General features: G+C 60.1%; 4 protein-coding genes across 6 annotated transcripts; 3 read left to right on the top strand and 1 right to left on the bottom strand.

Moving 5' to 3' along the window:
- The first annotated feature begins 11,767 nt into the window (after window positions 1-11,767).
- Window positions 11,768-58,109, top strand: ADAMTS10 (ADAM metallopeptidase with thrombospondin type 1 motif 10). The gene is made up of 25 exons (XM_054174978.1): window positions 11,768-11,826; window positions 23,107-23,519; window positions 27,201-27,568; window positions 31,687-31,846; window positions 32,742-32,959; window positions 35,677-35,760; window positions 36,538-36,683; window positions 38,734-38,777; window positions 39,172-39,277; window positions 39,424-39,570; window positions 40,199-40,340; window positions 43,056-43,163; window positions 44,115-44,260; window positions 45,151-45,214; window positions 46,173-46,275; window positions 49,072-49,205; window positions 49,762-49,885; window positions 50,200-50,280; window positions 52,201-52,364; window positions 53,139-53,265; window positions 54,356-54,485; window positions 55,006-55,210; window positions 56,093-56,269; window positions 56,983-57,139; window positions 57,889-58,109. Exons 2-25 carry the CDS (start codon window positions 23,432-23,434, stop codon window positions 57,996-57,998), a joined length of 3,333 nt encoding a protein of 1,110 aa, XP_054030953.1. The 5' UTR covers window positions 11,768-11,826; window positions 23,107-23,431; the 3' UTR covers window positions 57,999-58,109.
- Window positions 58,110-61,502: 3,393 nt separating this feature from the next.
- On the top strand, window positions 61,503-81,217 carry MYO1F (myosin IF). Its single transcript, XM_054174979.1, has 28 exons — window positions 61,503-61,563; window positions 65,426-65,563; window positions 68,682-68,771; window positions 69,640-69,734; window positions 71,285-71,372; window positions 71,568-71,657; window positions 72,234-72,365; window positions 72,443-72,577; window positions 72,661-72,793; window positions 73,687-73,883; window positions 73,990-74,070; window positions 74,666-74,752; window positions 74,908-74,994; window positions 75,132-75,299; window positions 75,613-75,698; window positions 75,991-76,072; window positions 76,319-76,425; window positions 76,713-76,811; window positions 76,894-77,038; window positions 77,391-77,505; window positions 78,012-78,181; window positions 78,335-78,480; window positions 78,996-79,142; window positions 79,224-79,372; window positions 79,598-79,681; window positions 79,819-80,020; window positions 80,562-80,728; window positions 80,818-81,217. Exons 1-28 carry the CDS (start codon window positions 61,561-61,563, stop codon window positions 80,892-80,894), a joined length of 3,300 nt encoding a protein of 1,099 aa, XP_054030954.1. The 5' UTR covers window positions 61,503-61,560; the 3' UTR covers window positions 80,895-81,217.
- Window positions 81,218-83,472: 2,255 nt separating this feature from the next.
- Window positions 83,473-91,438, top strand: ZNF414 (zinc finger protein 414). 2 transcript variants are annotated; one of them, XM_054175365.1, is made up of 9 exons: window positions 83,473-83,565; window positions 86,819-86,952; window positions 87,349-87,444; window positions 87,524-87,631; window positions 87,845-87,950; window positions 88,462-88,994; window positions 89,345-89,395; window positions 90,083-90,241; window positions 90,999-91,438. In XM_054175365.1, exons 1-9 carry the CDS (start codon window positions 83,522-83,524, stop codon window positions 91,073-91,075), a joined length of 1,308 nt encoding a protein of 435 aa, XP_054031340.1. In that variant the 5' UTR covers window positions 83,473-83,521; the 3' UTR covers window positions 91,076-91,438. The 2 variants fall into 2 exon arrangements, with proteins under 2 accessions (XP_054031340.1, XP_054031341.1); XM_054175366.1 differs by lacking the exon at window positions 89,345-89,395.
- Window positions 91,439-96,548: 5,110 nt separating this feature from the next.
- LOC104309482 (acidic leucine-rich nuclear phosphoprotein 32 family member B) lies at window positions 96,549-103,574 on the bottom strand. Of its 2 annotated transcripts, none has more exons than XM_054174983.1 (7): window positions 103,508-103,574; window positions 100,562-100,711; window positions 99,981-100,103; window positions 98,519-98,717; window positions 98,121-98,239; window positions 97,667-97,721; window positions 96,549-96,934 (listed from the first exon to the last, which is right to left on the bottom strand). In XM_054174983.1, exons 1-7 carry the CDS (start codon window positions 103,559-103,561, stop codon window positions 96,846-96,848), a joined length of 789 nt encoding a protein of 262 aa, XP_054030958.1. In that variant the 5' UTR covers window positions 103,562-103,574; the 3' UTR covers window positions 96,549-96,845. The 2 variants fall into 2 exon arrangements, with proteins under 2 accessions (XP_054030958.1, XP_054030957.1); XM_054174982.1 differs by having other exon boundaries at window positions 96,550-96,934; window positions 98,121-98,242.
- Between the last annotated feature and the right edge of the window lie 10,409 nt (window positions 103,575-113,983).

Genomic DNA, 113,983 nt, shown 5'->3' with positions numbered 1-113,983 from the left:
AAGAAGTGGAGCTTTGTTCTGTTGGCTGAGTCAGCACAGAGCCCCTCCTGCCAGCGAGCTGCAGGTCTCGCATCAAATCACCTCCCAGGCTGCCCACAGAGAGGAGCCAATTTCCGCTGATCAGAGGGGAGATTGGCAGAGGGCAAGGCACTCATTTGCTCCCTGGGACCTGCTCTTTGCTTGAGCAGGAGCTGACCCCAGCAAGATCTGACTCTCTGTCTCCAGCCTGCGCTTGCTCTCTCCCCCTGCGTCGCTCACCCTCAGCGCAAAGGCAGCAGGAGCTCTCCGGGCAGGGTGCTGGAGCTGGTCCCTCCCAGTCTAACTCATTTCTGAACACAGAAACAGAGAGTCACAGAGCAGTTGTGGCTGGAAGAGACCTCCAAGGCTGTGAAGGCCAACCCAGCACTGCCAGGACACCACTAGACCGTGGCCCTCAGCACCACATCTCCATAGCTTTCATTCCCTCCAGGAATGGAGACTCCAGCACTGCTCTGGGCAGCCTGGGCCAGGGCTTGACAACCCTTCTGGGGAAGAAATTGTTCCTCATGTCCATTCCAAACCTCCCCTGGCACAACTGGAGAAGAGAAGGCTCTCCAGGGAGATCTTCTGGTGGCTTTTCAGGACTTAAAGGGGTGAGCAGAAAGCTGGGGACAGGCATTTGAGCAGGGCCTGTTGGGACAGGACAAGGGGGCTGGGTTGAAACTCATAGTGGGAGATGTAGATCAGACACAAGGAAGCAATTTGTGATGCTAAGGCTGGTGAGACCCTGGCCCAGGTTTCCCAGAGATGCCCAATCCCTGGCACCACTCCAGGTCAGGTTTGTGGCTCTGAGCAGCCTGCTCTGACTGGGGATGTCCCTGCTGACCACAGGGGGGTTGGACTGGCTGATGTCTGAGAGCCTCTTCCATCCCAAACCATTCTATGGTTCTGTTTATTTGTTGCCTTCATGAAGCCCCAAGATGGCCCTGATGAGAGCAGGAAGGGAGAGCAGGCTCTGCTGAGGGGGGGTTTAGTTGAGGCAGGAAACCACAGCAGGAAGCTGTCAGTGGAGTCTGCAGCTTGGGCAGGGGACTGGTGTAACCCAGGCCAGGCACAGCACAGATCAGCCTGAGCTGTGAAGCCACTTTCATCAAATTCATCAAAAGAAGCCAAGTGGGGGCTTGGCAGAGCTGCCAGCCTGGGATACAGGAGGCAAATGAAACCACTCTGTAGCTCAGGCCCTAACTGGAGGCAGTGCTTGGAACCAAAGCAGCTTGGAACCAAAGCAGCTGAGCTAATCCCTTGATGCCACCAGCAGCAAAACAGCTCAGACACTGGACAGGTGGATCCCCCAGGCTCAGCTCCTGAGCTGAGATGACTTCCAGGTCTCCCTCACCCAGGGGAAGAGCAAGCCCCAAGAAGGTGAGTTGAAGGATGTGAGGGGATGAGGCTGGGCAGCTCCTGGCTGTGACTGCAGAATCAGCCTCATGAGTCACGTTTGTGAGTGAAGGAAGAGGAAGCACTGAGTGGGCAGTGGAAGGTCTGTGGCCTTCTTGATGTGCTCCTGGTTTCCACAAGCTGCCTGAGATAAACAGTGACTAGGACCCTGCACCCAAACCTGCTGGCTCCCTGCTGTGGAAAGTCCAGGAGCAGAAGGTGACAGCAGATGGAACACATCTGACAGTCGCTGAGCCAGGTAAAAATGAGAGGGCAGAAGCCATTGATCACCACCAAGCTCCCACGAAGTTTCCAGCTGCCCACACAGGCAGTTCTGTGACAAACAGCCTGGGTGTCCTCTCTGAGCACAGGGCTGGGAGGCAAGAAAGCCTCAGGGAGGTGTGAGAGCAAAGCCAGGGATCAGAGGCTGGTTCAGGCAATGCCTCCCATTTCAGCCAAGCTTTGCTACCACAGGTGAGCCCTGTCAGGAGATTATTCTTTGTAGAAAAGGCTGCAAAGTCCCCAGCCAGGAGGGGAAAGTCACCTCCTGGGGTCTGAGAGCAGACATGAAGAGGCCAATTTACAGCCCCTAGAAAGCTCTTGCTCTACAAAAGTTTCCCCTACCAGCCTGGCTCCCTTCTGGGTGTAGCTCAGCTGCTCTTCCCCACTGCAGCTCTGTTCCTTAGCACAAGCTCTGAGCAGCCTGGACACAGCCTCAAGAGAGCTGCCCAAACCTCAGCCAGCTTTGGTTTCCCACTCTGTAAGGTGCAGATGAAAACAAGGACCAGTTTCATGAGTTTCTTTCCTGAGCATCAACTGGTGCCTGGAAGAAGCTGTGCCAGGGACCCTCCACCACCATTGATTTCAAGTTACAGGACCTGATGGTTGGGTTTGATGACCTTGGAGGTCTTTTCTGACCCAAACAATTCTGTGAGTCGATATTTTTCCAGCATTGGCTTCACCTCTGCCCCTTGGCTTGTACCAACCCAGGCTCTGGGTGTTCTGGCTGGAAATAGCCCCCAGGGAGAAAGGAGCACGAATGCAGGTCTGCAAGTTGGTGTCATGAGGCAAAGATGCACCGAAAACAGCAAGACCCAGGTGAGAAGGAGTCAGATCTGTGCCCCATGCAGCACAGGAAAGGCAGGCAGGGAGCTATGGAGATGTCAGTCAGTCAGCTCTAAAGGTAGCTGCCCACTTGCTTGTGCTGAGGTCAGAGGACAACCACCAGGCCCTGGCATCCCCATCCCTTGCCCTGGGCTCCCTTCTGTTCCTGATGTGATCTGAGATGGAGCTGTGCAGCCCAGAGCTTGCTGCAGGGTGTGAAGGGCTGGAGAGTGGCTGCAGTGCCCAAGGTCCCTTCCCAACAGGTTCCCATTTGCCCTTGGGCAAGAGGCTGAGCTGGAGAGCTGAGCCCTGGGGCTCAGGCATCAGGTCTTTGAAAAGCTTTAAACAACAAAAGCTTTGACCTAAGTTTGATTCAACTCGAAATGTTTCTTAGGTCAGAGAAAAGAACTGGGGGGGGGAGGGGGAAAGCCTCAACCCTGACCTTCTAATTGCCCCTTGATTAACATTTAATTGTTATTTTTGCACTCCATGGCAGCTCTTCCCCAGGCCTCCCCACGGGCACTTAGATCCCTGCTTTCCTCACCTCGCTGCTGCCTGCTCGTTAGAGCCTCAGCTCCCCAATCAACTCCCCACAAGTGGGAGTTCATGAAAGTGTGAGCCCAGTGCTGTTTGCCCTCATTACCAGCAGTGCCTTCTGCCTGCCTGGGAAGATAATCATCTCCTCTGCCTCTCGGGGGGGTGCCTGACTCAGTCCTGCCTGTGCTGGTGGTGTTTACAGGAACTCCACAGACCAAGCTGCCTCATTTCCACCAAGGACCTGCTCTGCCCTTGCTGACCTTGCAGCAAGCAGGTGAGTCCAAACTGCTCCTCCTCTGCCTGTGGCTTCCAGGCCAGGTGTGGAAATGCTTCATGTACCTCCTCCCACTCCGAGGTGGGACACAGGAGCCACGTGGGGACAATCCACCCTCCCTTTTGGAAGGCAAAAGGCTGCTAAATGCCACAGCAACACCTGCAGTGCCCAGGGAGGGACCTGCTGCTCTGTGATCCACAGGGTGTGGAGGCTCCTGGCAGTGACAGGACTGTACCAGACACAGGCTCTGAGAGCAGCTGGTTCTGTGGAGCTCAGTCCCCATCCCTCCCCCTTCTGAACCCTGGGCCAGAGACCCAGTGCCAGCCCACCACAGTGCTGGAGAGAGAGGATGGTGCTGCTCAGATGCTGCTGGCCTTGGGCCTGTGGTGTGTGCATGCTGGAAGCAGGCAGTGCTGACCCAGGGGCAGGGGATGGGTGGCTGGTTCCCTGTCCCTCTGTCCCCCCAGCATCCAAGCTGGGCAGGCTGCCTTGGGTCCCCTCAGCTCTGCTCCAACGATTTATTCCCAGGAGCCAGTGGCCTCCTGCAGTTAAGTGAGGGTCAGTGCCTGAGCTGCCTCCAACCCTTCCTGCAGAGCCAGCCTGGCACTCACATCCATGCCCAGAGGCTCCAGAGCTGCCATGTGTCACCTTGCAGCTCTCAGAGGCTTCCTTCTTGCCTCTCCGTTTTGCCTTGGCCCCTCTGAACCTGCCCTGGTGAGGCTGAGGGTGCTCCTCCCGAGCCAGAAGGGAGCAAGGGGGCAACAGAGCATGGAAAATCGGTGACATGCTTGCTTGGTGCAGTCAGATGGCAATAAAGGCCTGAGCTCATTCAGCCCCTGCTGAGGACTTGTTTGCCTTCGGTGCTTATTTGTCAGATGCTAATGAGCGGAAGCAATTTGCTCCTTCAGCTTCCAGAGCAGGAGATGGGGAGGGGGCAGGGCAGGGAGAAGGCCACCTGCCTGAGGTCCTGGTGGGTATAAGCCTCTGCTTTTTCGTTGTTGTTGTCGTTCAAGCCGTTGCTGTAACGGCTGGGATCACCTTGTTCCCAGAGAGCGGCTTTCTGCTGCTCCCCTGCTTCCTCTGATGGTGGTGAGCCTGCAGTGCAGCTGCATCAGGAGCAGCCTGGGGCAGGGCTTGCTGCCTTCCCCCAAGAGGCTGGGGCAGGTTTCCCTGCAGTGCAGCTGCATCAGGAGCAGCCTGAGGCAGGGCTTGCTGCCTTCCCCAAGAGGCTGGGGCAGGTTTCCCTGCAGTGCAGCTGCATCAGGAGCAGCCTGGGGCAGGGCTTGCTGCCTTCCCCCAAGAGACTGGGGCAGGTTTCCCTGCAGTGCAGCTGCATCAGGAGCAGCCTGGGGCAGGGCTTGCTGCCTTCCCCAAGAGGCTGGGGCAGGTTTCCCTGCAGTGCAGCTGCATCAGGAGCAGCCTGGGGCAGGGCTTGCTGCCTTCCCCAAGAGGCTGGGGCAGGTTTCCCTGCAGTGCAGCTGCATCAGGAGCAGCCTGGGGCAGGGCTTGCTGCCTTCCCCCAAGAGGCTGGGGCAGGTTTCCCTGCAGTGCAGCTGCATCAGGAGCAGCCTGGGGCAGGGCTTGCTGCCTTCCCCCAAGAGGCAGGGGCAGGTTTCCCTGCAGTGCAGCTGCATCAGGAGCAGCCTGGGGCAGGGCTTGCTGCCTTCCCCCAAGAGGCTGGGGCAGGTTTCCCTGCAGTGCCACAGCAAAGAAGTCAAACAGGCTGAGAGGAGTCCCCTGAGCCAAAGCATGGTGAGAAAGTTTGAGCTCCCTGCCCGGAGCCAGCTTGCCCTGGGCAGGAGGGGCAGGGAGGGGGTTCTGCTCCTGTGGTGCTGGGGCAGCTCTGGAGTCCTCAGCACAGCCAGGGACCTGTTGGAGCAGGGCTAGAGGAGACCACAGCGATGCTGGCAGGGCTGGAAGCCCTCTGCTGTGAGGCCAGGCTGAGAGGGCTGGGGTTGTTCAGCCTGGGGAAGGGAGGAGGTCCCTTCCCACCCAACCCATTCCATGATTCTGATGGTGCTGAGCAGGTGCCATGTCTGGAAGGACTGAAGCTTGCTGAAGAAGGTGCCCTGCTCTCCCCACCCCCTCTCCCTGCTTCAGGTGGTGGGGTGGCTGACAGCTCTATTTCCAACCACAAACTGGGGGTGTTTGTGCTGCAGAAACAGCTGCAGTTGTGCTTTTGCTTTTGCCACTTCAGAATAAAGTCAATAGCTGAGCTTCAGGGTTCAGCAGAGTTGCTTTTTGAGAAGCCCAGGGACTCCCTGGAAGACCTCAGCCACCCAGGAGTGTGCAGTCCTGGTCCTGAAAAGCCCAGGAAGAAGAAAGGACTAAAGGAGAAAGGACTAGAGGTCAATTGAGGAAGGGAGAACTTGGGTTCAGTTTTGGGGTTTTCACTCCCAGAAGGACATTGAGAGGTTGGAAGAGGTCCAGAGAAGGACAACCAAGCTGGGGAAGGGTCTGGAGAACAGGGCTGGGGAGGAGCAGCTGAGGGAGCTGGGGGTATTCAGCCTGGGGAAGAGGAGGCTGAGGGGAGACCTGGCTCTCTACAGCTCCCTGAAAGGAGGCTGCAGTGAGGTGGAGTTGGGCTCTTCCCACATGCAACAAGTGACAGGACAAGAGGAAATGGCTTCAGGCTGTGCCAGGGGAGGTTTAAGTTGGATATTAGGAAACATTTCCTCCCAGAAAGGGTTCTCAGGCACTGGAAGAGGCTGCCCAGGGAGGTGGTGGAGTCCCCAGCCCTGGAGGCGTTCAGGAACCCTGTGGCCACAGCACTTGGGGCCATGGTTTGGTGGCCATGGTGGGGCTGGGTTGCTGCTTGGACTGGCTGAGCTTGGAGGCCTTTTCCAAGCCAAACAATTCTCTGATTCTGTGACTCATCAGGGGGTGGAAGAGGGGAACTCAGAAACTGTAGTGCAGGGAACAGTCCTCTGCAGGCAGGCAGAAGTGGATGAGCTAATTGGACTTTCCCATGGCTGAGTTCTGCAATCCCAGGTTCCATTAGGGAAAGTAAAGCTCTCAGTTTCTTTCTCTGGCCAAAGCAGTTTCCAGGTCAGTCAATGTTCCACAGAGAGCTGAAGGACACTGAGTGCAGAAGCATTTCTGGTGGTCTTGTGGCTGCAAGGAGGGTGAAGCCCTCTCCTTGCAGGCTGGGGTTAGCTGCACAGCAGTAAAGATTCTCTGGCACATTTTGATACCTCCTGACCCAACAGGCTGCCATGGGGGGTTGTGGAGTCTCCCTCTCTGGGGATACTCCAGCCCCACCTGGATTCATTCCAGTGTGACCTGACCTAGGTGACCCTGCTCTGGCAGGGGGGGGTTGGACTGGATGATCTCTGGAGCCAGCCCCTTCTAGCCCCTAACCTTCTGTGATTCTGTACAGCCCCAGCTCCACACAGGTGATGATGCCAACCTCAGAGACAGCCCCACAGCCCCTAACCCACACCAGATTTCTCCTGAAGCTGGCAGAAAAGCCAAACTGGTGCTGTGATGAAGCAACCCAGACCTGTCCACACCAGCACCCCCAGGGTCTCCTCTCCCACCACCAAACCCTCAGTGCCACCAGGGTCTGTGCAGAGAGGTACAAGACAAGGAACAAAGCAGCCATGACACCCAGCAGCCACCTCCAGCACCCACAGCCAACAAACTTCCTCTTACCTGCTCTGAGCTCCTCTTGGGGCTTCGTTTGCAGCAGTTTGGGAGAAAGGAAGGAGAAATGAAGGAAAATGCTCTCCAGGGAGTGAGAAACGAGTTGATCTGGGGGAGAGCAGATGAGGCCACAGCACCCAGTGAGCTGTCTGGCATTTGCCCACCCCTGCTTCTTTGAAATGTGACCTATTTCCTTTGTGCACAGGAAAGGAAAGAAGAGAAAACAAAAGCTGTGTAGAGTTGGAAGAGCTCTGAGACCTTCTCAGTGCCAGGGGCTTCCCTGGAAGAAAACAAATCAGAGGTGGTAGAGACCTCTTGTTCCATGAACAGCTGAGCTTGAGTGAAGAGATCTCTCCTCTTGCCCGTTGAAGAGAGGTGGAGGGGGAAGTGAGCAGTGGTGTGTGGACATCTTTGTCCCTTGGAAGCCACAGGGTGGGTAAGAAGAGCTTTGTTCCTTTGGGTCTTCCACACCCAGGCTTTGGAGTTGTGATGGTCAAGACCTCAGCTGAGTAACCCAAAAGGCCCCAAGAGCTGGGCTGGGAACCATCCTGCACCAGTGCCACCAAATGGTGCTTGTTTCTGGCAGGACTTCCAGGTGCTCCTCAGGGCCACATCTGCCCTAGCAGCAGGGAGAAATCTCCCTGGGTCATCCCTAGCCATGGTCAGCAGGGCACAGCTGGTGGTGGCTTGGGAGAAAGGCTTTGGCACCAGGACTTCTGCTGAATGCCAAGAGCTTCCCAATGGGAATCCCAAAGTGTCTCCCTGCCCTGGGCAGAGGGCTCTGGACTGCAGAAGAAGTTGGGGCTGGGGCTTTCGTGGTGGCTTGGGGCTGGGGCTTTCATGGTGGCTTGGGGCTGGGGCTTTCGTGGTGGCTTGGGGCTGGGGCTTTCATGGTGGCAGGCTGAGCTTGCTGGGCATTTTTTTTCCTCTTTAATTAAAAGAGGGAAATTCAGGTGAGAGAGAAGGAAGACAGTTTTGGTGCTGAGGTTGGTGAGAGCCTGGCCCAGGCTGCCCAGAGCGATGGGAGAGGTCCCATCCCTAGAACCATTGCAGGTCAGGTGCTGAGCCTGGCCCGGGCAGGATGTGAGCACACAGCCTCTGCCTGTAGCCACAGGAGGGTGCAGTGTCACCAGGCTCTGAGCTCCCAGGACCAGGTCCTGGTGCTGAGCTGAGCACAGGGCCCCCTCCATCCCAGGAGGGAGTGAGGATGCAGGGCAGCTGGAGGGAGAGGATATCAAGTGCCTCCTGGAAGTGAATCCTCATCTCCCCACCTCGGAAAGAGGAAGCAAATGGTTAGCACTGATTGATGAAGAGAGGCTGAGGGAGCTGGGGTTGTTCAGCCTGGAGAAGAGAAGGCTCCAGGGAGACCTTCTGGTGGCCTTGCAGTGCTTAAAGGGGCAGAGAAGGAAGCTGGGGACAGACGCATGAGCAGGGCCTGTTTGCACAGGAGAAGGAGGGATGGTTTGAAACTGGAAGAGAGATTCAGGATAGAGAGAAGGAAAAAAACTGTCCCAGGCTGCCCAGAGAGGTGAGAGCTGCCCCATCCCTGGAACCATTCCAGCTGAGGTTGTTTGGGACTCTGAGCAACCTGCTCAGCATATTTCCCATCCACGAGGGGCTGGAGACCCTGCAAGGCAGGGACAAGCAAACGGCCCTGGGAAAGGAGAGGGACAGGCAAGGGAGAGGGACAGGCAGGGCCAAGCTGCTCTCTGCTGAGCAGGGCAGATGTCTGCAGGGTGTGCTTGGAGCCAAGCTGCAGCAGGCAGAAAGCCTCTGGCATGGCTCTGGGCCACGCTTCCAGCAGCTCTTTTTTCCCTGCCCCCAAGTGGCAGCGTTCAGTTAAACCCCAAACTGCTCAGCTGCTCCTTTGTGTCTGTGCCGGGGGGAGCTCGGGTGGTGGCCAGCACGGCCTGGGGAGGAAGGAAACCTCTCTTTCCACCCAGGCAGGGAAGCAGCCAACAGTCCAGCCCAGCAGCTGCTGAGCTCCCTTTGAATTGGGTGTTCAAGTGGAGAGAGCCTTCCCTGTCTGAGGGTCTGGAGGGAAGAGTGGCTCCTGTGCTTGTGCTGGGATTCCCAGGGGTGGGGGCTGTGCTCCCACCACCTCCTGGGAGCAGTGGATGCTTTTCCCTCTTTGCTCAGGGCTGTTAGGACAAGCACACCTACCAGACAACACCAAATGCCTCAGGAGGTCCTTCCTGGGCACCTCCTGCTCAGGACACACTGCTCCTTCTCCAAGGAGTGGAGTTCAGAGGGCTTCAGCGAGGGTTCAAACTCATGGAACAAAACTCATTGTGGCTGTGAAATGCAAAGATGCAGCTCCTGGCTTGGGAGCAGCCCTGCACTTGGTGTGCTGCTGGTGGAGGATGTAGCAGGATGCACCACAAGAAGCACCACAGCTTCTTACTCTTCTTTTAATCCCTTTTCTTAGGCTCACCACGAGCAGCATCCGACCAGGATGCTGAGCTGGCCAGGCCTTTGTGGCTTTTCCTTTCTCCCTTCTCATCTAATGGTCAGATGGTTACAGACTAAGTGCTAGGTCAGCCTGGGTGGCACCCAGGAGCACTGCCAAGAGCCCTGGCTGCTCAGGCCTGCCAGGCTGGATCCTGTGGCTTTGGCAGTGACCGTAGCTAGAAGGGCCACGGCAGGACACGCAGTCTGGAGGAGCTGGCTGCCCTCCAGACCTGGCATCCATGCCATGCTTCACAGGGCTGCAGAGCCTTCAGCTGCCTCCCAGAGCCTCCTCTTGCAATCTGCTCCTGGCTAGAGCCATCTCACACTCAGGGAGCTTAGTCAAAGACTTAGCTGACACCTTCCCCCAGTGCCCCACTTAGTCTGCATTCAGATCCTCCTAAAGCAAAGCCACCGACTGCAGAGGAGCTGCATCAGGTGAGCTTTAAATGTCCCTCCCAGCTCAAAGCTTTCTATGGTTCTAAGAGGCTCCTTCAGGATGGTTTTGGAGTCTCTCTGTCCCCGGGGGTGGGCTCAGGCTGGAGGTCCTGGTGCTGTTGTCCTTTCTCCCCTCTCTGTCTGCAGGGGAGAGCCAGGCAGCGCAGGGCAGTTGAGGAGGGCTCCTTCTGGTACCAGCTTTCGAATCTCAAGAAGGTGACTTCAGAAGGAAGAAGGAAATGAGCTCCTGCCCTTTCTTGGTGCTGATTGTTTTTTATGTATCCTGAGAGGGCTTTGTTTCTCAGCAAGCAGCATTTGATCCCTTGCAGTGTTTATTCTCTGCCTGAGCAGTGCATTGTCCTCGGTGGGACGCTCCATGGTGGCAGCAGAACAGCTCCATGGTGGAGCAGTTGTGGCATCCCAAGAGCCAGCAGAGCAAAAGTGATAGAACTGGGGAGGGAAGGCACTTAGAGAACCATGGAGTTGGAACAGGCCTCCAAGATCATCGAGTCCAACCATCAACCTAACACCACCATGGCCACTAAACCGTGTCCCCAACTGCCATGGCCTCAGGGTTCTTTGACACCTCCAGGGGTGGTGACTCCACCGCCTCCCTGGGCAGCCTCTTCCAATGCCTCTTCCTAACATCAGTGAACTCTTGAGAGCCTTTTCAGCTGGAAAGCCGACACCTGGCAGTGGAGCTCAGCTGCCTTTCATCAAAGCATTCTGAAGGCTGGGCTTAAAATGAAGGCTGGGAGGGGCAGGAGTGGTTCTTGGGGGAAACTTCCCACATCCTAGTTTGCCTTTGACTGGCACCAGCAGTGTGACCTCTCTGCTTTCTCTCTTCCCTTGGGGTGTTTGATCAGCCAGGGGCATCTCCTCTGGGCTCTGCCTGCTCCTCTCTGCTTTCTCTCTTCCCTTGGGGTGTTTGATCAGCCAGGGGCATCTCCCCTGGGCTCTGCCTGCTCCTCTCTGCTTTCTCTCTTCCCTTGGGGTGTTTGATCAGCCAGGGGCATCTCCTCTGGGCTCTGCCTGCTCCTCTCTGCTTTCTCTCTTCCCTTGGGGTGTTTGATCAGCCAGGGGCATCTCCCCTGGGCTCTGCCTGCTCCTCTCTGCTTTCTCTCTTCCCTTGGGGTGTTTGATCAGCCAGGGGCATCTCCTCTGGGCTCTGCCTGCTCCTTTTTTTTCCACCCATGAGCTTTATGCTGGTGCAGGCAAGACCTGCCTTCTGCCCTGATGTCAGCAGCTGGGGCGGGGACTCTGCAGCCCTCTGGCTTTGGGGAGTTTTATTATTTTTTCTTTTCTTTTATTATTTTTCTTTTTAATATTTTTTTTTTCTCTGGCCAATCCTGGCCAAAAAGAAAAAAAAAAAATTCCTGAGCAAAGAAGGTTTTGTTTTGTTTGCTTGTTTGGGGGTTGGGTTTTTTTTTTTTGTCTTTTGGTCTGGGTTTTGGTTTTTCTTTTCTCTCTCTCTCTCTCTTTTTTTTTTCCCCCCTCCTCTCTCTATTTTTTTTTCTTTTCTTTTCTCTCTCTCTCTCTCTTTTTTTTTTTTGAGCTGCCCCTATACATGCTGCCTCCGAGCTGCTCTCTTATTACTGCTCACTTCCTGAAAGGAGACTTTTTTAAAGCAAAGCCCTTGAGCTCCAGCGCTGCCTGGGTCTGACAGAAGAAGGTTATTGAGGAAGGCGACAGCAAACCCTCAGCCTTGGAAACTTTCTGACACGCAGAGGACTGAGAGAGAGGAGAGAGAGGGAAGAGAGAGAGAGAGAGAGTTTATTATTTTTAGTGGGGTTTTTTGGCTGCTGCTGGGAAAAGAAGAAGAAGAAGGGGAGGAAAAAAAGGAAACAACAACAGCAACAAAAAGAAGCTGAAGGAATTAAAAGGGGAGGGGGAAGGAAAAAAAAAAAACCAAACTCAAAAATAAATTGAAGAAGAAGAAGAAAGAAGGCAAAACACTAGAAAAGGTAAAACACTCTTTAAAACAACTTTTTTTTTTCCCCCTTTCCATAGAAGGCTCTTGGAAGTGGGGTGGTCTGAGGTGGAGGGAAAGGGGAATGTTCTTTGAAATCAGAACCTTCTCCCCTGGAGGAGGAATGAGCCCGGAGAGCACTGCACGCTGGAAAAACATTTCTGAGAATGAAAACCATGTTCACCCTGCTCCAACATTCAGAGTTTCCATTAAAAACCCCCGGGGTTGTGTTTCAAGAGCGGCGGCAGGCAGCGGCCGGCCGGCAGGCAGGCAGCGGCGCTCGCCCGCCCGCCTCGCCTGCCCCCCAGCCCCGCTCCGCTTCGCCTCTCGCACTCGGGCACCGCAGCCCCATGTTTGCTGCTCTGAAAACCTCCTTCTCCCCTGCGCGACCGCTGCAGGCAAAGCTCTCGATTACGAAAGGCAGCAGCTTTAATCTCTCCTTGCAGATTCAGACGTTCCTGGCTGTCCTCACTCCCGAGGATAAACACAGCTTCTGCTCCCTCTCCTCCTTTTCCCTGCCTCTCCCCTTCTCCGGGAGCTGCCAGTGCCTCTTCTTCTCCCTCTCCCTCCCTCCCTCCCTCCCGTCTTGATGTGCTCAGAGGATCGTAAGCTGCCTGCTCTGCAGAAGTTGCGATGTCATTAACTCTGTGTGCATCAGCAGGCATCCAGCCCCGTGGCTCCCAGCCTTGGTTTCTTTGCTTTGGTTCTGGTTTACAGGCTGGGGTTTGGGGTTGCTTGGGGTGGGTTTTGTTGTGTTGTTTTGGTTTTAAGGGATCAATCCCTTTGAACATGTTGCTTTAAACATCAAAGTAAATATTAACGATGGGGGGGGGACGCCAGCAGATTATCTCATTAGAGCTGAAGGAGCTGTGCTATAAATAGAGAGGAGTTTATAAAACAACCTTGGCAAACGACTGCCAGGGGGGGAGAGAAATCAACCAAGAAGGGAGTGGGGGGAGAGCCGAGGCGGTCAGGGCTGCTCTCAGAGAATTGTCAGGGTTGGAGGGAACCTCAAAGATCACCCAGTCCCCCCTCCCCCCCGCCCCCCGCCACGGCCAGGGACACCCCGCACCAGATCAGCTCTCTCCAGGGCATGGACCCTGTTTTGGGGCCAGCCACAGCTTTCAGGCAACATTTCACATGACGACTGGTTTTTTTCATCTCTCTTTTTTTTTGGGGGGGTGGGGGGAGGGGACACGCACGACACTTTTCTGGTCAAACCATCCCCAGGGCTGCTTTGTTTTCCTGTTTCGCTCCATGCCAGTGCCCGCGGTGGCTGGAGGGAGCTCAGCCGCCCCAGAGCTCTGCTTCCCTGCTCTCTTCATTAATGCTCTCGTTAGCAGGGCTCACGTGGTGACAGCGTGCAGCCTGGCGATGGTCTACTGCCTGATGGCTGAGAGAGCAAGAAGAATTTTGCAGTCTTTTGTTCATTTCTGGTCTTCCTCCCCCCGCCCCAGAAGACGTTTCCCAAGGGGAAATGCTTTGTCGGGCGCCCAGGTAATTCCCCAGCCGGAGCAGGGCTGTTCCCCCGGCTCCGCTCGCCACAGCCTTGCCCAGACTAGTCTGAAATGCCTCTTGTCAGTGAGGCTTCCTCCGGTTCCCTGGGAGGTTGTTCCAGTGTCACCAAGTTTCTCCATATATGGAACGTGCCGAGCGCTCGGCTTGCTCCATCCTCGGCTTCCCCTCGCTCTTGCTTTGCCCCCCGGCAGCAGCCTCTCCTTCCCTTCTCCTCCTCCTCAGCTCCCCAAAGCATCCAGCGCTCGGCGGTGTGTCTCCACTTGCATTCCTCAGGCAGCTGCTTGTTGGGTGGAATGGGAAAGGTCCTGTCATCCCCTGTAAATCAGCCTTGTCCCAGATAAGACCCTGAGGGCTGAACTGTTTCACTTGGCAGAGGACGACCCCCGATAAGCCGCAACCCAGCGAGCGGTGGATGGGGCTGAAGTGGAGCCCTCGGGGGAGTGTCTGCCAGTCACGGCAGAAGCCTTTTAAGCACCGACACCCAAACCTGTAACGTGAGAGGCTCTGTTATCTCGCAGTGAGAGGTCTTTGTTATCTCTGATGGCCACCCAGAGAGGAGTGAGTGTGTTCATCATCATCATCACATCAAGCCCTGCTCCAGGGGCAGCGTGGGCTCAGCTGCCCACAGGACCCAGCTCCATGGAGAGCTTTTCAACACAGGTTGCATCAGGCCCACCCAGGGGGGTGGTTCTATCCAAGCACTTCTCTAAAGCTTATCTTGAAACCCCCCACTCCAAAAACCTACTTTTCTTGCCAAGTTTCCAGCAATTAGTTCATTCTAAGCCAGAAGCACCACAGGATGTGTTTGTCACGTCCTGTCCTGCCTAGATCTCAAGTTAACACGAATGAACTTTCAAACAAACAGAATTTGGACCAAATTTGTCCAGTTTGCAGCAAGAGTTCCCTAGGGAGTCAGCTGATGTCACCTCAGATGGGCTGGGGGGAAAGAAATGCAAGGCAGAAAGGTCTCTTGCCCCCAGCACCGTGGGAAAGGTTTGCAGGGGGAGCAGTTCCAACATTTCCTGGGAAACTCCATGCAGGTGGAGTCTCCTTGGGGAGTGGGAAGCATGGAAAACCTCCTGGATCCAGGCTCCTTCTCCAGCACTGAAGGAGGTTTTGAAGGGACACCTTTAAAGCAGAGCAAATATTCCCTTTTGGGTTGCTGGGAGAGCCTTCACTGAAGGTCTGCCCCCAGCTCAAGAGTTGGGAGGATTCTCCACTTGGAACTTCTGCCAGGGAGAGTTTAACTCCATCTGGGTTGGCCTGGCAGTGGGGTGGGTTTGGCAGTTGGACTTAATGCTCTTCAAGGTCTCTTCCAGCCCAAATGGTTCTGTGATTCTCTGACTTCAGTGGAACAAGGTCTGTGGTAAGGGCAGGGCCTCCATCCAGCTGCTCCCTTGCTGCTGCTCTCATGTTCTGCATTCACCCAGGCTGGGAAAAGACTGCTTGGGATGTGTCCTGTCTGACTCTTCAGTGTCTGCCCCTTCTGGTCATCACCTCCAACCACTGCTACTGCTGGTGTGTTTCCTGCTCTTCCATTGTAGCTTAGTTTTTCAAGGGCAAGTTGAGTTAGGATCAATTTATTCCTGGGCAGTTCTGCAAATCCTTCTGAACTCCAAAGTTCCTGAGGGTGGGCTCCAGCTAAGCTGAGCTCAGCAGCTGAAAGCAGGACATTGAGGTGCTGGAGCACAGCCAAAGAGCAGCAACCAAGCTGGTGAAGGGCCTTGAACACAAGGCTGATGAGGAGTGGCTGAGGAGCCTGGGGCTGCTTAATCTTCAGAAGAAAAGGCTGAGGGGAGACCTCATCACCCACTACAACTGCCCCAAAGGAGGCTGGAGCCGGGGGGGGTGATCTCTTCTCACATGCAACAAGTGACTGGACAAGAGGGAACAGTCTCAAGCTGTGCCAGGGGAGGTTCAGGTTGGATATTAGGAAGGATTTCTTCCCAGCAAGGGTTCTCAGGCACTGGCCCAGGCTGCCCAGGGAGGCGATGGAGTCCTCATCCCTGGAGGTGATTAAAAGCTGCATGGATGTGGTGCTGAGGGATGTACTTTAGTGGCAGTAGCTTAGCAGCAGTGGAGGGCTGTGAGCTCTGGGTGAGTGCTTGGATGATCTCCAAGGTCTCTTCCAACCTCACCAGTGCTCTGATTCCATGGCATGGAAGCTCCCTGCTGTGTGACTGTGCCACTGACCTCAGCAGAGCCAAGACTTCAGCCCAGCTTCAGTCAAACCCAAAGATGAGTTCAGTCTTGCCAGGGTCAGCAGCTCTGCATTCTCTGGCCATGAGCTGAGGCAGCTCCTCCACAGCCAGGCACAGGGAAATGGACTTGGTGGCTTCTGGGCTGCAGCCTCCTTGTTAGGGGAGGCCACATGTGCTTGGGAGTCAGCAGTGTTCTGCCATGCCCCACCAAATCCAAAGCAGCTGGGCCATCTGTTTCCTTGAACAGAGAACCTGCAGGGAGGGGAAGGAGGGCTCATAAACCTTCTGCACAGATCTCACTGAGCTTGCTTGAGGGAGCTGCAGCCTGGAAACCATCTGCAGATCTTCCAGGTCCTTAAGGGCTGGAGGGAGTCCACAGCTCCATGTGGTCTGCAAGACTTCATCTCCCTGCAGAGCTTCCCTGGTATGTTCCTCCAGATGTCTTGGGGTCTGTAGGTGACTTTGGGGTCTTCTAACATGTTTGGGGGTCTGTGAGTGCTCGCTGTTGTGTGGTCGTGCTGCCTTGCAAGAAGGGGTCCTCAGGGTGACTGCATGGTGGGGTCCCCATGCTCTTGCTTGGCTGCCACCAAATCCTTTCTTCACTCAGCTGGGTTTGCCCTGCTCTGAAACAAAGCCAGGAGCTTGCAGGGAAGCTGCAAAGAGCCAGGAGGCTCCAGGGGTGCCAGAAGCTGGGCTGGAGGGTTGTGTTCTCATGCTCTGGGTGCTGCCCCAGTCTGCAGAGGGCTTGTCTCAACCCCAAGGTGCTGGAAGCATGCAACCAAGAGGCAGGTAGGGCAAACCAGGACAAGCCACCTCTCTGGCCAGCCAGGGCTGCTCTCTCTTGCTCTGTGTCACCATGGTGCAGCCACTTCCCTGAAAGGAGACATTTCTGGTTTCCTGGAAGGACAACATGGTCCCAACAGACTCTGCTGCTTTGGGGTCCTGCTCCACAGCTCACTGCCTGAGACAGCCTGGGGTCTGTGATCCAAAGCTGATCCAGTGTCAGAGTAAATCCTGTTCTGAGTGAGGTGGACCCAGAGATCCCCTAACCTCAGTTATTCTTTGATTCCATCTGGCAGGACCAAATCAGCAATGGGTGCTGGAGGTGCAGTGGATCCCATAGAATCCCAGACTGGTTTGGAAGGGACCTTTAAAGCTCATCCAGTCCAACCCCCTGCAGTCAGCAGGGACATCTGCAAGCAGAGCAGGCTGCCCCAGGCAATCTGACCTGGAATGGTTCCAGGGATGGGACATCTCCCACAGCTCTGGGCAACCTGGGCCAGAGTCTCACCAGCCTCAGTGGAGAAAATGTCATCCTTCTCTTCAGCCTGAAATAAAAGGGGCAGTGGTTTGAAACTGGAGCAGAGTAGCTTTAGGTTGGACATCAGGAGGAAGTTCTGCACAGTGAGGGTGAGGCACTGGAACAGGTTGCCCAGGGCTGTGGTTGAGGCCCCATCCCTGGAGACATTCAAGGCCAAGCTTGATGTGATCCTGAGCACCCTGCTCCAGCTGGAGATGTCCCTGCTGACTGCAGGGGGGTTGGGCTAGATGAGCTTCCAGGATCCCTTCCAACCTGATGCAGTCTCTGATTCTATGAAGGCAGCCACACAGATGTGGAGCTGCCAACATAAAGCCAGCACCCCTGCCTGGCATAACCAAAGGTGTTGGTGGTGCATGATAGCATGGAGGGCAAGGTGTGGGTCCCCAACACAGAGGTGCCTGCAGGGCTATGCACAGCCACACACAGAGAGCTGCAGTCCTGGTCTGCACACGTGTGGCTGATGTGTGTCCTCAGGCACACGGTGCCTGCCTGCAGCTGACAGGGGCACTTCCTCACTTGGAGGCTGGCAGAGCTGCCCAGAGAGGTGGTGGAGCCTTCTGTCTCTGGAGAGATTCCAGTCTTGCCTGGATGTGTTCCTGTGTGGCCTGCCCGAGGTGACCCTGCTCTAGCAGCAGGGGGGGAGGCTGGAGGAGCTGATCTTCAGAGGTCCCTTCCAAGCCCTGCCATTCTGTGTGTGCCTGCATGGCAGGCCAGAGGAACTTGCTTTTAATGACTGCTTGGTCCTCCTTTTAATTCCAGTGTTTTGTGCTATGGCTGAAGCCAGCAAGGAGAGCAGTGGCAGGGGGCCAGCAAGTCTGGGTCACATGGAGCAGCTCCAAGCTATTGCATAAGTCCTGTCTGAAAGCAGACCTGCTTGGTGGAGTCATCTCCTTAAAGCAAAAGAAGTCCAAGGCCTGGGAGCATTGGGTGGCTCAGTGGCCACCTTGCATCTGGCTGAGGTTGTGCTGGTCCAGCAGCTTGGGTTTGGGCACTGCCCCTTGCTGAGCAGCCTTCCCTTGCTCGTGCTGGCAGCTGGCTCTTCTCTCCTGCTCTCCTGCTGAGGACCTCTCCGAGCAGTTTACCACACTTGGAGCAGTGACCCCAGATAGGGCCAGATCCTTATGTAACACAGAGATAGGATTTCCAGAAAGCAAAGCAGCTGGTGTCAGAGAGAGGTCGGAGCTCCCAGCTCTCCCCTCTCCCTCGCTGCCTCGTGGGCTCCTTTTGGATCCCACTGGCTCATTGGAGCGGAGCTGGGGGGATGAATTCAGTCCTGTCCTCACCACCATGGCACTGAACAGGCTCAGCTGTAAAGCAACTCTTGTGTTTTAGATTTAAAAAAGAAAGAAAGAAAGGGGGGAAAAAAGGCAAAACCCAAACGCAGTCCACTCCCACGCAGTCCTGGAGGGAGCCCAAAGCCCTCTGAAGTTGCTTGCACAAAGGGCTGGAGGGTGTGCCCGGCTCCGGCGCTGCGTGGAGCGCAGCAGCCAGCTGGGGAGCGGGCAGTGAGGGTGAGCCCTGCTCACCCAGCCTGCTGCCAGGGGCACGATGGAGACCTGGGCTCAGCCTCCTTGCCTCTCAGGTTCAGCCTGGCAGCAGCGGTCTGCATCTCCCGCGTTGCCCTGGGACTGGGGATGGGTTTGGTGCCGACAGGGCGAGAGCAGCAGCATCCCCTCCCCGCGGGCAAGCTCTGAACCGGACCCCGCAGGCGCTGGGCTGGGTGGCCGCAAGAGAACCGCTCAGAGGGTGAGCTGGGAACAGCCCTTCCGAGCAGGGTGGGCTGCTGTCACAAGTCCCCCCTCAGCCTGGGGAGAGGAAACAGCTCCTTGTCCTTCCTCCAGAAGCAGCCGGAGGGATGGCAAAGGGATCCGAAAGGGTTGCTGCGGAGCAGCGCGGGCAGGAAGCATCCCGCGGCTGGAGGCTGCTGTGTTCTGGTGAGCAGTGATAACTACGTGTTTCTAATTCCTTGCTTGCCGTGCCCCCAGAGAGGCCAGGCTCGGAGCAGCAAAGCAGATTGAAGGTTCAAGTTCTTGTTTTCAGTTCTGCAGAGCAGGGACTTTAACCCTTTTATTCCCCCCCCACACACTCTGCAGCTGATGCTGCTTTTCCTTCTTTTTCCTGCTGCTCCAAGAGCTGAGAGCTGACTTCCCAGTGGGAATCCTGTCCTGCTGGCAGGATGGCTGCGAACCCCAAGCCCCCCACACCCCCAAACTTCTACCATCTGCAGCTCAGTGGGGTTCCAACTTGGCAACCCAGCCAAATATTTGCTCAGGAATATCAGGACAGCCTCTTGCTGAAAGCTGAGGAGGTCTCAGGAAGCTTTGCATCCCCCAGCACGCTCCTCACCCGCTGCAGCAGGCTGAGGGGGAGCAGGCACTGCGTGCTCTTGGCCTCAGGAACGTGCAGGAACCTGCTGGGAGCTGAGGGGTGGTGACTCTGCACACCTGGAACAGCCCCCAGCAGCCCCCAGCTGCCTCCCTTGGCAGCCCAGAGGGAAGGAACCTGGGTTGAGGTGGTGAGGAGGAGGGAGGTAGCAATGACGAGGAGTGATCTGGGAGGATTTCCAAGAGAGGAGGCAGGAGTGGCAGTTGGTGGCTCTCTACTTTCCATGTGCCCCTCTCCCCCAGCTCAGCCCGAGAAGGACATGGACCTGCTGGAGCAGGGCTAGAGGAGGCTACAACAACGATTGAGGGCTGGACCCCTCTGCTGTGAGGCCAGGCTGGGAGAGTTGGGGTTGTTCAGCCTGGAGAAGAGAAGGCTCCAGGGAGACCTTCTGGTGGCCTTTCAGTGCTTAAAGTGGCAGAGAAGAAAGCTGGGGACAGACTTCTGAGCAGGGCCTGTTGGGACAGGACAAGTTGGGGATAGTCTGAACTGAGAGTGGAGAGAAGGAAGAATTTCTATGCTGAGGGTGGTGACACAGAGGTGGGAGCTGCCCCATCCCTGCAACCATTCTAGGTCAAGTTGTTTGGCAGCCTGCCCTTGCTAATGGCACCTCCCAGGAGCGCTGCTGCGATGCAGCGCTGCAGCCACGGGACGCTGCTCACAGGCTCTGCACGGAGGGGGAGATGTCAGTGGAAGGGCCGGGGGCTGGTGGGGAAGGCAGTGGGGGGTGGTGCCCTGCAGGCATTTCCTCCCACCAGGGAAAGCTGGGAGCCGCAGGCTCTGTTTGTATTCATTTCTCTCCAAACCAAACCCAACCCAAAACCAACCCAGACCCCTCCAGAACCCAGGGAAAGGGACACCTGAGCTCCTAATTTGCAAAAGTTGGACGAGAAACCTGGAAGCTGCCGGGGCCCTGCATCTTTAAAAGCAGTTAAATTCCTTTTCTTTGCACTAGGAGGCACCTTGAACCTTCCTCTTGGCCCCGAGTCGAGCCCATCTGCTTCCTATTACCTTCCCATAAAGCTTTCTCTCCGGCCAAGCCTGGCTTTCAGGGAATTCTGTCTGCAGCCCCGATGTTGAAATTAGTAACAGTTGTCATCTGCTTTGCTTTTTTGCTTCTCTCCTCCTTTTGCTTTATTCCAGCTCGAATTTTAACCTCCCAGCCCTCCTCTTTCTCCTGCGGGTTTGGATTTTTGGGGTGGGTTCTTTGCTGCTGTTGTTGCTGGGTGGGTTTTTTTTTTGTCGGGCTGGTTTGGGGGGTGGGGTTTTGGTTTGGGTTTTAGCGCAGGAAGGTGTGACCTCGCAGCCGCACCGCTGGGGCATCCTCATCCCCTTTGCTCCCCTCAGCCTCGTCCCCTGCTGCCCGCGGGGTTCGCGGCGGCGAGAGCCACCCCTGGCGCGGGGAGCCGGCAGCGGCGGCCGCCCGCCGGCTCCTGCCAAGGACAACGAATTCCTTGGGAAGGAGCAAGCTGGAAGGAGCCCAGGCGAGGGAGGCACGAGACCAGAGAGGTCACCTCATGCCCCCAGGCCTCTCCCGGGGTCCTGTCCATCCCCACCGCCCTCGGCGCGGGCTCGGGCTCCCCGGGGGCACGTCCGTGCCTGCCCGGTCGCTGCCGCAGGGGGAAAGGGGGAAAAGCCTTCAAGGGAGAGGTGGTGGAAACGTTTGTGAGGAGCTGTGGAGGCTGAGCTGCTGCAGCCTCTCTGCTCCTCCTCGTGGGGTCCTGCTCCTGCGGGAGATGGGGCCGGTGGGGGTCCCGGGAGGGGAGCCCTGCTGGGAAGGGGCCGTGTTTGCCTTGCTGCAGGGAGGGATCGCAGCCCGGCCCTTCCCCCAGCCCTGCTGACAGGAATTTCGCAGCTGTAATTCCTGACTTTGTGCTGTTCCAGGCGTCCCTCCTTCCCTCCAGGCTTGGGGCTGTGAGGGGTCCTGGTGCCCGCAGCCCCCTCCCAGCCCTTCTTCCAGGGGGATGCTGAGGAGCTGGGACCGAAGGGGATGGTCAGAGGACGGGAGACAAGGGCACCAACCATGCCTGCCACAGCTCAGGGTCGTGGAGAGGCTGAGGAAGGATGGGAAATGAAGAGAGCCCTGAGAAAGCTGAGTTCAACAGCTGGAAAACAAGGAAAATTAGTAGTGTGAAGCCCAGGAGAAAATACACTTCAGCTGAGCAGCTTTCTGTCCACAGACCTTGGAGCCCTGACAGGATTTAAAAGCTGGAATCTCAAACTTTAATAGATGCTGAAAAATGCTGACTGAGGAGAGGGCTGCTGCAGGCCTGGCTGGCAGGTCACCTTCTCCCTCTTCCAGTTGACTTCCCGCAGCCCTGCAGGGAGCAGGCATGGAGCAGCTGGGCTGTGCATTGCTGTGGGCCTGCCTCCGTGCCCCACTCAGGGGTGAGGCTGCAGAAGATGCTGCCCCCAGGCAGACCTAGCCTGAGAGAGCCACGGTGCTGGCCTCAGCATCCTCATGTTGTGAGAGAGCTGGGGCTGCTCAGCCTGGAGAAGAGAAGGCTCCAGGGAGAGCTTAGAGCTGCATTGCAACATCTGAAGGGGACCTGCAGGAGGGACTGTTCAGAAGGGCCTGTGGGGATAGCACCAGGGACAGGGGTTTGAAACTGCAGCAGGGCAGTTCTAGGTTGGACATCAGGAGGAAGTTCTACAGAGTGAGGGTTGGGGAGACACTGGAACAGGTTGCCCAGGGCTGTGGTGGAGGCTCCATCCCTGGAGACATTCAAGATCAGACTTGATGTGGCCCTGAGCCTGTTCCTGGGCACCACTGAGAAGAGTCTGGCTCCAGCCTCTTGCCCTCTGCCCTTTAGCTCTTGCTGAGCATTGCTCAGCTCCCCTCTGGGGCTGCTCTGCTCCAGGCTCTCAGCCTTTGCTCCTCCCAGAGCTGCTCCAGGCCCCTCGGCAGCTTTGCAGCCTCTGCTGGACTCTCTCCAGGAGCTCCTTGGTATCACTGCTCAGATATTTGGTAGTTCCTTGGCACCCCTGCTCAGACGTTGGGGATTCTCCAGGCTGTGGTTAGGTTTGTGCCATCCTCATCTCATCCATCATCTGCTCTCTGGATAGGAACGAACCCCACAGGCTTTCTCCAGCACTCTGTGAGTTCTGTGTAATTGTCTCAGCCTTGAGTGGAAATTCCCTCAAGCCAACAATCTTTCACTGGAGCAATTAGCAAATCATTTTAAGTAACAAATACAATTGGAATCTCCTGATCTGTCTGGGGATGGGGCTGAGGAGCAGGGCTGAGTCCCCTGAATGGTTCCTTTGTTCCCGGGCGCTGGGGGGGGGTTAGCCAAGGCGCTCCGGGGGTGAGCGCCTGTCTCCACGCAGGGACTGTCATTAAAGGGGATTTTAACACCAGGGAAACTGGAGCAGAGAGGATTTTGAGGCTGCTGCTCACTACCTCCCTCCTGGTGCTTTGGTTTCCTGCTCTCCTTTAAGGGATCAGGTAACCGAGACCAGGTCACTCTTCGGTCTGTGCTTCCTCATGGCCGTTCCCGCAGGACAAAGGGGTCCCCTTTGCTGTCAGCTCCTTCCCTCAGGTGCAAGGTAAATTGCAGCCCCTCAGTGCCGCTGTGGGAGCAGAGCAGGGACTGGACTGGGAGCAGAGCTCTCCCCTGGGAGAGCAGCTGGGTGTGCAGCGGCCCAGGGGCAGTTCCCATGCCGTGAGCTGCTTCGCTGCCTTCGCAATCGCTTCCCACCCTGTTCTCCCCTTTTCCTTTCCTTTCCTTTCCTTTCTCCAGGCTCAGGCTTTCCTCCTTCCCGCTGCCCACTGCTTTCTCCCTCACCTCCTTCTCCTCCACCCTTTGTTTCCCACCTCTCCACTCACTCACCCCCACCCTCTCCTTTGCAGGGGCGATGCCACCGAGAGCCTGCGCTTCCGACTAGCCCAGGCTGAGCCCAGGCTGTGCTGGCCCGGGCACGGCACCCAGCACTCACACCACCAGCCTGGGCACAGCACCCAGCACCTGCACCACTGGCCTGGGCCTGGGCACAGCAGCCAGCAGCCACACCAGCAGCCTCGGTGCTTTGGGGACGCCACGGAGCAGCCGAGGATGCCTGCGGAGGGCCTGAGGACTCCTGTCCCTACATAAGCAGTGGCCAAGGGAGAGACATGTTGGGACAGTGCCCTTCCAGCTGGCACAAGACTCCCTGCACTGAGACAAGCAGCACCAACCATGGCAATAGCTTGGAGGCTTCTCACCTGGACTGTCACCTTCACTGCGGCTCTGTGCGGCTCTCCTGGCTACATGTTCCAGTCACAAGGTAGGGATCAAGGGTTGGGGGGTGGGGTGGGTCAGGGGAGCTGGATCCACCCAGAAGCCCCAATGCTGGCCCCAAGGGAGGTGTTAGGGGATTGTTGTGCTGGGAAGTAGGTGGAGACACCTCAGACTCTGCTCATTGCAGCGCTGCAGAGCTCCTCCTCACCCCTGGATTTGCACCTCCAAGGGGAAGATGTGGAGTGGGACTGGGTGGAGAGGAGCTCATGAAGCTCACCAAGGGCAAGCACAAGGTCCTGCACCTGAGGAGGAATAAAGCCCTGCACCAGTACAGGTGAGGGATTCAGCTGCTGGGGAGCAGCTCTGCAGAGAAGGACCTGGAAGTCCAGGGAGGGTAGCCACAAATTGCAATGTGCCAGGAAGGCCAAGGACCTCCTGGGGTGCATGAAGAAGAGTGGGAGCAGCAAGCTGTGGGAGGTTCTCCTCATCTACTCTGTCCTAATGAGGCAACATCTGGAGTCCTGGGGCCAGGCCTGGGCTTCCCAGTTCAAGAGGGAGACAGGGAACAGAGTCCATCAGAGACCAGAAAGATGCTGAGGGGCCTGGAGCATCTCTGTGAGGAGGAAAGGCTGAGAGCCCTGCAGCAGGCTGCCCAGAGAGGTGGTGGAGTCTCCTCTGGAGAGCTTCCAACCCCTCCCTGTCCTTTGTGATCCTGGGCAAGCTGCTGTGGGTGCTCTGCTTTAGCAGGATTTGGGGCTGGGTGATCTCCAGAGGTCCAACCTCCACCCTGCTGGGATTCTGGGATGTGTTTAGCCCTCAAAAGTTTCCCTTCCTTGACTTTTGACATCAGAGCAGCGTGGTCTGTGTAAGAAACGGGCTGCAGGCAGGCAGGGAAGGTGCAGGAGATGTGGCAGCAGCAGAGGAAGCTTCCCTTCCCGTGCTGTGGAGCTGCTCATCCTCAGCTGAATAGAGGCTTTGTTCTGTGGAGGGCTGCCTGTGTGCAGCCACTCCTCTGTGCCTGCAGGGATGGACACTGCTGGAGCAGAGGAGGCTGCTGGAGGAGCAGGGTTAGCTCCTGCACAACCTTCTGCAAGGGCTACCTCTGGTAAGAGGAGCAGCAGGAAACCTCTCCCCACATCCCTCCTCTCCTGCTTCCCAGCTTTCTCCCTTGCCTTCTCCTGGCAGCTTTGTGATCCTTCAGAGGTGCTCAGTGTCCCACAGAGCCACCAGGAGGTTTTCCTGGAGGAAGGCTTTTTATAGCCTCTCTTCCCAAGCAGTCTGCCAGCTCTCTGCAGACACCAAGGCTGCTTATCACGGGCACAAACCCCACTGATACCATGGGTGCAGCACTGCACGTTGCAGACCAAGAGCTATTAATACAGCCTGAGGTGGCTGAGGGGTCAGAGGACACTTGGTGGCTTCTGGAAGGAGGGAAGGAAGGGCCAAGCAGTGCTGCTCTTGCTGTTGGGAGCTGCTGGTATGGTCTGGAATAGAAGGCAAGGATGAGTTACAGGAGGGAAGGAGGGAGGACCTGGGGTGCTGGGTGGAGCACACAGCTTCAGGGAGCAGAAGATCCAAATCTAATCTAATCTTTGACATCTCCAGAGGAGCAGAAGGAGTCATTGTGACACTGGATGAGGATTCTGCTTCTTCCCTGGGTGGGCAGTCCCCCAGGGGAATTGGGATTGCTCAGCCTGGAGGAGAGAAGACTCCAGGGGACCTTAGAGCTGAAGGGATCCTACAGGAAGGCTGCAGGGAGACTTTTCCTGAGGGTGTCTGGAGACCAGACAAGAAGGAATGGTTTGAAGCTGAGGCAGAGCAGGGTTAGGCTGGACCTCATGACTAGACCATGGCTCCAAATGCCACATCCAATCCCCTCCTGACCACCTCCAGGGATGGGGACTCCACCACCTCCCTGGGCAGCACATCCCAGTGGCCAGTCTCTCTTTCTGGGAAGAACTTTCTCCTCACCTCCAGCCTAAACTTCCCCTGGCACAGCTTGAGACTGTGTCCTCTTGTTCTGGTGCCGGTTGCCTGGGAGAAGAGACCAACCCCCAGCTGGCTACAACTTCCTCACTCAAATGGTTCTCAGACACTGGCCCAGAGTCCCCAAGGAGGTGTTTCAAAGCCCTGCAGATGTGGTGCTGAGGGCCATGGCTCAGCCCCAGCCTTGGCAGAGCTGGAGAGTGGTTGGAGTGGATGCCCTGCACGGTGGCTTCCCACCAGAACGATGCTATGAGCAAACCTCCAGCCAGGAGGGGCTCAGAAGGACAACCCAAAGGTGGGGGCAGCTCTCCTGCCCAGGCCATGGGAGCTTTCACATCCTCTGCTGGAGGCTTTGGTGCTGTCAGAAAGAGGCAGAGCTGCAGCCACATCCAGCCTGGCAGTCCCTGAGCCGTTTGTGCTTGGACAAGGAGACCTTGCTGCCGAGGCTGCAGAGTGCCAATTTCTTTGACAGCCTGAGGTGTTGGCTCGCTGGCTGAGTGCAGGCAGACAGCTCTGACAGTGCCCCTGTCAGAGCACAGCTCCTGAGTGGTGTGAGGCAGGCTCAGAAGCTCAAGTGCCCCAGGAGAAGGTGCTAAGCCAGGCTGATATGCTAAAGAGCACCAAGCTGGGGAGCTGGGAAGGCAGGATGGTGTCACAGAGAGACCTGCCTGGGGAACTGAGCTCTCTGCCTTCTCTTCTTGCTGCCTTGTCAGCACAGCTGGGGAGCTCTGCTGACCTCCTGTCTTGTTTGGATTGCAAGATTGGAACTGCAGAGATGATTTTGTGCCTCTCTGCAGGATGCTCAGGACCTAAACACAGGATAGGGGCAGCCACAACTTCATGGGAGACCTGCTCCAGTGTCTCCCCACCATCACTGGCAAGAATTTCTTCCTCATCTCCAGTATCAATCTCCCTTCCCCCAGCTCAAAGTCACTGTTCCTGGTCCTGTCACTTCCAGCCCTTGTCAAAAGTCCCTCCCCAGCTCTCCTATAGCCCCTTCAGGTACTGGAAGGCTTCTCTTAGGTCTCCCTGGAGCCTTCTCCAGGCTGAACAGCCACAACCCCTAAGGGGAAGTGCTCCCCTGTGGCAGAGATGGGGAGAGGAAGTGGCCTGAAATTGTGCCAGGGGAGGGTGAGGCTGGAGATGAGAAGTTCCTTTGCTGCCAGAGTGCCCTTGGAGCCATGGTTGAGTTGTCAGGAGGTGCTGGGTGACAGGTTGGACTTGATGATCTCTGAGGTCTTTTCCAACCTTATTGATCCTATGATAGAACAGAGTAGAATAAACCAGGTTGGAAGAGACCTTCAAGATCCTAGAGTCCAGCCTATCATCCAACACCACCTAATCAACTAACCCATGGCACCAAGCACCCTAGCAAGCCTCCTCCTGACCACCTCCAGTGATGGTGACTCCACCACCTCCCTGGGCAGCCCATTCCAATGGGCAATCACTCTCTCTGTGTAGAACTTTCTCCTCACCTCCAGCCTAAACTTCCCCTGGCACAGCTTGAGACTGTGTCTTCTTGTTCTGGTGCTGGTTGCCTGGGAGAAAAGCCAAACCCCCACCTGACTCCAACCTCCCTTCAGGGAGTTGCAGAGAGCAAGAAGGCCTCCCCTGAGCCTCCTCTTCTGCAGGCTAAGCAACCCCAGCTCCCTCAGCCTCTCCTCCCAGGGCTGTGCTCCAAGCCCCTCCCCAGCCTTGTCGCCCTGTGTTGATCCTCTGATGACTCTGCTTGCCCCCCCAGAGGAGTTCCTCTCCAGCCTGGACCACTATGAGATTGCCTTCCCCATCCAAGTGGACCAGAACGGAGACTTCCTGAGCTTCGACATGAGGAGGCAGCAGCTGGAGCGGCGGCCGCGGCGCAGCCTGGGCGCGCTGCCCTCCCAGCCCCCCGCGCGGCAGCTCTTCTACAAGGTCTCTGCCCACCGCACCCAGTTCCTGCTCAACCTGACCCTGCACTCCAACCTGCTGGCCGAGCGCTTCACCGTCGAGTACTGGCGGCGCGACGGCGTGGACTGGCGGCACGACTTCCACGAGGACTGCCACTACGCCGGCCACCTGCAGGACCAGCACCTCAGCTCCAAGGTGGCCATCAGCAACTGCAACGGGCTGGTGAGTGCCCTGGCCTGAGCATCCCCCAGAGAGAGGGGCGGGGAGGCTGGGCAGGGGGCTGCAGCACAGCCCTGCGAGGAGAGGCTGAGGGAGCTGGGGTTGCTTAGCCTGCAGAAGAGGAGGCTCAGGGGAGGCCTTCTTGCTGTCTACAACTCCCTGAAGGGAGGTCGGAGCCAGGTGGGGGTTGGGCTCTTCTCCCAGGCAAGCAGCACCAGAACAAGAGGACACAGTCTCAAGCTGTGCCAGGGGAGGTTTAGGCTGGTGGTGAGGAGAAAGTTCTTCCCAGAAAGAGTAATTGGCCACTGGGATGTGCTGCCCAGGGAGGTGGTGGAGTCCCCATCCCTGGAGGTGTTCGAGAAAGGATTGGATGTGACACTTGGAGCCATGGCTTAGTTAATCATGAGGTGCTGGGTGACAGCTTGGACTTGATGAGCTCTGATGCTTGGTGCCATGGGTTAGTTGATTAGGTGGTGTTGGATGATAGGTTGGACACGATGATCTTGAAGGTCTCTTCCAACCTGGTTTATTCTATTCTATTCTATTCTATTCTGAGGTCTTTTCCAACCTTATTGATTCCATGATTCCATGATTCTCTGATTCCATGACAAAGAACACAGCCAAGGTCAGCAAAGCCAAGCAGAAGGCAGGGCCTAGAACCTGCTAGAGAGAGGAAACTGAAAAGAGAGAAAGAAAGTTAGTCTGAAGCAACTCTGTTAGCAGTCTCTATCCAGTGGGATTGTTTAGACCTTATCCTTGCCTTCCTTTTCACATCCAGGGCTGATTTATTTACATTCCACCACTTTCTGTTCAAGATCTGTGGAAAACTTTCAAGGCACAGCCTGAAACCACCACACCAGCCAAGGGCAGGACCAAAGTGGAGCTGCCCACGGAGCAGAGCTGCTTGCAGCCTCTTTGATCTTGAGTTTGGGACCTGGTTTGGGTCCCCAATGGGTCCACAGTGGTGGGAAAGGCTTGGGGTTGGTGTCAGGTTATTGCACGGTGCTATTGAACCTCATGGCTGGGGTCACAATATTGCCTGGTGACCTCAAACCTCAGCTGAGCCTCATGGCTGGGGTCACAATATTGCCTGGTGACCTCAAACCTCAGCTGAGCCTCATGGCTGGGGTCACAATATTGCCTGGTGACCTCAAACCTCAGCTGAGCCTCATGGCTGGGGTCACAATATTGCCTGGTGACCTCAAACCTCAGCATCGTGGTTACAAATATCAGCAAGAAAGCTCAGTGGTAGATGTCAGTGGTGAGGGAGCTGAGCTCTGGGCTGGGGGTGCTTGGAGAGCACCTGGGCCCTGCCTCACTGGAGAGCTTACAGTGAGGGTGAGGAGACACTGGCACAGGCTGCCCAGGGAGGCTGTGGCTGTCCCCTCCCTGGAGGTGTTCAAGGCCAGGCTGGATGAAGCCTTGAGCAGCCTGGGCTGGTGGGAGGTGTCCCTGCCCATGGCAGGGGGGGTTGGAACTGGCTGATCTTGAAGGTCCCTTCCAACCCAACCCCTTCTGTGGTCTTTAAGAGGGCAGACAAATGCCTTCCAAAGCCACTCCAGGTATGATCCATGAGCTCTTCCAGCACTGGGCACAGCCTAAGGGCTTCCATCCTGCCTTTTGTGTGATTTTTCCCTGCCATTTCTGGCTCACAACAGACATTTCCTGCCATGCCAGATGGAGGCATGGAGCAAACCTACCCCACTGGCAGACCCCTAGGGGGCTGGCTCCCTTGGAGGGCTCACATGGAGCAAAAACCTGAGAGGCCAGCTTCCTATTTCTGCTACAGCCCCACCTCCCTGCAGCGTTCTGGCAGGGTGGAAGAGCTTCCAAGTGGGAATGGATTCATGTTTGATTTATGGCTCCCTTGCAGTGCCAGAACAGTGCTGAGGGTTATTAAGAGAAATGAGAATCTGACTCATTATATCACAGGCTCTAACGTTTCCACCTCACAGCCAAAACCCAGAGCTCCATCAGCTCTCCAGTCCCCACTTCGCTCTTTGTTTAGACATGGGAGCTCTGCTGCAGCCCAGGATGATTTCCTGGTGCTCACAAAGGGTGAGCTGGAGGTTGAGGTCTTCTGGGTTAGTGAACATCCCCAGCTCCCTCAGCTGCTCCTCACCAGCCCTGTTCTCCAGGCTGCTCAGGGCAGTGGCAGAGTCCCCATCCCTGGAGGGGTTTCCAAGCGGTGTGGATGTGGTGCTGGGGGCCATGGTTTGGTGCTGACCTGGCAGTGCTGGGGCAACTGTTGGACTTGATGATCTTAGAGGTATTTTCCTACCCAAATGATTCTGTGATCCTGTGAGAGTCACCCAGGCTTTGGCTGCTGGAGGCAGAGGGTGAAATGGTCCAGGCAGGACACACAGAGCTGGGAGCTGCCAGCAGAGCCAAGCTGGAGCCTGCAGGGAGCAGCCCAGGGGCAGCTTTGCCTCAGCCTGGCCAGGAGCTGAAATCCCTGGCAGAGCAAAGGCAGGTTTCATCCCTCTGCCTGCAGATGATCCCCAGGACCTGTGTCCTACCAGCATTAAAGCCCAACAAGAAATCCCAGCAAGGAGAAAAGCAACTTCAGGGCAGAAATGCCACTGCCTCTGCTCTTGTGTCAGGGCTCACCAGAGGACAGGGCAAAGGGCAGGATTTCATCCCCTTGTGTCTCTGCTGGGGTGGTGCTCTCACCTGAGAAGCCCTCCTGAAGCCAGCATGGACCTGGAGCAAGGCAGCTGGCCCTGGTGTGCCTGCAGCAGGAGGAGGAACTGAGCTGCAGCCTGTGGCCGCGCTGCTCTTACGTGCGGTCCTGAGCTAATAGCGTGAAGCATCCTTGCTCTGCAGATGACCTGGGTGAATCACAGACAGGATATCCAGCTGAGCTCCCCCACAAACCACAGGGATCTCTCCAAGGGCCTCTCACCACCCCCTTTCAACAGCCTTCTGTCAACGTCCAGCGCCTGGACCTCAGCGCTTGGTCTGTGAGGGTCAGCGCTGGGGCAGCTTCCAGGCTCCTCTGACAGCTGAAGGATGTCAGACAAGCAGAGGAGCCTCCTGCTTGGGGGGTGGTGAGGCAAGGATGACCCTTTCCCATCCACACAGGGGTTCTGGGGGGAGGGGTGGCAGGATTTGCTCTGCCCCAAGCTGGTGGTGACCTCCTTCTCCCCGTCCCAGCACGCCGGCAGCCAGCTGGCTCCGCAGGCTGCCGCTCGGCTCCGCGCCGCAGCCCTCGCCAGGCTCACCTCACAGTACCTCGCTTGTGCTTGGAACACTGGAGCTGAGCCAAGAGCAACAGAGCCTGGTGCAGGAGGAAATCCCCCAGCACTCCTGAGATGGGGACTTTGCTGTGCACACACTGCCCCGATTCAGCTGTTGGGGCAGGGAGGGAGAGGGGCAGAGAGCTGCGGTGGAGGCAGCGTCTGCCCCGGAGGGGCTGCCCCCCACCAGCACCTTCCACGCAAGGTGGTGCCTTCCATGCAAGGACCTCGAGATGTTTTACAGAGATCTGCTTCCTCCACTCCCTGTCCTGCCAGAGCAGGGCTGCTGTGCCCCTTGCACAGAGAGGAGCTGGTGGCCTCCAAAGGACAGCACCAGCAGAGAGCTGTCAGTGGTGCCCAGTGGCAGGACCAGGGGCAACTGGCACAAGCTTGCCCACAATGTGGTGCCCATCCACTTCTCTGAGCCTCAGCTTCCCAGCTGGTGGGGATGGTCCTGAGCTGCTTCCAAAGGTGCTTTGGTGAGGCTGAGAAGCAGGGGAGGTAAATCTCACTGCTGAGTGGTGCTGCTAGCTGTGGGGATGGCATTCAGGATCTCACAGGCAGCTCTCACTCAGGCTGAGTGGGTGGGGTAGGAAGCAACTCCCTCACAGCTCTGCAAGGAAAAACTGTGGTTCCCAGAGGACTTCAGTGAGCACAGCTGGCCCAGGGCACCCACAACCACCGGGCTCAGTTTGCTCTGCCCTGCCCTCCAGGTTCCTCCAGTGCACGCAGGGAGGATCCCTTCACGTTCCCCAAAGCGTTTGTCAGGCCTCAGCTATTTGCTGGTTCATCATCAGGAAGCTGGCCAGGAGGAGCCACCAGCAGGTCACCCCAGCTCCCCTCCACCTCTTTCATTGCCTTTCCATCCCTTCCCTCCTGCAGCACGGGGTGATCGTGGCGGATGAGGAGGAATACTTCATCGAGCCGCTGAGCCCGGGGGCCAACATCAGCGCAGGCAGCGAGGGCAAGGGCAGCCCCCACGTCGTCTACAAGAGGTCATCTCTGCAGTACCCACACATGGATGCAGCCTGTGGCGTGCTAGGTACCTCCACACCCACCCAACACATCCTCAGAGCAGCCTGGAAGGGTCCCAGTGGCTCTGATGAGCCACACTGCTCTGCCTGGCGAGGCAGCAAACCTGAGCCACAGAAGCCCAGCACGGGGGGGGGATCAGGAGGGGGATTTGGAGGTCACCCAGGACACCCCCACTGCTGAAACACTCCCTCAGACTGGCCTCTGGGCAGCTCCCCTGCAGCCAGCCAGGGGCTTCAGGGCAGATGTTGTCCTCCTGTGTCTTTCCTCCCCCTCTGTTGGGCTCTGGAGGAGTTGAGTTTGCAGCCACAGCTCTTGGTGCACCCAAAGCCAGTGGTGCAGGGAGTGCTGTGGAGCTGGGGATGTCCAGGAAGCCAGGCTGGAGCTGTGGAGCATCCTACTGGAATGGAGAGTCCCATCCCACATCTGCCCCTGCCTGGATGCCTTCCTGTGTGCTCTGCTCTGGGTGATCCTGCTCTGGCAGGGGGGTTGGACTGCAGGAGCTTTTGAGGCCCCTTCCAGCCCTTAACATCCTGTGATTCCACCATCCACCCCTGCTGGTGGAGAAGAGGATACAAGTGGAGATCTTACAGTGGGGAGGGGCTGTAAGAGCTGGGGAGGGACTTTTGCCCAGGGCCTGGAGCGACAGGACAGGGGCAATGGCTTTGAGCTGGAAAAGGGGAGATGGAGACTGGAAACGAGGAAGAAATCCTTGCCAGTGAGGGTGGGAAGACCCTGGAGCAGGCTGCCCAGGAAGGCTGTGGCTGCCTCCTCCCTGGAGGTGCCCAAGGCCAGCTCGGAGGAGCAACCATGGGCCGGTGGGAGGTGTGCCATGGCAGCGGGGGGTTGGGACTGGACGACCTCTGGGGGCCCTCCCGACCCAACCGATCTCTTTCCCTCCTCAGACGAGAAGCCGTGGAAGGGGAGGCACTGGTGGCTGAGGTCACTGAAGCCCTCTCCCCTGAAGCCATCAGGCAACCACAGCCAGCGGGGGCAGCTGCCCCTCAAGCGCTCCGTGAGCACCGAGCGCTACGTGGAGACGCTGGTGGTGGCCGACAAGATGATGGTTGGGTACCACGGGCGCAGGGACATCGAGCAGTACATCCTGGCCATCATGAATATTGTAAGTGTTATAACCACAGCATGAGCCAGGGGGGCAGGGGGCACCCCGGGCAGCAGGCAGGGATTCAGTCCTGCCCGTCACCAGTCGCTGGGGTGGGCTGGGGGAGGGGCTGGGGCCGTGGTGATTCTGCGACCTGCGAGAGGACAAAGCGGGTGGGAATGTGGTGGGGGAGTGAGGTCTGAGCTGGGATCCCACCCAGGAGTCTCAGCTGCAGTCCTGTGTCCAGTTCTGGGCCCCTCAGCTTAGGAAAGATGTTGAGGTGCTGGAAGGTGTCCAGAGAAGGGCAACAGAGCTGGGGAGGGGTCTGGAGCACAGCCCTGGGAGGAGAGGCTGAGGGAGCTGGGGTTGCTTAGCCTGCAGAAGAGGAGGCTCAGGGGAGGCCTTCTTGCTCTCTCCAACTCCCTGAAGGGAGGTTGTAGCCAGGTGGGGGTTGGTCTCTCTTCCCAGGCAACCAGCATCAGAACAAGAGGACACAGTCTCAAGCTGTGCCAGGGGAGGTTTAGACTGGAGGTGAGGAAGAAATTCTTCCCAGAAAGAGGAATTGGCCCTTGGGATGTGCTGCCCAGGGAGGTGGTGGAGTCTCCATCCCTGGAGGTGTTCAAGAGGGGTCTGGATGAGGCACTTGGTGCCATGGGTTAGTTGATCAGATGGTGCTGGGTGATAGGTTGGACTTGATGATCTCTGAGGTCCTTTCCAACCTGGTTAATTCTATTCTATTCTACTGGGTTCAGCTTTGGGAGCCTCACTCCAAGAAGGACATTGAGGTGGTGGAAGTGGGTCCAGAGAAGGGCAAGGAAGCTGGGGAAGGGTCTGGAGAACAGGGCTGGGGAGGAGCAGCTGAGGGAGCTGGGGGGGTTCAGCCTGGAGAAGAGGAGGCTGAGGGAGACCTCATTGCTCTCTATAGCTCCCTGCAAGGAGTCTGGAGCTAGGTGGGGGTTGGTCTCTCCTCCCTAGTATCAGTTCATAGGACAGGAGGAAATGGACTCAAGTTGCCCCAGGGGAGGTTTAGGTTGGACAAGAGGAACAATTTCTTCCCCAAAAGGGCCTCAAAGCTTGGCCCAGGCTGCCCAGGGCAGTGGTGGAGTGTCCATGCCTGGAGCTGTGCAGATGTGGTGCTGAAGGCCATGGTTTAGCAGCAGACTTGGTAGTGTTGAGTTCATGCTTGGACTTAGTATCCTCAGGGTCTTTTCCAGCCTGAAGGATTCCAGAACTCTGTGATTCTATGGCAGTGGTTTCTCCCCATCCAGAGCAAGATGCTTGGGTCAGAAGTCCCAGGCTGCTGCTGCTGCTGAGCCAGGGACACTCCAGAGCCTGGAGGGTTGTGTAGGGAAGGCTCTGCAGGAGAGGTAAAGCCTGGGCTGCCTGACCAAGCTCCAGGCCAGACCTGGAGAACAAAGCCCTTTCTCTGAGCAGCATCTCTCATCTCGCATTAGCATTGCAAATAGGGCAGCGGGGCTGAGGAACACGTGGGAAAGCAGAAGGCCTCGGAGCTCTCACGCCTGGGGGGCTGATGGATGTGATGGGGAGGCAGTGATAGCCTCCTGCTCCCCAGCCTGCCGCAGAGGAGCTTCCTCTGATGAGCTGATGAGTTAGGTCATTGCTGGTGGCAGGATACCAGGCTGGAGGCATTAACAGCCTGAATCGGCCGTGCTGAGCCCTCCTGTGAGGTGAGATGGGTTTGGAAGTTATCCATCAGCAGCTGAAAGCCCCTCTGTGATGCTTCTTTGTCCTGGCCTCGGCAGGATCTCTTTTCACGGGCTGCTCTGTTTGCATTTCTAAAGCAAGATGCCAGATTTCAAACAATTCCCTTCCCGGCTCTCAGCTGCTCTGAAACCGCCGCGGGGTGGGGGCAGAGCTCTGGGGGATGCTCTGTGTGTCCTTCCCTGCCGACAGGCAGCCAGCAAAGCTTCCTCCAGGACCAGGAGGCTTCCCCTTCCCCACCTCAGCCCCAGGCAAGGAGCAGGTGTGGTGAGCTCACACAGAACCACAGAGTGGTAGGGGTTGGAAGGGACCTCTGGAGACCATCCAGTCCAACCCCCCGATGACACAGGAGCTCCTGGATCAGGTTGCTCAGGATCGTGTCCAAGCAGGTTTTGGAGGCTCTGCAGAGAAGGAGACTCCACAACCTCTCTGGGCAGCCTGCTGCAGGGCTCCAGCAGCCTCACACCAAAGCAGTTTCTCCTCCTGTTCAGATGGAACCTCCTGGGCTCCAGTTTGTGTCCACTGCCCCATATCCTCCCCTGGGTACCACTGAGAGGAGCCCAGCCCCATGCTCAGGGCCTCCACCCTGTAGATAGTTACAGACACTGCTCAGCTCCCCTCTGGGGCTGCTCTGCTCCAGGCTCTCAGCCCCAGGGCTCTCAGCCTTTGCTCCTCCCAGAGCTGCTCCATGCCCCTCAGCAGCTTTGTAGCCTCCCCTGGACTCTCTTCAGCAGTTCTCTGTCCCTCCTGAGCTGGGGAGATGTTGGCTTCACTGCTCCAGTCTCCCCAGAAGGAGACAGGGAGGTCTGAGCATGGTTTGGGAGGTTCTGCAGTCCAGGTGCTGTCATGGACCCTCTCACCCAGCTCTGCTTCCTGACAGGATTGTGTCCAGAGCCTGCAGCCCGGTTGCCCTCCCCTGGGTGCCCAGCAGGTGCCAGCTCCCTTCCTGCCCACAGCATTGCCCAGCCAGGGAGCTCATTTTTAAGACTCCTCTTTTCTTGTTTCTTGGAGGTCAGGTTGCCAAACTTTTCCAGGACTCGAGTCTGGGCAATATTGTCAACATCCTGGTGACCAGGCTGATCCTCCTCACCGAGGACCAGGTAAGGTGACCTTGGCTGAGCTGCTGCCACCGGGGTCTGTGTCACCCTTGGGCGCATCACACCCTTCCAATGGCAGCTGGGCACTGGCTGCAGGGGCTGGGCTGAGGAGACCTCTGGGACTCTGAGCAGTGTGATGAGATGGCTTTAGGGAGGTTTAAGTGGGAAGGGGCTGGAGGTGCTGGAAGGTGTCCAGAGAAGGGCCACGAGGAGGAGCAGAGGGCTGGAGCTGCTCTGCTGTGAGGACAGACTGAGGGGGTTGGGGTTGTGCAGGCTGGAGAGGAGAAGGCTCCCAGGAGACCTCATTGTGGCCTTCCAGGATCTGCAGGGGGCTCCAAGAAAGCTGGGGAGGGACTTTTGAGGGTGTCAGGGAGGGATGGGGGGGATGGAGCAAAACTACAAGTGGGGAGATTCAGATTGGATGTCAGGAAGAAGTTGTTCCCCATGAGGGTGGTGAGAGCCTGGCACAGGCTGCCCAGGGAGGTGGTGGAAGCCTCATCCCTGGAGGTGTTTGCAGCCAGGCTGGAGGTGGCTGTGAGCAACCTGCTGTGGTGTGAGGTGTCCCTGCCCATGGCATGGGGGTTGGAGCTGGCTGAGCCTTGAGCTCCCTTCCAACCCTGGCAGTTCTGTGATTCTAAGTAGCTTTAGTGCTCCCAGGGTCTTGCTCTCTCCTGGCCTCCAGGCGAGGGGAGGGCAGCGTGGTGCTGGCACAGGGATAGGCAGTGCCCTCGCCTCAGAGCTTTCCTGGGGGCACACAATGTCCTGCTGCTTCCATTCCAGCCCACGCTGGAGATCAACCACCACGCTGGGAAATCCCTGGACAGCTTCTGCAAGTGGCAGAAATCCATTGTGAACAGGAATGGCAACGGGAATGCCATCCCCGAGAACGGCATCGCCAACCACGACACCGCCGTGCTCATCACCAGGTGAGGGCTGCCCTCACCCTGCAGCCCTGCAGGGGTTAGGCAGAGCCTGGATGGGGTGCTTGGTGCCATGGTTGAGTTGATCAGATGGTGTTGGGTGATGGGTTGGACTGGATGATCTCAAAGGTCTCTTCCAACCTGGTTAATTCTACTCTATTCTATTCCTACTCTGCTCTGCTCCATTCTGCTCTGCTCTGCTCTGCTCTGCTCTATTCTATTCTATTCTATTCTGCTCTACTCTGCTCTGCTCTATTCTATTATCCCCTCTGTGCAGCTGCCTGAAGGCTTCATCCTGCCCCTGCACTCTCCCACCAGCTGCCTGGCAGGAGCTGTCCCTCAGGCTGGCCCCTGGGCAGCTCCCCTGGGTGCTAGGTACCTCCACACCCACCCAACACATCCTCAGTGCAGCCTGGGAGGGTCCCAGTGGCTCTGATGAGCCACACTGCTCTGCCTGGCGAGGCAGCAAACCTGAGCCACAGAAGCTCAGCACAGGGGGGATCAGGAAGAGGTCACCCAGGACACCCCCACTGCTGAAACACTCCCTCAGGCTGGCCCCTGGGCAGCTCCCCTGCAGCCAGCCAGGGGCTTCAGGGCCAATGTTGTCCTCTGGTGTCTTCCCTCTGCTTTTCCCCCCTCCCAGGGCTGCAGCCCCTTCCCTCCCAGCACACATGTGGGATGTGGATGCCTGCTCTGAGTCCTTCAGCCTCCCACCAGATGTCTGAGCTAACCCAAAGCAGCTCTCCAGGCTTGGACAGCACCAGCACATCCGGTCTCTAATAAATTCCCTGTCTCCAGATAACATCTTGCTGAGCTTTGGGCTTTTTCCTTCCCCCCACCCCCCCCTTGCAGGGCTGTGTCAGACCCAGAGCCTCCAAAGGCTTCAGCAGAATTTGCTCAAAAAACAAAGCAACAAATGCTTTGCACTCAGCTGGGTCTCCTGCCAGGGGTGAGAGCTGTGGACACTTCCAGGGGCCAAAAGGACAGCAGCAACGATGCTGTGCTTAACCCATCCTGTGCCCTCAGCATGCTGCTTGCCCACTCTTGCCCCCTGGGTGCCACCAGGGTGAGCAGTGTTGGGTGTCCCCCAAAACCCACACCATGGTTGGCATCCTCAGCCTCTTCCCTGAGCTTGCCCCCTGTGTGTCTCCCCAAGCCCACACCATGGTTGGCATCCTCAGTGCCCTGAGTGGTGCAGCTTGTTGGGGTGCTGGTTGACAGCAGTGAGCCAGCAGTGTGCCCAGGTGGCCAAGAAGGCCACCAGCATCCTGGCCCGGGTCAGCAGTGGTGTGGGCAGCAGGAGCAGGGCAGGGGTTGTGTCCCTGGACTGGACAGTGCTGAGGCCACATCTCAGATCCTGGGTACAGTTTTGGGGACCTCCCTCCAAGAAGGACATTGAGGAGCTGCAGCAGGTCCAGAGAAGGGCAACCAAGCTGGGGAAGGGTCTGGAGAGCAGGGCTGGGGAGGAGCAGCTGAGGGAGCTGGGGGTGATCAGCCTGGAGAAGAGGAGGCTGAGGGAGACCTTCTCACTCTTTACAGCTACTTCAACAGGACAAGATGAGAGGAAATGGCCTCAGCTTGCGGCAGGGCAAGCTTAGGTTGGACATGAGGAACAATTTCTGCCCCAAAAGGGCTGTCAAGCCTTGGCCCAGGCTGCCCAGGGCAGTGGTGGAGTGTCCATCCTTGGAGTGGTGCAGAGGTGGTGCTGAGGGCCATGGCTCAGTGGTGTCCTGGCAGCTGGTTGGACCTGGTGGTCTTCAAAGCCTTCTGCAGCCAAATCCATTCCAGGATTCTGAGATTCAAGGAGGAGCCTCAGCCTTGTGCTGTACCAAATGGACCAGAGGTGCCTCACCTCTGGCACTGTCCACCCCAAAAGTGTTGCAGGGAGCTGTGGGCTGCTCTGGGGATGGTTCAGGTGTGCTTCAGGTGTGGTCTGGGTGTGACCACACCAGTGGGATGGAGCTGTGCTAGTTGGGAGCCTTGGCAACATCCTTCAAGGTCCCTTCCAACCCAAACCATTCAATGATTCTTAACTGCTGCCTTCTCTTCCTTGCAGATACGACATCTGCATCTACAAGAACAAACCCTGTGGCACTCTGGGTAGGTGCTGGGGACCTTGCAGGCACCTCCTGGGTAGGTGCTGGGGACCTTGCAGGCACCTGGGTAGGTGGTAGGGACCTTGCAGACACCTCCTGGGTAGGTGTGGTGCTGAGGGCTGTGGTTTAGTGGTGCTGGGTTAAGGGTTAGACTGGGTGATCTTGAAGGTCTCTTCCACCCAAACCAATTCTGTGAGCCTCTGGTGACTGCCAAGAGAACATCCCAAAGCTCCCTGCTGCTGCTGGGAAGAAGCCAGCAGGCTCTGCTCAAGGCATCAGTGAGCAAGGAGGAGATCAGACAGTGCCCCAACGCCGCCTGTGCCCCCTACAGCTGCTCTGTGCTGACCTCCTGTGGCATCTCTGTGGCCTTTGTGACAATCTCTGCCTGGCTTCCCTAGGCCTGGCCCCCGTGGGTGGGATGTGTGAGCGAGAGAGGAGCTGCAGCATCAATGAGGACATTGGGCTGGCCACAGCCTTCACCATCGCCCACGAGATCGGCCACACGTGAGTGCGGGGCTGGCCGCCACAGGGGAGGGCTCCTCTGGCTTTGTCCCTGCCAGCAGGAGCTGAAACCTCCTTCCTTGGGACGATCCAGAGGTGTCCCAGGCAGCACAGCTGAGCTCTCTCTCTTGCCTTGGCGATGCTCTCAGGTTTGGCATGAACCACGACGGGGTCGGCAACAGCTGCGGCTCCCGCGGGCAGGAGACAGCCAAGCTGATGGCTGCTCACATCACCATGAAAACCAACCCCTTTGTCTGGTCCACCTGCAGCAGGGACTACATCACCAGCTTCCTGGAGTAAGGATCCATCCCACCTCCCCCTCCCTTCTACCTTGCAGCCAGCAGGTCCCTCCCAGCCCCTCGCGGAGGTGGTAAAGCCAAAGCCAAGCCCCCGAAGCGCAGGGCCCCAGCACCTCCTGTCCTGTCTGCCAGCAGCCATCCTGCCCCAAGAGCCAGCTGCTTTCCTTCCTTCCTGGAGGTGCTTCCATGATTTGCTTGGCCTGCAGAAGGCACCAATCCCACCTGCCTGGCACCTAGGAGACCTTGGGTTAGCTTTCCCACTCCCAGAAGCTTCACAAACAGATCCTAGGAGACTTCCTTCACCTCCACTCGTAGGACACCCTCCTACAACCCCTCACCTCCACTTGTAGGACGCTCTCCTGTGAGCCTTCCTTCACCTCTATTTGCAGGACACTCTCCTCCAACCCTCCCTTCCACCTGCACCTGTAGGATGCCCTCCTGTGAGCCTTCCCCCACCTCCTCTTGTAGGACACTCTCCTACGACCCTTCCTCCACCTCCACCTGTAGGACACTCTCCTAGCAGGACACTCTCCTCCAACCCTTCCTGCCACCTCCACCCGTAGGACACTCTCCTCCAGGCCAAGCCTTCCTGAGCTCTGCTTTCTCCTCTCTCTCCCATGTGCAGCTCAGGGATGGGACTGTGCCTGAACAATGCTCCTCCCAAGCAGGACTTCCTCTACCCGACGGTGGCGCCGGGGCAGGCGTACGACGCGGACGAGCAGTGCCGCTTCCAGTACGGAGTCAAATCTCGCCAGTGTAAATACGGGGTAGAGAGCCTTCCTGCTTTACTATGGTTCCCAGGGGCTGGAGGAAGGGGGGAAGGACAAAGGACACGAGTGCCAGCAGCAGTGTGGCCAGCAGGAGCAGGGAGGTCATCCTGCCCCTGCACTCGGAGCTGGCGAGGCCACAGCTCGAGTGCTGTGTCCGGCTCTGGGCTCCTCAGGTCAAGAAAGAGGTTGAGATGCTGGAATGTGGCCAGAGAAGGGCAGCAAGGCTGGGGAGGGGGCTGGAGCACAAGGCTGGGGAGGGGGCTGGAGCACAAGGCTGGGGAGGGGGCTGGAGCACAAGGCTGGGGAGAGGTCTGGAGCACAGCCCTGTGCAGAGCAGCTGAAGGAGCTGGGGTTGCTTAGCCTGGAGAAGAGGAGGCTCAGGGGAGACCTTCTTGCTCTCTCCAACTCCCTGAAGGGAGGTTGTAGCCAGGTGGGGGTTGGGCTCTTCTCCCAGGCAAGCAGCACCAGAACAAGAGGACACAGTCTCAAGCTGTGCCAGGGGAGGTTTAGGCTTGACCTTAGCAAGAAGCTCTTCCCAGCAAGAGAGATTGGCCGTTGGGATGTGCTGCCCAGGGAGGTGTGGGGTCAGCGTCCCTGGGGGTGTTTAAGAAGAGCCTGGATGAGGCACTTAGTGCCATGGTCTGGTTGATTAGATAGGGTTGGGTGATCAGTTGGACTTGATGATCTTGGAGGTCTCCTCCAACCTGGCTGAAAGGGCTCCTGGGGGGCTGCCCACACAGCTTTGCTGTCCTGCTGCAGGTGAAGGGCTCCAGCCTGTCCCCCCCGAGCTCGTTCGCATTGCTCCCCGTGGGAGCTCAGAGGAGGTTGGTTGCTCTCCACTGTGGTTGGCCTCAGCTCACTTTGGATCAGATTAGGCCTGAAGCTGTGCCAGGGGAGGCTGAAGTTGGAGATTAGGGGAAATGGCAGAGCGGTCAGGGACTGGCACAGGCTGCTCAAGGAGGTGGTGGAGTCCCCAGCCCTGGAGGTGCTCAGGGAACCTGTGGCCATGGCACTCGGGGCCAGGGTTTGGTGGCCATGGAGGTGTTGGGCTGCTGGCTGGACTGGGTGATCTCAGAGGGCTTTTCCAACCCAGACAATTCTCTGATTCTACAAGAGGAGATCTCTTGCCTCTGTCTGACACCTTGGCTGCTGCTGGTCTCCCCAGGTGGCAGCTGAAAGCCAAGCTGCAGCCCCTCAGCCAGAGCCCCCTGGGCTGCTGTGGTGTCTGATGCCAGCTGCTACCACCTGCAGCCTGTGCCTCCCCTCAGCTGAGCCAGAGGCAGTGGAATGGGAGCTTCCCACCTCGCCCTGCCTCTTTCCCAGCTCATTTTGAGCTGGGACAGACCCTTCCTGTGTATATCCAAGGATCACAACAGCACAAGGTGTCCTTGTGGTGACCCTTCAAGCCCAGCCAGCCCTGCATGCTGCTTGGGAGGAACCCAGAGGGTGGAAGGGCTCAAGTGTGTGTGGATAAATCTGGGTAGATGTCTAGGGCCACCCATCCTGTGCCCAGGGTGAGGGCACAGCAGGGTCCTTTCCTCCATGGAGTTCCAGGCTGGTCTGGCTTGGAAGGGACCTTTAAAGCTCATCTAGACCTACCCCCTGCAGTCAGCACCCAGAGCAGGTTGCTCAGAGCCCCAAAGAGCCTGACCTGGAATGGTTCCAGGCATGGGGCATCTGGCACCTCTCTGGGCACCCTGCTGGTACTGAGCAGATAATTAATAGGGATAACGAAGACAGAGGAAGCAGAAGTCACTGGGCAAGGCTTGGAAGTGCTCTCTCTTGGTGACACAGAGGGAAGAGACCTCAGAGGAGCTCCAGTCATGCTGGCTCTGCAGTGAGGGGGTAGATGCCTTCTGAAGACTGAAGAGACCTTCTGCTCTGCTTTGGCAGAGGAGTTGGGACCCCAAATCCTTCATGTCTCAGAGCTGCTCTCCTTGGCCCAGACCCTGGGGGGGTTTCCTTGCCCTGTAGCACTCTGCCCTAGGACCAGGAGGGGAGCAGGGAAGTCCTGAGCTCATCCTTTCACCCTTCTTGCAGTGAGGAGGGCTGCAGTGTGGGGAGCAGGCTGCAGCAGTGCCTGGCTGGCAGCTGCCCTGTGGGGGACACTGCCACAGGGGCAGGCAGGAGGTCACTGTCCCAGCACCCCACAGCAGGTCCCTCAGCCCACCCTGGTTGGAGTGGGGCCAGGAGAGGCTGCAGCAATGATCAGAGGGTGGAAGCCCTCTGCTGTGAGGCCAGGCTGAGAGAGTTGGGGTTGTTCAGCCTGGGGAGGAGAAGGCTTCAGGGAGACCTCCTGGTGGCCTTTCAGAGCTTAAGGGGCTGAGCAGAAAGCTGGGGACAGACTTTTGAGCAGGGCCTTTGTGGCAGGACAAGGGGGGATGGCTTGGAGCTCAAAGAGGGAGATTTAAGCTAGAGAGAAGGAAGAAATTCTGTACACTGAGGGTGGTGAGAGCCTGCCCCAGGCTGCCCAGGGAGCTGGGGGGACTGCAGCTGGCTACACCTTGCAAGATTTGACCCTGCTTCTCCCCCACCCCCATGGTGAACCCCCCCTGTCCCCCCATGTCCCAGCCCAGCTGGTGCTCCTCGAGCTGCCCCAGCCTCACAGCCCCTTGCCCAAGCCAATCCTAATCCCAGCTGTGTTTCTTTGTCTCTTTCTCCCTCTTTCCCTCTCCCCTCTCTCTGCCCCCACCCCAAAATCTCTCCCTCCAGGAGGTCTGCAGCGAGCTGTGGTGTCTGAGCAAGAGCAATCGCTGCATAACCAACAGCATCCCTGCTGCTGAGGGCACCATCTGCCAGACCAACACCATTGACAAGGGGGTAAGGGAGCCTGGGGGCACCACAGCCAGTGGGCAGGGAGGGCTTGAACCCCTCTGCCCCTCACAGCCAGCAGTGTTGGTCCTGGTGGTGAGCGTGGAAGTGATTTAAGAGCATGCCAGCAGCCCCTGCTTTGGGCTTCCAAAGCACCAGGGGGACCTGATCTCCTTGAGGATGCCTCTGCTGGCTGCAGGGGGGCTGGCCTGGACGACCTTTGGAGGTCCCTTCTCAGCAGGGCGATTCTATGACACCAGCAGGGCTGTGCCTGGAGAGCATCTGCCCTGCATGGCATCACACGTGGCTCAGGGGGGCACCAGCTGGGTGTCCTGGGAGGCCAGGCCGCCTCTTTCCCGGCTGGCTGCGCTGCCCATGCAGAGCCTGGCTGGGGAGGAGCTGGGAGAGGCTGTGCCAGCAGCTCCAGGGTGGGTTATCAGCCCCTGGAAGGAGCACACAGCAGTTTCTTCCTTCCTGGGATTATCTCAGCCCCCGAGGTATGGTGTCCGGCACCGTGCCCGGAGAACGGCAGCAGGTCTGGCACTGTCCTGCTCCTTGCATCACCACTGACTGCAGGGGTGCAGGACTCCTGCCAGCTCCAAGGGAACTGTTTCAGAGGCAAGTTTCCATCAGCATCTGTCACTCAGCAGGACAGGGACAGGCAGGTTCTTGAAGGATCCTTGGCAGAGCAAAGGGCGCAGCAACGCTGCTGCCACAACCGAGACTTCATCTTTTTAACCTGGAGCCTTTGCAGATTTGGGGCATTTTTAACTCCTTCAGCACAGCCTGAGCTCCCAGGAACACCGCCCCAGAGTCCTGGCAGGGAGCAGATGCTGCTGAAGGTGTCCAAGCCCCCCGGGGGGGATCCCCGGCCCTGCTGCCCAGCAAGCAGCAGCCGCAGCCCCCCGAGGGAGGCCGGGAGGGTGCCCGGGGGGGGGTTAAAGCTCTGTCTTCCCACAGTGGTGCTACAAGAGGGAGTGTGTGCCCTTTGGCACCCGGCCAGAGGGTGTGGATGGTGCCTGGGGAACGTGGTCCTCCTGGGGAGAGTGCAGCAGGACCTGTGGTGGAGGAGTCTCCTCGTCCGTTCGCCACTGCGACAGCCCACGGTGGGTGGCCGTCAGCGGGGCCCTGGCTGCAGGGGAGGGCTGCTGGGGATCAGTGGGGAAGGCAGCAGCTGTCTGGGCAGCTCCATCTTCAGTTCCCAGCAGGATCTTGGCTCCTGCATGGAAATCCCTTCCTCTGCTTTCCCGGCGGCTTGGTGCCCTTGCTTCGGTGTTGGGTCTGCAGCTGCTGGGCACAGCTCCGTGTGTGGGGCTGGGGGCTGCTGGGGGCTGCACTGCTGCAGAGCTGCAGCAGGTGGAGGGAGGGCATTCTGCCTCTCTGCTCTGCTGAGGCCCCCCCTGCAGTGCTGGGGCCAGCTCTGGGGTCCTCAGCACGGACAGGGACCTGTTGGAGGGGGGCCAGAGGAGGCCACAGCAATGCTGGGGGGCGCTGGAAGCCCTCTGCTGTGAGGCCAGGCTGGGAGAGCTGGGGCTGTGCAGCCTGGAGAAGGCTCCAGGGAGACCTTCTGGTGGCCTTGCAGTGCTTCAAGGACTGAGCAGAAAGCTGGGGACGTTCTGAGCAGAGCCTGTTGGGACAGGACAGGGAGGGATGGTCTGAAACTCAGAGAGGGAGATTCAGACTGGAGAGAAGGGAGAAGAAGTATTTGGCACTGAGGGTGGTGAGAGCCTGTTCTGGGGTGCCCAGAGGGGTGGGAGCTGCCCCATCCCTGGCACCATCCCAGGTCAGGCTGCTGGGGGGCTCTGAGCAGCCTGCTCTGGTTGGGGCTGTCCCTGCTGAGTGCTGAGGCTGGAGACCCCCTCGAAAGGTCCCTGCCCAGCCAAACCATTCCCTGCCTCTCCCTTGCCTCACGGCAAGCCCTGGTGCCGCTGCAGCCTCGGGGCAGGGCAGGCAGCAGAGCTCAGTGCCCTAAGCTGGTGGTGCCACCCCCTCGCAGGCCAACCATCGGGGGCAAGTACTGCCTGGGCGAGCGCAAGCGCTACCGGTCCTGCAACACCGACGTGAGTACCGCCGGGCACGGGGCGGCAGCGGCGGGGCCGAGCGGGGCCGGGGCGGCAGCGGCGGGGCCCGAGCGGGGCCGGCCCCCCCCGGCAAGCAGCTGGCCATGGAGCTGCTCCTCCTGGAATTCCTCCCCGGGGCTGTTTGTGTGGAGCTGGGGCGGGGGGGGAGCTGTGCCGTGCCGTGTGCCCGCAGCAGGGCAGGCTGAGCAGGACGCTGCACGCCTGAGCTGGCTCCGGGGGGGGCTGCCTGGGGAGTGGGTGGCTGGGTGGGGTCTACCTGCAGGGCTTGCAGCATCGAGAAGGGGCCCAAAAGAAAGACAAGGAGGTGAAGGAGGAGGGAGCAGGGAGTTCCAGCACAGACATGACAGAGGTTGCCTCCTGCGTGCTGCGAGGGCAGGCTGGGCAGGGGGGAGCAGCTCCTGGAATTCCCAGGGCTGGGGGTTAAGCCTGAAGAGGAGCAGAGGAAAGCACAGCGCTGCAGGGAAGCTCTGGGGAGCTTGGCACCTGGGAAGGGGTACCTTGGCACCCACAGTGAAGAAAGGATGGCTGCCCACTGCTCCCCCTGGGCTTGGCACCCAGGCTTTTGCTCACCAGAGCAGACAGCCCAAGGGGGAGGCAAGAGCTCCTGCCAGGAGCCTTCAGTAGCGTCTAGCCGGGCAGGAAGGATGCTCCTGCCATGCTGTGGTGCCCAGCTGCCAGGGCTGGCATCCCCTCACAGGGCTGGGCATTAGGGGTGGCTGGGAAGCCTGCAGCAGCTCCTGCCAGGAGCCTTCAGTAGCGTCTAGCCGGGCAGGAAGGATGCTCCTGCCATGCTGTGGTGCCCAGCTGCCAGGGCTGGTGCCATCCCCTCACAGGGCTGGGCATTAGGGGTGGCTGGGAGGGCTGTGGCAGCTCCTGGTCTCCTGGCAGATGAGGTGGGCTGCTCCCCCAGCCCTGACCCCTGGCTGTGTGGCCACAGGACTGCCCCCCGGGCTCGCAGGACTTCCGGGAGCTGCAGTGCGCCGAGTTCGACAACGTCCCCTTCCGAGGGAAGTACTACAGCTGGAAGACCTACAGGGGAGGTGAGTGCTGGCCTGGGGCCCTCAGCAGCCCCACAGCAGGGCTCTGCAGGGGCTTCCATCTCCCCAGCTCTCGGCAGGGCAGGGCTTGTGCCCTCTTGCTCCTGTGGGCTCCTAGTCGCCATGTCCGTAGCCCAGGTCCTGTAGGTTGGGAAAGGACCTTCAAGGTCACCCAGTTCCAGCCCCCTGCCATGGGCAGGGACACCTCCCACCAGCCCAGGTTGCTCAAGGTCCCATCCAAGCTGGCTCTGAACACCTCCAGGGAGGGGGCAGCCACAACCTCCCTGGGCAGCCTGTGCCAGTGTCTCCCCACCTTGCTGTCAAGGATTTCTTCCTCATCTCCAGTCTCAATCTGCCCTCTCCCAGCTCAAAGCCACTGTCCCTCGTCCTGGCACTCCAAGCCCTTGTCACAAGCCCCTGCTGGAGTGTGTGGTGAGGAGATGGGGCAGGAGGAGGAGGGCTCTGGGGCAGAAATCTCTTAATAATGAGAAAGGGCAGCAGTACTCCCTGGTGGAGTTAATGAACTTGACTGGGGAAATCCTCCCCAGCTGGGTAAATAACCACAGCTCCCAGCTGCAGCAGATGTGCTGAGGCTGCAGGGGATGGATCAATGAAACTGGAAGTGATCTGCAAAGCAGGAAAGTCACACAAGCTTCCCAAGGGGGAACACAGCCCCCAGGGCTGGATCTGCCCTTGCTTGGACCTCTCTCCCTCTTCCAGGCATGGCCAAGTGGTTGAGTCCTGGGGATGTTTGGCCATTTGAACCTCAGCCCTTGAAATGGACAACCTGGGCTGGTGGGAGGTTGGAACTTGGATGATCTTCCAGGTGCCTTCCAACCTAAACCTCTGTGCATCCTTGTTGGCAGCCTCATGCCTGCCCATTCTGCCCTCCAGCTGGTAGCACATCTGCTCCTCGAGCTGTCTGGGGGCTTTGGGGGTTGGAAGGGACCTCTGGAGATCATCCAGTCCAGCCCCCCTGGTAAAGCAGCTTTGTCTAGCTCAGGCTGCCCAGGATCACAATGTCCAGGCAGGTTTTGAAAGCCTCCAGAGAAGGAGACTCCACAACCTCTCTGGGCAGCCTGCTCCAGGCCTCCAGCAGCCTCAGAGTAAAAGTTCACCACCCTGGACCTCTGCTAAGCCTCTTCCCTCTGCTCAGCTCAGCCACTGCCCCTTGGCACTGCCCCCTTGAGCCCTTCCTTTGCCCAAAGGTGTGGTGGTGATTGTGCCCTTTGCCCATCAGACATTGTCCCAAATGTGGCTTGGGGAAGTGTCCTGGGCATGGAGGATTGCTCCACTGGCTTGGATGTGGGAGGACACAGAGGGGAAGGGAAAGGGGGAAGGGAAAAGGGGAAGGGCAGGGGAAAAGGGAAGGGAAAAGGGGAAGGGGGAAAGGAGAAGGGAAAAGGGAAGGGCCAGGGGAAGGGAAAAGGGAAATAGGAAAAGGAGAGAAAAGGGAAAAAAAGGGAAAGGAGGGAAAGGAAGGGAAGTGGCCACCCACTGAATGCCTGCTGCCAGCCACAGGGTCACTGGCAAGCTGGTGTTGGCTGCACAGGGCCAGCACAAGGTGTGCTGGGGCTGATTCCTGCCAGTCCTGGAGGCCAGAGCCCAGGAGTGCAGGACACAGCCCCGGTGAGAAGTGCTGAGCTCAGCCTTCCCCAGCTCAGCCTTCCCCAGCTCAGCAGTCAGCAGAGAGCTGCTGGAATGCAGCTTTAATTGTTTGCTTATTTTGCTTTGTTCACTCAGTTCTTCTCTTTGCTCTTGGCAGCTGCCAGAGCTGAGGGAGAGTGGAGTGGCTCAGGGGGCTGGGATTGGGGTGGGGAGGAGCAGGGGCTGCAGAAAACAGGAGATTGCTGCTCATAAATTATAAGGCTCTCTAATTCCTCCCTGGGACAGGGCAGGCAGGAGGAACAGAACATCCTCTGAGGCACCACAGAGCCAGATGAGATTCTCTGCCCTGTCCTAATAGCTCTGCTAGAGATTAAAGAGAGGACCCTTTAGGTGCTGAGCTGGAGAGCTGTGAGCAGGATCAATAGCTCCACACAATCTGCTGCCATCTGCAAGCTCACTGAGGGGTGGCCTCAAACCCTTTGTCCTGAAAGAGAACTGCCCCAAACCTGAGCCCTGGGGAGCACCACTGGTGACCAGCCAGCAGCTGGAGCTGCCTCCATTCCTCACCACCCCTTGGGCCCAGCTGTCAGCCAGGCTTTTACCCAGCAAAGTCTCCACCCAGCCAAGCCATGAGCAGCCAGTTTCTCCAGGAGGATGCTGTGGGGAGACAGTGGCAAATGCTTCACTAAAGGCCAGGCCTTCACTGCCCCCTGGGGGGCCCTGGAGCTCCCTCCCTAGGCAGGAGAGAGCCTGGGATGCTGGGGGGGGGCTTGGCTCTCCAGAGGTGGGTTGGTAGAACACCTTCTCTAGAGGGCTTGCCCAGGCATCCTGCTTGGCAGCATGGCTGCAAGCTGCTGAATTCCCCTCTCCTGGCTCCTCTTCTTCCTCTCTCTCCCAGCTCTGCCCTTTCTTCTGCACCAGCTGCACTGGGGAGCTCCCAGGCTGGGCAGGAGGCACAGTGCCTCACCAGGTGTTGGTGCCCAATTCAATGGTCTTGACTTGGTGCTGATCAATAGGAAGAGTGCCTGAGCTCCCCTGGGGGTCCCTCTGCTTGCTAGGGACATTCTCCTGGGCACCTAGGGCTGTGCAGTGAGGCAGGCACAGGATGGAGGCCTGGAGAAGCTCCAGGTCTGGCTCTTCACTTCTTTCCTCTCCTGGGGGACATCATTTGAAGCTCTTCTCCTTGCCCAGGGGGGGTCAAAGCCTGTTCCCTCAACTGCCTGGCCGAGGGCTTCAACTTCTACACGGAACGAGCAGCAGCCGTGGTGGATGGGACGCCCTGCAGGCAGGACTCCAACGACATCTGTGTCAATGGGGAGTGCAAGGTGCTGCCAGGGGAGCCTGGGCCTGGGGGAGGGGAAGGACAGAGCTCTGGGCAGGGAATGCTGCCCTCTGCAGGGACATGGGCATGCCCTGCCCAGCAGCCAGTGTGGGAGCAGGAGCATGTCCCTGAGTCCCAGCATGCTGGGCTTGGAAGCTCATCCTGGAGCTCATCTGGAGCTCATCCCCCTGCTCCAGCAGGGCTCCCACAGCAGCTTGCCCAGGAGCACAATGGCCAGGGGGGGTTGGAAGCCCTCCACACCAGGAGACTCCACAACCTCTCTGGGCAGCCTGCTGCAGGCCTCCAGCAGCCTCACACCAAAGGAGTTTCTCCTGCTGCTCAGATGGAACCTCCTGGGTTCCACGTTGTGCCCATCCAGCCCTGGCACTGAGGTGGAGCTGGGCAGGGGAGATGTCCCTGAGCGTTGCCTGGGGGTAGGGTGCGATGGAGGGGAGCGAGGTGGAACCCAGGGATGGGGTCTGCAATGTACTGCAGGTCAGGTGTGGGGAGCAGAGGGACCCCCCCCAGGACCACTAACTCCTTGCTACTGCCTCGTCCAGCACGTGGGCTGCGACCGTGTCCTGGGCTCCGACTCCAAGGAGGACAAGTGCCGAGTGTGTGGGGGAGACGGCAGCTCCTGTGAGACCATCGAGGGTGTCTTCAACCAGTCCCTGCCTGAGGGAGGTAGGCAGCAAGCAGCCTGGCCCCCAGCAGCCAGAGTCACCCCCCCTCGGTGTCACCTGCTCCTGGGGGCACGCAGGACAAGCAGGGACAGACCCCACAGGGACCCCCCCCCGGAGCAGCTCCCTGCTCTCCCCCAGCCCAGCAGCACCACTGCCACCCCCAGCGGCAGAGGCCACCAAGCTCCTTCCCTCTTCCCCCAGCTCACGCTGCCCTCAAGCCAGGCTGTGGAGATGCCCATGGAGACCCCAGCCCCACAGCACCTCCAGGCCTGGAAGCTGAGCACCACTGCTGACCAGCTCTGGGTTGTCTCACAGGTTACGAGGAGGTGATCCAGATCCCCAAGGGCTCCGTCCACATCGACATCAGGGAGCTGAACCTCTCCATCAACTACCTAGGTGAGCTGGGGCTGGGGGGGCTGCAGCTCCTTGGTCTGCCAGCCCCCTGAAGTGTGGGAAAGGACCAGCAAGGGAAACCTCCCTGCCCAGCAGGGAATGGGGTTGGGGATCTCAGCTTGGGTGTGGAGGCAGTGGGAGGCAGCAGGGCAGTGAGTCCCTGGCCAGCTGTGACCCACACAGCCCTTGTCCCACCACATCATTGCCTCCATCCTGCAGCAGGGCAATGGGTCCCTGGCCAGCTGTGACCCACACAGCCCTTGTCCCACCACATCATTGCCTCCATCCTGCACTAACTGCTTGCCAGCATAACCCTGATCCAACCCCACACTTCATGTTCCCAGCCCCTTGTGCTCTTCAGCATCCCCCCTCCACCAGCATCTTGGGCCAGGGGTTTTAACCAGCCCTGCTCACACTGTCCTTGGGCTTCAGGTTCCAGCCAGCCCCTGGCTCCCTTTCCCAGCAGGCTGGTTCCCTTCCCCCTGCCCTCTTTCTGTCCTCCAGGTGATGGTCACGCAGGGGTGGGCAGGCTGCTCGCTGCTGCCTTGCTGCTGGGAGCCTCTGCAGCAGCTCCCCAGGAGCAGAAGCCTGGCTAGGTGCTGACACCAGTGGGAGGTCACAGCAGGGCTCTCCTGGTGGCATCTCTCCAGGCCAGGCTCCCTTTGCTGGGTTCAGAGATGTCAACCTCCCTCCCTGCCCAGCCCACGTGTCCTGGGGGCTCCTGGTGCCCACCCAGGCTGGATTCCTGGGCTCTGGAGGCACAGCTCAGACAGTTGGGCAGCAGTCACTCCAGGATCCGTCCCTACACCCCAGTGGGAGCAGAGGGAGAGCATCCTTCGTCCTCAGCAGCCACCTGGCCGTGGCGCTGAGGCTGGCAGCAGCGGTGCAGAGCTCCAGCGCCGTGCTGGCGGCAGGGAGCAAGCAGGGAGGGTGTGGGAGCCGGAGCGGGAGCGAGGAGCCCAGGAGCTGATCCCCCCCTAGTGCCTCGCTCAGGCAAGCACAGCCAGGCCGCCGGGACCGGCCGCCTCCGGGAGCCCCGGCGGCCCCGACCCAGGCTGCGCAGCTGGGTTTGAGTTTGGCTTCGTGGGCACAGCTTGCCACGCTGCCAGCTGTGCCCCCCCCCCGCCCCAGGCAGCTGCCCGAGCGCCCTGCAGCGGCAGCCTCCCGCTGCCGGCTGGTGGGCAGGCTGGGAGAGGGTGATGGGGACACTGATCCATGGTGGGGACATCAATCCCACCTCTGCTAGTGGCCTTCTGGGTGACCCTGGCCCAGGCAGCTGCTTTGTTTGCCTCATCTGCTCCCTCCTGATGAGGGGAGGGTGATGTGCTCTTGTCACACAGTCACAGGGTTGGTTTGCATTGGGAGAGACCTTTTAAGACCATCCAGTCCAACCCAACCTGGTCAGGTTGGGCACCACATCTCCACAGCTTTGAAACCCCTCCAGGCCTGGGGACTCCACCACTGCCCTGAGCAGCCTGGGCCAAGAAGAAATTTGTTCCTCATGTGCAACCTCCCCTGGGGCAACTTGAGCCCCTTTCCTCTCATGGTTCAGTAGTCAGGAGGTCTTGGGTGACAGGTTGGGCTCGATGATCTTTGAGGTCTTTTCCAACCTTATTGATTCTGTGATTCTCTTGCTTGTTCCTTGGGAGAAGAGACCAACCCCACCTGGCTCCAGCCTCCTCTCAGGGAGCTGCAGAGAGCAATGAGGTCTCCCTCAGCCTTCTCTTCTCCAGGCTGAACCACTCCCAGCTCCCTCAGCTGCTCCTCCCCAGCCCTGCTCTCCAGACCCTTCCCCAGCTTGGTTACCCTTCTCTGGACCCTCTCCTGTGCTGTAACCATGCCCTGGGCCTGGCAGCTGAGATGTGTCCAGCTGCAGCTGGCTCTGGGCACTGAGTTCAGCAGCTGCCCTTTGCTCTCTCACAGCTCTGAGGGGGGAGGGAGGAGAGTTCTACCTCAATGGGAAGCTCTCCATCGACCCTCCGCGCCGCTTCGACGTCGCCGGCACAACCTTCCACTACAGGAGATCCCCAGAGGAGCCTGAGTCCCTGGAAGCCCTGGGCCCCACCAACATCACCCTCTTTGTCATGGTAACGTGGTGCCCTCACACCCACACCTGGTGTGGGGTCTGCTCTGGGCCAAAGAGCTCCTGCCCTGACTGCCTGGGAATTGGAGCTACCCAACCCCTGCCACGGCTCCAGTCCTGCCCTGCTCTCCCTCAGCTCCAAACCATTCCCCCTTGGCTTGGCTCTAGATACCCTTATGGAAAGTCCCCCTGCAGCCTTCCTGGAGGATCCCTTCAGGTACTGGAAGGCAGCTCTGGGGTCCCCCTGGAGTGCACAGCCCCAGCTCCCTCAGCCTGCCCTCACAGCAGAGCTGCTCCAGCCCTTGGAGCATCTTTGGGGCCTCCTCTGGGCTCTCTCCAGCAGCTCTGTGTCCTTCTCCTGCTGGGGACACCAGAGCTGGAGGCAGGACTGGAGGTGAGGTCTCAGCAGAGCAGAGTCAAGGGGCAGAATCCCCTCTGCTGCCCTGCTGCCCACTGCTCTGGCTGCAGCCCAGGGTCTCTGTCTCTGATGGTGCCACCTCCATGGCTGCACCACTGCCAGCACTGCTGGCTTCCACCTCAGTGTGGCAAGAGACTGGAAAGGGAAGGTGAGGACACTTCAGCTGCCCTGGAGAGCTTGCTGAGGCCGTGGGGTGGTGACAGTCACCACCATGATGGGCTTTGGTGGCACTGATGCCTTGGGGGTGGCACTGATGCCTTGGGGGTGGCACTGATGCCTTGGGGGTGGCGCTGATGCCTTGGGGGTGGCGCTGATGCCTTGGGGGTGGCACTGATGCCTTGGTGCTGCCTTTCTCCACAGGTCCTGGTGCGGACAGAGCTGCAGGGGATCCGCTACAAGTTCAATGCTCCTGTGGGGAGGGACAGCTCCAACCTCTACTCCTGGCACTACACCCCATGGACCAAGTGCTCTGTGCTGTGTGCAGGGGGTGAGCCTTGACCCCGTGTTGGCTGGAGAGGGGGGCAGGGAGGGGCCATGTCTTCACTCCTGTGCCCCCCACATGCTGTGTCTGGGCCTCGTGGGGGGCAGCACGTGGATGTCAGCAGCTGCTGTGCTCCAAAGGGGCACTCAGGCTTCTACATATTCCCACCCTGGGCTCAGCCACATGCAAGCTGGTGGCCATCAGTGTGATCCTGAGGGCAGAGGGTCAGGGCAAGCAACCTGGATCACAGCTCACAGGATGTCAGGGGTTGGAAGGGACCTCTGGAGATCCTCCAGTCCAACCCCCCTGCCAGAGCAGGACCACAGAATCCAGCACAGGGCACACAGGAACACATCCAGATGGAAAGCCTCCAGAGAAGGAGACTCCACAACCTCTCTGTTCTTCAGCTGGATCCCAGGGCTAGGTGGCAGAGGTGATGGAAGGTGGCATGGCAGGCTTGAAATCCATTTACTTGTGGGATGCAGGACAGGTTTGCCCATCACAACAGCTACTCTGGCCTTCAGAGCTACCTGCTGGGGAGATGAAACACCTCTGGTGCTTCCCTGCATCCCCTGGGCTGGCTCCCCTGGGGATGGACACAAAGGGCTGCACCATGTGTGAACCTGGCTGTGGGTGGTGGAGCTGGCATTCAGCACAGGCAGTTTCCAAAGCAAGAGCCCCAGCCTGGTCTTGTGTAGGCTTCAGCAAGGTGTTGCCACCTCCTCTTCCACCTCCTCTTCCACCAGTACTGCCCAGAAGGTGTCACAAGGCCAAGGTTAGAAGAAGTTTATTCAGGGATAGGATCCTTGGAAGGCTTTGGCTGGATCCTGGATCCTCTGTCCTGGCTTGGTGAGCCTTCAGGCACCCCAACCATTTTGCTCTGGAGGTGCTAGAGCTGGAGGAGGCCTTGGTTACCAGAAGTGTACAAGAGAATGGTTGTAAAGAAGTAGGCTCAGGCTTGCTGAGCTGCCCCCAGGACAAGTGGCTGTCCCCACCGCTCACCCACGTGGGAGCAGGGCTGTGGGGCTCCTACTGCAGCCTGGCTCAGCACAGGACCCTCCTCTCTTTCCCCTCCCTTGCCTCTTTCTCTTGACAGGCAGCCAGGTCCAATCTGTGGTGTGCAAGAAAGCCTCTGATGGCTCAACTGTCCTCAACCACTTCTGCAGCCCCGAGACCAAGCTGCCGGAGCGGCAGCGGCCGTGCAACACCGAGCCCTGCCCCCCAGCGTGAGTGCCAGGGGGAGCAGGGGGGAGCAGGGGGGCATTCACACATCCCTGCCATAGGGGCAGCAGCCTGGGAGAGCTGGGGTCTTCAGCCTGCAGAAGAGAAGGCTCCAGGGAGGGCTTTGAGCAGCCTTCCAGTATCTGAAGGGGGCTCCAGGAGAGCTGGGGAGGGACCTGGGACAAGGGCTGGGAGTGCCAGGGAAGGGCAATGGCTTTGGGCTGGGAGAGAGGAGATGGAGACTGGAGAGGAGGAAGAAATTCTTGAGAGGCACTGGCACAGGGTGCCCAGGGAGGTTATGGATGCGGCTGGATGAGGCCTTGAGCAGCCTGGGGCTGGTGGGAGGGGTCCCTGCCCACGGCAGGGGGCTGGAGCTGGATGATCCTGAAGGTCTCTCTTGCTCCTCTCTCGACGGAGAAAGGGAGATGTGAAGGAGCTACCTGGGAGAGCTGTGTTAGAGGAGTTATGGGGGCACCCTTGGAGCCCCCCTGCCTCTCAGAACGTTGCTGTTTTGCCTGCCTGCAGCTGGGTGATTGGGAACTGGTCTGAATGCAGCCGGAGCTGCAACGAGGGCGTCCGCAGCCGCAGCGTCCTCTGCCGGCGCAAGATCTCCGCCGCCGAGGAGAAGACCTTGGATGATGCTTCCTGCAGCCAGCCGCGGCCAAAGGTGCTGGAGCCTTGCAACAACCAGACCTGCCCTCCAGAGTGGGTGGCTCTGGACTGGTCTGAGGTGAGTGCTCAGCGCTGGTCCTCCCCTGCAGCTCAGGAGGTCAGGGAGTGGGTGGTGGCTGCTGGCCTCGGAGAGCATCCTGTGGGAAACTGCAGCTCTGGAGTGCTCAGCACAGGCAGGGACCTGCTGGAGCTGGGCCACAGCCATGAGCCAGGCTGAGAGAGTTGGGGTTGGTCAGCATGGAGAAGAGGAGGCTCCTGGTGGCCTTGCAGTGCTTAAGAGGCTGAGCAGAAAGCTGGGGACAGAGTTTTGTGCAGGGCCTGTTGGGACAGGACAAGGGAGGATGGTTTGGAACTCAGAGGGAGATTCAGGCTGGAGGAAAGGAAGAAATTTGTGATGCTGAGGGTGGGGACAGCCTGCCCCAGGTTGCCCAGAGGGGTGGGAGCTGCCCCATCCCCGGCACCATCCCAGCTCAGGTTGTTTGGGGCTCTGAGCTACCTGCTCTGGTTGGGGATGTCCCTGCTGAGTGCAGGGGGTTGGACTGGGTGAGCTTTAGAGGTCCCTTCCAACCCACTCTGTGGTTCTGCTTCAACACTGTTCTGGTAGCTGAGGGTGGGAGCAGAGGTGGGGGAGAGCAGTGCTGCCTCCCTTTGCTCTACCTCCTGACCAGCTGTGTCATGGAACAATCAGAGAACTGTCAGGGCTGGAAGGGACCTCAAGGCTCAGCCAGTCCCAACCCCCTGCCATGGGCAGGGACACCTCACACCACAGCAGGTTGCTCACAGCCACCTCCAGCCTGGCTGCAAACACCTCCAGGGATGAGGCTTCCACCACCTCCCTGGGCAGCCTGTGCCAGGCTCTCACCACCCTCATGGGGAAGAGCTTCTTCTTGACATCCCATCTGCATCTGCCCACCCCTGGCTTCGTGTCCTCTCCCTGCAGTGCACCCCCAGCTGCGGGCCAGGCTTCCGTCACCGCATCGTCCTCTGCAAGAGCGGCGACCTCGGCGCCCCCCTGCCCACCGCCCGCTGCAGCCAGGCCGCCAAGCCCCCCACCAGCATCCGCTGCAACCTGCGCCGCTGCCCCCCGCCCCGCTGGGTGCCTGGCGAGTGGGGAGAGGTAGGCACCAGCCTCCCAGGGCAAGACCCTCCCTCACCTGCCCCTCACTCAAATCCCAGCCCGCAGCCAGCTTCCGCCTGCCCGGCAGAGCCTCCTGGGGCCGCCACAGCTGCCTGGGGATGTGAGGGCAGGGAGCAGGAGTTGAGCTGTGAGAGGGTAGGAGAGGTCTGCAGAGGGACCTGGCCAGGCTGGGCAGAGGGGCAGAGGCCAAGGGCAGGAGACTGAACACAGCTAAGTGCCAGCTTCTGCACACTGGCCACAGCAACCCCAGGCAGTGCTACAGGCTGGGGGCAGAGTGGCTGAGAGCAGCCAGGCAGAGAGGGACCTGGGGGTGCTGGTTGATGGTAGGCTGAACATGAGCCAGCAGTGTGCCCAGGGGGCCAAGAAGGCCAAGGGCATCCTGGCCTGCATCAGCAGGAGCAGGGAGGTCATTGTGCCCTGTGCTCAGCACTGCTGAGGCCACACCTCGAGTCCTGTGTCCAGTTCTGGGCTCCTCAGTTTAAGGACATTGAGACCCCTGAGGGTTCAACCCGAGCCTTTGGGGACGCGAGGCCACAGTGCTCAGCTGAGCTGGTGAGGCCCAGGGCAGCTGCTGGGGAGGAGCAGCTGGAGGCAGAGCCCTTTTGCAGCTGGCAGAGCTGGCTGTGCCCCGTCCCAGCCCTGGTCCCGGCCGCGGTGGCCGCTGCAGGTCGGTGCTGTGCTGTCTCCGGCAGTGCTCGGCGCAGTGTGGCCTCGGCCAGCAGCGGAGGTCCGTCCAGTGCCTGGCTCACACCGGGCAGCCGTCCAGCGACTGCGTGGAGACCCTGCAGCCCCCCAGCATGCAGCAGTGCGAGACCAAGTGTGAGTCAGGACCTACAGACAACCCTGAAGGTGAGGCAGGCGGGGGCCGGATGGGGGCGTGGGGCACTGCCGTGGGGCTGAGCGGCGCAGGGGCGCCAGAGCCGCACGGGCAAGGCTCTCCTGGGGACGGCTGATGCTGTCCCCTCTGGTCCCAGGCCCAGCTGGCATGGTGTGACCCTGCTGAATGTGGTGACAGCATCTCTGTGAGAGCAAAGGCTGAGAGCCCTGAGGCTGCTGAGCCTGGAGAGGAGCAGCCCCAGAGGGGATCTGAGCAATGCTCAGCAAGGGCTAGAGGGTGGGGGGCAAGAGGCTGGGGCCTGACTCTTCCCAGAGGTGCAAAGAGACTGGAAAAGGAGCAGCAGGAACAGACTGGAAGCCAGGAGGTTCTATGAGGAGAAGCTTGTGGGTTTGAGAGCCTGGAGCAGGCTGCCCAGAGGGGTTGTGGAGTCTCCTCCTCTGCAGAGCTTCCAACCCACCCCGGCCATTGTGCTCCTGGGCATTGTGCTGTGGGTGCCCTGCTGGAGCTGGGTGGGCTCCAGAGGTCCCTCCCAGCCATGCTGGGATTGTGTGAACTGCACCTTGACAGAGAGAGGCTTTCAGCAGGGAGTTTCTCAGCGGCTTCTCCAGCCTGGCTGCACCTTGCTGCTCCCTGGCCAGAAGCTCCCCCGCCAGGAGCTGAGCTCTCAGGGTGCAAACCCAACTCGGGTGGGCAAGGAGGAGAAGTCCCTCGGCCCCTGGGGCAGCTGTAACCCTTCCTTCCCTCTGTGCCCCCCTTGCAGAGTGCAAAGATGTGAACAAGGTGGCCTACTGCCCACTGGTGCTGAAGTTCAAGTTCTGCAGCAGGACCTACTTCCGACAGATGTGCTGCAAAACGTGCCAGGGGCACTAGGGGCAGTGCCACCCCCCGTGGGAAAACTGGAAGGCAGAAGCTACACCAGAGGGCTCACCCAGCCATGGCCTCCCTCTCCGCCTCGGGCACCTCCCCTGGCCCCACCACAGACACTGGCTGTGCTGCCAGGGGGAGCTGGTGGCACCCCCAGCCCCCTCCCCCACAGAGCCAGCACCCTTTGGCACCCCTGCCCCTCCCCACCCCGAGCTTCACAGGAGCAGGTTCCCAGCTCAACCGCTGCCAGCTGCCTCAGAGACCACCAGAGGCCAGCCTGGCAGAGGCCAGCGTGGCAGAGGGGAGGAGTGGTGGCAGGGGAGAAGCTGGGCAGAGCGTGGCAGCAGGGGCAGGACCTGAAATCCTGAAGTTGTTATTTATTAGTAGAGGAACCCAGGTCCTGCAGGTGCTGAGAGCCACCAGGGAGGCACCACTTGCCCCACCCTGCCTCCCCCTGCCCCGTGCCCACCTCCCAAGGGCACAGGGGGGCATCGTGGGGGCATCCCCAGGGGAGGCCAAGCGCGCCAGGGGCTGCTGCCCTTCCCTCGGGGATCCCAGGGGAGACAGGGAGGAGGTTGCAGGTGCCCAGGGTGGCTTCTGGCTGAAGAGCTGCTGTGGGGCTGGGGGAGCAGGAGCTGGGTGTTCTTGATTTGCTTCCTGGCACCTTGGGCCCTGGAGGGGGGACAGGGAGCAGGTGCCCCAGCGAGCAGGGTTGGTGCCACCGGTTTGGCTGGGAGGGGGTCAGTCGAGCTCTGCCTTGCCTGGGGTCTGCCCTTACTCTCCCTGGCAGCCCTGGTCCCTGTCCTCACCAGAACTCAGCCCAGAAACACCTCCAAGGCAGAGCTGAGGTGCAGGCTGAGGGGTGCTCAAGGCTGGGGTCCCCTCATGGGTGCTCAGGGCAGGCTGGGCTGCAGGGAGCACAGGAGGATGGAGGTCACAGAGTCCCCACTGCTGAGCCACGGCTCAGGACCAGTTTGCCTGGTCCTGGTGGGGCCCTCCCCAGCGAAGGCCACAGCCTGCAGGGCTGCCTGGCCTCCAAAGGTGCTTTACTTCCAAAGGTGCTTTGCCTCCAAACGGTGCTGTGCCTCCAAAGGCAGGGGGGGTGCTGGTCCCGGTGCCCCCCACTCCTCTGCCCCAAGGAGACCTCCAGGGCAGGCTTGGGCTTCCTCCAGGTCAGCTGCTGGCCACAGCTGTGGCCAGGACACATCTTCCCCACGGGCCAGCACAGCCTGCAGGGGAGCCCAGGCTGTCAGCTCCCCGCAGCCTGCTTTGTTGTGCCCCTGGGTGGCCTTGGCAGGAGCAGTCCCAAGCTTTTCTGCCTCACCAAGGTGGAGAATCTTGCCCAAAGCCCTGCTGGGTTCTACCTGGCTGGGGGGGAGCTCAGCCCCAGGGTGCAGGGAGGGGGAGAACCCTCTGTCCCTCCAGCAGACCTCTCCTCCCTGCCAGCCCTCCCCCAGCTGTGTTGCCTTCCCCCTCCCCCCCCTCTCCCCAGCCCCAGCACAGCTGCCCTGGTGCTCAGCATAAACCAAACCCCTCCTGGCTGTCGAGTGGGCCCTTGCTGTGTGTCCTTGCTGGGGCCATGCTCCAGGCTGAGGTTGTGGGGAGGGGAGGGGAGGGGGATGTCCTCACCTTTTTATCTAGATAGCTATATCATGACAAATGTTTAACTTACTAACTCTGAGGAGGAGCGACGTAAACGCCAGCATCTATAATAAAGGAGTAGCTACCACCCCAGCTGCCCCTCCTGCTCCCACTCCTCTCCCTCAAGAAGCCAACCTCAGCCACCTCACTTCACCCAGGAGTCTCTCACACACAGAGAGAACACAGCTGGTTGGAAGAGACCTTCCAGATCACCCACTCCAAGCCCAGAGCTACCCCAAACCACAGCCCTAAGGGCCAGGTCCACAGAGTGCTCAGTGCTGGAGCACCCCCGGGGGTGGTGACTCCACCACTGCCCCTTGCAGACCATCCCAGAGCCTGGGAACCCTTCCAGAGAACCTTTCCAGTGCCTGGGAACCCTTCTGGGGCCTGAGCACCCCCGGGGGTGGTGACTCCACCACTGCCCCTTGCAGACCAACCCAGTGCCTGGGAACCCTTCCAGAGAACCTTTCCAGTGCCTGGGAACCCTTCTGGGGCCTGAGCACCCCCGGGGGTGGTGACTCCACCACTGCCCCTTGCAGACCATTCCAACCTCTGGGAACCCATTCAGTGAAGAAATATTTCCTGCTATCCAGGCTGGACCTCCCCTGGCACAGCTTGGGAGCAGTCCCTCCAGTCCTGCTGCCCCCTGCTAGGACCTCCCAACGAGCTCCTTTTGACTGCACCATGCCCTAGTAAGGTTGGACCTTCCCTGGGGCCCCTTCCAGCCTGGCATTCTGTGCTGGCATGGAGCTGGGCAGCCCCACACAGCTCCTGGTGTTGCTGCTGAAGGAGGGGCTTGAGGGGCAGGGGTGGTTCTCCCTGCAGCCTGAGCGACCAGAGAAGGTTGGAGAGTTGGAGCTCCCCCAGAGCTGCTGCCTGGCACAGAGGAAGAGGCTTCTCCCTGGCAGCCCCAAGGGCACACAGCCCCCATGATGGTAATGCTGCTCTGGGAGCCTAAGGGATTGGTGTTTGGAGGTCTGTGACCCTGAAACACTGCTGAGGAGCCCCTGGATTGCCTTGGGCTGCTTCCCCTGGGACTGGCAGAAGGGTTTGTGCCATGTCAGAGAATCATCGAATGAATCATCAGGGTTGGAAGGGAGCTGAAGGCTCAGCCAGTCCCAAACCCCCTGCCATGGGCAGGGACACCTCACACCACAGCAGGTTGCTCACAGCCACATCCAGCCTGGCTGCAAACACCTCCAGAGATGAGGCTGATGCCTGGAGGAGCAGAGGGACAGAGAGCTTCAGCAGGACAGGACAAGGGGGTGGGGGGTTTGGAACAGAGAGAGGCAGATTCAGACTGGGAGAGAAGGGAGAGATCTTCACCCTGAGGGTGGGGAGAGCCAGAGGCTGGGAGCTGCCCCATCCCTGGCTCCATCCCAGCTCAGGCTGTGTGGGGCTCTGAGCAGCCTGCTCTGGTTGGGGCTGTCCCTGCTGAGTGCAGGGGGGGTGGCCTGGGTGAGCTTTAGAGGTCTCTTCCCAGCCAACCCATTCCGTGATCCTACTGCTCCTAGGAGCAGCTCCGAGCACAGCTGCCCCCAGCACTGCCTGGCTGCTCCTGCAGCCACACCAGGCTGTCACCTTGGGGCACCAAATTGTCACCTCGGGGGGGGGGGGGAAGGATTTGTGGCAGCTCTGAGCATCTCTGCCGGGCTCCACCCAGCCCCCACCTGCTCCCCCAGCCCAGCCACCCCCCCAGCACCTCTCTGCAGCAGAGCTGGGCAGTGCCACCTCAATGTCCCCCCCCAGCAGCCACCCCCATCCTCCCCACCCCCCCAAACCAGCACGAAACGAGGAAGTGGGAGGGGAAAAGAAAAAGAAGAAGGGGACAAAAAATGAGCAGCAGTTTGCAGCTGCAGCAGAAGCAGAAGGGCAAAGGGATGGCCCTGAGCCCTCGGTGACAGCAGCCCCAGGACACAGGGACACCATGGTGAGTGCAAGGGGGACCCTCGCTGGGCTCCCCTCACCCTCTCTCCCTCGGGCACCCTGGGCACGTCCCCCTCTCCTCCTGCCACCTCAGAGCTGGCACTGTCCCCTCCTGCTCCCTTCGTGGTCCTTTGCTGCTTTCGGGGAGGTGCCAGCAGCTCACCTCTGGGGAGGGCACAGCGCTGCCCGGGCTGGGGACAGGGAGCAGGGCTGGGGCTGGGTGCAGGGTCGGTGCCCCCCCGGGAGCTGGCCCCAGCAGATGGGGGACATGGGGAGGGGTGAGGCCAGGCTGGCCCCCAGAGGGGTTGATTCTGCTGGGGGTGCCCACAGGAGAAACTTTGTGTTCCTCTTGGCCCAGCCTCCCACCAGCGCTTCTGGTTTCGGGGCCGGTGGTGCTGGCAGGATGTGGGCAGAGGGCTGCAGGGGGGCAGCAGGAACCCCCTCCCCAGGCCAGCTCATGCCTGGAAGGACCCTCTGGGTGTCAGTGCCAAGGGCTGGACCTTGCACCCCGGCAGGCACAGGGTGCAGGGCACCTGGGAGGGCAGCAGCCGGAGCTGGAGGCTGCTGTGGAGGCAGAAGAGGCCTCAGAAGCAGCTGAGGCATGGAGAGAGGCTCTGCACGGGGTGGCCACAGCTGTGCCCTTCAGACTCCAGCTGCGGGGCTGATGCTGCCCCCAGACCCTTCCCCTTCCTGCGTGGGTGGGAGGTGGCCAGGCTGGAACGGAGCCTCCTCCCCCCCCGTGGCTGTTTGCCACCCCTGAGGAGCTGCCCAGGTGCTGTCCCCTGCAGGATGCCAACCCCCTCCCCGCTGCCCCCCACACCTGGAGCTGGTTTGTGGCTCTGTGAAGGGCTCCACAGCCACAGCCTCAGCTGGGAGCCAGCTCTGGGGGCAGCCCCCAGCCCCAGAACGCTGCAGGAACCTTCCCATCCCCAACCCCTGTGCCTGGGAGCTGGGGGGGGGGGTGGCCACGGTGGAATCCCCCTCCCTCCCCCCATGTTTGCTCTTCTCAGGGCTTCCTGTGGTTTGAAGGTGTTGGCTGCCTGGGGCTTGGTCTGTCTCCAGATCAAGAGCTGCCACCTTGGGCTCCCTCTGCTTCCTGCCCAGGGCTTGCAGCCTGCTGCTGGGGGCTCAGAGCTGCAAACCAGATGATGGTTTGTCATCTCTGCCACGGGGCTGCTCCCCTCCCTGCCCCAGCACTCACATGTGGTGGCAGTGATGGTGACAGCCTCCATCCCACAGGCCTGGCCTGGGAGGGTTCAGGTTGGGCATAAGGAAGACTCTTTTGCTTTTTCTTCCACTCTGAGGAGGGTGAGAGCCTGGCCCAGGCTGCCCAGAGGGGTGGGAGGTGCCCCTGAGCTCCAGGCCAGGCTGGATGAGGCTCTGAACAGCCTCACCTGGCAGAAGTGTCCCTGCCCATGGCTGGGTGACCTCTACAGGTCCCTTCCAACCCAACCTGTTCTGTGGTTTCTGGGGGTCTCGATGAGGCTCTCCAGGCATGCACCCAGGAGATCAACAGCACAGCAAAGTCCTCTGTGCAAAGCAGCTGCAAACTGCCCCTGGAAGCCCAGGCCAAGGGCAGCTGAACCCTGCTGGGCTCAGCTTGAGGATCAAATTGAGGTGTTTGGCCCAGGCCACCTTCCCTGGGGGTCCCCCCAGGGTGCTGCTGCTCTCTGGCTCATCCCTGACCCTGGCCTGGGGCAGAGGAAGGGACAGAGGAGCCACTGCCCCCAACCTCTGGGACCCCTACCCACAGCCCCTGTCCTGTGCTTGCTGGACACTGCATCTGGGGGAGAATCCTTCCTCTTCATCCTCCTCCCAGCTTAGTGAGCCCCAGCCCCATGACCCCCAGCCCCATGACCCCCCTGCTGTGCCCCCTCCTGGGGCATGCTGAGGGAAGCCAGGCAGCCTTTGTGCTCCCAGAAACCTGGTGGGGACACAGCCAGAGAGGACCTTCCCCTGCAGCCCAGCACTGAGTGCCCTGCAGCTGGCTGGCACCAGGTGCCCCAGCCCGGGGCAGGAAAGCCCCAAACCTGTGCCCAGGGGAAGAGGAGGTGTGGGGAAGGCCACTGCTGAGAGCTCTGAGGGCACTCATTGGGCTGAAGGAGAAACTCTGGCTGCCAGCTCAGGTGTGGCAAAGCTGACAGTACAGGAAATGCTCTTTTTTGCCCTAATTTGGTGTCCTGAGTGGGCAGCCCAGCCCAGCCCAGGTGCCTGTGCCAGTGGGCTCAGGGGCATGGGGGCAGGGCACAGTGTTGGCTTCTCCTGACCTGCTCCTCTCTGCCTTCCCCGGGGGTCTGGCCAGGTTGGATTGAAGCTGGGCAGCTCCCTGGGGTCCCCAGCAGCTCCCTGAGGTCCCCAGCAGCTCTGGGGGTCCCCAGCAGCTCTTGGGGTCCCCAGCAGCTCCCTGGGTGACAGGATGGTGACCTGAGCCCGGCTGTGCTTTTCCTGGTGGCTTTCCTAGGGGCTTATCAGGGAGGAGGGGAAGGCAAGGGAAAGGCTCACAAGCAGCCAGCAGGAGGATGAGCAAAGCCCCCTCACACGGTTCCAGGCTGCGTGAGCAGCCCCCCTGCAGCCTCGGAGCTGGCCCAGGTCCTCGCATCCCAAGGGCAGAGGATGGGAACCCTAAAAGCCAGCAGCTCCTGCGCCAGGGCTTGGGCTGCGCTCGAAGCCAAGAGCCCTCCCAGCTCCCCGGGGGGCTTGGGTGGCACTTGGAGTCTGGGAGGGGCATGGATGGTGGTCTGGGTCTCAAAGCCCAGCAGGGAAGGAGGCAGCCAGGGGGTGCAGCAGCATCCTGCCCCACGATGGTCCTTCTGCCCCCAGCGTGCTGGGGGTGCGGGGCCGAGCCGAGCCCCCGCGGGGCAGACAGGAGGCTGCGAACACATCTGGGGCTGCAGGGCTGAGAGCCAGCAGGAAAATGAAGCACAAGGGGAAGAGAAGAAAAGGGAAATGGAACGAGTAAGAGGCTGGCGGTGAGGAGGGGGTGGAGGAGAAGTGAAATCAGTACTGGGAGCCGTGGGGGGAAAGAGGAACAGTGGGGGCCAGGGGCGGCTCCAGCTGGGGTGTCCCCTCCTGGGCACCAGGGGTGCCTGCAGCAGGTTTCTTCTGTGGCATCCTGCACAAGCAGCCTTTGAGTTGTTTCCTTCCTGCGGGGTGAAATCTCCACCCCCCCAGCCCGGGGCTGTGTGTGGGTTAGATCCCAGCCCCCGAGGATGGAGCCCGGAGAGCTGGGAAGCAGGTCCTGGCACCACGGTTTGGGGCTGGCTTGGCCCTGGGCAGCCTGCTCGAGCTGGAGCTGTCCCTGCTGCCTGCAGGGGGGTTGGACAAGATGGCCCTGGAGGGTCCCTGTGAAGCTGCTGAGTCAAGGCTTGGACTTAGCCACCTTAAAGCTCTCCTCCAACCCAGACGACTCTGTGACTGTGATCCTCCCTCCTTGGGCAGGGAGGAAAGAGACCCTGGTGGAAATGGGACACAGGGGTGCAGAGGATGCCCAGTGCCAGGGGTGCTCCCACCAGCTGCATGCTTTGCCCTTCCCCTGGGTTAGTTTTGCTGCCCCTTTGCCTCAGGAGCAGAGTTTGAGCACCAGTTGCTTCATTAGTCCCTGGAAAGCTCCATAAGGAGCAGGAGGGAGGCTACAGAGGTGCCCCCAGGCTGTCAGTGCTGCTCCTCCCTGGCATGACAGACACATGGTGAGGCAGGATCTGGCCAGAGGGATGAGGCAAGGCTCTGGGGTTCTGAGCTTCCCTTTCCCCAGAGGTGCCTGGTTTGGAGGCACAGCTGGGGCAGGGACCAGGCAGAGCTGCCAGCAGCTCAGGGGGAGCATCACTGGCGGCCCTGGAGCAGTGCCTGTGCTCCTCCCCTCCCCACAGGGCAGCAAGGAACGCTTCCACTGGCAGAGCCACAACGTCAGGCAGAGTGGGGTGGATGACATGGTCCTGCTCTCCAAGATCTCCGAGGAGGCCATCGTGGAGAACCTCCGGAAGCGCTTCATGGACGACTACATCTTTGTATCCTCCCTGCAGCAGTGCCTCAGGCTGCAGCAGTGCCTCAGGCAGCAGCAGTGCCTCAGGCTGCAGCAGTGCCTCAGGCAGCAGCAGTGCCTCAGGCAGCAGCAGTGCCACAGGCAGCAGCAGTGCCTCAGGCTGCAGCAGTGCCACAGGCTGCAGCAGTGCCACAGGCTGCAGCAGTGCCTCAGGCAGCAGCAGTGCCTCAGGCTGCAGCAGTGCCTCAGGCTGCAGCAGTGCCTCAGGCTGCAGCAGTGCCACAGGCTGCAGCAGTGCCTCAGGCTGCAGCAGTGCCACAGGCAGCAGCAGTGCCACAGGCTGCAGCAGTGCCACAGGCTGCAGCAGTGCCACAGGCTGCAGCAGTGCCTCAGGCAGCAGCAGTGCCACAGGCTGCAGCAGTGCCACAGGCTGCAGCAGTGCCACAGGCTGCAGCAGTGCCTCAGGCTGCAGCAGTGCCACAGGCAGCAGCAGTGCCTCAGGCAGCAGCAGTGCCTCAGGCTGCAGCAGTGCCTCAGGCTGCAGCAGTGCCTCAGGCAGCAGCAGTGCCTCAGGCTGCAGCAGTGCCACAGGCTGCAGCAGTGCCTCAGGCAGCAGCAGTGCCTCAGGCAGCAGCAGTGCCTCAGGCTGCAGCAGTGCCTCAGGCTGCAGCAGTGCCTCAGGCAGCAGCAGTGCCTCAGGCTGCAGCAGTGCCTCAGGCTGCAGCAGTGCCACAGGCTGCAGCAGTGCCTCAGGCTGCAGCAGTGCCTCAGGCAGCAGCAGTGCCACAGGCAGCAGCAGTGCCACAGGCTGCAGCAGTGCCTCAGGCTGCAGCAGTGCCTCAGGCAGCAGCAGTGCCACAGGCTGCAGCAGTGCCTCAGGCTGCAGCAGTGCCTCAGGCTGCAGCAGTGCCACAGGCTGCAGCAGTGGCTCAGGCAGCAGCAGTGCCTCAGGCTGCAGCAGTGCCACAGGCTGCAGCAGTGCCTCAGGCTGCAGCAGTGCCTCAGGCTGCAGCAGTGCCACAGGCTGCAGCAGTGCCTCAGGCAGCAGCAGTGCCACAGGCAGCAGCAGTGGCTCAGGCAGCAGCAGTGCCTCAGGCTGCAGCAGTGCCACAGGCTGCAGCAGTGCCTCAGGCTGCAGCAGTGCCTCAGGCTGCAGCAGTGGCTCAGGCAGCAGCAGTGCCTCAGGCTGCAGCAGTGCCTCAGGCTGCAGCAGTGCCACAGGCAGCAGCAGTGCCTCAGGCTGCAGCAGTGCCTCAGGCTGCAGCAGTGCCTCAGGCTGCAGCAGTGCCACAGGCAGCAGCAGTGCCTCAGGCTGCAGCAGTGCCTCAGGCTGCAGCAGTGCCTCAGGCAGCAGCAGTGCCACAGGCAGCAGCAGTGCCACAGGCTGCAGCAGTGCCACAGGCAGCAGCAGTGCCACAGGCTGCAGCAGTGGCTCAGGCAGCAGCAGTGCCTCAGGCTGCAGCAGTGCCTCAGGCTGCAGCAGTGCCTCAGGCTGCAGCAGTGCCACAGGCTGCAGCAGTGCCTCAGGCTGCAGCAGTGCCACAGGCTGCAGCAGTGCCTCAGGCAGCAGCAGTGCCACAGGCTGCAGCAGTGCCACAGGCTGCAGCAGTGCCTCAGGCTGCAGCAGTGCCTCAGGCTGCAGCAGTGCCACAGGCAGCAGCAGTGCCTCAGGCTGCAGCAGTGCCTCAGGCTGCAGCAGTGCCACAGCCTGCAGCAGTGCCACAGGCTGCAGCAGTGCCTCAGGAGTGCCTCAGGCTGCAGCAGTGCACAACCCCACCTCCCTCAGTCTGTCCCCATAGCAGAGCAGCTGCAGCCTTCCATCCAGCTCAGCCTCACCCTTGCCCTGCCCCCTGCCCTGCCCCCTGCCCTGCAGAGCTGGCCACGCTGGGGCTGTGGTGGCCACGCTGGGGCTGTGGTGGCCACGGGGCTGAGCTGCCTGCTGAGGGCTGTGGTTTGCCTGAAGATGGTCTCTGTCCTTACAAGGCCATGCTCTGTCCTGGGCTGGTGCTGACACGGGGACACAGCCACCCTCAGAGCTATTTCAGGGCTTTCAGTGTCTGCAGAGCTTTGGCCTTGGGGTTAGACTTTTTTTTTTCCCTCTTATTTTTGGAGCTCAACAAAACCCCAACCCTCCAAAACAACAACCAAAAACCACTGCCCCAGGCAGCCTCTTTCTTCCTTTTTGTGGTGCTGCTGAGCACCAGACCCCATCCAGCTGTGACTCAACACCCCCAAGCTTCTGCATTTCCCAGCAGAGCCCCTTGCTGCCTGCACCTCAGCTGCTCTTCCCCCACCCCCAGCCTCAGGTGGGGCAAAAGCAGGGCTCAGGGGTACCCCCCCCAGCACTCTTCTGTCCTCAGCCTCCCTCACCTCAGTACAGCATGGAAGGGGTTGGGAGGGACCTCAAAAGGTCATCCAGCCCAAGCCCCCTGCCCTCAGCAGGGCCACCCAGGGCAGGAACACATCCAGGTGGGGTTTGGATGCCTCCAAACAGGCAGAAGGAGACTCCACAACCTCTCTGGGCAGCCTGCTCCAGGGCTCTGCCACCTTGACAGTGAAAAGGTTTCTCCTCCTGTTCCCATGGCACCTCCTCTGCTCCAGCTTGCCCCCAGTGCCCCTTGGCACTGCCCTTGGGCATCCCCGAGCACAGCCTGGCTCCCTCCTCCCCACACTGCCCTGCACATCTTGATCCACATGGATGAGGACATCCCTCAGGCTCCTCTGCTCCAGGATAAAGAGTGGTCAGGGCTTGGCCCAGGCTGCCCAGGCAGGTGGTGGAGTCCCCAGCCCTGGAGGTGCTCAAGGAACCCCTGGCCATGGTCTGGTGGCCGTGGAGGGCTTGGGTTGCTGGTGGGACTCAGAAAGCTTCTCCAACCACAGCAGTTCTATGATGCTGTGCATTCCAGGATGCTGGAAATGCAGCCAGGGAGCTATGGGGAGGCTCCTGCTGTACCCTGCTCTGATGACACCAGGAGGGACACCCCATGGCCCAGCACCGGGCACAGCACCGAGCCGTGGCAGCAGCTCTGCCTGAAAGCCCTGCTGCTGTTCCTCCAGGAAGGACCTCCCCAGCCACCTTCCTGCCCCTGGGTCAGGAAGGGAGGACAAGAGCAAGGACAGATGGACCTTAACCTGCCTCTCAGACCTACATTGGGCCGGTGCTGATCTCTGTCAACCCCTTCAAGCAGATGCCCTACTTCACCGACCGCGAGGTTGAGCTCTACCAGGGAGCGGTGAGCCTGCCCCTGCCCCCTGCCTCTGCCCCTGCCCCTGCCCCTGCCCCCTGCCTCCTGGGCAGCTGGGGGGACACAGCCAAGGCTTCACTGGGCTTCATTTGGGGTGATCTGGGAAAGCCACAGCAGCTGCATGGGGAAGAAGAGGCTCAACAGGGCCAAGGGCTGAGTCCTGCACTTGGGTCACAAAAATGCCGTGAGTGGAACTGGCCTGAAGTTAATCATAGTGGGAGGGGAGTTAGGTTGGGCATGAGGAACAATTTCTTCCCCAGAAGGGTTGTCAAGCCCTGGCCCAGGCTGCCCAGGGCAGTGGTGGAGCCTCCATCCCTGGAGGGGCTTCAGAGCTGTGTAGATGTGGTGCTGGGGGCCATGGTTCGGTGGTGCCCTGGCAGTGCTGGGCTCAGGCTTGGAGTCCCTGATCCTAAAGGTCTCCTCCAACTAAAATGATTCTATGGAACACCTCGGGGGGGTCCCCTGAGTGTCCCCTGAGTGTCCCCATCCTCCCCAGCCCTTTGGGTGCCACAGGGGTCACTGCTCCCAGGTCGATCCATGGGGAGTCAGGAGCAGATCCACCTCCCTGGAAAACTCAGCTCAGACATCCACCCCAAAGCGACCCAAGAATGGCCCAACCCACCCCAGGGAGTAGCTCAGGCTCCCCCCACCAGCTTCCCAAGGAGGAGGGAAGAGTCAGCCCCCCCTGGCAGACTGCTGCTGACCTCCTGCCCGTGGCAGGAGCTCCGTTCCCCCTCCCTGCTGGCGCCGCTGCCCTGCGCCACGCACGGGCAGGGCGAAGGGGGCCTGGGGAGGGGGCTGAGGGCAGGGAGCTGCAGGTGGCCCTGGGCTCAGCTGTCCTTGCCCCTGATTTTAGGCTCAGTATGAGAACCCTCCCCACATCTACGCCCTGACAGACGCCATGTACCGCAACATGCTGATCGACGGCGAGAACCAGTGCGTCATCATCAGGTAGGGCATGCCCAGGGGCCTCCTCCCACCACAGGAGACCCAAGGCATGAGGGTGACTGAGGAGACCCAAGGCATGGGGGTGCCTGCAGGGACCCCCCAATCCTGGCTGTGAGCACCATGAGGAGCTGCAGGAGCCCTGTCCTGGGCTGGGACCCCAGCCTTGTGCAATGCCTCTTTCCGGCTGGGTGTTGCAAGGGGCTGTGGGGCAAGGCCAGAGACTTCCCCTTGGAGCTCCCAAGTCCTCTTCCTGCCCTCCAAAATCCAGCAACAAGAAGCCCAGCACCTTCCCCTGGAGCAGCTCCTCACCCAGCCTTGCTCTGGCCCCTCTCACGGCGGGGGTGGTGTGGTCAGCAGGTCTGGGGATGGGATTGTCCCCAGCTGCTCAGCACTGGGGGGGGCACACCTCGAGCCCTGGGGGCAGTTTTGTGCCACCCACTCCAAGAAGGACATTGAGAGGCTGGAGTGGATGCAGACAAGGGCAACCAAGCTGGGGAAGGGTCTGGGGAGCAGGGCTGGGGAGCAGCAGCTGAGGGAGCTGGGGGGGTTCAGCCTGGGGAAGAGGAGGCTGAGGGAGACCTCACTGCTCTCTGCAGCTCCCTGAGAGGAGGCTGCAGCCAGGTGGGGGTTGGGCTCTGCTCACATGCAACAAGTGCCAGGGCAAGAGGAAACAGCCTCGAGTTGTGTCAAGGGAGGTTCAGGTTGGGTATTTCCTCCCAGCAGAGGTTCTCAGGCACTGCCCCAGGCTGCCCAGGGAGGTGGTGGAGTCCCCATCCCTGGAGGGGTTTAAAAGCTGCCTGGATGTGGTGCTGAGGGCCGTGGTGCAGTGGCAGTGGCTTAGCAGCAGTGGTGGAACTGTGAGCTCTGGGTGAAGCCTTGGGCTTGATGCTCTCCAAGCTCTCTTCCACCCTCAGCACTTCTGTGATTCCCTGACTCCAAAGCCCTGAGCACCCCCAGAGCACCCCCAGAGCACCCCCAGGCATCCCCAGCGAGCTTGGCAGTGGGGAGGACACCTCCTCTGTCCCCTGCTGGCCACCCCTGGCCCTTCTGCAGCATCCCAGCCCAAGCGCCCCCGGGGGATGTCTCTGCTGGGGAGTGTCTCTGCTGGGAGGGGGGGTGTCTCTGCTGGGGGTGTCTCTGCTGGGGGTGTCCCTGCTGGGGGTGTCTCTGCTGGGAGGGGGGGTGTCTCTGCTGGGGGTGTCTCTGCTGGGGGTGTCCCTGCTGGGGGTGTCTCTGCTGGGAGGGGGGGTGTCTCTGCTGGGGGGTGTCCCTGCTGGGGGTGTCTCTGCTGGGGGTGTCTCTGCTGGGGGTGTCCCTGCTGGGAGGGGGGGTGTCCCTGCTGGGGGTGTCTCTGCTGGGGGGTGTCCCTGCTGGGGGTGTCTCTGCTGGGGGTGTCCCTGCTGGGGGTGTCCCTGCTGGGGGTGTCTCTGCTGGGGGGTGTCTCTGCTGGGAGGGGGGGTGTCTCTGCTGGGGGTGTCCCTGCTGGGGGTGTCTCTGCTGGGGGTGTCCCTGCTGGGGCCGTTCCACCTCCTCTGCTCTTGGCCTTTGCACAGCGGAGAAAGCGGAGCCGGGAAGACAGTGGCAGCCAAGTACATCATGGGCTACATCTCCAAGGTGTCTGGGGGTGGAGAGAAGGTGCAGGTATGTCCCTGTGTGCCCCCCCCAACCGCTCCCCATCTGATGGTGGCACCAGGAGCAGCCCCAGGGGCAGACCCCGCAGAGCAGCCCCAGAGGAAGACCCCGCAGAGCCCCGGGGCTGTCCCCAGCGCTGAGCAGAGCTGCTGTGGGTGGGTAACCCCCACCCCCAGCTCGACCTTCTCCCTCCTCTGCCCCCAGCACGTGAAGGAGATCATCCTGCAGTCCAACCCTCTGCTGGAAGCCTTTGGGAACGCCAAGACCGTCCGGAACAACAACTCCAGCCGCTTCGTGAGTCACCGGGGCAGGGGCAGAGCCGCGGCCAGCATCCACCCCAGCGATGCTCCTGGGGGGCTGGGAGAGAAGGGGAAGGTGCTGAGGGGGCCTGGTGCAGCTCTGTGAGGAGCAAAGGCTGAGAGCCCTGGGGCTGAGAGCCTGGAGCAGAGCAGCCCCAGAGGGGAGCTGAGCTATGCTCAGCAGGAGCTAAAGGAGCTGTGGGGGGCAAGAGGCTGGGGCCAGACGATGCCAAGGGACAGGACAAGGGGCAGGGGGCACAAACTGGAACCCAGGAGGAGAAACTTCTTTGGTGTGAGGCTGCTGGAGCCTGGAGCAGGCTGTCCAGAGAGGTTGTGGAGTCTCCTCTGCAGAGCTTCCAACCCCCCCTGGGCACTGTGCTGCTGGGCAAGCTGCTGTGGGAGCCCTGCTGGAGCAGGGGGCTGGACTGGGTGAGCTCCAGAGGTCTTTTCCAGCCCTCCCCATGCTGGGATTTGGGGACTCTACAACCCCAAGAGGGAAGTCAGGGCTGGAGGGAGTGAAGGGTCCCTGCAGCTGGGGCCGTGGCTCTCAGTGGGAGCTGTGCTGCTGCAGGGGAAGTACTTTGAGATCCAGTTCAGCCGGGGGGGAGAGCCTGACGGAGGGAAGATCTCCAACTTCCTGCTGGAGAAGTCGCGGGTGGTGAGCCAGAACCAGGGCGAGAGGAACTTCCACATCCACTACCAGGTACAGCCCGGGGCGGGGGGCACGGAGCCGGCTGGGCAGGGCAGGGCGGGGGCCCACAGCTCCTCTTTCCCAAGCAGCTCATCGAAGGAGCATCCCAGGAGCAGAGGCAGAACCTGGGCATCATGAGCCCAGACTACTACTACTACCTGAACCAGTCGGACACCTACCAGGTGGAAGGCACCGATGACCGCAGCGACTTCCACGAGACCATGGTGGGCACCCGGGCTGGGGGACCCCCAAAGCCAGCTGCAAGCTGGGCAGGGGCTGATGGGGTCCCCACCCTGCCCCCCCCCAGAATGCCATGCAGGTCATTGGCATCCGTGGAGAGGAGCAGCAGGTGGTGCTGCAGATCGTGGCAGGGATCCTGCACCTGGGCAACGTCAGCTTTCGGGAGGAGGGCAACTACGCTCGGGTGGAGAACCCTGACTGTGAGTGGTGGCCCTGCTCTGCCCCAGGGAGGCAGGGGGGGACCCTCACTTGGCAAAGTGCCCACAGCACAACGCCCCCCTGGCAGAGAGGAGAGGAGGAGAGCAGCATCTTAGAAGCATGAAATCAGTTTGCTCAGAAGGGACCTTTAAGAACACTGAGTCCAAGCCTCCCCCCAGCACTGCCAGGGCACCACTGAACCATGGCCCTCAGCACCACTCCTCCACAGCTTTACATCCCTCCAGGGTCTGGGACTCCACCACTGCCCTGGGCAGCCTGGGCCAGGCTTTGACAGCCCTTTGGGGGCAGAAGTTGTTCCTCATCTCCAACCCAAACCTCCCCTGGGGCAACTGGAGTTCATTTCCTATTGCCCTGTCCCTCGTTCCTGGGGCAGAGAGACCAACCCCAGCCTGGCTCCAGCCTCCTTCCAGGCAGCTGCAGAGAGCACTGAGGTCTCCCTCAGCCTCCTCCAGGCTGAACACCCCCAGCTCCCTCAGCATCTCCTCCCCAGCCCTGTTTTCCAGACCCTCTCCCAAGCTTTGTTGCCCTCCCTTGGACCTGCTCCAGCTCCTCAGTGACCTTCTTGGGGTGAGGAGCACAAAGGTTTGGCCCCACCAGTGCCCAGTCCAGGGTGCCTGCTCCTGCTGGCCACTGGTTATAGTTCTTTCAGACATGGCAGTGAGCAAGCAGCACAATTAAGTAATTAACCCAGAGCTTAATTAGCAAGAAGAGGGATGCCAGGAGTCCCTTGCTGTGATTTAGCAGAGGGAGGACCACATCCCCCACCCCCCGCTGCTGCCCTGGGGCTGGAGGGTCCGGCCGTGGCTGTGGGCGGTGAGCTGGGGGTGCAGGGGGGGAGCAGGCAGGCCTGAGCACCCCTCCTCGCTCTGCCCAGCCCTGGCCTTCCCTGCCTACCTGCTGGGCATCGACCAGGAGCGCCTCAACCAGAAGGTGACCAGCAGGAAGATGGACAGCAGGTGGGGAGGCCGCTCCGAGTCCATCACCGTCACCCTCAACGTGGAGCAGGCAGCCTACACCAGGGATGCCCTGGCCAAGGGGCTCTATGCACGAGTCTTCGACTTCCTGGTGGAGGTTGGTGGTCCTGGGGGGGGCTCATGGCATGGAGGGGACCTTCAGCACCCACCCCTGCCTGCAGCCGGCCCCTGCTGGAGCTGGCTCAGCACATCCCTCTCTGCAGTCCATCAACAGGGCCATGCAGAAGTCCTATGAGGAGTACAGCATCGGGGTGCTGGACATCTATGGCTTTGAAATATTCCAGGTGGGTGCTGCTTGGCTGGAGGAGGTCAGCTGGGGAATGTCCTTCCCTGCTCCTGCAGCAAGGAGGGGGGCTGGAGCAGGGGGCTGGAGCAGTCCACAGTCCCAAGAAGGGTCCCTGGGGGAGAGCAATAGAATCCCAGGATCCCAGCATGAATCCCAGCAGGGTGGGGGTTGGAAGGGACCTCTGGAGCTCACCCAGTCCAACCCCCCTCCTCCAGCAGGGCACCCACAGCAGCTTGCCCAGGAGCACAGTGGCCAGAGTGGGTAGGAAGCTCTCCACAGGAGACTCCACAACCTCTCTGGGCAGCCTGCTGCAGGCCCCCAGCAGCCTCACACCAAAGAATTTTCTCCTCCTGTTCAGATGGAACCTCCTGGGTTACAGTTTGTGTCCCTTGCCCCTTGTGCTGTCCCTGGGCACCACTGAGCAGAATCTGATCTGATCCTTTTGACCTTTACCATTTAGCTCCTGCTGAGCATTGCTCAGCTCCCCTCTGGGGCTGCTCTTCTCCAGGCTCCACACCCCCGGGGCTCTCAGCCTGCCCTCCCCAGGAGCCAGCTCAGCCTCACCTCCTCTTTCACCTTCTGTCCTTTTGCAGAAAAATGGCTTTGAGCAGTTCTGCATCAACTTTGTGAACGAGAAGCTGCAGCAGATCTTCATAGAGCTCACCCTGAAGGCAGAGCAGGTACAGGGCAGGGGGAGCTGCAGGGCTGCACCAGCACCCCGAGTCCTGCACCCTGCATCCCTGATGCCAGGCAGTCCCAGCACCACGGCAGGAGCAGGGGGGCTGCAGCCTGTCCCAGGGCTGGGGACCCAGCAGCTCTCCCTGCACTTCCCCAGGAGGAATATGTGCAGGAGGGGATCAAGTGGACCCAGATCCAGTACTTCAACAACAAGGTGGTGTGCGACCTGATAGAGAACAAGCTGGTGAGCGAGGTCCTCCCCTGCCTGCGAGCCTCTCTTGGCGAGCTGGGGCACAGGGAGGAGGACACTGCGTGGGCTGGGCGCTGCCAAGGATGAGGGGCGGCCTTTGCACCCCCATGGCTTCCTTCTCCCTCCCCCAGAACCCCCCCGGGATCATGAGTGTCCTGGATGATGTCTGTGCCACCATGCACGCCACCGGCGAGGGCGCAGACCAGACCCTGCTGCAGAAGCTGCAGGCAGCTGTGGGCACTCACGAGCACTTCAACAGCTGGAGCTCAGGCTTCATCATCCACCACTATGCAGGCAAGGTACAGCACCCTGCACCCCTCCTCCTGCATCCTGTATCCCTCCTCCTGCACCCTGCACCCCCACTCCTGCACCCTGCACCCCTCCTCCTGGACCCTGCACCCTTCCTTCTGCCCCCTGCACCACTCATCCTGCATCTCTCATCCTGCGTCCCGCATCCTGCATCCTGCCCCCTGCACCGCTCATCCCGCACCCCATGCCCCTCCTCCTGCATCCCACCCCTGCATCCTGCACCTCTCATCCTGCACCCCTCATCCTGCACCCCACAGCCCTGGCCACAGCAGCATGGGGCTGAGGTCCCTCTCCTGTCCCCAGGTCTCCTACGACGTGAGTGGCTTCTGCGAGCGCAACCGGGACGTGCTCTTCACCGACCTGATTGAGCTCATGCAGAGCAGTGAATAGTGAGTCCTGGCACAGCTGGGGTCCCCAGGCCACCCCAAAGGGCTGGGACAGAGGGTGGCATAAAGCTTTGTTGGTCCTGCCTCTGCTGGAGCCGTAGCTTAGGGTGCTCAGCACCCTGCATCTCCCCACGGGCATCGGCGGCGTCCCCTGGTTGAGCGCACAGCAGGCAGGGGCTGCAGGGCTGGGCAGAGGGGTCCTGACCCACCAGCACCAATCCTGCTTGGCCTGGGGACAAGGTGGCTCCAGCTCAGCGTGGCAGCTCTCACCTGGGGACTGTCCCCTGCCTTTCAGTGGCTTCATCCAGATGCTTTTCCCAGAAAAGCTTGAGTCTGACAAGAAGGGAAGGCCAACCACTGCGGGCTCCAAGATCAAGGTAGGGCCCCGAGGCTGCAGGAGAGCAGAGCCAGAGAGTCACAGAAGGATTAAGGCTGCAGAAGACCTCTAAGGTCATCAAGTCCAACCTGCTACCCAGCACCTCCGCGGTCACTAGGCCACGTCCTGGTGGTTATGGAGGTGCTGGGTCAAAGGTTGGACTTGGAGCTGTTGCCTGTGGGGTAGAGGCAGGGTGCTGGGCTCCCAGCAGCCGCTGTGATGCTCCAGAGGTTGATGCTTGCACCAGAAACAGGCCAACGACCTGGTGAACACCCTCATGAAGTGCACCCCACACTACATCCGCTGCATCAAACCCAACGAGACCAAGAAGCCTCGGGACTGGGAGGAGAGCAGGTAACAGAGGCCCCAGGGAACCCCCCAGAGCCTGGGCAATGGGAGCCAGCCATGGAGATCTGGCCAGGAACTGCCTTTCCCCCAACCAACTGCAGCCCTGGGCTGCTCCTTCAGTGCTGCACCCAGACCCAGGGGACTGCCGAGGAGGACCTGGGGACAGGCACACAGAAGGGCTCCGCCTGAGCCCCTGAAGCTCTTGCTCGGTGCAAAGCAATGGCAGAAGGGCCTGAGCAGGCCCTCCCCAGGAGCTGCCAACCCATGGCAGCCTGTCCCCCCCGGCCCCACAGGGTGAAGCACCAAGTGGAGTACCTGGGCCTGAAGGAGAACATCCGCGTGCGCCGCGCAGGCTTCGCCTACCGCCGCCTCTTCCGCAAGTTCCTGCAGCGGTGAGCGGGATGGGGGGCGGGGGGCATGGGGGAGGGGGGTCCCGCAGCCCAGCAGTGACCCCCAGGCCCCTCTCCCCCACAGCTACGCCATCCTCACCCCTGAGACGTGGCCGTCCTGGCGCGGGGACGAGCGGCAAGGGGTGCAGCACCTGCTGCGCTCCGTCGACATGGAGCCCGAGCAGTACCAGATGGGGCGCAGCAAGGTCTTCGTCAAGAACCCCGAGTCGGTGCGTGGCCAGGGCTCTGCTCCCCCAGCACAGCCTCCACAGACTGCCCACGGCCCTGGGCAGAGCTGGGGAGCCTTTGGGGGTGATGCAGCTGGGGCTTGGTGCTCAGCACCCCGTGTTCCCTCCCAGCTCTTCCTCCTTGGAGAGGTGTGGGAGCTGAGCACTGCTCTGGGCAGAGCTGGGGAGCCTTTGGGGGTGATGCAGCTGGGCTTGGTGCTCAGCACCCCGTGTTCCCTCCCAGCTCCTCCTCCTTGGAGAGGTGTGAGAGCTGAGCACTGCTCTGGGCAGAGCTGGGGAGCCTTTGGGGGTGATGCAGCTGGGCTTGGTGCTCAGCACCCCGTGTCCTTGCCAGCTTTTCCTGCTGGAGGAGATGAGGGAGAGGAAGTTCGACGGCTTCGCCAGGGTGATCCAGAAGGCCTGGCGCCGGCATGTGGCCGTCAGGAAGTATCAGCAGATGCGAGAGGAGGGTGAGGACTGCAGCACCCCTGCACCCCTCTGGGGGTCTCTCCCTGCACCTGAAAGGGCTCAGATTTCTTCACAGAATGGTCACAGATTTCCCAGCATGGGGAGGGTGGGAAGGGACCTCTGGAGCTCACCCACTCCAAGCCCCTGCTCCAGCAGGGCTCCCACAGCAGCTTGCCCAGGAGCACAGTGCCCAGGGCAGGTTGGGAGCTCTGCAGAGAAGGAGACTCCACAGCCTCTCTGGGCAGCCTGCTGCAGGCCTCCAGCAGCCTCACTCCAAAGGATTTTCTCCTCCTGTTCAGATGGAACCTCCTGGCTTCCAGTTTGTGGCCATTGCCCCTTGATCCATATGATGCCAGCTGCCATGATCCATATGACAGCCCCCACAGCTCCCACACCTCCCACATCTCCCACAGCTGCTTTGGGAGGGCAGGCACCGGCCAGGCAGGCAGGCAAAGCCTGAAGGCTGAGCCTCCTGTCCCACCAGCATGGCTCTTGGGGTCCTTCACAGCATCCAACATCCTCTACAACTTCAAGGAGCGGAGGAGGAACAGCATCAACAGGAACTTCGTGGGCGACTACCTGGGCATGGAGGAGCGCCCGGAGCTGCGGCAGTTCCTGGCCAAGAGGGAGAGGATCGACTTTGCCGACTCCATCACCAAGTACAACCGAAGGTTCAAGGTACCTGCACCCACCTGGGGCCCGGGGCAGGCCCAGGGGGGCTTGCCCTCGGCTGGGCTCTGTCTGTGTGTGTGTGTGTGTGTGTGTGTGCAGAGCTGGTGTCCCCCCTGCAAACCCCTCCTCACCCCCTCCTGCCTCTGCCCCTCTCCCCAGCCCATCAAGAGGGACTTCATCCTCACCCCCAAGTGCTTCTACCTGATTGGGAGGGAGAAGGTGAAGAAAGGTCCTGAGAAGGGGCAGGTCAAGGAGGTGCTCAAGAAGAAAGTGGAGCTGCAGGCGGTGAGCGGCGTCTCGCTGAGGTGTGTCCCTTGGCACAGGCTCTGTGCAGGGGTCCATGGGGTCAGGCTTCACCCAGCAGCTCCACCAAGCTCTGCTGGCTTCAGAGTCCTCAACCCAGGCCCCAGCACCTCACCTGTGGAGGCAGCAGAACGTTGAGCCATGGTGGGGAGGATCCCCCTTTGGAGGCCAGGGAGCTCCATTTGGCCTGGCAGTGTTGGGTGGATGGTTGGACTTGAGGACCTCAAAGGTCTCCTCCAACCACAGTGATTCTGTGGCTCCACAAACCACCCTCCACCTTAGCTCATAGAACCACACAAGTGTCAGGGCTGGAAGGGACCTCAGGGCTCAGCCAGTTCCAACCCCCTGCCGTGGGCAGGGACCCCTCACGCCAGCTCAGGTTGCTCACAGCCACATCCAGCCTGGCCGCACAAACCTCCAGAGCCAGCGAGGCTCCCAGCTTCCCCTCCTCCCCAGAACTGGCTGGCACCAGCCTTGCCCTCCACTGATGCCCCCTGCCACGGGGTGGGTCCCTCAGCACCAGGCAGGATGACTTCTTCATCCTCCACGAGAACGACTGCGACAGCCTCCTGGAGTCCATCTTCAAGACGGAGCTGCTCAGCCTGCTCTGCAAACGCTACGAGGAGCTCACCCGCACCAAGCTCTGCCTCTCCTTCAAGGACACGTGAGGATGGGCACCAGGGGGGGTGGCACAGCAGGGCAGGGCACCGCCCCCGAGGCCTCACAGCCTCTCCCTCTCTCCCAGACTACAGTTTCGGGTGAAGAAGGAGGGCTGGGGCGGCGGCGGCACCCGCAGCGTCACCTTCGTCAGGGGCCAGGGGGATGTGGCCACCCTCAAGGCTGGAGGCAAAACCCTCACGGTCAGCATCGGGGATGGGCTCCCCAGGAATGCCAGTGAGTGCCAGGGGGCTTGGGGGGCTACCAAGGGGGGGTGGGACAGGACTGCTGGGGCCACAGCTGGAGGCCTGGGAACATCTGGGTGAGCCAGCGTGTGGCCTGCCCAGGGGGGACCTGCTCCTGCTCGGGTGGTTGGGCAGCTGGGTGCCAGCTTTGGGGACACCCCTCCCAGCCAGCTGGCTCTGAGGACCATCAGCTAACAGGGGGCTCATGTCCCCCCAGAGCCCACGAGGAAGGCAGTGACGCAGAGCAGAGGTGGCAGCAGGTGCCCAGCACCGTCCCGAAGCGCCCCACCGGCACCCAGAGGTGAGAAGGGCAGCGCCAGGGTGGGGCGTGGGGGACCCCAGCCTGGCTCCAGCCCACGCTGCGCTCCCAGGGTGGGGGTGCAGGCTGAGCTTGGACCCCCCCCCAGTAATGCAGCATGCTGGGGTGGGGTCTCCCAGGTGCCTGCAGGAACGGAGCACCCCAGTTCCCACGTGGAGACCCCCGGGCTCCGAGGGACACCTACACAGCGGCCCAGAAGCAGGCCCGGGGGCCACCGGCTGCGGTGCTTCCCCCCCGCAGCACCGGGCACCAGCCCAGGGCACGGCCACCCTCCGAGCACAACATGGACTTCCTCAGGGTGCCCGACCAGGGGGTGGCTGGGTAGGTCCTCTGCTGCCACCAGCAGCTCCCTCCCTGCCTCCTCTTCCCTTCCCGTTGCTCCCAGTCCCAGGAGATGCTCTGTGCCCTCTGAGCAGTTTGGTCACTCAGAAGTCCAACCAGGTCTGGGCTATCCAGACTTACTGGCATCTCCCGCTCCTCACTGGCATCTCCCGCTCCTCACTGGCATCTCCCGCTCCTCACTGGCATCTCCAGTTCCTTACTGGCATCTCCAAGGCCTTACTGGCATCTCCAGCTCCCTGCTGGCATCTCCCAAGTCTCTTGCACACCTCAGTTCTCCCAGCTATAGAATCACAAAGGTTGGCAAAGACCTCTGAGATCACCGAGCCCAACCTTCCGCCCAACACCTCCACGACCACCTCACCACCTGTCCCCAGGTGCCACAGCTACTGGTGGGAGGGTGCCTCCACGCTCCCCTGGGCATGGCCAGCACATCGAGGGCCCAAAGCACCCTGTTGGGAGGGCAGGCTGGGCAGGAGGGCGCAGGACGCCCCCACGACCGCCCTCTGCCCTGCTCCCACAGCATGCAGCGCCGGCAGAGCCTGAGCCAGCGGCCACCCCCTGCGCGGCGTCCCAAGCCGCAGCCCAAGGCCACCCTGCCGCGCTGCCAGGCTCTCTACCAGTACGTTGGGCAGGACGTGGACGAGCTCAGCTTCAACGTGGGAGACGTCATCGACATCCTCCTGGAAGGTACCCCCGGGGGCCTGCCCTGCCCAGCTCCTCCCGGCCGTGGAGGGCAGCACCGCCCCCGCTCCAGCTCTCCTCCGCTCCCTCCCCAGATACCTCGGGCTGGTGGAAAGGTCGACTGCACGGCAAGGAGGGGCTCTTCCCTGGCAATTACGTGCAGAAGATCTGAGCCGGGCACCGTGGCCGAAGGCAAGGAGGAGGTCACCATCCTCCCACCTGCTGAAGTGGTGCCAAAGGCACCGATGGTGACTCCGTGATGGTTCTCCCCCGAGGCTGGCACTGAGCAAAGGCTTCCTTGTGAGCCCCCCGGCCCCGTGGGCTTGTGCTGGCTGCTGGGCTGGGCCAGTGCCAGCCGGTGGACTCCAGCTGTAGGTGGTGACCTCCCTGCAGTGAGGACAGGCTCCTTGCTTGCTGCTGCTTCATACCCTGGCAGTGGAGCTGCTCTGCTGATCCTGGGCTAGGAGGAGAATGATTGTTAATAATTAGGGGGAATAATCAGGCTCAGAAACCGAGTCCAGAGTTTGTCTTTCACCCTGGTGCTGGCCCCGTGACAAGAGTCCTGTGCCCACATGTCCCCCACGTGGGAGGACACACATCAGGGGCAGCCCTGCCCACCCCACGCTGAACCTTCCAGAGGATGCTGGACGTAGACTCCAGCTCCTCCAGGAACCCAGCTCGGGGGGCTCCACACCCCAGCACCACCCTGAACCACTGGGCACAGAGAAGTGGGGCAGAGCAGGGCCCTAGGGAGCAGCAGGACCAAGGAGCAACCTCCCTTCCCTGGTCCCTCGCTGCGAAAGCTGAGAGGACTCAGCCAGAGCCTCCTGAGCTGCAGCACAGTGCCAGGGGCGATGTGTGGGGTGCAAACCACCACCACTGGCGGCAGCATCACCAGGACTTGGGGGTCCTAACACCCCAGGATTCAGGGGGTGTCCTCTCCACTGATCCCTTGGGATTCTGGGGATCCTCTCTGCCCCAGTTCCCTGGGATTCAGGAGAATCTTTCTGCCCCAGTTCCCTGGGACTCAGGGGATCCTCTCTGCCCTGACACCCCAGGATTTGGGGGACCCTCTCTGCCCCAGTTCCCTGGGACTCAGGGGATCCTCTCTGTCCCAAACCCCCAGGATTTGGGGGACCCTCTGGAATTCCCTGGGATCAGGTGCCTCTCTCTGCCCTGACCCCCAGGTCAGGGGGATAGCTGGGGCTGGAGGGTGCCGATTCTGACTGGGGGCTGCTGCAGTGGGCTGGCAGCGGGCAGAGGGTGAAACGGTGCCAAGGCGCTGGGTGCCCCCCCTCGCCCCCTCCCCCGGCTCCCCCTCGCCGAGCCCTGCGCAGAGCAGATGGAGGAAGTGACGCCAGGCTCCCCTGCGTGGCCTTCCTCAGCCTCGCCTCCCAGCCCTCCTCTTCCTCCCTCCCACAGCCTCCCGCAGAGCTTAGCCCCAGGAGGCAAACCCCTGCCCCGCAGATGGAGAGGGGCTCGGGGGGGACCCAGGCTGAGGGTGGCCCTGGGGAGGAGGCTGCTGGGAGCCTCACGCTGGGCTGGGCTTCATCAGGATGGGATTTCAGATTTGGCAGCTCCTGTGGTCCTGGGCAGTGGCTTTTCCTGGGACTCCCAGGACCTATGGGGTCCTTGCACTGCAGAGTTTGGGAGGGGGGAGCAGACAGAGCCTCTGGTTTTATTTTCATGGGGGGAAAAAAGGGCTTTGCAAGCTCCTTCCTCTGCCTTCCAGCTCTTCCCTGGGGTTTGGGGTGGGGGGCAGCACCCTGGCAGTGGCTGCTGTGCAAATGGGATGCTCCCAGTTAGTCCTGCTGGGACAGCTTGGGCATTCATTGGGGTGCTCAGAGGGCTCCCAAAGGCTCAAAGGGGCTCAGAAGACCTTGGGGGTCTCTGAGGGGCTCCAGTTGCTCTGAGAGTCCTGGGGGGCTCTAAGGCACTTGAGTGATCAGAAGGGCCGGGGGTGTTCCCAGGAATCCATGGTGCTCCAAGGAATTTGGGGTGCTCACAGAGGGACCCTGGGATGGTCTGAGAGGTTCAGGGTGTTCTGAGGGTTTTGGGGTGCTGCAAAGGCTTTGGAACGCCCTGGGATGCTCAAGGGGTCCAGGGCTTCCCAAGGGGCTCAGGGTGCTTGGAGGACGCCAGGAAGCTCCAAAGGGCCCAGGATGCTCTAAAGACTCTGGGATGCTCCAAAGCCCCCGAGATGCTCCGAGGCCCCCAGGATGCTCCAGAGCCCCCGAGATGCTCCGAGGCCCCCAGGATGCTCCAAAGCCCCCGAGATGCTCCGAGGCCCCCAGGATGCTCCAAAGCCCCCGAGATGCTCCGAGGCCCCCAGGATGCTCCAGAGCCCCCGAGATGCTCCGAGGCCCCCAGGATGCTCCAGAGCCCCCGAGATGCTCCGAGGCCCCCAGAATGCTCCAGAGCCCCCGAGATGCTCCGAGGCCCCCAGGATGCTCCAAAGCCCCCGAGATGCTCCGAGGCCCCCAGGATGCTCCAAAGACCCCCTCCCTAATACTCCAACCCCCCTCGGGATGCTCCGGCAGACGCCGGCGTGCGGAGCTGCCGCTTCCAGCAGCAGAGATGGCGGCGGCGGGGGGGGAGGCTGCGAATCCCTCCGGTAAAAACAACCGGGGAGCCCCGGGGCGGGGCCTGGCCGAGCGCCCCCCTCCCCGCAGCCCCCGTTCCCCCTTCCGCAGCGCTTCTTCCTCCCTCCCCCGGCCCCCCCCAGCCTCCTCCTCCTCCTCCCCCCTGCTCTCGCGACAGCTCGGCGCAGAAAATGGCCCCGCGGCGCCGCCGCTGCTGATGCGCATCCGGGCGGCACCGGCACCGGCCCCGCCGCGGCCCCGGTACGTGCCGGGACGGCACCGGCGAGCACCGCCGGGGGGGACGCTGGGGATGACAGCAGAGCGACCGGCAGCGGGAAGGAAGGGGGGGCTCCCGCACGGGAAGGGGTGGGGGAGGCGGTGACGGAGCGACACCGACGGTGGGGAGTGGGGGAGGGGTGTTACCGGCACCCGGAGGAGGGTACCGATCGCGGGGGTTAAATGGTACCGAGGAGGCGACCGGTACCGGGACGGGGAAACCGGCACCGGAGGCGGTACTGGCATCGTAGGGTGGGACCGGCACCGGGGGTGGGACCGGCACCGGGGGTGTGCCGGCACTGGCAGGGGACCGGCACCGGGGCTGTGTAGGCAACGAGGGGCATGGGGGGGTACTGGCATCGGGGGACTGTGTCACCGCCGGGAGGGGGGGGGCCGGCACCGGGAGTGTACCGGTACCGGAGCGGGTGCCCGGCCTGGAGTCCCGGAGCTTCGCCGGGAGCTGGGACGTGCGCCGGGGCTTGCGGGGTCGTGACGGCTCGGGGGGGAGCTCCGGGCAAAGCCTCCCTGCCGGGATCCCAGCTCCTGGGGGGGGCACTACATGTGGGGTGGCTAAAATGACAGTGCCGGCAGCGGCCGTGGCTGCGTGACCCGGGGGGGCTACTAGCCGCAGAAACCACTTGCCATGGGCGGCTGCTAGCCAGGGGGGTGCTAGCCGCGGGGGGGCTAACAATGGAGGCTGCTAGCCTTGGGGGGCTGCTAACCGTGGGGGCTGCTAACCACGGGGAGCTGCTAGCCGTGGGTGTGTTGCTATGCACAGGGGCTAGTAGCCATGGATGTGTTGCCCATGGGGGGCTAGTAGCCACGGCTGGGGTGCTGGCAGGGGTTCCTCCCTGTGGGGCTAGCAGCACAGGGGCAGTTAGCCATGGAAGCTGTTAGCACCCAGTCTCTGCAGGCATGTGTGGCCCTTGGGAGCCCCCTGACCCATTTTTTCCCCCTCCTACTCCACCCCTGAGCCTCCCAAGGCTGCACCCCCCAGGCTCTCCCCAGGGTCACACACAGGTGGGAGCTGTTTGGTGCTGTCAGGGGCTGGGCTCCCACCTTGGCCACGGTGTGAACTTGAGCCAGGCCAGGGCTGCCCTCTCAGGAGACAGCTTTGTCCAGGCTCAGGGGGGGAGCTCCATCCTCCCAGGAGGGCTCCTGGAAGGAAAGAGTTTGGTGCCTGCCCAGCCGAGGAGCTGCTGGAGCTCGGTGCTTGGAGCAGGCAGGTAAAGGTGGGCACCAGGGTGGCTCTTCCCTGCTCGCCCACCACCTGGGCTACCAGTGGCTTGGAGCAAGCTGGGGGGATGGCAGGGACCCCAGGGTGGCTGAAAGATGTTCCCCAAGGAACCACTGGCAGGGCTCAGCTGAGCTGTCCCCACACCCACCACGGGGAGGTGGCGCAGCAGCTGGGCACAGGGCTCAGAGCTCGTCCCCTTGGGTGTCCACACTGCCCCTGGCAGAAGCTGTGGCAGGGTTCAGGGTGGGCTCCACAGGGGTCTCCAGGCAGATTTTTTTCTCCTTTGGAAAGCTGGGAGCTCACCCTTGGAGGAGGTAGGGGAGGAAACTTTGCTCCAGCCCAAAGCTGGGATTAGGGCACCTGGGTTGGAACTGGCATCGCAAAGCCCAGGGCTGCCAGGTGCCAGAGATGCTTGGAGCATCTTCCCCCCCTCCCCAGCTCCTGCAGGGCTCTCTGCTCCAATCTCCTGGCACTCAGGGGATCCTTTCTCTCCTCATCCCCCAGCATTCAAGGGACTCTTTTTGCCCCAGTCCCCTTGGATTCAGGGGACCCTCTTTACCCTGATCCGTGGGGTTCAGGGGACCCTCTCTGCCCTCACCCCAAGGGATTCAGGGGACCCTATTTTACCCAGTCCCATGGGATTCAGGGAGCCCTCTTTTGCCCACATCCTTGGGATTCAGGGGACCCTCTCTGCCCTCACCCCAGGGGATTCAGGGGACCCTATTTTACCCAGTCCCATGGGATTCAGGGAGCCCTCTTTTGCCCACATCCTTGGGATTCAGGGGACCCTCTCTGCCCTCACCCCAAGGGATTCAGGGGACCCTATTTTACCCAGTCCCATGGGATTCAGGGAGCCCTCTCTGCCCCAATTCACTGGGGTTGAGGGGAGCCTCTCTACCCTGACCTCTGGGATTCAGGGGGCCCTGTCTTACCCGATCCCATGGGATTCAGGGGACCCCCCCTCACAGCAGATGCAGAGGGTGGGTTGGCTGCAGGACCAGGGTTTTACCCCCCGAGCAGTGCCAGGCAGGGGGCTCGCTGTGCTGCTGTCACAGCCCGGGTCCCTCCCTCCTTGCCTCCCTGGATCCCTCCCTCTTTCCCTCCCTCCCTCCCTCCGCTCCCACCGCCGGAGCCATCACATGAGCCTCTTGTTCCCAAGCCTTTGTCTCTCATCTCCTGCCCCCGGGAGCTGCCTGTTGGGGAAACCTCCACAGCCTCCAGCAGCAGACCGTGGCCAGATGCTCTCCCGCAGGAGTTTCTTTGTCCTGTTGATCCACCCGGGGTGGCTTTGTGAAGGTTCTCTGTGCCTGGCAAGAGCTAGAAAGACCTTCCCCATCCCACCCCACCCCCTTGGTTCCTTAGAGGGAGATGAGCTGTATTGATTATTAACTGAATCAGTACCAGAGGCTGCTCTGGGTGACCAGGAGCTGCAAACCCTTCTGCTCACCCTCGTTGGTGTCAGCCCCCCCACACACACACACACAAAAGGATTGTTGCAGGGTCCTTGCTCCCAGCAGGGGCTGGAGTGAGGAACTCTGGTGCCAAAGGGGACACTGAAAATCTTCTTGGTGACCCCAAAGTTGAGCTGGCTGCAGGTTTCTTGGCAGTGAGGGTGGTGAGACACTGGCACAGGTTGCCAGGGGGGTTGTGGCTGCCCCCTCCCTGGAGGTGTTGCCAGGTTGGATGAGGCTCTGAGCAGCCTGGGCTGGTTCCCTGCCCATGGCAGGGGGGTTGGAACTGGATGATGATCTCTGAGGTCCCTTCCAAGCTGGCAGTGCTGGGTTAAGGGTTGGACTTGATCTTAGAGGTCTCCTCCAACAAAAATGCTTCTGTGATTCTATCAAGTGCTGCCTTTGCCAAGCCCCAGTGAAGCTGGGGGTCTCCTGCCAGCTTGGCCCCGGAGGTCCCACAGCCACAGGGCACTGAGGAGGGGGGGGAGGAGGAGGCAGCTAACAGTGCTTCATGCTGGCATTGAACCTCTCTCCCTTGTGCTTGCTGCAGCATCGCCAGGAGCAGACACCAGCAGCAGCATTTACCTCACCCTGTGCCCACCACTGGCCAGGCCATGAAGACAGAGAAGGAGGAGGCTGTGCCCAGCTTCTCCATGGGGGGTAAATACGCTGGAGAGGGGGCAGGTGAGTCCTTGGTGCCACAGTGGGGTTGGTGAAAGGAGCTGGGGCAGGACTGGGGAGAAAAACCCTTCCCTCCTCTTGCTGTGTGGTCCCTTTGGCCAAGTCCCACCCCAGAGGGGTGGCTGGGAGCACCCTGAGGGTCTGTGTGGGCATGAACGTGGCATCACCCAGGTGTTCAACCATCCAGCAGCTTTGCCTTCATCCCAGCAGCCTTTCCCAGAGCAAAGACCCTGCTGTGGTTAGAAACCCACCCTGGGGCTCCTGCCTCTCGGGCCCCTTCCAAACCAGGCCCCCCCCAGTGTCCTGCATCCCTGTCTGGGAGGGTCTGAGGGAGGGCAGTGTGGGGGTGGTTGGGGCAGGGCCGAGGCTGGGGGCTGTCTAACAGCCTCTCCCCAGCAGGTTCCAGAGAAGCAGCTCTGCCTGGTGGCCCAGTGACAGGGAGTGGAGGGACCCCAGCCCAGGACCTGCGGCCACTGAAGCGCAGGGCAGTGCCAGGTGAGCCCCTCCCCTGCCCTGGGGAGGTGACAGCAGCCACCAGGGCAGGGGTGATGCCAACAGATCTCTGTCCTTCCAGGGAAGCACTACCAGTGCTCGAGCTATGGCTGCAAGCTGGCCTTCTCCAGCATGCAGGAGCTGATGGACCACCTGAAGGTCCACTACAGACCCACACAGTCCCTCGAGGGTAAGGCCAGGACCACCCCCACCCCGCTCCTGGGCTGGGGGGTGGCAAAGTGGGGCCTGAAGCCGAGGCAGTGCCGGTGCTGGGGCCTGTTCCTGCTGCCCTGCGCTGGCTGGGGAGTGGGGAGAGCGTGGGAGGTGCTGCAGACCCACAGGTGGGGCTGCCCCCAGCCCCTGGGGGTGGTGCTGAATCTCTGTGCCCTGTTTCTCTGCCCAGGCAAAACCTTCCAGTGCCCCACGCTGGGCTGCACAGAGACCTTCCCCAGCATGCAGGACCTCATGGCCCACATGAAGGTGCACTACAAACCAAATCGCTACTTCAAGTGAGTGCCACTGGTCCCTGTGCCCAGCTTGTGCCACCCTGCAGGCACCTGGGGGCACCTGGCAGCTCCCAAACAGCCCTGAGGACGTGGTGGGCTCCCAGCTCTGCAGACCTCGGGGGGGAGGGTGATGTGGAGGGGCTCACCACCCCTGATGCCAGGGTAGAGGCTGAGGAGGAGGGGATCACCACCACTGATTCCAGGGCAAAGGTGGATGTGGGTGGGATCTCCATTGCTCATGCCAAGGTGAAGGCTGATGTGGAGGGGATCATCACTACTGTTGTCAGGGCTGGAGGGTGATGTGGAGGGCTCCCCAGCTCTGCTGCCAGGCTGGGAGGGTGACGTGGAGGGCTCCCCAGCTCTGCTGCCAGGCTGGGAGGGTGACCTGGAGGGCTCCCCAGCTCTGCTGGCAGGGTGGAGGTTGGTGTGGAGGGGACCATCACTGCTGTTGTCAGGCTGGGAGGGGGCTGTGGAGGGGCTCCCCAGCTCTGACGCCGGCTCCCCGGCCCGGCAGGTGTGAGAACTGCCTGCTGCGCTTCCGGACTCACCGCTCCCTCTTCAAGCACCTCCACGTCTGCTCCGACAGCGCCAGCAGCCCGGCGCCGCCCCCCAGACCCGACCGGCCCCTCCTGCCCTCCGCCGCCAGCACCACCACCACCCCCCCGGAAAAGGAGCCCTCTGCCAAGCCAGCCGAGGGTCTCCCCAAGCTGCCGAGCGTGCTGCGGCCCCCGGAGAGAGACGCTGCCCTGCCGGGCGCGGACGCTGCCCCCGGGCTCCCCACCAGCCTCCCCGAGCTGCCCGGCTCGCTGGAGGCGCTGCCGCTGGTCTCCCATCCCTTCCCGCTGCTGGAGCCCAACCTTTTCGGGCCGTCGTCCTTGACTCGCTTCTCGGGGCCGCCTCCGCCGCCCCCTCCCTCGGGGCCGGGGCCGTTCCTGCCCTACGTGCCCCCCGCAGCCTACAGCCTGCCCCCGCCCGCGGCTCAGCACCGCCCGCGGCCCTTCGCGCCCGGCCACGGCGTCTCCAACGCCGTCTGGAAGAAAAGCCAAGGTGAGCCTGCGGGGCCCAAACCTGCTTCCTGCTCCCACCTTCGCCAGCAGCTCCCAGAGGAGGACCCACCGCCGGCCAGCAGAGGATGTCCTTCCCCCCAGCCCCCGCTCCTCCTCCCTGGCGCCCCGGCCCCATCCCACCTTTGCCCCCCGGCTTTGTTCCTACCAACCGACTCCATCCCCCTGGGGGATGCTCAGTTGGAGAAAGAGCAGAAACCAGCAAAGCCTCCAAACTGTCCCAGCCCTGCTGCTCCCCAGCGTGCTGGGGGTGCGAGGCAGGGGCTGCCCTCCCACCTGTGTCCCACCCACCCAGGGAGGGGAAGCCCTAATGCCCCTCGATTCCCTCCGCAGGTGTGAGTGTCAGCCCACTCCTCCCATGCTTTGGCTCAGGAGTGACTCCAGGTTAGTTTTGGCACCAGCTGGGGTGGGGGCTGCGCTCTGTCACTGGTGGGGGGTCGCGGGGGTGGTGGAGGGGGCCACCAGGGGATGGGAGAGGCCCCACGAGGTGCCACGATGCTCCCCAGGGAGCAGGGTGGGGGGGCAGGCTCCCTCCTTTGCAGGAGCCACAGCCAGGGGTTATTGGCTCTGCCCCCCCCTGCAGGAGTCAGCCAGCCTGAGTCATCCAGTGCCCAAGGGCAGAAGCAGCAGGAGAGGAGCTGCAGCAGGGGCCTGGGCTTGAGCCCCTCCCCAACACAGTTGCTCCAGCTCTGAGAGGGGGCTTGGAGACCTCTGCCTGTGCTCCATGGGGTGCAGAGAGGCAAAGGGAGGTCAGAGCCTCTCAGATGTTGGGGTTCCTCCCTTGGGAAGGGCACCTCTGTGTATCTGAGGTGTGGAGCTAGGGGGGTGTGCTCCTGCCCCTCCACACAGCCCTGTCCTGAGCCCCACAGCACCCAGCAGGATGCAGCCAGCACCCCAGGGCCGCCAGCCCTGCACCCTGCACTGCAGCTTGGCCTGGCTGCCATGGGCCTGGGGGTGCTCCTGGGCACATGGAGCTGTGTGCCCACCCCCCCCTAACTGTGTGGCTGGTGGGGAGCCGGGGGGCTGGCAGGTGGGCGAGCTGTGTGCTTCCCTCCTGGCCCATCCTTGCAGGGCACTCCTCCAACAGCCGCATCGTGTGGGAGCACACCCGGGGCCGCTACACCTGCATGCAGTGCCCCTACTCCACGGCCTCCCGCCAGGACATGACCCTGCACATCGAGGACCACCGCAAGAACCCCTCCCAGCCGGGGCGCCTGGAGGCTGAGATGGGTATGGGCAGGGTGGGTGGCATCAGGGGAGGCTGGGGTGGGGGGGTTGGGACACAGCTCCTGGAGGATTCGTGGGGAGCTGCCTTCAGAGAATCACAGAACTGAGGGCTGGAAGGGACCCCAAGGCTCAGCCAGTCCCAACCCCCTGCCATGGGCAGGGACACCTCACACCACAGCAGGTTGCTCACAGCCACCTCCAGCCTGGCTGCAAACACCTCCAGGCAGGAGGCTTCCACCACCTCCCTGGGCAACCTGTGCCAGGCTCTCACCAACCTCATGGGCAACAACTTCTTCCTAACATCCAATCTCAATCTCCCCACTCCTAGTTTTGCTCCATCCCCCCCAGTCCTATCACTCCCTGACACCCTCAGAAGTCCCTCCCCAGCTTTCTTGTAGCCCCCTGCAGATCCTGGAAGGCCACAAGAAGGTCTCCTCAGAGCCTTCTCTTCTCCAGACTGAGTAGCTCCTGTCCTGCGTGGCGTGGAGGAGGTGGTGGCCACCTGGCTGGGGTGGGGACCAGCCTGCAGCTCTTGGCTCCTCAGCCTGCAGCCCCTGGCCTGGGGGTTTGGTGGGGTTGGAGAGGTTTGTGGCCTCGACCTGCTTTGGATGCTTGGGGTGCTCCACCTCCAGCTGCCAAGTGCTCTCCCTGTGCTTCCTCCCCGGGCAGCAGCTCCCCAGTAGCCTCCCTCAGCAGCCAGGCTGCGAGGAGCTCTGCCACAGCTGACAGCTCTCTCCCTTCTCTCTCTCTCTCTCTCCAGATTTTGGGGTGGGCCTCACCTCCTTCCACACCAAGCTGACACCAGAGATGGAGAACTCCCTCTACTCCCAGCTCTGATGCCTCCAGCTCCTGTGGGACTGCTCCTGCACCTCCTCCCCCTGAGCTGGGCAGGGGGACACTGCCCAGCCCTGTGCCACGGTGCTGGCACAGGGACTCCTCCCTGGTACCAGGAGCATCCCTCAGCCCCAGCACAGGGTGGCAGAGGGGGGGTTGGGCTTTTTTTTCCTCTTGGATTTCTACCTTCCCTTTCATTTTTGGAAACTCTAAGCACTTGGAACCCCACAGCTCCCTCCCCTAAAGGTTTTGTTCCTTCAGCTCCAGGGGTCTGGGGGGGAGCCCAGGAGGTTGCTCAGGAGTTGGTGAACTCCTCTGGAATGAGAGCTTGAAATAATAAATGGGAATTGTACAGGAGAGCCTCTGTCAGTGCCACGGGGGCTGGGGGCAGCTGGGGCTGCAGTGCCCCCTCTAAGGATGCCCAACAGAGGGGGCAGAGGAGGGTGGGCTGCAGGTTGTGTATCCACAGCCCAAACCCTGAGGGGCTCCTGAGAAGCAGAGATACAGACTCCCAACACCGTGGGGGTTGGAAGGGACCTCTGGAGCTCACCCAGTCCAGGCCCCCTGCTAAAGCAGAGCACCCACAGCCTTTGCTCCTCACAGAGCTGCTCCAGGCCCCTCAGCAGCTTTGGAGCCCCAGCAGCTGGACTCCCCCCAGCAGTTCCCTGTCTCTTAAACTGGGGAGCCCAGAACTGGAGCTGTGGCCTCCCTAGGGCAGAGCAGAGGGGAAGCAGAACCTCCCTGGACCTCCTTTGGCAGCTGGAGTTGGAGCACCCCAAGCATCCAAGTGCCCTCCCTGTGCTTCCTCCCCGGGCATCTTGACTGGGCACCCAGACCAAGGCAGGGTCTCCGTTCCCTTCTCCAGCATCCAGACAGTCTCAGTGCCTGTCCCCTCCCCACCACAGGTAGAGGTGCCAGGAGGCCACTCAGTGCCAGGCAGCAAGCGAGGAACAGAGCCCCTGCCCCACCCCACTGGCTCCTCCATGCCCTGGCCCCCTGCCCTGGGGGGCTGCACCACCCCCACCCCCTCCGTGGGAGCCAAGCAGCTGCACATTCCCACCCTGGGGCTCCCCAGGTCCCACTCTGCCTCTGCAGGTGCTGGCCCCATGCCAGGCAGGTGAGGTTTGCTCCAAACTGGTTTGGGCAAAGGCTTGCCACCACCTGCCAGTGCCCACGCTGGAGCTGTCCTGCTGCCAGCCACTGTGGGTGCAGGGATGGGAGCTCTGGCACCCAGCTGCTCTGCACCCCAGCGTGGGGGGCTGCTGCCAGCCCTGGGAGGAGACACAGCCCCCAGGGGATGGTTTCCTTCCCCCACAGCCTCTGGAGGTGCCTCTTTCCCAAACACTCACCCCAGAAGCCAGCTCCTACAGGGAAGCTTCACCTTCCAACCTCCCCAGCTCCCACCACATCCCTTTTCCTACCCAGTGAGGGGGGAGTACCCTGGCACTGGGCACAGCTGGGAGCCCTCCAGCACCAGCAGAGCTTCCCTGATCCCCCAGCTCAGCCTGCAGGGAGCTTCCTCCTCCCTGCCTTGCACTTGTGCATCCAACACACACCCAGCTCCTTCCTCCAGGGCAGGGGAGCTGCTTACCCTAAACCCCAGCAGTCTGACCTCTTCCCACCCTCTCCTTAAGCCAAGCTATGGCTACCTCCAAAGGCAGGATCTGCACCAGCCCACACAGGTCCTGCAGACACATCCATGCCAGGACTTGGCATGGTCTGTGCCACCCCACACTCCATCCCAGCCCCCACCAGCAGCCTGGAGGTGCCTAGATCAGCCCCCATGGCTGAGCAGCACTTACCAAGGAGCCCCCTAGGCTCAGGACAGGCAGCACCCAGAGCAGCAGCTCAAGGAGATCTGCCCCAGGTCTTCTAGGAGGTTCCTGCAAGAAAAGGCAGATTGAGACTGGAGATGAGGAAGAAATTCTTTAGAGGGAGGGTGGGGAGACACTGGCACAGGTTGCCCAGGGAGGCTGTGGCTGCCCCCTGCCTGGAGGTGTTCAGGGCCAGGCTGGACTGGGAGGTGTCCCTGCCCCTGGCAGGGGGTTGGCACCAGGTGGCTTTGGAGATCCCTTCCACCCCAAACCCATTCTGTGACCCTCTGAAGCAGCTGCTCAGGGCCTCCCAGCAGCTTCCTGCTGCAGGCCACGCTGCCCCCAGCTGCAGCTCAAGCTGGGCCAGGAGCAGAGGCAGCAAAGAGGGATGCTCAGCACCAGGACTTTTGAAAAACTGAAGTCTTTATTAAAAGGTTTTTGTTGTTGTTGTTGTTGATGATTTTTCTTTTTTTTTTTAATCGATTTTTTTTCCTTTCTTTGTCACAAAAGATACAAAAAGGGCTGAAAGAATTTTTTTTTAATTCATTATTATTAATTATTATTTATTATTATTCATTCCTGGGACTAAAGTCTGACCAAGGGAGACCCAAACAGTTCCTCAGCTAATGTAAAAAAAAAATATCCTTAACACATCTGCTTAAAAATTTTTTTAAAAGGAGGAAAAAAAAATAAAGGGGGAAAAAAATAAAGGGGGGAAAAAATAAAGGGGGGAAAAAATAAAATAAAGGGGGAAAAAATAAAATAAAGGGGGAAAAAATAAAATAAAAGGGGGAAAAAATAAAATAAAAGGGGGAAAATAAAATAAAAGGGGGAAAAATAAAGGGGGGGAAAAATAAAGGGGGGGAAAAATAAAGGGGGGGAAAAATAAAGGGGGGGAAAAATAAAGGGGGGGAAAAATAAAGGGGGGGAAAAATAAAGGGGGGGAAAAATAAAGGGGGGGGAAAAATAAAGGGGAAAAAAAGGGAAAAAAATAAAGGGGAAAAAATAAAGGAAAAAAATAAAGGGGAAAAAATAAAGGGGAAAAAATAAAGGGGAAAAAATAAAGGGGAAAAAATAAAGGGGAAAAAATAAAGGGGAAAAAATAAAGGGGAAAAAAATAAAGGGAAAAAAATAAAGGGAAAAAAATAAAGGGAAAAAAATAAAGGGAAAAAAATAAAGGGAAAAAAATAAAGGGAAAAAAATAAAGGAAAAAATAAAGAAAAAAAAGGAAAAAATAAAGAAAAAAAAGAAGGAAAAAAATTAAAGGGGAAAAAAAAAAAAAAGGAAAAAAATCAAAACCAAACAAAAAAATTAAAGAAAAATCAAACCAAACCAAACAACAAAAGAGCACAAAGCCAAGAATTAAAGCAACTGCTGCTCTCAAATCTCTTCTTAGCAACTCCACTTCCTGAACATTCCATAAGTTAACTCCGTTTGCATTTTACAGGACTAAAGTTCTTCCCCCCCCCGGTTACAGCTACTGTACAAAGCAGGAGGACGGCGCCGAGGGGAGGACAAAGCCACAGGCGCTCGCTCGGCTCCGCTGCCGCGACACCCGCCCCGCTCCTCCCCCCAGCCCCCTCTCCCCTCCCTCCCTCCCCCCGAGGGAGAGCCGACAGATCCCACCGGGAATGCCAGGGAAGTGCCAGCGCGCCCGGGGAGGGCGCCCGGCGCGGCAGGAGGCGCAGCCAGTGCCCAGCGCCGAGCAGCCTGCACCTTCCCCCAGCCCGTGCCGCAGGGGCGGCTCTCCTCCCCGGCCGCGGCGGCTGAGCGGCCTCCAGGTCAAGGGTGGGCAGAAAGGGGGCAGAAATCCCTGCGGTGGCAGAGACACCTGGCTTGAATCCCAGCCCTGTCCCCCTCCCAGCCAGCAGGGCACACCGCGCCTGGGGGTGGGGGGAACACCAAGGGGGTGCTGGCGGTGCCCTGAGGCACCCTCTGTGCTCCCTCGCTGCTGGGTTTCTGCTCAAGGCTCTTCTCATCGCGCTGGGAAGGAGAAGAGAGGAGGAAGAAGAAGAAAAAGAGGAGGAGGTGCAGCCCAGGCTGGAGCTGAGGCAACTGTCCAGAGCTGGTTCTGGCTAGCAGAAGGACCCTGAGAAGATAGAGGCTAACACAGTCCCCTGGGGAAGACCGAGTTAGGTGCATCACAGTGCTACTGGCTGAACGTGTTCTGTACAGTGAGGAATGGAGCCTGGCAGACTGCAGTATCCCTTCAACCTGCTCTTTCCTAGCTCTTCCCTAGAGGCAGAGAAGCTGCTGAGGGGGTGGAAGAACCTCCTCATAGCTCACAGCCTTCTTAGGTGACCAGCAGGAAAAAAAAACCCCAAAACATTCCAGTTTATCATCAAAAAAAAAACCCCAAACCAGGAAAGCAAGAGCAGGGCTACTGCAAGGTGCATCGGACGGACCAGGGCTTGCAAGCAGCCACCCAACCCCTCCCTTCTCTTCCCCCCCCCCCCCCAAGCCCACCTCACCCCCAGGCACCCACCCCCCCTCCAGATCCCCAGCACTAAAGCATCTTGAAGCATCCCCAGAGATCAATCACATCACCATCAGAAAGGCAGAGAGAGAAAGAGCTCAAAGCTTGGAGTCCACAGAGGCAGAGGAACCAGTTTGGAACCTCCACCGCTCCTGGTGGTTCTTCAGAGAGCTTGGGCTGAGGGCAGGTGGGGAGCAAAGAGGCCTTGGCTGGCGGCTGGGGAGGTGGAGCTCTGGGTCCAGTGTGGCAAGGCTGAGTCCAGACACCAAAAACACCCTGGGAGGACCTTTTGTGGCATTTGGGGGGTTCTGGTTGGTTGGTTTGGGGGCTGGGCTGCTCGGACCCTTTTTTTGGGTGTCTCTAGTCCTGTTTGGACCATCTCTGTCATTTTTTTTGCAGGTCTCTAGTCCTGTTTGGACCTTTTTTGGTCCTTTTTTGGAAGTCTTTTGTCCAGTTTGGACCTTTGTCTTTTTTGGGAGGTCTTTAGTCCTTTTTCTGTCTGTTTGTGGAGGTCTTTAGTCCCTTTTGGACTTTTCTAGTCTCTTTTTGGAAGTCTTTAGTCCTGTTTGAACCTTTTTAGTCTCTTTTTGAAGGCCTTTAGTCCTTTTTGGACCCTTTTTTTGAGGTCTTTAGTCCTGTTTGGACCTTTTTTGAGTCCTTTTCTGTCTCTTTTTGGAAGGCCTTTAGTCCTGTCTGGACCTTTTCTGGTCCTTTTTTGGAGATCTTTAGTCCTGTTTGGACCTTTTCTGGTCCTTTTTTGGAGGCCTTTAGTCCTGTCTGGACCTTTTCTGGTCCTTTTTTGGAGATCTTTAGTCCTGTTTGGACCTTTTCTGGTCCTTTTTTGGAGGCCTTTAGTCCTGTCTGGACCTTTTCTGGTCCTTTTTTGGAGGTCTTTAGTCCTGTCTGGACCTTTTTTGGTCCTTTTTTGGAGGTCTTTAGTCCTGTCTGGACCTTTTCTGGTCCTTTTTTGGAGGTCTTTAGTCCTGTCTGGACCTTTTCTGGTCCTTTTTTGGAGGCCTTTAGTCCTGTTTGGACCTTTTTTGGAGGTCTTTAGTCCTGTTTGGACCTTTTCTGGTCCTTTTTTGGAGGTCTTTAGTCTTTCTTGGAGGTGTTTTTGGAGGTTTTTGTCTTTTGGGGGGGCTTTGGGGGAAGGGTTTTGTCCTTTTTTTTTCTGGGGGGTGCCTTTTGCCTTACTTCTGTTTTGCAAACTGCTGCACAAACCACAGAATGGAGAAAAGCCTTTGGTCATGAGAGAGCTGTGAGAGAAAAAGTGAGCCTTGGATGGAAGATTTTTTTCCCCTGAATGCCTACAGTATTCTACATCTTAAAAAAATATATTGTGGAGGCTGCAGCCATACAAAGGGGGGAGGAGGAGGAGGAGGAGGAGGAGGAGGAGCTGGGGGTTTACAGTCTCACATAGACACAACGGGGAGGTTAAGACAAAGCACAGTCAGAGTCTGTAAAACTGCTTGGCTCCCTTGGCTCAGTCATCCTCATCATCCTCTTCATCTTCTGGGTCTTCCTCTCCTTCATCCTCTACATTTCGTTTTCTCTTCTCCCCTCGTGGAAGGTCTGCAAAGAGAGGTCCAGAGTGAAGCTCTGCTCAAGGCCTGAGGGACAGCAGCTCAGCTGGGGGCTTCCAGCTCAGCTGGGGGACAGGCAGAGATCAGACTGGCAGCAGGCCTGCCCTGAGCAGCCTGGGCCAGGCCTTGACAGCCTTTTGGGGAGGAAAATGTTCCTCATGTCCAACCTAAACCTCTCCTGGGGCAACTTGAGACCCTTTCTTGCTGTCCTATCACTTATGACTGGGGAGCAGAGCCCAACCCCCACCTGGCTCCAGCCTCCTCTCAGGGAGCTGTCGAGAGCAATGAGGTCTCCCTTCAGCCTCCTCCTCTCCAGACTAACCCTCCCAGCTCCCTCAGCTGCTCCTCCCCAGCCCTGTTCTCCAGACCCTTCCCCAGCTTTTTTGCCCTTCTTTGGACCTGCTCCAGCCCCTCAGTGGCCTTCTTGGAGTGAGGGCCCCAAGCCAGACTTCCTCAGCTTGGTTGGTACTGGGAGGAGCTGAAGCCTGTTTCCCCATCACCCCTGTGTGACCCCTTGGCTTTCAGCACCATTCAGCAGCCAGCTGAGGCATGAAGCAAGAGCCTCAGGGGTGCTGTGAGCAGGAATGCTGCAGCTTCCATCAGGGAACAGCTGCAGGCCACAGCAGCCTGCTGTGAAGCCTGGGAAGCTCTACAGAAGCAGTCAATGTGTGAGGCTGCTGAGGCAGCTTGGCTATGTTTAGTTTGTTACAGTTGGACTCACCATCATCAGCTTCATCTTCCTCATCATCCTCACCATCTTCATCCTCATCTTCCTCCTGCAGTCAAAACAAGAAGCTTTGTTGCAACAAGCAAGGTGCAGCTCCACAGAAGCATCTTTCTCCACCTTTACTCCTGCCCTACCCTAGCCTCAGAGGCAGGTCCAAGCTGAGCAGGGAGGAGCTGTTGGTTCCTAAACAGCCTCTTGTGCCTCCCCAGAGGGGGCTCTAGGGGATTTATCACCTGAAGCCATGGAGAAACAACAAACCACTCTGCACTGGCCAACTCTGTGGCCTAGGAGCCAAAAGATGGGACAGGAAAAGCCAAAGCACCCAGCAGGACTCCTGAGATCTGCCCACAAAGCATCACCTGGGGCACCTGGTCAGAGGTCACCACACTGAGGGACACAGGCACCAAGGTGGTGCCCCAGACTTAACAGTGATGGCAGAAGTCCTCACCTCATCATCTAATCCATCCTCCTCCTCTTCACCTTCCAGATCATCATCATCATCATCTTCATCATCAATGACTTCTTCATCCAAATCATCTTCCTCATAGTCATCATTCTCTTCCTCGCCTTCTGCCAGGAACAGGAGGTCAGTGGGGTGGGATGGGATGGTTCCCAAATGCACCCAGACACCACTGACACCTCCCAGCCCAGAGCAAGGGGCAGGACACCCCCCCCCCCAAGCAAGGAGAGGCAGCAGTGAGCCCCTGCAGCAAGCCTCATTCCTTACAGAGCTGGCCAAAGGAGGCAGCAAGGCCACCCAGACTGCCCCTGCTTCAGAGCTGCACCACCACGCAGGAAGGCCGAAGGGCAGCAGGGCCAAAATAACCAAGCAGAGGAACTCCTCACCTTCCCCATTCTCATACTCATCTTCCACCCCATCCCCATCTGCCTCAGGGTCTGAGTCAGGGGCTTCCTGGTCATCAGCATCAAAGCCATCTAGGTAGGAGAGCTGGGGCAGGAGGGTGAAGACGCTCTCGCGGTAGTTGATGAGCGTCGTCACCTCGCAGTTGAAGAGGTCCAGGCTGCGGAGGTTGGGCAGCTTCTTCTGCAAAGAGCAAATCATTCCAACCATCAGAGACTGCCTGCAGAGCAGAGGACAGCTGCTTTGCAACCCAGCTGCAGCACCCAGGGGTCTCTGCAGGCATTATTTGCACCACGTGCTCCTCGGGCAGAGAGAAGTTATTGGAGGCGAAGATTTCTCTTCAGCTGCTCTGTCCTAGATTCCCCTCCCTGCAGCCAGCTCCCTGTGAAACCATTTGTAGGTCTTGCTCCCTTCTGAAGGGGAGGGCAGCAAGGACAGAAAGCCCCTAAGGAGCTCCCCTGGCTGGAGGAATCACTGAGCTGGATTCATCCTGCCCAGACATCAGGAAAATACCCAGGAGCAGGACGCTGGAAGAGCTTCAGGCTGCTCCTGCATGCCCCTGGCACAGGCACAGCAGCTCTCCTGCTCCAACCACCTCCTCCTGCACCACACAATTCCAAACCCCAGCATGCTGGGGTGGGAAGGGACCCCTGAAGATCACCCAGTCCAAGCCCCCTGCCCCAGCAGGGCACCCACAGCAGCTTGCCCAGGAGCACAACTGCCAGGGGGGTTGGAAGCTCTCCATGCCAGGAGACTCCACAACCTCTCTGGGCAGCCTGCTGCCGGCCTCCAGCAGCGTCACACCAAAGCAGTTTCTCCTCCTGTTCAGATGGAACCTCCTGGGTTCCACTTTGTGCCCCCTACCCCTGAAAGCCTCTTTCCCCCCACCCATTAGATACTGATAACATGCAGATCAAGACAAGGAGCAGAGCAGGTTCCAGCTCTTTCTGGAGGGGATAGAGGCAGCAGCTAAGGAGGCAAATGCCCTTGATGAGAGCCTTCAGCCAGAGTCAAGCAGAAGCCTTCTTTGGGGCAGTCCAGATGCAAGAGGAACCCCCTGCCATGCTGTGACAGCACCCAGGTGAGAGGGTCCCAGCACAACAGCACCTCTGGACTGACACAATGGACACCTTCACTGGTGGCCAGGCAACTCCTCTGCATGATACCCCAGGTGCCACCTACCTCCAACCACCTCTGACCCACTCCTGGCCCTTTCTCAGCTGGACACTGAGCACTGCCTCCTCAGCTTCACTCACCCAGCCCAACCTCCTGCTTCATTCAGCACCTGGCTTGCTGGTTTTCCAGCCTCCAAACTGGACCCACTCCTCTGTTCCCATCAGAGTGCTGCTGGAACAGTTACCAAGGTGTTGGACTTCTGCTGCAGACAGACTGCCCAGAGGAAACCAACTCGTCCCTGAGATGCCAGCACAGCGTTCCTCCACTCACCAAGGGCTCCAGGGTATTGATGTCTTTGATCCTGTTGCCACTTAGATTCAAGTGTGTCAGGTTGGGAGTTCTCTCTGCTAGAACTTCAAGGCCACCAGAAATCCTGTTATCACTCAGCTCCAGCTGCCAGGAGGGAATGGCACATGGTTAGAAAGGCGTCTCAGCTTGTGACACAGGGAGCAAAGCTGCCCTGAGAACTGGACTGCAAAGAGCACCCAAGCTGCAGGACCCCAGCAGCAGCTCCAGATTTTCACTGGAAGCCCTTTCCTGTGGTGAGGCCACTCCCAGCCACCTCCACACTGCAGGACACAGGGGGAGACAAGCTCCAAACCCCCAAGTATTTCTTTTACTCAAGCTTCTGACAGCAGCAGGACAGCAAAAGCAAGAGAGAAGGGACACCAAGCATGCAGGGAGCTCAGAAGTGTTTTACTGTATACTAAAAACCAACCTCACTTGCTCAGACTCCTGGCCATGACCCCAGAGATGGCCCTTTCCCAGGCAGGGGAAGCTGTCAGCAGGGCCAGGGCAGCAGGAGTCTCGGAGCAAGGAGCGCTGCTGATGGGCGCCCAGGGCCGACTCACCTTGCGGAGCTTGTTGAGCTTGGGGAGGTTGGAGATGGACATCAAGCTGACATTGATCATGCTGAGGAACTCGAGGTTCTCGAAGTCTGAGGAGAGCCCAATGACCTTCCCATCGTCAGAGAGGCAGTTGTCAAGGACCAGCTCCTTCACCTGCCGACAGAGACACCCGGCAGCGGTCAGCACACCCAGCCGAGCCTCAGCTCCAGCCTGCCAGGCTGACCCCAGGCGGCCACCCGCACTTCAAAGCGGATCCTCCTCACTCACAGCAAAGGAGCACCCAGAGCTTAAAGCCAAATGACTTCTGTGGAGGCAGGAGGTGAGACTCCCTCGTGGTGGTTAGGGCTTCACCCTTCAAGCAGCACACAGCTGCTGCACCACCCTTGAGGCTCCGGCCCTCTCCACGGAGCAGCACCAAGGGGCTGAGCCACGAGGTTGCAGCAAAAGAGTTCATGCACAAAGCACCAAAAAGAAGTTTTCAGAGTCATGCTTCAGGCTGCCTGAACGAGAGGCCAGACAAGGTGAGCTGGTTCTGTCCCTTTCAGGTGCTGAAAAACCTGCCTCCAGAGGATTCACCTCCCTGTGACAGTCTCCATGCAGAGGTGACACCTGCCTAGGCAGAGGAGCTCAGCCTCAGGCTCACAGAGCAGCACTGCTGGCACCCAGCATCCCACCCAGCACAGAGGCCACCTGGGAAGTCAGCACACACACAAAACCCAATCACCCCCTCCCCCTGGCACCAGGACCGTGAGGCAGCAGCAGCCTCTCCCCCCTGACACCTAGAAGCCAAACATACCTGGCAGCCCTCCTCTCCCCCACAAAGCTCAAGCCCCAGCTCTCCCAAGCCATCTCCAGAATCTGCTTCCACCCCACACATTCCTCACAGCAAGGAGGAAAACTCAGCCTTGGCCAGAAGGCTCCCAATGCTGCCTCCAAATTCCTCCTTCCCAGCACTCCCATTTTCCCTCTCTCACATCAGCCAAGGATTAGGGAGTCGTTTGAACACTGCTTCACTGCCTCACTGGCAGCAGAGTTTCAGGGCTGCTGTGCCAACAAATTAATGCTTGAAACTCCAGCAGTGGCATCTCTGGCCAGGGCTCCGAGCTGAGCAGCAAGCAGGCTCTGCCAAGAGCTTGGTTTGCTCCCAACAGCCCAGACAAGCCTCCAACTGCACCAAGATTGTGCCCACGGTGGGTATAAAGGTGGCCAAAGCCAGCCCTCCACTGCTGAGGGCGGGCACAGAGGTGAGTCCCACCTCAGCTTATGAACTAACCTGAGCCAAGACCAGTTTGAACTGGGCCCAGACCCCTGCTCTGGGTGGCAGAGCACAAAGCAGCCAGGACAGCTTCTGCCAGCAGTGCCAGCTCGCACCAGCTGTGGGCCAGGGCATGCTGTGACCTCTTGCAGCTGAGGCTGTGCCAGTGGCTCACTCCTGGGGTCAGGCTGGAGGAGACCTGCAGCTCCCAGCCTTAGAGGGACACAAATTGCTCTCATCCTGCAAAACCCTTTGCCAGCACAGACTTGTTTGGGTTAGAAGGAACCTTTAACTCCCAGAATGCAATCCCCTGCAGTCAGCAGGGGCATCCCCAACCAGAGCAAGTAGCTCAGAGCCCCAGACACCCTGAGCTGGGACGGTGCCAGGGACAGGGCAGCTCCCACCGCTCTGGGCAGCCTGGGCCAGGCTCTCACCACCCTCAGCATAAAAATTTCTTTCTTCTCTCCAGTCTCAATCTCCCTTTTTCAGTTTCAAACCATCCCCCCTTGTCCTGTCCCAACAGGACCTGCTCAGAAGTCTGTCCCCAGCTTTCTTCTCCGCCCCTTCAAGCACTGCAAGGCCACCAGAAGGTCTCCCTGAAGCCCTCTCTTCTCCAGCCTGAACAACCCCAAGCCTCCCAGCCTGGCCTCACAGCAGAGCCCTTCCAGCCCTCCCATCGCTGCTGCGGCCTCCTCTGGACCTGCTCCAACAGGTCCGTGTCTCTCCCGTGCCCAGAGCTCCATCTACAAAGCGTCTTGAACCAAAACTTCTCTTTACGACCCCCCCTGCCGTGGCTGCCAGCCGCCGCTGCGCGCCGTCCGCAGCCGGTGACAGCCACCCCGCGCCCGCGGCTCCGCAGCCCAGCCGGCTCCCGGCGAGCAGCGGCGCAGGGAGAAGGCAACGCTGGGAGCGAAGCGCCGGGCCCGGCCCCGCCGAGCGCAGCGGGCGGCGGCTGCGGCTCCCGCGCCGGGCGGGACGCAGCTGCCGGGGCGAAGCGAGCCGAGAAGAGACGGCAGCGGCGGGGTCCCGCCTCAGCCCCTTCGCCCGGCGAGGAGCAGCGACCAGAGCCAGGCTCCCGGTGCCCGCGCCCCGGCACCCAGCTCCTCCCGGGGGCCTCCGCGGCAGGTCGGGCTGGGGCCCCGCACCGCCGCCGCCCGCCGGGACGCACGGAGCCTGGCCCCGCGCTGACAGCGCCGCTCCCTGGCCCCCGCTCGGGGAGATGCCCCGGGCCGCGCCGGCGCAGGCCCCGCGGGGAGCGCCGGGCTCGCCGGGGCGGGCAGGGGCAGGCCCGGGCGGCCGCGAACATGGCCGAGCCGCCATGGCTGCGTGCGGCCGCGCCGGCCCTGCCCGCGGCCTCCGGCACGGCGGCAACCGGCCCGCCCCGGCCCGCGCCGGCCTCCCCCGGCTCCGCCGGCCGCCGCTCGCCTCCGCGGGCCGAGCCGTGCCCGGGCGCTGCCCCCCGGCCGGGCCGGGCCCCGCCGCGCACGTGCGCGCCGCCATGCCGGGGCTGCCCGCCGCCGCGCTCCGAGCCCCGCCGCCCCTCTCTCACCCCCGCCTCCCGCCGTACCGAGCTCCCCCGCGGGCCGCATCTTCCCCTCACCCCCTCCTTCCACCCCGCCGCTCCACAGCGCATCCCAGCCCGGTCCGGCCCGGTTCGGTCCGTCCCCCGCCACGCGTTCCACGGCTTACGTTACCTCGCCCGGTTTCTTGTTGCGCAGCTCTAGCGTTAGCCGCCTTATCATCTCCATCCTCCCGCCGAGCCGAGCCCGCCGCCGCCGCCCCGAGCTGCTCCCGCCCCGCTCCGCTCCCGCCGCCGCCTCCCGCCCGAGCCCGCGCGCGCCGCCGCCGCCGCCCGGCACGAGGAAGGCGCCAAAGGCAACAAAGGCGGTGCGCGCCGCGCCCCCTGCCGGCCGCGCCTGGCACTGCGCGCACCCCCACACACGCCCCCAGCGCCCAACGCCGCGCACACTGCCGTATGGTAGCGCCCCCTGCCGGCCCTGACTCGCCGTAGCCAGGACCGCGTAGGACCCGGGCCCGGTGGTGGAGTCGCAGAATGGTTTGGGTTGGGAAGAGCTTGAGGAGCATCCAGTCCGGTGCCAGCTAGTCTGGGGCTAACCCGTGTCCCTCAGCACCTCATTCCTGTTCCAAGGCACCGTGTTCCCATCCCTAGCACCACATTCTCCTCCCCAGCACCATGTTCCCATCTCCAGCCACCACATTCCTGTTCCCAGGCACCACGATCCCATCCCCAGCACTATGTTCTCAACCTCAGCACCACATCCCCATCTCCATCACCATATTCCTAGCCTCTACACCACATTCCCACCCCCAGCACCATGTTCCCATCTCCAGCCACCACATCCCTGTTCCCAGACCCCCACATTCCAATCCCCAGCACCACGTTCCCATCTCCAGCAAAATGTTCCTATCTCCAGCCACCACATTCCATACTCAGCAGCAGGTTCCTATCTCCAGACATCACATCCCTCTTCCCAGTCCCCACATTCCCATCCCCAGCACCATGTTCCCATCTCCAGCCACCACATCCCTGTTCCCAGACCCCCACATTCCAATCCCCAGCACCACATCCCTGTTCCCAGACCCCGCATTCCCGTCCCTATGCCATTCTCTCGCTCCTCTCTTGGCCACAGCCAGGCTATGGGGGAGGCTGATAAAGGGTGGTGTTGGTTGAGCTTTCAGCTGGAGAAAGGACGAGATAAGAGTGGGAACTCCCTCTTCACTCCGAGGCTTCTGCTGATGTTTTTCCCTTCTCTCATCTGACAGGCAGCCCATGGCTGGCCCTGGCCAAGGCTGTGCTCTGGGTGTGGGCACAGTGAGCAGGGACTCCTGCTTCCATCAGCTGGGTGAGGTGAAAGCAAGCAAGGTGGCCACAGCATGAGGTTCACAGCAGCAGGAGCTCCTGGCCCAGATGCTGCTCTCAAGCCTTGGCTGCACTAAAGAAGCAGCAGAGCTGGTGGAACTCCCTGCACCGAGCTTGGGAAGATCCTCCTCCAAACCCTGGTGCCACTGCTCCTGGGCAGCCTGTGCAGGAGGAGGATTCCTGCAGGATGTGGGCACTGCTGGCCATAACTTCATCAAAAACCACCCAGCAAAATCTCTCTGATCAAGGACCAAGCCACCGAGTAAACAGGAACACGAGGGTGAGCAGGACCAGCCCCAGAGTCCCTCATTGTCCCTGTTGGCAGGGGGCCACTGGCCTGCCTTGTATGGGAGGAAATGGCTTTTGGTCCCTTGCAGCTCATTTCTGCCAGTTGGCTCTAACTTGAACTTGATTTTATGAGCAGAAGCAAAACGAAGCAGCAGCGTTCAGCAGAGGGCTTTAACCATCAGAGGGGGCAGAGCAGCAGCGTTCAGCAGAGAGCTGAACCTCCAGAGGGGTCAGAGCCAGGGGCAGTGTTTAAGAGCAGTTAAGGGACATCTCCACGAAGCAAAACTGCTTTCAGTGCTGGTGCATTCTTTGCATCTCCATGATCTCCTCACTCCCTTGCTGCCCAGGTCGCTTCTCCAGCCCAGCTGCAGGACAGAGAGCTCCCAGTGCTCTGCCAAGGGAAGAGCAGCCTGTGGGGCACCACACCAGCCATAGAATCGTTTTGGTTGGATGAGGCCTTTAAGATCATGGAGTCCAACCCAGCGCTGCCAGGACACCACTTAAACCACTCAGCACCACAGCTGCAAGGCTTTGAAACCCCGACCCCACCACTGCCTTAGGCAGATTGCTCAACCCCTCCTCCTAACTGTGGCCCAAAGGAGCTCCCCAGCTCTGGTGTGTGGAGGTGTGCAGGTGCTGTGGAGGGCATGGAGGACGAGCTGTGTGGTAAGGAGCACTGCAGGAGCAGGGAGAGCAGCACACAGCTGGGGCAGAGCAGCCTTGTCGTGTCCTGTCCAGGTTAATCACAGCCGCATGGCTGAAGCAGCAAGTGGGTCACAGAATCGCTTAGCTTGGGAAAGACCTTCAAGATTACAAAACCAGGGCACGGTGGGGGTTGGAAGGGACCTCTGGAGCTCAACCAGTCCGACCCCCCCTGCTCCAGCAGGGCACCCACAGCAGCTTGCCCAGCAGCACAGTGCCCAGGGGGGGTTGGAAGCTCTGCACAGAAGGAGACTCCACAACCTCGCTGGGCAGCCTGCTGCAGGCCTCCAGCAGCCTCACACCAAAGGATTTCCTCCTCCTGTTCAGATGGAACCTCCTGGGTTCCACTTTGTGCCCACTGCCCCTTGCCCTGTCCCTGGGCACTGCTGAAAAGAGTCTGGCCCCAGCCCCTTGACACCTAAAGATCTGAGCATGAAATCACCGAATCCAGCCATAACCAGGTCCCTGCTCTGCAGGGTGAATCCAGACCCTTTTCCACTTCACCGAGACCTCCTCGGGAGGGAAGAACAGATCCCTGAATCCCCCTCCGAACCCCCCACCCACCCCCCCTGAGCAGCTCCAGCAGCAGCTTCAGCGCAGGCTGCCCCTGGGCAGAGCAGCTGGGAGATGAGCCCAGAGGTCCCCCCCTTGCTGATCTGCATTTGTTTTAAGGTCTCTTTCATGTCCTCTTTGAGGCTCGTTTCCTGTTCTTTGTAGAAAACAATGCTCCCCCCTACCCCTCCCAACCCAGGGTGGTTTTATCTCCTCTCCCTTGGGCTGCCTTCCCTCGGGAGCTGAGCTTTTTGTTTGTCCTAGAACACAAAACCTCGGAGCTCCCCGAGTGGATGTGAAAGCTGCGGCTGGTGGCTGAGCTCCGGTGGCCGCATTAAACCGGGCGAGTTTCGCTCTCTTTGGGCAGATTAAGGCGAAGCTGGTAATTGGCTGCGCGAGCAGCAGCAACTGGGAGCCTGAAATTCAGGTCTGGAGCTTTTAAGGGAAGCTGGAGCGCAGATGCTGGGAGTGAGGAATGCTCTGGTACGCAGCAGGACCTTATCTGCTGGAGCTCTGCGCTGCTTGAACCTCCTGGCTCCTAGCCCCGCTCCGAGAGCCACTCCTGTACAGACAGCCCTGTGCTGCTCTCTGTGCCACGGGGACCTTCTCACCACACTGTCCCGACCCCCAGATCCTCCTGGTGATTGTAGATCCCGCTGGGACATGCTGGGTGGGATGTGGCCACCAGACAGCTATGACTTCCCCGAAGTGGCTTCTCCCGTGGGAGCCAGGAGCTGCACAAGCCCCCAGCATGAGGTGGGCTCCGCATGGCTGAGCTCTTTCCATCAAGGCAACTTGCTGCAGAGACCTTCAGGGTGGTCTGAGGACTTATTCCAGAGACATTTGGGGTGGTTTGGAGACTTGCTTCGGACACCTTCAGGGAGGTTTGGGGGCACTTGCTGCAGAGAGACTTTTGGAGGGGTTCAGGGACTTGCTCCAGAGACCTCCAGGGTGCTTTGGGGACGTCCACAGCTGGAGGATGTGATTGGGCGATTTCACTGAAGATTTGCAAGCCAATAAAGCATCAGCCGGGACCCCCCCAAAAGCCCAGCGCCCACCATGCACCCCAAAGTAGGAGGCAAACAAGGTTTACACCCTCCCCGGCAGCCTTTCGAAGCAATTCGTGTGACTTTTGTTTGTTTCGCTGGTGGAAATGGGCGGTGTGAAACCTGCTGGGCCCCCGGGAGCTCCTCTCCCGCTGCAGAGCCGCTCCGGTACCGGCAGAGGGAAGCATCCCCCCGGCCGTGCGGGCGCCGCTGCCCCGGCAGCGCTGCGACGGCCCCTGAGAGGATGGAGCTCCGGCAGCCTCACACCAAAGAAGTTTCTCCTTCTGTTCACATGGAACCTCCGGGGTGCCAGCTTGTGCCCCTTGCCCCTTGTCCTGTCCCCGGGCACCACTGAGCTGCGTCTGGACCCCTACCTCTTGCCCCCCACCCTTTATCTCTTGCTGAGCATTGCTCAGCTCCCCTCTGGGGCTGCTCTGCTCCAGGCTCTCAGCCCCAGGGCTCTCAGCCTTTGCTCCTCACAGAGCTGCTCCAGGCCCCTCAGCATCTCTCTCGAGCTTCCTTGCAAGCCACAGCTGTAGTTTGCACCTCAATATTTCACCAGCCAGTCAGGGACTCAAAACCAAAAACTTCTTCCCCCAAAGGGTTGTAAAGGTCTGGAACAGGGCAGTGGTGGAGTCCCCACCCCTGGAGGGGTTTCAAAGCTGTGGAGATGCGGTGCTGAGGGCCATGGTTTAGTGGCGACCTGGCAGTGCTGGGGGTTAAGGGTTGGACTGGATGATCTTAAAGGACTTTTCCAACCTAAACAATTCCATGATTTCCCAGTAAGAGCATCCCCAGCTGAACTGGAGCTCCTCCCCAGCACCTCAGCTAGAGCACGAGGGGGGCTGCTGTGCTTTGCTCACAAGGCTGCAGTGAGATTTCAGGATATGAAAATAGGATTTGGGAAACTCAGCTCCTTGGGCAATAGTCCCACAGGTGCCACAGGCAGAGGCACGCTGCAGGTGGGCTGGCTCTGCCTCCCAGTTCCCAGCCTAGTTTCCCAGTCTCAACAACCAGGCTGCACTGGGGAGATAGGCAAGGACCTAGCCTGGAGGCTGGGTTCCCAGAGCAGCCTCCTCCTCCATCACAGGCCCTTGTGCAACCCTCTCCCCCTCCCTGCTATGGGTGTGGGCAGAAAGCCTGGCAGGGGAGTGCTGCTCTGGCAGGGGAGTGCTGCTCTGGCAGGGGAGTGCTGCTCTGGCAGGGGAGTGCTGCTCGGGGTGCAGCTGAGCTTGGGAAAGAGCTCTGCACTGGCACCGACGCCCGGGAGAGCTCCTTGGGCTCCCTCCTTCACACCCTGCTGGGTGGCACAAGCTCCAGTCTCACACCCCCTGGCTGCAGCCGTGGGGTCGTCCCCTCCTGTGTGTGAAGGAGAGGGGACAGGGTGGGCAGATTGGGCTGGAGGCAGCCAGGAGCCACCTCAGAGCTGTTTGGGAGGCAAACTCAGCCCGGACGCGAGCAGGAAGCGAAGGGAATTGCACCAAGCTGGGATTATTCTGAGCCCTTCAGACTCACCTCCGAGCTGCCTGCAGACCACAAGCTCCGAGGATGGTTGGTTTACAGCTGGGTTTGTAATCCCTCTGTGCTTCCAGGGAAAGCTGGAAAGCAACAAGTGAGCAACCCAGCGGAGAAAGGAGGAGCCCTGAAATGAGTACAGGAAAGAAACTGAATGAATGCAGGAGAATAATGATAACAAAGCACAGCACTGCAACAAACAGATAAGGAATAACACAGCACCAAATGGAAATGATGCAGACATAACAAATACAATAAACCCAAATCTAAAGAACTGAGGGACCTGAGGCTGTTTAGTCTTCAGAAGAGGAGGCTGAGGAGAGACCTCCTTGCTCTCTCCAACTCCCTGGAAGGAGGCTGGAGCCAGGTGGGACTTGGTCTCTTCTTGCAGCAAGCAACAGGACAAGAGGAAAGGGCCTCAGGCTGTGCCAGGGGAGGTTCAGGTTGGGTATGAGGAACAATTTCTTCCCAGGAAAAGCTCTCAGGCACTGTCCCAGGCTGCCCAGGGAGGTGGTGGAGTCCATATCCCTGGAGGTTTAAAAGCCACCTGGATGTGGTGCTGAGAGATGTGGGGCAGTGGCTTAGCAGCAGCGGTGGCTTTGTGAGCTCTGGGTCAGCAGCTGGACTTGATCATCTCAAAGGGGTCTTCCAAGCCCAGCAAGTTGTCACAACAACTTCTCTTGTGAGGCACTGGCACCAAATTTTACTCTCCCTGCATTTCTGTAGTCAGACAGAGGGTTCAAAGCATCTGGGAAAGACTCACAGAATCATTCTGGTTAGGAGAGACTTTCAAGCTCATCCACTCCAACCATTCTGAAGCTCTGCCAAGGCTGGTGCCAAACCATGGCCCTCAGCACCACATCTCTGCCTCTCTTAAACACCTCCAGGGATGGGGATTCAACCACCTCCCTGGGCAGCCTGTGGCAGGCTTTGAGAACCCTTGCAGGGAAGAAGTTTCCTCTAATGTCCAACCCCAGGCTTCTCTGGTATGCAGCATGGGTCTGTTCTGACTGGTCAAACATGATGGCCCAGGACCTCCAGCTATGGAAGCATGAAGTCACTGACCACCAGAAGATGGGGCAAGATTGCTTCCTGTTTGCCTGGCTGCTGCTCTTCCTTCCAGCAGACCAAATCTGCTGCTCAGGGGGTCAGAGGCAATCCTGTGGGCTGCTCTCTGAGGTGCTTACAGAGCTTTAAGTGAAGCACTAATTACCCAGGCTTTAGCCTGACCTTCAGCTGCAACAGAGGCAGCAACTTCTGCTCTCTGCCCCATGGGGAGCAGAGAGTAAAGAGGGGCTGGGAGGTCTCCCATGTGAGTCCTCAGAGGCAGCCCTGGCTGAAGAAGCTCCTGGTTCCCAGGGCCTGGTGCAGATCCTGCAGTTCTTCTCTCGCAGAACTTGCACAAACCATGGCTGGCTCCTGTGCCAAAGCTTTGTGCCACCCAAGGCAGGATTGCAGCCTTAGATAAACACATCCACCTGGGCACCACGTCCTGCTGGGCTGCTGCCAGCTGGGAGCTAAAAGCTGCAGCCTCAGCCCCAGCAAAGGGGCAAGAGAGCTGGGGAAGGGTCTGGAGAACAGGGCTGGGGAGGAGCAGCTGAGGGAGCTGGGGGTGTTCAGCCTGGAGAAGAGGAGGCTGAGGGAGACCTCATTGCTCTCTACAGCTCCCTGAGGGGAGATTGGAGCCAGGTGGGGTTGGTCTCTCTCCCTAGGAACAAGTGATAGGACAGGAGGAAATGGCCTCAAGCTGCACCAGGGGAGGTTTAGGTTGGACGTTAGGAGAAACTCCTTCACTGAAAGGGTCCTCAGACACTGGCCCAGGCTGCCCAGGAGGTGGCTGAATCCCCATCCCTGGAGGGGTTTCAAAGAGGCAGAGCTGTGGTGCTGAGGGCCATGGCTTAGCCCCAGCCTTGGCAGAGTTGGAGAATGGCTGCAATGGATGCTCTGGAAGGGCTTCTCCAACCAAAGCAACTCTGTGATTCTATGACAAAAGGAACCTTTTCTTCCCATTTCCACATCTCTTCAGAGTCAGGATTCCTGCAAGTAAGCAAGGGGAGAGGATGCAGGGGGTTGGTTTGGCAGGAGATGCTTCCTTGCCCTGTGTCTGCTAAACTCAAACCCTCCTGGGGCTCCAGGCAGCCCTTCGTGCCTGTGGCCTGCACCTAAGTGGGAGAGCTTAGGAGACTTGGAGCCTTACAGCTCTGCCAGGAGTGAGGTGATTTCTCTCCCTCTCCTCAGCTTGAATTTTCATCCCCAGGAGTGCCAAAACTCCCTGCACCCCCAGCAGCTCCTGCCGGGCCAGCCCGAGCCCCTGCAGCCTGCCCACAGCCAAGAGTGCATGTGACAGGTGACAGCACTGGGAGGACTTCCTTTCATTATTCCTGCCAGGAGCAATTAAGGCATTTGTTTTAAGCCTGCCTGGATTGCAAAACAACCACGGAGGTGCTGGGATTGGCAAAGCCTGATTGGGGCAAAGCAGCCTGGCAGCCTGCCTGGGGGCCAGAGAGCAGGAGCAGCCGGGGCGATTGCTCCGCGATGATGGATCAGGTGGGGGAATTTCTCTTGGACCCTGGGCTCAGCTGTCTGGGGCCTGACAAGGCTTGTGCCCTGCTGCTCTGGAGGCTGCCTTGCACAAGCAGCAGGGCCAGGATGTTGTAAAGAGCAGGAGTTTCAGGCAGGGGAGACTTCAACACCACACCTCGCGTGGGGTGCGAGATGTCCTTGCTGCTGCTGCTGCTGCTGCTGCTGCTAGCTGCTGTTGCTGCTTCTGCTGCTAGCTGCTGTTGCTGCTGCTGCTGCTCCTTGAGGGGGTTTGGGTTTATTTTTGGCTGCCTGCAGCCCCTGCCCCCTACCTGCTGAAGAAAACAGAGATATTTCCAGCTCTGCAGATGCAAACAGGAGCTGGGTACATAGCTCCCAGGAGGCTGCAGAGCAGCAATGGAGATGAATGCTTTCATTTGGCTGTGGAAAGCACATCCAGCTTCAGCAAGGGCTCCTGCTGCTGGGATTATGTCTTCCAGACCACAGATTTGCTTAAACAGCTTCCAAACCAAGCAGAGGACACCATTCCTGCCCCGTGGAGCCGTGAATGATGGGGATTATCTAACTGTTCCATGCTAGCATGGCTTCCAGGGCCCCTGCCTGGGGTTTGGGTTGGGTTTGCTTTGGGTTGGTTTTTGTTGTTGTTGTTTCCTGTCTGTTTCTTTCTTTGTTTGTTTTCAACCTGGAAGTATGAAATTGCAACCCTGGAGCTAAAGTTGTGTACCAAAAGCAAAGGAGCTGGAAGTGGTCTGCAGCCTTGCTGGGCACAGGGCAGAGTGAGGCAGCAAGCAAGTGGTGAGCCAGAAATACAGAAGCAGAGAATCATGGCTGGAAAAAGACCTCCAAGTTCATCAAGCCCAACCTTCTACCCCACCCCACCATGGCCACTAAACCTTGTCCCCAAGTGCCATGGCCATACAGTTCTTGAACACCTCCAGGGATGGGGACTCCACCACCTCTCTGGGCAGCCTGCTCCTAACCCTGACCACTCCTGAAGCGAAGAAACTCTTCCTAATATCCATCCCTGACCACTCCTGAAGCAAAGAAACTCTTCCTAATATCCAGCCCTGACCACTCCTGAAGCTAAGAAACTCTTCCTAATATCCAACCCTGACCACTCCTGAAGCTAAGAAACTCTTCCTAATATCCAACCCTGACCACTCCTGAAGCTAAGAAACTCTTCCTAATATCCAGCCCTGACCACTCCTGAAGCAAAGAAACTCTTCCTAACACCCAGCCTAAGCTTCCTCTGCTGTAGCTTGAGGCCATTTCCTCTTGGTGCTGTTGTTAGTTACTCAGTTAGTAACTTGTGAGTTACTTCTCTGGGTGCTCAACCACTTCCACAATGGGGCTAAGCCCTTCCAGCTCCTTCCACCCCAGGGCTCTGACTCAGGCTGCTGAGCAAACAGCAGCAGGGATGTGGGTCGCCAGCAGCCCCACCTCACCCTCCCTGCCCCAGCTGTTTGTCACTGTCCCTCTGCTGACAGCCACAGCCCCGCGCCAGCCAAGGCAAGAAATAAAGACCCCCAGCCCCTGCCCCACAGCTTCTCCAGAGGGGCTTTCAAAACAATCCCTCCCCATCCTCCCCCTGCTCCCTGGAGGTGTTCCAGGCCAGGCTGGCCCAGGCCTTGTGCAGCCTGGGCTGGTGGGAGGTGTCCCTGCCCAAGCCAGGGGGGGTTGGAAGTGGATGATCTTGGAGGTCCCCTCCAACCCAAACCATTCCATGAATCCCTGAATCAGCAGTTCAGGTGGCAGCCTCCACCCAAGGCATCCCAGGACAAAGCAGGTAGGACCAGCACCAAGCTAAGTGACTGGGTTCTCCCAGGCTTGCCTGCCAGTGTCCCCCATGCCCTGTTCTGGTGGCACCAGCAGCAGCACTGCCTGCTCTCCATGGCTTGTGAGGGCACAGCTGTGCTCTGCTGGCCCTCAGGCTGTGCTCTTGGCTCCTGTGGCAGCCTCTGCCCCTTCCACTGCCTGCTCTCAGCTGTCTCTGCCTGCCCAAGGGAGGACGGAGGGGCAGAGGTGAAACTCTCCAGGTTAAAGCTTGTCCCACATCACAAAGCCTGGGGTCTTGGCCTTGGGTGTTTTGAAACTAAAGGAGAATAGATTTAGCCCAGAAATAAGGAAGAAATCTGTGATGCTGAGGCTGCTGAGAGCCTGGCCCAGGCTGCCCAGCGAGGTGGGAGCTGCCCCATCCCTGGACCCAGTCCAGCTCAGGTTGTGTGGGGCTGTGAGCAACCTGCTCCAGCTGCAGGTGGCCCTGCTGACTGCAGGGGGGTTGGACTGGATGAGCCTGAAAGGTCCCTTCCCACCCAAACCATTCTGTGATGATTTCCATGTGGTGTCTTGCAAGATAGCATCAGTCCCAGGGAGCAGGAAGGGAGCAGCTAAGGGGACAGGATGGGGACCAAACCTCCTCCATGAGGTATTGTGGCAGATTCTGGTGCAGAAGAGAGACCTCTGAGTGAGCCAGGAGGTCACAGGTCAGAAGAGAGCTGGAGAGGAGGCAGCAAGCCTTTGCCAGGGGCTGGGGACTTTGGGTGAAGCTTTGAGAGGAAGAAGTCTCCAACAGATTCATAGAATGGTTTGGGTTGGAAGGGACCTTCAAGATCATCCAGTTCCCAACCTGCATAACTCTCAAACAG

This window comes from Dryobates pubescens, chromosome 31 (assembly GCF_014839835.1).
Source record: "Dryobates pubescens isolate bDryPub1 chromosome 31, bDryPub1.pri, whole genome shotgun sequence".
In the NCBI taxonomy this organism is placed as follows: domain Eukaryota; kingdom Metazoa; phylum Chordata; class Aves; order Piciformes; family Picidae; genus Dryobates; species Dryobates pubescens.
This window is presented reverse-complemented; position numbering and strand designations above follow the sequence as displayed.

Coding starts and splice junctions, on each gene's coding strand:
- ZNF414 (XM_054175365.1), top strand. CDS start 83,522: ATGCGCATCCGGGCGGCACCGGCACCGGCCCCGCCGCGGCCCCG. Junction 83,566..86,818: donor CCGGCCCCGCCGCGGCCCCG/GTACGTGCCGGG, acceptor TGCTTGCTGCAG/CATCGCCAGGAGCAGACACC. Junction 86,953..87,348: donor ATACGCTGGAGAGGGGGCAG/GTGAGTCCTTGG, acceptor TCTCCCCAGCAG/GTTCCAGAGAAGCAGCTCTG.
- LOC104309482 (XM_054174982.1), bottom strand. CDS start 103,561: ATGGAGATGATAAGGCGGCTAACGCTAGAGCTGCGCAACAAGAAACCG. Junction 98,718..99,980: donor TCAATACCCTGGAGCCCTTG/GTGAGTGGAGGA, acceptor TGCTCTTTGCAG/AAGAAGCTGCCCAACCTCCG. Junction 96,935..97,666: donor GGAAGATGAAGCTGATGATG/GTGAGTCCAACT, acceptor CTCTCTTTGCAG/ACCTTCCACGAGGGGAGAAG.
- MYO1F (XM_054174979.1), top strand. Junction 71,658..72,233: donor ACAACAACTCCAGCCGCTTC/GTGAGTCACCGG, acceptor GTGCTGCTGCAG/GGGAAGTACTTTGAGATCCA. Junction 72,366..72,442: donor ACTTCCACATCCACTACCAG/GTACAGCCCGGG, acceptor TTTCCCAAGCAG/CTCATCGAAGGAGCATCCCA.
- ADAMTS10 (XM_054174978.1), top strand. CDS start 23,432: ATGGCAATAGCTTGGAGGCTTCTCACCTGGACTGTCACCTTCACTGCG. Junction 39,571..40,198: donor TACATCACCAGCTTCCTGGA/GTAAGGATCCAT, acceptor TCCCATGTGCAG/CTCAGGGATGGGACTGTGCC. Junction 53,266..54,355: donor CTCTGTGCTGTGTGCAGGGG/GTGAGCCTTGAC, acceptor TTCTCTTGACAG/GCAGCCAGGTCCAATCTGTG.